The 110,915-nt window shown below is 36.9% G+C and overlaps 2 protein-coding genes across 3 annotated transcripts; one reads left to right on the top strand and one right to left on the bottom strand.

The window, feature by feature from the left end:
• Positions 1 to 10,409: 10,409 nt before the first annotated feature.
• On the bottom strand, positions 10,410 to 13,667 carry LOC128982416 (uncharacterized). The gene is made up of 3 exons (XM_054401373.1): positions 13,466 to 13,667; positions 10,852 to 13,057; positions 10,410 to 10,617 (listed from the first exon to the last, which is right to left on the bottom strand). The coding sequence occupies exons 1-3, from the start codon at positions 13,665 to 13,667 to the stop codon at positions 10,410 to 10,412; spliced, it is 2,616 nt and encodes an 871-aa protein (XP_054257348.1).
• A 2,996-nt stretch (positions 13,668 to 16,663) lies between these two features.
• LOC128982417 (chromosome-associated kinesin KIF4A-like) lies at positions 16,664 to 74,183 on the top strand. Of its 2 annotated transcripts, XM_054401374.1 has the most exons (23): positions 16,664 to 16,687; positions 19,743 to 19,964; positions 20,974 to 21,155; positions 23,501 to 23,647; positions 23,924 to 24,027; positions 25,818 to 26,111; positions 32,722 to 32,809; positions 34,739 to 34,912; positions 36,964 to 37,110; positions 37,691 to 37,864; positions 40,657 to 40,856; positions 41,636 to 41,780; positions 44,341 to 44,562; positions 45,120 to 45,305; positions 53,528 to 53,672; positions 55,215 to 55,330; positions 56,016 to 56,150; positions 57,722 to 57,934; positions 66,755 to 66,937; positions 67,430 to 67,579; positions 68,784 to 68,869; positions 70,837 to 70,905; positions 73,731 to 74,183. In XM_054401374.1, the coding sequence occupies exons 2-22, from the start codon at positions 19,745 to 19,747 to the stop codon at positions 70,865 to 70,867; spliced, it is 3,342 nt and encodes a 1,113-aa protein (XP_054257349.1). In that variant the 5' UTR covers positions 16,664 to 16,687; positions 19,743 to 19,744; the 3' UTR covers positions 70,868 to 70,905; positions 73,731 to 74,183. The 2 variants fall into 2 exon arrangements, with proteins under 2 accessions (XP_054257349.1, XP_054257350.1); XM_054401375.1 differs by lacking the exon at positions 70,837 to 70,905.
• The last annotated feature ends 36,732 nt before the right edge of the window (positions 74,184 to 110,915 follow it).

Raw genomic sequence — 110,915 nt, 5'->3', positions numbered from 1 at the left:
CCTTTTATGGTCACCGGTGACACAGCTTATTCCTGGTAGGCAGAAATTGTAAATGGGCGGGCCAGAGATTTCCCGTACGTTGGGATGAAACCCTCGCAAAAACTCTGCCTTTTCCCTACCTTTTGTGTAAATAATTTTAAAAGGAATGCAAAGTGCTGTAATTAAACCTTCATTGTATGGTACAGACCCTTCATTCCAACGGATACCGTGATGCCGAGTTAACCAGCGAGCGGTTCTTTGCATTTTATCATTTAAATTTGTGATACTATAAGGTGGTTTGAAAATAATTTGGCAGTTCAAAGAGCCGCCGACAACGGCCAACTCTTTAATTATAAATTTGTTATCATTATCTGTGAAGGCTTGAAACTCAACTACTGCAAACGCCATTTGGCCACCTTTTGTACAGTGATATCTCGTTAAACAAACGTTCGGCTATTAAAGTAGGCAACTGATCTGTACACTCGTTCACACCGGAAAGGACTTGATTGATACACTCTTTGATTAAATCGTCCCGGTAAAAAAGCTCCCTAAGTGAAATGTAAATTAGAGGGAGGTTATTAATAAACATGCACCATTCATTCTGGTTGAGAGTTATAGAGTGCTCGCCGTCAGAGACGTAAGCATACTGATGCCCAAAGACCATGTTTACCCTAATATCCTCCCCCGTATCTACTTTGAACGAGTATTGGTTCTTACCCTCGAGTGCAAGGGGTGACGTCATTAAAGTGAGTTGCGAGCTGACAAAATGCATCGTATGACCAATAAACACAACCTTTTCTGCCTTTAAATAATATTCCGAGCCCTCTATTTAGAAAAATCCCCGTCACGACACATTTTGTTAGGTCATTATCCAAATGATAGTCTGATTTCAAGAAAACCCCGGTTAGTAAATTTATAGGTTCTTTGCTCTTGGGAATGAGCATCGGCTCTATACTTACATCCGCTCCCTGCGACGTCATCGCTCATACTAAATTTTCTTTAAACGGTTACTTTATTAACAGTACCTGTCAGTAATGAATATGTCATGTGAGTATCATGTAAAAGTAAACAGTACGCGGACGTATTTGCTGTAAAGGCTGTACTGGACTCAAACTCTACTCGCACATCAATAGGGCCTGATTTTATGGAATCATTTTGCTTTGAACAATCAATAACGTACAGGGGTGCTTTGTCTTTGTATTTTTCCTTGTCCACTGCTGGATAGCTTTGTTTCCCGTAGTACGAAGAATGGAAACGGAAAAACATTTCATAGAAGATAGACCAATCACCGTGAATGTTATCATATGGATAGTACTGCGAATTTAAATAAACTTTAATATTTTTTAGATCGCAAGCATCAAAACATGACATGTCCTTTTTTATGTCATTTTTGCGACTAGTCTGAAATCCTACTATTACGTAACGGGGTTTTTCAAGCTGACTGGAGGTCTTTACAGTCCACGATTGTAAAGTGGTCTGTGGTACTGATGGATACTCGTGCAGTTCCCACGATCTAAACGGTAAATGTACCTTTGTATCTTTTTCAATCATCTTTAGTAGTTTCAAACGGTAAGGATCAGATACGGTAACGTGTGGCACCCTCCAGTATACTCCTGTAATTTCCAAAACTACTTCAGCAGCATTTGTACTGTGTACTGCGTTTAAATCGGTCGATGACCGCAAAAGAATCAATTCTTGTCTGACATTAGCAATTACACGCTTATAGTCCTCGGCAAACCCTAGCAACATGTGCAAAGGAACACTGAATGAAAACTCTGTAATTTTCTCCGTTTTCCCAGAACCTAACCAACAAGCGTTTTTTAAACTTTCCAGTTCACCCTGTTGTACCGATAACAGGTTTTTAATGGTGGTTGTTATACCTACATTTTTTATTCGATCGACCTCGACACCCCCGATTTCATATCTAATATCATCAAAAAGAAACGCCACAGCATTATTGACAAAATGAACTTCTGCAGCAGTTCCATCCTGTTTCTTTCCGCTAACTCTGCCCACGATATGGAGAGTACTGTCAAACGGTGCAGTTATTATGTCCTGTTGACTGATTGGTATACGTATTTCATCGTTATTCTTAAAGGTCGATGAAGCGTACGGTTTATGAGTGTGAAACTCAATACCTGTGATTACATCACTGTACTCTGCTTTATTTTCTATGTCCAACATCTTGAACTTTAAATCCTAATGAACGCAAAAACTTTGTGTTGGTTGATGTTAACCGTACAGTGTCTTGACGCTTACTGATGGGTAAAGATTTTGTGACCTCCCTAAATACCAAACCCATTTTTCCTCCTTATATGCAGCCTGATGGATATATTTTCGTTTCTCAAGTTGATTCTCTCACCGTTTTGATCTTTGAGAGTGATTGTAACGTTGTTTATCCTCTTGACGTTCACAGGCAAATAAATGATTGTGTTGGGTACCTCCACTATTTTATAGCCCGGACCCACGTTTGGGTAGAACTCGTGTATGACATGGCCCTCAGCTCCATTGTCATACGAACCTCGAACTATATTACACTCTACGCGTATTACGTTTACATTAATGATGCTTACTGTTCGGTCGGAAGCGTGTTTTTCACTTGCTTTCAAAATTTTACTATCAAAACCCAGTAGAGGAGCAAGCGTGTTACTTTGTGTAAAATCAATAGCTTGGCTACACTTTATTTCCGATTTTAGCGTATTGTTATTTGCTTTCAATTCCAATTCCACATCCTTCCCTACTTTTTCTTTTAGAGCAGTTTCTAAATCTTCAATCTCATATGCCCCTTCAGCTATTTCAATCATTTTACCATCGCCGTAATAAAATTTGTTATTTTTACCCGCTTCAATATTTGGGATCGAGTGAAACGTCATCAAGTCTATAAGGCCAATCTCCCATTCTCCTTCACTAACGTCAACAGGTGGGAAGTAATCTTTTGAAACATAGGAACCCCTTCCACTCAAGCTAAACATTGTCGAGAAACTGTAAGCACAAGTGTCCGCATACAACTGAATTGAAATTTTGCTTCCGCTCGTAGTTATAGTAAATGTCGCAGCTACCAAAATACTGTAAAAGTTCACGTGGTGGCTTGAGATTACCAAAACTATCGAAATAGTACACGATATCTTTTACCTTTTTATAACACACCCAGTGAGTACCGTTGCCGAAACTAGAATCCAAGTTTACAATAGCCGATTCATTTTCTTTTGGTGCGCTAGGTAGAGTGTCTCTCATATAAACTCCTCTAAAGTGTGGTATACGTAGTTCTTTTGCATAGTGTAATAAATCATAATTTGTCAAAGGCCTTATCGGGATCGAGCTTTTTTTTTACTTACTCTTTTCTTTGTCTTTTTCTTACCGGCCCCTTGTTTTGGGTAAGGTCTTAGGTACAAACCTTTACCCTTTGGGTACGGTCTAAGGTACAACCCGTTTCCCTTGGTGGGAGATTTACGCTTAACTGGGCTTTTCTTCTTCTTTTTACCACCCCCTAACTTTGTTTTAGTCTTCATGGCTGTAGTAACAGCCCAAGCAGCTGCTTTTTCAGCCAAAGATGCGTCTGAGGATTTAAATCGTCGCCACGCGCGCTCGGCCAATTCAGCGTCGGCCTGCCGTCTGTTCTCGGAATCTTTGTATTGCGAGTACGCAATGTCGTGCTGTTTGCAAGCTTCGTCTAATCCGTTGATTCCTTTGTCACCTCTAGCTAATCTTTTGGCTAATTTTGTACCTGGCCCACAGTAATTATAACCAGGTAAGTGAGCTTCAAATGGTAACAAATCTACAGCCTTGTTTACAACGGAGGATATAATACCTCTTCCTGTGACTGCTCGTCTGCGTCTAACCGATGTTTTCCTCTTCCCTGCCATTTTATAACTGATGACTGACACGTACTACAATGTTTTAAATAGATCGTCCCATGTAGACTGCTCCCGGACAACCTGTGTATTCCAATCTTCAAAACTAGGGTAACTAGCCCTCCCCCTGTTTATCTGTTTGTACAGTGTATAGGCCAGATCTGCCACCACTTCCTTGACGTATTCTTTATTTACAGCATCGTTTAACCACCGTGGTTTACCTATGTTTGTCAGCCGTTTACTTTTAACGTCCCAATGTTTATCTTTATCGGGTAAAATTGAATTATTTTGTAGATATTGCAAGGTAACTGCATCGTGAATGTGGGCAGGATCGGAGACCTGTCCTAACCGTTTATTCTTGAAATTCCATGCTAGTCCGCCTTGTAAAGGTGTGTGATTGTCCAAGTATTGTTTATTTACGGCATCTCCCCCTTTACTGGGGGGTGCTACATTCTGAATAACTGTATTTTTAACATCAAAAGCTCCATTTTTATTTTTTTGCAACGTGTTTTTATTGAAATACTCGAGATTTACAGCGTCTTTGTTGCCAACTGGGGAGGCAACATTCTGTATGACCAACTGTTTTGCATCAAAAGACCCCACACCTCGTGTTATAGTGTTTTCCTTGAGAAATAATAGGTTAACGGCATCTCCATCCGCCTTTGGTGGAGCAACATCTTGCAGCCGGTAATGGTGTATCGAGTATGCGATGGCGTCAGAGAACTTAAGCGGGGTATGAAGATCCATATATTGTTTTGTTACCGCATCTTTAACATCAACTGGATCAGCTATATTACATACACGTGTGTTTTGAGCATCAAAATGACCACTTTGCAGTGTCATACAGTTTAAAAGTGAATTCGCATGCGATCTAAAATTCATCGCATCAAGATTGTCTTTTGGATCGTCGACATTGCACAGACGTTTACCTTGCATATCGTAGCTACCATCCTGTGACAATGCAAAGCCTACGCCTTTGGGTCCAACAAGACCCTTCTCCTTCTTAGTATAACGTCCAAACTTGTCTATGCCCATCGTGAGACTGACTTGTATCGACTGTTTCCACTACCTTTTATGTATCCTGCTTCGTGCAGTTCCTCTACAATGTTTACAATCTCGTTACTATGTGAAGTATTTCCCGTTTCAGCTGATGCTACCAACAGTTTTAGTCTATCGACCAACTCGTTGGGATTATCCCAATGCACTATATCGCGAGACTTTGTACTTTTCCACGACATTCCTCTACCCTGTCTGACGGGAAACAGATCTTTGATAACGTGTCTGTATTTCAAACTACTATCACGTCTGATTTGATTGTCAAAATTATAACCCTTTTTGTGAGCATTTGACGCAATCAATATACTTTTGTAAGCATTTAGATCGTCCTCTGCATACACATCGCTGTTTGGCAGTCTTTTAAATATAAGCTCATAGAGCCCCTCGGAAGGTGGGTATCTCGTGTTGTTAACAATAATGGTACCGTCAGTGTCAAATTCCATCACCTTGTTTCCAATCATTAAAGTTTTTCCTCTTTCATCAAACCTTGGACCATAGTCGTGGTCAATAGTTCTATGTTTTCCACCGGCGTCTCGTATAAACTGGGTCATATATTTTCTAGTTAACGGGTTCTCAAACTGCTCTTCAATGTACTTAGATGCTGTTTGAAAGCCTAATGGAGACGAAACAACCTCTTCCAATTGACTAGTTTCAGCTCTAGGTGTTGATATGGCTTCTGGTTTAAACGGTTGTCCAATGTAATCATCGTCATCACTCTCATAGTCCATTGGCTCTTCTTTAGAGGGCTGTTCAATTTTAACATCTGTTTTTGGTTCGCCTTTTTTTAGTTCTCTAATTAACGGTTTGTATTGCTGCTCTAGCAGTTTTTCACTCTCCACACTACCATCTTTAAACTGTCTAAATTTACGCCTAACTGCTTCTTTCAACTCTGCTATTTGCAGAGTGAGATGTTTATTCTTCCGCGTCATCTTTGATAATGAGCCTGAAACACCACAGCTAGCCTCTTAAGGCAATTCAATCTGCCGAAAAAATAGTGCACGTTTCTTATGTTTACGTAGGTAGTGCACCACTTCTTTCAAAGATATGCCCGAGGTAATATCTATATCTCGGTAGTATCTCTTTGTCACCAGATCAAATTGCGGAATAGTGTACCTTTTTGACCAATTCCGAAAAACAAACGTTCTTTTCCAATTATCTCTCCATTGTGGTATTTCCGCTACGGTATACCGCTCACTAACGTCACTTTTTTCCATATACCTCTGCAAAAAAGACATTGGACGCTTCATCTCATTGTGGTGCAACAGAAACGAGTTCAATAACCAAAATTCACTTGGATTCGCTCCAGTGAACTCACGCCACTGGTCAAACAGTTGACGATCAGTTATCGTATACACACCATTATTGAAACTTATTCCAAAACGTTCGCTATATTGTTGTAAAGTTGGCAACGCAGCCTTTAGAAATTCTGTTGTAAACAGTCCTTGGCACAAGTTGTTTACCCCGGCATAAGGTTTACCACGAGATCTCGGTAATCCCGGAGGTACCGGACCATATGCTACATTATAACTCACATCGATATGGCATTTCGACGCCATCGCAGTTTTATAAATCGTCAGAGGTGATCTTATTGGTAGAGTCCGTTCAGTCAATACTATACATCTTGCTGCGTGGGGAATATTGCAACCGTATTCGAGCATTCGGAGGTAAATCTGAGTAAAGTTTATGCTACCATGAAGGTTGCGCAATGGTAAAACCTTACCAAAAATATCCGGAAACGGTCTAAATCTCGAAATTATATTATGGGACTCTCTAACTGTGCAGTTGTTCATATCTTCATGATAGACCACCAGTTCAAGAGGAACTTTCTTTTCTTCGCATTTTTCCAAAAATCTAATCCAGATTTCACGGTTATACATACGTTCACTCGCAGATATCATTAACAAGATAACCGGGGGTAGTACAGCGCTCTGTTTTGGCACTTTATGTCTCCAACACCGCCTATTGTACTTGTGACCATGACGTCCTTTTCTGCTACAGTAGTTTCCACAAAACTTTTTCTTATCGGAATAGTAATATGTGCAAAGATTAGATTTAACATTATGAAGTTTGGTATCGTAACCTCTAAGGTCGTTGTAGGTGTAGATGTTAACCATTATAACTCCTCAATGAAACTGTCAAATCCTATACGGTATCTTCCTTTATTAGTGTTTCGAGTCTTGTCGATAACTAAGAACCCATGATTGTCTTTCCACGCCAGTGAACACAACTGTTTGAATTTATCAAATGGCATGTCGGTAGTGACATGGTCGCTATATACATGTCGTAAATTCATATCATCCTGTTTGAATAGTATTAAAAGGTTTGCGTTGTCTCTAATAAGCTGCTTTGGTATAGCACTATACGTCTGACCCAAATAAAAGGTGTCAATATTGTTATGCCTACCCATAGTGAAATAGTTTGTAATGTTGTTGTGTTTCTCACAGGATATATCGTCAAATATCATTATTGAATGTTGTTTAGCCTTATTTGGATGAACTACCAAGTTGTTGTCACCATATGCAAAATAACCAATTTCCTTAGGTAGAGCCAATGGTAAAAACTGGTATTTGGGCTGATTCAGGGATTTACAGAAAATGTAGATATTTTCAAAAACAAGACCGTTTGGATCGAATAATAAATTAAACACAACATTTGTTTTACCCGAGTTGCTGGGGCCTGAAAGGATGCCGCGAATTGAGTCTGGTAGCAGATGGCCATGTTTATTTTTAGATGCCAGACCCTCGCCGAGATACTCGTCATAGTTTTTTACCGTCAAAGGGGGACTCTGCTGCGCCACACGCATCGTGTTCAACTGATGTATCACACTCACCCTATCGTTTATAAATACGCCCGGATGCAGCTGCTTGATCTACACGTAACCGTCACCGGATGCTCTAAATAAGAATGTCGCTTTTACTAAGCCACGTGTCGCTTCTCTTGTCAAAGCCAAGCCATCTGACTTTTATTTTATCTCCTTTCCGCTGTAACACTCTTTCAACTAAATATACATCTCCGGTCTTTGATTTATTTAGCTCCTGTTCATAAAACCCTCCCTTTAGTATTTCACCGTTATGGTCTTTGAGTACATATGTAGGTGGTTTTGTCGGTTTGATGGCGTAAATGGTGAAAACCTCGTTTGTCCAGTTTGGCAGATAGCCTTTAGTAAAAACTCTTTTATACTTGCTAATCCTAACACTATCCCCCAGTTTAAATTTTGGTGCCACCCTTTTTCCCTTCTTGTTTATCCTTTTTAATATTTCCTTTACATTCTTTTGTTTCACATCTTTTGGTTTCATACCAATTGTTTTATGTACCGAGTTATTATATCGTTTGAGAATATCAGGAAGTAATGACAACCATTCATATGTACCCTTTGCGGTAAACTCTTTCCACATCCACTGTTTCAAAGTTCTGTTATATCTTTCCACGATACTAGCTTTTAAATCAGAAAACGTAGAATAATGGTTAATTTTATACTTTTTCATGAGAGCACCAATATGTTTATTAAACCATTCGGTTCCTTGATCGGTTTGGAAGTGTTTCATCTTATGTTTTATCAAAATAGGTTCAAGTGCCTTGGCAACTGCCGGACCTGTCTTATCTTTTAACGGGACTGCAAACCCGAGTTTTGAAAAACAATTGATCATAGTCATGATGTACCGATTACCTTTATTTAGCTTTGCATAAGGCTGCATCTCTACGAGATCGGCCTGGTACAAATCATTCAACCCTTTAAGAGTCACTTTTCGTCTAGTGTAATTTTTTCTAGCAGGTTTGTGTAGCTCTTCAGCTATAGCACGTCTGACATCCATTGTTAAAATGATACAACTTGACAGTGTATTGATAATTTATTAAGTTTTTATAAATGCTGCGGCCCCTCCACCGCCGCAGCTCGTGATGGCCTCCAAAAACAAACTAGTTGCCACCTCCGTTTATTTTTTTTGTTTTACAAACATTTAGTTTTTACAATATTTACAAGTGACTTTATGGAAGATAAATAACGGATTCATACAAATGCGGCAAGTTTCTTTGGGGACTTTAAACTTTGGATACATGTAGTTACCTCTTCGCTTTAAGCGAGAAGGAAGATCAACCATTCTTCCACAGTCAATACATAACCTACTAGAGCCTCTAAAAGACTCGTAGTAATTTAGGGTTACATAACCACAGTTTTCTCTATGACAGTTCAAAATGTCCTGCCTTAGCGTTGATGGAAGATCAACACTTTCTTTTACATAAGGGAAAAGGATAACGTTTGTGCAAATTTCCCTAATTGAAAGCTCAGACAAGGACAACATGATGGCAAGAAGGTTCCAAATAGAATAGTCTTTTTATTTGCCCCCCAGAAAAGCTGCGGCCCCTCCACCGCCGCAGCTCGTGACGGCCTCCAAAAACAAACTAGTTGCCGTCTCCGTTCCCCAAAATTTCTCTTACCACCTTCTCAAGGATGGGATCAAGGATTGTAGACAGGAACATCTTCTCAATCTGGTCCAATTGTATAGACGTGCTGCACAGATGGTGCATCTATCTCTTGGAGTCTTAAATTTTGGTACACATACAATTGTTCCAAACCGTCGAAAAGAAATATTCGCTGCCTCTCCACAATCCTTACAAAACTCTTCATTGTCGAGAAAACAAATATGGTAGTAGACATAGCCACAGTTTTCATGGTGGTAATTGAATATGTAATCTTTAATCACAGGTGGGATTGCTGCTTGCTTTACAGCATTTAAAAGAAACATGTTATCAGTAATTGTTCTAGCTGAGAGCTCAAGTAGGGACAACATGGTGGCGAGAAGGTTCCAAATGGAATGACACTCACCCCTCCACACATGGTTTACGGACCTTTCGGCCGCGCCAGTGACCTTCATACATGGTTTAGAGGCTTTTTAGTCAGCCGTGCCAGTGACCTTCACACATGGTTTACGGGGCTTTTTAGTCAGCCGCGCCAGTGACCATCATTCACACATGTACAAGGAGTAGCTCAAGTCCCTCCAGATTTGAGCGCCTCAATGTACAAACACATTCAAAAATAGCCCCACTCCAGTTGGATCCCAGCCACCATGTGTTTCGCATCGTGTTTTGGCTGGATATTCTCCATCAAGCGCGACGAGCCGTCGCCATTTATCGTCAAGACAAGGGTGGTATTTCTTAGACCGGTGGAGCCAATCTACGAAGAACTTCGACCCTTGGATCTCAGGCCACCACCGTTACCACCAAGAAACATAGAATATGCCACCATAAAGGTATGTAGTGATAGTGGAGAGGGGAGCGCAACACATGTGCAGCATGTGCAACATGTGTTCAGTGTCCAACATGATCTCTCTGATGCTGGTCGTTAGTGATTTTGTTCAACATTATTTATATCGCAGAGTATGTGAATTTTTGAATTTGAGTGAAGAAGACAACGATTCAGACACAGATTCGGAATTTGGGGTCAATTGGGGCCCGGGAGGGTGGAACGGGTGGAACGAGGTGGATATTGGGGACTGGGAGGAGCTGAGTGACAGTGATAGTAGTGATTCAGGAGTTGAGATCTTGGTGAGTTTTTTGAATTTTAAACCCATATGGAAGTGTATCATAATTGCTACCATGTTTCCTTTTTGGCCCCGTAATTTTAAACTGTTTGACCTCACTGATTGTAACTATATTTCTATCCTTTGTTCGTCTGATTCTATTTTCCTCAATGTCCATTGTTTGTGCAGCATCACCAAGGACCATCTCTTTCAAACTGTCAAATCCAATCTTTTTAGAAGTTTTCATATTTAATGTAAGCCCTTTTACTTTACAAACGGGAATCAATTTTTGTTTGTTTGTTGACCACACGAGGTATGCATAGGTTTTTGGCCCTCCAGATACAAACTCTGTTATGTATGAACCTGGTCCATACTCGGCCAACTCATCGGTCATTTCCCCTAGATAATCTCCCGTGGGAACTCTGTACAAACCACCCTTGTATACATACAATACAGAATCAGTATCATAATACAACACTTGACCACCCAAGGCATCTAGATGCTCATAGAGCTTCAATCTCGCTTGGGCAGTAGTGTAAGCTGCCAACACAACATTTACATTTTGCAATGGCTCCCCAACCTCCTCAATGTACTCCCAGCTAACAACAAGAACCTCATCATTGACAATCTGTACTCTATTTACATCAATTTCAGAGCTAGTTAACATTTTGAAAAGTGTTTTTGGGTCCCTGACAATCGTAGCTTTGGTCTGATTTTCACGCTGTCCAAATTTTCCCCAAAACGAGTTCAACATCAGTTTAGCCAACGACCTTAAGCCACCATTTTTTACAATTTTGACTTTTTCCAGTTGGACGCCCTCTTTTTGAAAATAATCCTCAATGTACTTGTTTTTGTCCTCCTCTGTTTCACACCAGCCTGGAAACCCGGATGCTTCCTGTTTCATTTTTAAAAATTTATTTATAAAGTCAGTAAACAATCCCCCATTTTCATATGTGGCTACCTTATACTCCCAAAGTTCATACATGTCGAGTACAACATAACCCTTTTCTACAGCTTTACGAACTTCGTCCATGGTCCAGGTCCCAATAAGTGCTCTGTCACCACTTTCGTGGTCGCAATCACTTTGAATCTGACCATCTCCACAAGTCGCACACAAAACAAACATTAACTTGTCATTCATTTTGGCCGGGAGCACAGGATGGTAAAGATCGCGTGGTGGGAGTACTTTACACTTTAATAGGCCTTCGACATTAAGACCTCTCTGTCTACACTCTCTATCACCTACATAGATTGTCGGATGGCCTACAGGGTACTTGCCATATTTACATACCCAGGGATAGAGAGAGCATACATCCACGTATTCAATAGTTTCCCCTTCAGCACATTTGTGATACGTTTTGGCATTACCGGTTCGACCCCCAAAAAATGCTTGCCTCGGGTTCAGAGGTAAATTGTTGAGGATCGGCAACTTGTCTAAATGTTTCATGTTTTCTGTCTTTTTTAACTTTCTAAACTCACATTCCCACATTTGTACGACGTTATCGCCCAACTTTGCTATTTTCGATTTGGTCCGTTCATATCGCAAATGGAGTGAGTCAGAGGGATCTTCTTTCAAAGCAAGTTCACGGTCGTAGGGAAAGCATTTAGGGCATCCGTGCCAGTAGCAGCCTTGAAATTCATAAATATTTTGACCGTCAAACCCGTCAACTTTCATTCCATTGATTTTAACCTCTTTTCCACGTCCAGCGTGTTCTATTCTAACTCCACGTTTCTCCTCTTCCCATGATAGCCACTGTAAAGCAATAGCCGATTGAGCGTCTGTAAGCCTATAGCCGTTTTTAGGAACGATGCCGATAGTATTTTTCTTCAAAAAGTTCCTGCGAAAAGCTAAATTGCATGCGCTGGCAATGGTCACAGCCTCGAGAAACGGATCAACATTACACTCTTGCAGGAAAATTGAACGGAACTTTAAACATGCTTGGGCCAAGATATCAACATCCGAGATACAATACTCGAGGATTTCTTTCTTAAAGTCAAATGTAACGCGGTTTGCAACCTGATCATTATACCAGTTTTCAAAATCTTTGTGTGATTTTTCAAACATAGATTCCGGACAGTAAAACTCTTTTGCTGGCATAGGGCCCACATAATTTTGATTCTTAAGGGTGTTGAAGAGGTGGGGGAAATAGCCTTTCTTCTTTTCTGGAGGCAAGTCAAAGGCCTTGGGCAGAGCAGCAAGAGGCATAGGGAAATAACTAAGTGAATCAACAAACCTCACATTGTCAATTTCCATCAAAATTACCTTAGTTCCCCGCATTACAAGTTTCGGAGTGAACTTTGTATCCTCCAGCACATACTTGAGCAAAAACTGAAAATCAAAGCCCTGCCCATTGTGAGCAATAACACAGACATCTTTGAAATTTTTACGGACTTGCATCACATAGTCCATGAACTGAGTGACTGGTTCAGATTTAAAGACTCTTGTTCGATTTTTACAAGCCATACAAAATTTAGCCTCAATACACTGATAGCAAAACTGTTGTGACACACACAAGTTTACTTGATGCAATTTAGACTCGGGATCTGAGGGCAGGGACTCATCTTGGCGGGTTTCCAAGTCAAAGAAAATAAACAGAAAATCTTTTGACTTGGGCTTTCTCGTGTCAGGTTTCATATAACATTTGTGGTTAGGGTCTTCAAAAGAACCACACGGTTTACAGTATACTTCACCACATTTGTGAGGTTTGGACCGTTCTCTAATCCAAATCAGTTTCCCGCAATCGAGACATTTCTTTACATTTTTACACCTATCAGCTTCATGCGCGATAAAACATCCCTGATTTTTGTAGGTCATGTTACATTTAGGGCACAGAATACCGCCATTTTCCTCTACACAAGGGGGTGAGATGGTCTGACACTGTGAGCAGATGTTTGAGCAGCGGTGGGCTCCTTTGTGATCATAGGGTACATGGCATGCTTCACAAAAATATGTACAAACAAAAGCAGCAGTCAAACTGTTAATCACATTGTAGTGACCATCGTGAAACAGTAAATTTAGTGTGAATTTTACATTTTCTACATTTCCCTCAAAGTAGACATCACGACCTTTGCTGTCATAGTTGTACACGACAATTTTGTAATCCCTTAAAAACCCTTGAAATTTTTCAAGCTCCGGGATGCCAGCTCCACCCTCTGGCATTTCAACTCTAGCTCGACGCACAAGTTCCTGGGCCCTGATTGTTTGCCTATTTGCCCTATCCTTTCTAACTGCATTATAGTCAGGATCTTTACTTACATTGGCCATAGCCACTACAATTGCACGGGGAAGACACAATTTATCTTTATTATTTATAACAACAATTCCCCGTCTTGCCTTGCATTCCTCATCAAACGTATTATAAAACCCCGGCCTTACCCTTCCAGAGCCTACAGGAAGGTTAATTCTAGTGCATTCCACTTTAAAGGTGTCGGTAGATTTGATAGATTCAGAGTTTGATTGCACAATACCACCAAAGATTTGCCACAATACGTTTTCATCAATTTCAGTAGCCGGACGAAAATTTACATAGCCGGGTGCTTTTGATTTCAAGTTGAGACTCTCCAAGGTAAACCCAAGTTGATCATTTTCAAAAGCTTGTTCTTTCATACTATTTACAATTTGTGCAAACCCTTGTCTCAACCAATCAATCTCATTAGTTTCTGGAGGCGGATTGGTGAATTTAAATACAGTTTTACTCCCATACAATCTAAATTTATTTACATAAGTTTGATCAGTACTAATCAAAGTAACAGGCTCAACTACTTTTACGGGTTCAACTACTTCATCAGATACGTTATCGGCCATACTAACATCCATCGTCGTCAAACGCCTAGAGCAAAGTAAAAGGGACGCAGAGACACAAGATCTAGTGGGGGACACGACCTGCGCGCGCACACAGCTAAATATAGCACACCGATTGCACAACACTGAGACACAAGATGTGGTGGGGACACAGCTGCGCACACACAAAGCTGAATATAGCACACCGATTGCACAATACGTTACAATAAAGAAACAAAGTTTACTTACCACTGATGTACCGTAAATAATCAGACTAACATTTAACACTAGAAATAACTTGCAAACATAACCTCAAAACATCAAACACAAGAGCACACGTCCAACACGTTCAATTGCCAAGAGCAAAGTGAAAGAAAATAAGTACTGAAAAGTTTAAATAGCTAAAATTGGCCAATCACACAACAGATCACCTATTTATGACCAATCAGGTACAAGCTTATAACAACCAATCAGCAACCAGGATACACACCTTTAATACTTCCTTGTTTTGTTACAGAACCGTGATGATGAAGAAGAAGAAGAAGAAGATTTGTAGTATTTGTAAATATGTTTAAACGTATGTAAATATAAATCGTAGATGTAGCGGCATTAAAACATATTTTAAATCAATCTGTGTAATTATTCAGGACATATAACTCAGTGGAGGCTATTTCATTTGGCAAGAGTTGATCATTACGGAGGTTACATAAGCTGGCGAGAACCTACGCAATACGTAAAGTGAAGCTTGCTGGGAAGGTGAGGTTACGTTGTTTGGCGGGAATCAGCGGAGAAGAAGTAAGGTTTTTTCGTTTAGCGCGAAAGTCACTTGGCGGGAAGGTGATTTTTTCGTTTGGCGCGAAAATAAAAGTGAGGTTATGTTACTTGGCGGGAAGGTGATTTTTTTCGTTTGGCGCGAAAATAAATGTGAGGTTATGTTACTTGGCGGGAAGGTGAAGTTTTTTTCGTTTGGCGCGAAAGTGAGGTTATGTTACTTAGCGGGAAGGTGAAGTTTTTTTCGTTTGGCAGGAACCTACGTATGCAATACGTAAAGTGAGGTTAGATGTTTAGCGCGAAAACAAAAGTGAGGTTAGACCACGTGGGACACCAGAGGGCGACCACGTGGGATGTTTGGCGCGAAAACATAAGTGAGGTTAGACCACGTGGGACACCAGAGGGCGACCACGTGGGACAAAAGGGGGCGTGGCCTAGGGGGAGGGGTGGGGATGAAATGCTGCTCTCTGATTGGTGGCCTGAAGTACAGCGTACCCTACTGCTCAGTAAGGAGCAGGACTATCTTCTACCAACTATAGAAACCATCATAAGCATCGAATGGGCTTGCCATTTTTGTATAACATGTGTAAACGTGTGAAGAACATACTCCATAAAAAAAATGAAAATTTATCGAGCTAAATTTGAAATATAATTTTTTTAGAATCTGTAAAAATCGGTAGCTCAATAAGGAGCAGGCCTAACTTCTATTACACATAGCAACCATCATAAGCATTGACTGGGCTTGCCATTTTATTATAACATGTGTAGACGTCTAAATAACATACTCCATAAAAATAATCAAAATTTATCGAGCCAAATTTGAAATATAATTTTTTTTAGAATCTGTAAAAATCGGTAGCTCAATAAGCAGCAGGCCTAACTTCTACCACATATAGCAACCATCATAAGCATCGAATGGGCTTGCCATTTTTTTATAACATGTGTAAACGTGTGAAGAACATACTCCATAAAAATAATGAAAATTTATCGAGCTAAATTTGAAATATAACTTTTTTAGAATCTGTAAAAAATCGGTAGCTCAATAAGGAGCAGGCCTAACTTCTACCACACATAGCAACCATCATAAGCATCGAATGGGCTTGCCATTTTATTATAACATGTGTAGACGTGTAAATAACATTCTCCATTAAAATAATGAAAATTTATCGAGCGAATTTTAAAATATAATTGTTTTTTTTAATCTGTTAAATCGGTAGTTGGGTAAGGAGCAGGTCTAACTGTTACCACATATAGAAACCATCATAAGCATCGTATGGGCATGCTATTTTATTATCACATGTATTGACTTATAATGTAACATAATCCATAAAAGTAATCTACATAAATCTAGTCAGATGTTTGTTTGTAGTGTGAAATGCACTTTGAGGTTAGTGGAAGTAGGCCTACATATCAATGGAATAAAAACAAGTGTTATTAGTGGTCATTGCACTTTATTTCGGCACCGCATTAACATAAAAATGGTATACTAGTAAAACAAACACTTAATAACTGCTCAAAAGGTGTAATTTAAACATAAAATGTATTTGAGGTTAGGAAGTTTTGACATGTGACACATGTGTTTGAGGTTAGAAAGTTTTGATACATGCATTTGAGGTTAGGAAGTTTTGATGCCACGGCCTTCTTGATCTACTGATCTGACGTGACGTCATAGCTTAATGTTGGTTTATTGGCAGTTTCACAGACATTTCTCTTCTTTCAATAGCTTACTGAAGGTAAGTTAAGTTGGTTGTAATATACTTTCTTTCTCACGATGGCTAACTTTCAAATGGTTGTTTTTACTTCTCGATAGTAATAAACTCTGTGATATTGAGTTAGTTTTAGACCTATTTATTACCTTAAAATGCCATTTTTTCCGTAGACTTGGTAGACTTGGCTAGAGTTGACTGACGTTTTCCAGCAATGTAACCACATTTTATGGAAATAAAAATTCTTGATTCTTGATCAAATCATTTCAAATCAAATAGGCTAATTTATTGTCCATAAACATAGGCCTACAATGCATAGGTCTAGGCCTTAGGCTTTGGGCCTACTCATAGGTCTAATTTTCCTAGTTGGTTTTGTTTGAGCAAAAGAAAAACTAGGCTAATTAGCCTTACCCCTGCCGCATCAAACCTGCAGACTAAGTGAATTTCCATTTGCCTGATCTGATTTTCAATTAGGCTTACGGTAAGTTTACTTAAATCCACTTCATTAACTACCGGTACCATGTGGGGGTAATACTGAACTTTTACTGCTTATGTTTATTATTTAGCCTAAGTTTTTTTTTTTTTTCCTAGGACGCTAGGCACGAGCCTGGGATTGATAATGCTGCAACCCCTAGGTCTACCCTAAAGTTTTTCATCTTACTTCAGGCTATACATTTATACTTATACAGTTATACATTTATACCTATATTTTTACACTAGCTGTACTGCGGGCTTTGCCCCGTTTAATTTCTTAATTTTCAAGATGAGCTCGTTCGCATGGCTCAATCACGTCCTGGTTGAAGTTCGTTCGCTACGCTCACTCACCTTTGGGTTGGAGCTCGTTCGCTGCGCTCACTTGCCTTCAGGTTAGCTCGTTCGCTACGCTAACTCGCCTCCGGGTAGAAGTTCGTTCGCTACGCTCACCCACCTTTTGGTTGCAAATAAGCTGTTGTCATAAATTTAAAAAAATATTAGTGCTGCACCCTGTTGGTAATCCTTGTAACTTTAATGCTATTGAACATCATAGAACAGAACCAACTTGTTTAATTGAAACAGATGTTAAGATTCATTAATTCCTTTTAAATATGAAAAATCATAAGGTTAACATGGGAAACTCCAGAGCCACTGGGGCGGAGCCCGAAAGCCCGATCAGAATAAAAACTACTTAGTTTTTCTATTTAATGCCCAAAGAATCGGTGTACCGAATTTCAGCCTCCTAGGTAAATGGGAAGTGGGAGAATTAGTGATGAGTGTGTCAGTGAGTCAGTGAGGGCTTTGCCTTTTATAAGTATAGATAGGCCTATATAGGTAATATATATGTGTCTGTTAGCGCGATAACTCGAGCAAAAATGATCCGATTTTAATGAAATTTGGTACAAACGTGTGAACCTACGTTTATTCGAACGAGTTTGTGATCCAGTATAATCGGACCACGGGAACAGGGGTTTATGGTAAGATTTATGGGGTACAAATGGGTTTTTTTCCATTTTTGACCCTAAAAACAGAAAATTTTGCAATTAGGCCTAATTTCTTTTTAACACGTTGACTGTGCGCGCCGAATTTTCGCTCTCAGGTGGCGCGCGCTGACAAAAGTCGGCACCAGACCAACAGAAATATATTGAGTCAGTGTGAGCTTAGCTTCAGACGGAGACGTTATAATCGTTGCCAGCCTGCCAGCTTAGAATGCGAGCTTTACTTTGGTGTAGGTTGGTACTAAAATTTCCCGTAAAATCCTGTCTGGCAATGCTTTTGTCCCGGTTTCGGGGATTTTTTCTCTTCAACCCACATTACAAAGACACTGGATACGGATCTGTGCATTGCTGCTACCTTTGGGTGTTTCAGTGAACTATATCCACTCTCGGGGTAACGCAGCACAGTCACCACTGCTCTTTTGTGATTCGTCAGACTGAAATATTTGAATGCCAATTGCGTTCGCTGATTCGGTTGCACGCCGGGGCTTCGCCCGCCACTGGGGAGCGCCTGTAAAGTCGGCGCGCGCAGTCAACGTGTTAAACCGTTTTGTCGAGCTTAAAAAAATTAATAATTTAGTATAATGAAGGGCTGTTCTATGCCTAGACGGTCACGGAGAATATTCAAAAATAAGTGTAATTTTAAATTCCCATGTCATTCTTATGAAGAAAATGAAAATTGTTGTAGTTTACTTGTTTATGGATATATATTGATAAAATTTTGCAAATTTATTTATTTCATCCTATACTATTGACGTATGGTCAAAAACACTTTTTACCTTCCCCGTAGCAGCAAACCTAAGCACTTGTTAAATCTAATCTTATTTAAATAGGGAATAAATATGTCTTATTTATGGAAATATTTTAGTACAAATGTAATCAGACAAGTTGAAATTCGCTTAGTCTGCAGGTTTGCCACATTTGTGATGCCTTTGGTCTATACTTTATTTAATATTTACTATGAACAGATGTTGCTAGTTTTGTTAAACATTTAGTTTTGACTATGTTATGATTTAGCAGATTTCTTCATTCGTTTGTAAATAAAGCTTTATCAAATATTTGTTCATATAGTGGTGATATTATTTCATACAGATAACTCACACTATACATTTATGATTTTCTTCTGTCTTCTAGTAAACATCTTTTACACCCCTAAGGAGGTAGCGTATAAAAACAATGCAAATTCAATGAGAATCTTTAAACAGCCGTCATCTTTTACTCGATTGTCTATTTAAGGTCCAGTTAGTGGCATTGTGTTTAGTTCAACAAGATGTTTAATTTTATGTATATGTCAACATATGCTTACATTTAAGAATCTCGGCTTACTCCTCATTGACCTTTGACCCCAAGGGATGCGGAGAGTCAATGAACCCATGAAAAACAAAATATTTAGTTCTAACAATGATGTGTGGAGCTTAAACATTTTTACTTATACTGTTTAATAAAAGGTAGGGGGGAAGGGACTTTAAACTCATCCTTATATATATATGTATATATATATATCTCAGATCTTGGTTTAACTTAATCAAAACAACATCAATTATATTATTGTAGGAAAATCATCCCCACAATTAACAGGGGTCGTTTTATAGTGGTCCATGTATTTGTTTTAGACATGGATTCCGTTCAAGTTGCCATACGTGTCAGGCCCTTAGTGCCTCATGAGTTGGAGAGTGGATGTAGATCTTGTGTGGAAGTCATTCCTGAGGCACAGCAAATCATAACCAAAATGAGGAATGACAAGTTTACTTTCAACTACGTGTTCGACAGCAGCACACCACAAATTGACATATATGAAACAGCTGTTCAGAACCTAGTAAATCAGCTTTTCAAAGGTATTTGCCATTATTTTGTAACATTTAGTTTTGATATTATTTTATAATATAAGTTGAAGTAAAATTTTATAATATTAGTTAAAGTAAAAATATGACAATTTTTGAAGTGCCTTTTAAGTTAGGCCTAACACCGTTCTGGGCTATTATTATCTAATTGCAGTTTAACTTGAACCCTCACTATATAATTCCAACTCGGTTCATACAGATATAGTAAATTTGGAAGCCATTTGGCATCTGCTGACTTTCCTCACAGCAAAGTTAGGAATGTGTTAGGCTTATTGTGAACTGTTCTGCCACTGTCCAGGCTAGGTAGCCTACTTTGGTACACATTTGTACTTTAAATTCAGAATACTGTAACTTACATTAGTCATGATTTTTTACATAGTATGCAAATGTGTATCATTATATACCTACCTACAAGGGATAAGCTACCCGTACGGCCTATTTTAGGACGTTAGGATAGAACATTAGGATGTTAGGCATATTTTAGGACGGTAGCAGTCCTGAAATAGCACTGCCTTGGCATTATGTAGGGTACTAAAACTATTTGTATGTCTATAATGTTTTCTGAAATGAAAGTAGGTAGGCCTAGTTGATAAACTAACCTCTATAAGACTGATGTTATCACTAAATTTGGAGGTTGGAATAACTTACTGACTGAAATTTTGATTCAAGTTTATGTGTTTTAATTTTCAGCAAACGTATCAAAACAATGTGGTCTTATATTGTATCAAATGTTTTTGGAAATATAGCTTTAACCCAATGAGTCCATATACAAAGGAGGGCCTACTGGACGACACTACGCTCACCTTAACCACCATGCTAAAAAAAGTTACAGTGGCTGCATTGCGGCAACTTGTGAAACTACTGAGCTCATCCCCAGAGTTCCATCATGTCCAATCAGTTTTGATATTGTGATGCTATGGTGTCTAGTTTAACATAGGTAGCTCACTGTTTTCTCTGTGAATATTGTCTTTATCTACGTCTTGTGCCATTATCATTGTTTTAGGCTACAATGTCACAGTACTGGCATACGGTCAAACTGGCTCCGGTAAGACTTACAGCATGGGGACATGTCCCTCTGCTAACCCTGCAGATCAGGGCATTATTCAGAGAGCTATCAACGACATGTTCGTTAAAATAGAAAATGATGACGACTGGATGTTCAATGTTAGCGTCTCTTTCCTCGAGGTAAGCTTGCCAAATTTTTTTTAGTATTAAGATCTATTTGCTTGCTTCATTTTAGATCCGTCAACTTTTTTATGGAGTTTCATTAAATGTTGTTAGGTTGTTTTGAGTCGAGAAAATTAAATTGAGTGCTCCGAATTCTCGCCAAAATCTCTGTTTGTTAGGTAAGGTTGGCATGATGGCAGTTTTGCGACATTGACTATTGGATTCTAAAGTAGACATCCCACCTTGATAAAAAACATGGTTGTGTGAGATCACAATGCGTTGGTGCGTAAAATTCTATTTTGTACCTTATATTTTGCTGCTGGCATAGTTGATGCGTCATAATAGTTGCTAAAGCTAAGTCCTTCCACCTGATGGAATTGGTAAATAGTTCTTATAATCAACAGGAATTAGTAATTTTGATCAGCGCATTCTGTTGGTGGCTCACATCAACTACGACGATTTTGATTTTTAAAATTTGACAGTCAATGTGTTGATCCTCTGACATTTTTTGACAGTATCAATAATTGTTAAAGAATGTGATTAACGTTACCATGGTAACCTATATAGATTTTAGGGGTCTGCTGTACAGAAAATTTAAGGTTGGTACAGTTCGGTACGGTACAATATTTTGTACCTCGGTTCTCGGTACAAAATCGGTACAGTACGGTACGTGGATTTAGGTATTTTTGCGGTTTTCTTCTCAGAATTGTATTTAAACCATTATTTTAAATTTTAATACATTGAAATTAGTATGGAAATGGATTATCCTACATTCATGGTTTTCTAACAACAATTACTGTACCAATCATTATTAAAACTTTTTACTCCTAAGAGGATTGTGTCAAGAAATAAACACAGTTAAGATAAAGGCTTTACCTATTTTACTCTTATATATTCTGAATAGCCATGATAATTTTTTTTAGGAATAAACATGTTTGAAGCATTAATTTGATAATATGATTTTACACAACTAGCAAATTATATATCCATTAGTTTATCTCAGGCTCAATCCAATTTTCTTAAAGCGTTCTTCCAAAGAATCAAAAGACCCAGGCCTAGATCTAATTATTTAGGAGGGCCTTTATAAATTGAGTATCAAACAATGAGGTTAACAATGAGGGTAACAGTCAATATCATAATTCTAGTTCATACAATTTAGATTGCATGAAGTACCTAAATTACAATTAAAAACAAAAACATTTAAACCTTAACATGCATATCCAACAATATAAGACAATGATACAGAACATGGAATGACATAATTTGAGACCGAGTAGGCTTGCATAATGGAGAAAAATTATTCGCAAGCAAAAGGGGTTCTACACATCTACAGGAAAATATTTTTTAGTACAGTATGCGTAGATTTTCACTGCGATGGACACAAGCTGAGAAAAAAGGTTTTAAAGAAACATGCTTGCCTATTAGGTTTTAAAGAAACATGCTTGCCTGTTAATATCAAACAAACATCTGATAAGCATTTTTATGTGCTTGGAACCAATTACCTGACTACGATAGTAATTTGAAAGTAATTTATTATTATAATAAGCTGTATCCAGGACCATTAATTTCTACCCAATAATATAGGATGGCTGTGTTGAGTTTTGAAGCATCTAAGGCCGGGGCCACACTTGTAATTTTCAACCAGCGAGACTGTTTTTTCCGTTTTCACGTGCGACGCACGTGAAACAGTTTGCCTGTGGCCACACTGGTCTTACGAGATAAGTTATTCGGGCAAACCAGCGAGACTGATAGAGCATGCCACACTGGCAATAAAAATCGTCCGTGTCCGTGATACGCACTCCCCCCCCCCTTCCACGCTCTCTGTACAGGTTAAAACTAGAAACGTCCGTGAAAAAAGTTCAGCGAGATAAGATGAGTGTGTTCACTCCCATAAGCCGCAATGCCCCGCGACTAGTTTTACGTGCAACGCCCGTGGAATGTTAGTGAGAATACACGTGCAATTCCGTTTGTCAGTCTCGCTGGTAAAACCAGTGAGACTGACACACGCGTTCACGGACATTTTTACTCTAGTGTGGCCTGCCCCATATACCGTAATGTATCTCTCAAACCCACGGGTAATGCCCGTGGAAAAAATTCAGCGAGATAAGATGAGTGTGGCCCCGGCCTAAGGCTGTCCTGACAGTTTAAAATTAGCTATTAAGTTAATTGTCATTATATTTATTCACTTTCTTATGACAAATAATTTAAATTAACTTATTATTGTGTGATAGCCTACAAGTATTAGATCATACATTCATTCTTTTACCACAGATAAATATTCTTATTTTCTATCAGCGTTCATCTTAAGTCACCTTTATTTTCCCAATCCCACTGATCACATACCTAACTGGTTTTTGTTTCAGCTGTACAATGAACAGCTGATTGATTTGCTGAGCGATAACAAGAACAGCACAGTGGATCTGCGTGAAAGCAATCGAGGAATCATAATTCCTGGACTGACACAAAAAACAGCTTTAACTGCAGCTGATGTCCTCCAATGTCTACAGCAGGTTATAAAGCTTTTTTTGTTTTACGAGCAAACAATAATATTGTGAATACTGGTAAAAATAAACACAATTCTGTTTGTGAATCATCCAACTCAAAAAGTGTTGAAAAGCATATCATTTCACTGTTCAAAAAATGTTTGACTGAAGCTGAAAATGTTATTCGTAATAGCTAAAACATGCCGATTATGTGCATCTCTTTCCTAACTATCACCATGATAAATAAATATCACTTACTGTTTGATCTTTGATATTTTTCTCTCACATAGAATACTTTTTCAGGGCTCAGAAAACAGAACCACGGGAGCAACTGCAATGAATGCCCAGTCTTCAAGAAGTCATGCAATATTTACCATCTACATTCGCCAGACAAAAAGATCTGATGAGTGAGTGCTCATTTTCTTTTCTTTTTTTTTTGACTCCACGAATCAACTGGAACCAACAGGGCCGGATCTAGACAATTTTTGAGTGGGGGCAAACTAAAATTTGCCGCCCCTCCCCCCCCCTTTACCCACAACAAAAAATCCCTCACAAATTAAACAAAAATGGAATAGATAAAGTGGAATAGGTAACACCCAATTATTGTTTTGGGAAAATCTGTTTCTTTATCAAATGAAATGGAAAGGTCACGTCATCGCTTGCGCTTGTCACATTTGTCTGCTCCGTTTTACATCTTTGTCTGCTAGTCTGCTGTCTGCGCGCGCTATGTTGCAACTGAGAACTGATTTCATTCACTGAGGACTGATGACGACGTAATGTTTAGTAAGCTGTGATTGGGCGATATGGGATAACTATGGTGAATTGTACAATTTTTTTGATAAAGAAAAACCTAAGAAAGAATATAAAAACAAAACCAAAGATAAAAAATAACAACATCGCTATTTTAACATTCCTTTTACGAGTATTTTTACTATCCTTAAGTTGGCTATGATTATACACTTTTATAATGACTTATCTAATAATTTATTGTTTTCAATACGATTTGTTTCAACTAGCATTAGCAACACTAATGCTGTAGTTAATGATTATTATTGACATTCCTCTGTTGTGATAAATCAGTACTGTACTGTAAGTAGCCTACTGGCCTATCGCGAGCAGTAGCTTACAAAACTTTCTACTGTTTTGTTTTGTTCTTTACATAATTTATGACTATGCAATACAGTGTTTGGCTAGGTTTTAGGAGGGTTAGAACAAGCTGTGATTTTAAACTTATAGTTTTTAACCTGTACCAAGGTCAATGCCATTGTCATGATTGCGCAATATTCAAGTACCCTCCAATTTATTATGCCGGATGATTTAGGTTCTACTGTACAATGTAAACACTGTACTGTAAAGTATTGTAGCCCATGCTACTTTAATTGTACTGTATTTTAATGAGGTCAAGTCCCGACCTATATTGATCGACTCTGGTTCTGAACCTCGACTTAGCGAAATTCCTGCAAACCTAACCTCTATTAACGAACCACGGCAGTGAGGCAGGGCGGCATGGCGCCTTGACAGGGATGGCGATCAGCTGAAATTGTAAACAAACTTTGCTGTGCTGCTAACTATGCTATTAGGGCTCTCAGTGTTTTCTACTCCGTTGCAATTTAGGCTATATTGATTTCTATTGTAAAATTATTGTTTGTTTATTACGTTATGCAGTTTTGAAATTACTTAATTGACGTTCCTTATGACGTTTGGCTCATTAAAAACTTTTACAAACTGTATTAAACAAATTTTCTGCAACCAGAAATTTGCCGCCCCTCAACCCTGCCGCCCGGGGCAACCGCCCCCTCTGCCCCCCCCTTGTTCCGGCCCTGGGAACCAATATATGAAAATGTCTTCAATATTTTGTAGTTTACATAAATTTATGTTAGCCTACCTGCATTTGTCATACTTTGGGTAAAATGACTTAACTATGAATATTTTAAAATCTCATTTAAGGCTTAACTGAGATAAAATGTTGTGATTATTTCCACTGCTAACAATATTTTTTCCATCATAGGCAACTTAAAGACCACATAATTTTATATTTAAATCAAAATTAATATTTCTATCACTAATTTAAATAAAGGCAATGAGCTTAACACATTTTTTATGTAGGCCATATAAACAATTTTATTTGTTAAAATTTAATAGCCCGCATCTTTTTCATTACATCTGAGACTTTCCTTATTCAAAATATGATTTTCAGAGATGACGCAATGTCTGCCAAATTCCATCTGGTAGATCTCGCTGGGTCAGAACGGTCCAAGAAAACCAGAGCTGAGGGAAAACGTTTTATAGAAGGAGTGAACATCAACAAAGAGTTGTTTGTATTGGGGAACGTCATCTCCTCATTGTGCGACGGGTCTGCGTTTGTCAACTACCGAGACAGCAAATTGACCAGGCTGCTGCAAGACTCTCTCGGTGGCAACGCGCTGACTCTTATGTTAGCTTGTGTCAGTCCTGCTGACAGTAACTTGGACGAAACAGTCAATACGCTGCGGTAAGTTGGTGCAGATTTATATCTTTGCCTACAGTTGGTTCTGTAATTGATAATACGTGTCAAAATTGTCAGACACACTCAGTAGTCCAAATGGGCTTAATAAGTCATCGGCTGATGTCTGTACTGTTTAGATATTTAATATTCTATGATTTTAAAATAACATATGATTCTTCATGTTTATCTTACATCTGTTTACAAATAAGTTGTTGTTATGTTTTTGAGAATAGGAACTTTTACTGATACTAAAAAATGTCTCCTTTATTTAAAACTAATTAATAAAAACTAAACGTGGCGCAGTCGTGCATTTGAGTGTATTTATATTTTGTTTGTGACTGCTCAAAAATGGAATTCAATAAACCAGATAAGTTATCATTAATAGGCAATATGCCAGAAAATTTCAAGCAGTTCAAGGAAGACGTTGAAAACTACTTTATAGCCACAGAGACAATGAAGAAACCCAATCCTGTAAAAGTGGCACGATTGAAGAATTTGATGGGTAAAGAAGCTTTACAACTGTACAATTCTTCAGTTACGGATGTCACTGATGAAAGTATAGAATCCATCATGGATGTTCTGGGAAATTATTGTTTGCCAAAAAAGAATGAAATTATGGATGTTTTCAAATTTGTCACATGCAGACAATCTGAAGGAAAATCATTTGACAAGTTTCTAGCTAACTTAAGGCATCGTGCAAAGATTTGTGATTTCAAAGATCAAGAGTCTAAACTAGTGATGGGCCGATTCCAAAATTTCTCGATTCCGATTCCGATTCTGATTCTTAAATTTAAGATTCGAATCTCGATTCCGGACTTGATTCCGATTCCAAATTCAATTATGTTTTATCAATGTGTTTAAAATTGTGAAATCAGTACAAGCTTACCAAGCATGTTATCTATATGTAGAATTTAGAATGTCACACATTCAATACACATTTACAAGATTATTGTAAAATACTAGCCATAGAATTTTATAAAATAACTTTTATATGTACTATAAAAAATCATTCATTATCATTATAAAAAATCAGCCCCTATCCAATTCATGATTTTTAATTTATATACAAACTAACCTAACCTTATATAAACTTCTAGGAGTAGGCCTAGTTGAAACAAAAACATAATTAATTATACAGCTTAAGCAATAGATCAATAATATTAATATTTGGTATCTGATCTGCATTTAAGTCACACGATTCACAACAAAAGTAGTATTTCTTCCTTCTAGACATGATTTTTGTTTGTCCAAATAAGTTAAACCTAACAATAATACAAAAAACGAAGTGTTTTGTTATACTTTGGTAATGAATGGTAGCTCAGCTCTGTTTAGGGATGAGCATCGATAGTAGATGTTTTCGCATCACCGATGTTTTTCTATAGACTTTCGTTGTTTTTCACATCGATGTTTTTGACCAAGTGTAATTGAGATATCGATGCTTTCCGTTACTGGAGAGTACAGAGACCAGACGAAAAATTGAAGAAAAAAATCTGTCTTAGTCCCAAAAACATCGACGTTTTCACAACGATGTTATCGGTTACTGATAACATCGATGTAGCGATGCAATGATTCAGTTAGTAGCACCAATACTAGAAAAATACCGGTATGGATCATAAACGTAAACAAATGACGTTGTTGGCCCGAATCCTCTACGAATAGCATTGAACATATGTTTTGGCAGTTCAATTTAAGCAATGTGAAATAATGTGTATTTTCGGGCCAAAAATGTCATTTGTTTATGTTTATGATCCATACCGGTATTTTTCTACTTTTCTAGTATTCGTGGTTAGTAGCCTTGGTACCACTGGTTGATCTAAATCGATGCTCATCCCTTTCCTTGTATGTCTTGTGAGCTGTGACGCAATGCTTACTCGCTCCAGTCCAGTTTGCCCGAATCTCCAATTCCCATCTGTTAACTGTTTCTCATTGTAGGCTACTATCTGTATTGAGTTCGCATCTATTATTTTTGCAATACGCTCGCTCTAGTCTCGCTGAGTTAGTGACGATACGACCAGGACTTGTTGTTTGCTCAGAGTTGCAAGCAAATCATTAGCAATCTGAATTTATTTTGTTTCTTTGTTGCTTTATATGACGTTTATGGCTTATTTTAACCAATTTTATCAAAGAATCGAAGAGAGTCGGAATCGATCCCAAACCCACGGAGATTCGAATCGAATGCTCGATTCGATTCCGGCGGAATCGAGAGTATTTTGGAATCGAGAATCGGAATCGGCCCATCACTAGTCTAAACTAATGAAAGCACAGATAGCACTTGGAATTTTTTCCAGAGAAACCCAGGAATGTTTGTTAAGGGATGATGCATCAATAGACAAAATTATTGAATATTGCAAGAGTATTGAGCTTGCTGAAAATAATCTGAAGATTATAAACAAAGAAAACGACCGGGTCCCTTTTTTCAGTACTGACCAGATAAAGCCAAAATCATATAACATTTCCGAACACCAATGTAGGAAATGTGGAAGGAATCACGACTATAACCAGACCTGTCCTGCATTAGGCAAATTTTGTAATTGGTGCAAGAAGCCAAACCATTTCAGCAACGTCTGTTTGAAGAAACGTGCTCCAGCAACAAGGCAGAACAAAGACAAACCTCAACCTTTGTATAATATTGATGAAAAACAACAAGAGGCTGAAGAAAACGAGGCTGAATTGATTGACTCTGTACACTTGGTAAACGCCGTCAAACAAAAGGTATGGTTCAAAAACTTACTGATAGACAATACCTTACGTGTCAATTTCAAACTTGATACGGGTGCTGAGGTAAATGTAATACCTTATGATATCATTAAGAACTCTGGCTTATCATATAAACTAAGAAAAAGTAAGGTACGACTAGAAGCATATGGTGGCTTTAAGATAATACCTTTGGGAGAGATTACTGTTCAAGTAGAAACGAATGAGAAATTAGATATAATGGATTGTATTGTAGTAAAAGGCAGTTCCACACCTATCTTAGGGCTTGAAGCATGCACTAGATTAGGGTTGATACAAAGAATCGATGACCTAGGTAAAGTAAACTTGAATACGAGTGCTTGTAATGGCAAACAAAACATTTATGTGATATTTACAAAGATGTATTTAGTGGTTTGGGCTGTTTTCCTGACCAATGTTCTATTAAGTTGACAAATAATGCGGTACCTCAAGCCGATTCAGCTAGGCGTATCCCATTGAAAATCACCAAAAAATTTAAAGACAAGCTTGATGATCTCATAAATAGAGGTATAATTGAACAAGTCAATGAGCCTGTAGAATGGGTGTCAAATGTAGTGATAGTTGAAAAACCTGATGTCTCATTGAGAATATGCATTGACCCACAAAATTTGAATAAGTACATTGTTAGAGAGAGATACACGATTCCCACTATTGATGAGATATTTCCAAAATTGGGTAATAAACAATTTTATAGCATCTTAGATATAAAAGATGGCTTCTATCACATCAAACTAGATGAAAAATCTAGTCAACTTTGTAACTTCAGCACAATATATGGAACTTGTAGATTTTTACGTTGCCCATTTGGTTTAAGTAATTTGCCTGAACTATTTCATAAGTGTGTAGCAAGATATTTTGAGGATATTCCAGGAGTAACGGTCTACTTTGATGATTTATGCATAGCTTCTAACTCTAAAGAAGAAAATGATGAAATACTCAAGAAAGTCCTAGAGCGGGCCAGAAGTCTGAATATTAAATTCAATATAAACAAGTTCCAATACTGTCTACCTGAAATGAAATATTTAGGTGTTATTTTTAGCAAAAATGGTATGCGTCCCGATCCAGAAAAAGTTGAAGTTATAAAAGCTCTAAAGAACCCTTCTAATAAGAAAGAACTGCAAAGTTTATTGGGTGTGGTAAACTTCCTTCGATCTTTCATCCCTAACTTATCACAAATAACTTCGCCACTTAGGGAGCTCTTAAAGAAGAATGTTCATTGGCAGTGGACTGTTCTACACTCAAGAGCTATCGATAATATTAAACAACTAATCTCTAGTGACCAGATTATTGCTCCCTTTGATATGACAGCTCCTATAATCATACAGTATGATGCGTCTGGGTGCTGTTTGCTACAAAACAACAAACCTGTTTACATGGCGTCTAGGTCTCTTAACTCAGCTGAGGTCGGTTATGCCCAAGTTGAGAAGGAATTGCTAGCAGTATATTTCTCCCGTTCAAAACTACACGCTTATGTATACGGACATGAAGACATCACTATTCAATCTGATCATATGCCCCTTGTGTCACTAATGCAAAAACCTATCAATAAAATACAGAATAATAGATTAAAAAGACTTAAGCTAAAGTTATTGCCCTACAATTTCAAAATACAGTACTTGGCTGGAAAGTACATGTATATAGCTGATTTCTTGTCACGATGTGGCGTAAAAACAAATGAGCCAGTTGACCTCACCATGCTAGATATGGTACACTGTGTAACCGAAACAGGAATTGTAAATTTTTCAGATGAACGACTTGAAGAGTTCAAAAAAGAAACTGCAAGTGATGACGTTTTGAGACAAGTTGTGAAGTATTATGTAAATGGATGGCCTACATCATTGCCTTGTGGTGGAGATCTGGCACATTATTTTAATATCAGATCTGACATTGAGTTGAATGATGGCTTACTGTATTTCAAAAACCGTATAATAATTCCGAAGAAACAGACCCATAATTATCAACCGACTGAATGAGACCCATCTTGGGGAAAGGAAAATGAATTCAATTGTCTCAAATTTTTATTACTGGCCCGGAGTAAGAGCAGTTTTGAAGAACATTGTTGACAGATGTAATATTTGTCAGAAATATAGAAGATCAAACATCAAAGATTCACTCATTTGCCACGAGATACCTAATGTTCCTTTCTTGAAAGTTTCCGCAGACATTGCTGAATATGCTGGGAAGATATACTTGATACTTGTTGACTTCTACTCTAGATGGTTAGAGGTGGTCAAAATGAATATTAAAAACAGTTTATCCATGAAGAATACATTAGTCCAAATATTTGGAAGATTTGGGATTCCACAGATTATGATAGCTGACAACATGCCTTTTGATTCTTACGAACTAAGAGAGTTCGCAAAGGAGTGGAATTTTAAAATACAAACTATAAGTCCTAACTATCCTCAAGCCAATGGCTTAGCAGAAAAAGCTGTAGTAGGTATTGCTAAAAAACTTATAAAAACGTCCTCAGGATCAGATCTAAATTTGAGCCTACTTAACTACAGAAACAGTGTTGTTGCAGGACTTGATTATTCTCCAGCTCAGTTACTAATGGGGAGGGTATTAAGATCAAAATTACCTCTTCCAAATCACAGATTAGAGCCAAAGATAATTCATAAAGATGTAGCAGATCAAATGAAGACAAAAAGAATCAATCAAAAATCTTATTATGATAAGACGACAAAACAAGAAACAGTATATAATGAAAAGGATCCCATTTATGTACAAGATGTTCGGACCAAGAACTGGGAGCCAGCTATCATAGTAAAAGTTGGTGAAACTCCAAGATCATACGTAGTGCAATATAAAAATGAAAAACAATTCAGAAGAAACTCAATTTTCATAAGAAAAAGAAAAATTGAATTTGTCAAAGGGGAAGATGTTAAGATATTTAATATTCTATGCTTTTAAAATAACATATGATTCTTCATGTTTATCTTATATCTGTTTACAAATAAGTTTTTATGTTTTTGAGAATAGAAACTTTTACTGTTACTAAAAAATGTCTCCTTTATTTAAAACTAATTAATAAAAACTAAACATGTACAGTTCTGGAATTGTTTATGTTTTGTCTTCAATACCATGATTGGTTGTCTTTATAAAAAGAATGTCTAAAAATGATTGAACTGAACAAAAATAGTCAAAGAGTTTATTATAAGGCATTGTACAACAGTTGAGTTTTCTTAGCTCCTAGCTAGGTTGATTTCAATATTGTTTATGATAACCCCACACTCTTCTGGTCCTGTAAGAGTCGGATCAACTATATTTATATTTTTTATCATAGATTGATCTCATTTCAATTAATTGTCTATTGATTCCAGCTGTAATTATATTTTTAACCTTCCATCGGGCGCATCACGGAAGTTACCTCCAGGTCACTACTTTTTTCATTATAAAAACCATAGTATGTGTCTGGCAGGGCTGTGGCCTGATTTACCTCACGAACCACTTTTTCGGAATCGGTTTTGTATACTCTTACCCCTTTCCCAGTTGTCAGTTGACCTTGGGGAGTGGTTTGCGTCACGAGTTTCCCGGAGCCTAGTTCCGTGTGCGCCCTTGTGTTTGACCGTATTTAGCGATATTATAAAATGGATGAAGAAGAACTAATTGCGAGATTTTTGGCTAGTGTTGAAAGGGAGGACAAGGAACAACATTTTAAAGAACGAACTAATGGTGCGTGAGTTCGGTAAGCTTTTTTTTCATGAAAAAGAGCTTTGTAAAATGTTTTTTTACTCATCATTGCATAGTTTTTGTACTCCCGGAGATAAATTCCGTGAGCGCCCTTTGGTGTTTTGAAAATCAATGCGCCCGACGGAAGGTTAAAGTGTTAATAAGTTGGCTCTTGCCTACATTGGTTACTTACATAGCATCGGTGTCTCAGGTACGCTGACCGAGCACGAAAAATCAAGAATAAACCAGTCGTCAATCAGGATCCTCAGAAGCAGGAAATTAACAGACTCAAGCAAACAGTGAGTTATTTGCTTTTGTGTACGTGTGTGTGTTTATTTTGTTTTTTTAAGAAACAGTAGGTTTCTTTATCTATATCTATACTATTATATAAAAATCTAATGGTGTCTGTCTGTATGTGTATTACTAATAGGTGCAAAAACTACTGAACCAACTGGGCTTAAATTTTACAAAAATATAGCTACCATACCAAGGACCATTATAGGACTATTCACATTTCGATACTGACCGTAGGCTTTGCCCCTATGGCTTTAAAAGTTCTGAGGAGAACATTTTTAAAGTAAATATTGGTTGGTCTCCATGGCTGTGATGAGAACACTAACAATGTTTGCTTTGACATTTAAATATAAACAAGAAGAACTGCTAAACTGCATATTTCACAATTCCAGACAGCTGCTACAAAGAAATTAAATATAATATTTTCCATAAATATGAGGTAGGTTTATTTTAATCTAACCTTTTATCATGGATTATTTATTCTAAAACTATGTCAATGATTATAGAAAAAAAAGATTTTATAACCGTTGCTGTATCAACTCCGGCTCAGTGTTCTTTTGTTTCTAAAATCAATGAAATATCTGTTACTATGTTTTCTTAATGGTAAGTGTGAAAATGTAAAGGCAATGGACGATGGAGCTGATTAAAAGAACTGGTTAGTATATTAAGTTGTTTGTTGATAAGTTGTTTGTTGATATTTTTGTATAGTAGAATCAGAGATGCAATGAAACATATACTGTATTTGCTATTACATTTTTTAGTCCTTGATGCTTTGATAATCATATTAGTTTTGTCTGCTGTCTTTAATGCTAAATTATTTGTTTGAAATTTTTTATAGTACCTATAGATATAGTTTCTTTAATATTTCAAAAGACTGTATTGATAAGGCACAGCAATATTTCTAAAGTTTATAACAGCTGACTTAGTTTTGCTAATGATTTATTGTGAGTTAAAAAAATGAAGATGAAAGGATTTGTGATTTAATATAAAGAAGAGTTTAATATAAAGATATTTAAATTTAATAATTAGTATTTTTGCAAATTCAAAATTGAAATTTTAAATGTCAATAAAGATGTGTAATTAAGGGAGATGAAGGTAAATCTGGTAAATCATGTATGTCAAAGTTTTACTCGAAGATTTGGTCAGTTTTTCTCATATCGGCCTACACAAGATTTAAAATTAATCAAAACCAAAATGGTGGTTTCCACTACTTACCAGATTTAAAAGTCATAGCTTAAACGTTTCTATTAAGGCCATAAAAGTTGAATTTTGTTTCTTAAAGCGTTGGCGGATGTGTAACTATTATATGCAAGAGATAAAGATTAAAATGTTTCTATTTTGTGTCCTCTTCCCGTTGCAAAGCACGGGTACAACAGCTAGTAACTAATATTTATTAGCCTTCATGCACAAATCTATTCAAAACTTCAAATTCCAATATCCGTCAATCATGTTTTTTTTTGTTCAAATTTTTTTTCCTTTGTCAAGGAAAAGGGTTCCTTGTATAAATGTATGAAGGAACATTAAAATTCAACTGCTGGGTCTATACATATCAAGTGATCCAACAGGAGTTGCTTGAGCATTTTAAAAATAAATAATGATTTTAACCTAGAAACCTATACTAGTTCTGAGCTCAAAAGTGATTTTACACTTTTTTTTCTCTTTTGTTACTTCTACGGTGGCAATTTTTGTTTTGCAGAACACGCTGATTTTTGCTTATGTAAGGGTTTGTGTTAACTTGCATAGCTCGGTAACCATGAACACTAGAGTGATGAAACAAAAAGCATTAATCTGGAAGAAACAGCCTAAATATTATGTTCAGTACATATTTATTGAAATGTGTATCAACAGTTTTCAACCCATCTCAACATTTCATAAGAAAATGGAGAAATTCCAACTTATGAGTAACCTATTCCCCTGTTACTTATGTTACATAGATTGAAGAACTCCGACTTCAAATAGTTTCTAACCAGCCTGGCACATCATGTCCTCCTGAACATTCCGAGCTGATAGAAAAAAATAAACTATTTATGGAGAAGAATAAGAAGCTAGGAGCGAGTCTGGACAGGGCACTAATGCAAACCACTTCGCTTTTGGAGCGTACACAGATTGTAAGTTAATATTATTATTTTTTTGTCAATTTCCCATATTGGGAATTAGCTATTACCGTAGGTCTCATGGTAAGACTTGGACCCAGGACCGATTCACTTTTAAGTTTTGAGTCCACAAGACACCAAAAACACCATCCGTTTGAATTCATATATGTACGTGTATGACTCCACAGTCACAGCGCGATCGTCGGTATGACTCCACAGTCACAGCGCGATCGTCGGTATGACTCCGGGGTCACGGCGCGATCGTCGGTATGACTCCGGGGTCACGGCGCGATCGTCGGTATGACTCCGTGGTTACGGGGTGATCGTCGGTATGACTCTGCGGTCACACAGCACGATCGTCGTCATGACTCTGCGGTCATGGCATGATCGTCGGTATGACTCCGCGGTCACGGCGTTATCATTGGTATGACTCCGAGGTCACACAGCACGATCGTCGGTATGACTCCGCGGTCACGGCGTGATTGTCGGTACGACTCCGTGGTTATGACTCGATCGTCGGTATGACTTGCGATCACGGCATGATCGTCGGTATGACACCGTGGTCACGGCATGATCGTCGGTATGACTCACGGTCACAGCGTGATCGACCTATACCGATACTGATACCTAAAAAATCAATTCTTGATACTAGGGATGGACGGGATTGAATTTTTAGTTCGGGACGGGACGGGACGGGATTTTTATTTCCTTCCCGATTTTCGATAAAAAGAAAGTCTTGACTGATGCAGTTACCAAAAAAGACAAACGAAATCAATTTTTACCGTATGTGGCACTATCTATAAAAACCAAAAAATGGTTTGGTTACAACAGCTTACAGGTACCTATAGACACATGTGACTTGCGGTCACGGTGCGATTGTCAAAATGACTCGCGGTCACGGTGCGATCGTCAAAATGTCTCGCGGTCACGGCAGGATCGTCAGTATAACTCCGTGGTCATGGTTGGTATGACTCCGCGGTCACGGCGTGATCGTCGGTATAACTCCGCGGTCACGGCGCGATTGTCGGTATGACTCTGCGGCATAGAACTACATGCAGTTTATAGTTCTATGCTCTGCGGTCACGGCGCAATCGTTGAAATGACTTCACCTCCTGCGTTCGCGGAATATCTCTCGCGATAGCGGCGTTATCGTCACTCGCGAAGCGGCAAAATCGACGACGATCGGACCAAATCCCGTACCGAAAAATTCCCGAATCAAATGTAATCCCGTCCCGAAAATCGGGAATATTTTTTTCCCGAAATTTCGGGACCCGTCCATCCCTACTTGATACTAATACCATTTTTTTATAGTTTTATCAAATTTTCTGAATGGAATGGTTATACTACACCACCCTCTGTCTTATATATCCTTCAATAAAGTATTTTGAGAAAGTTGGGTGTTTTTTAAGTAAAGAAATCATTAATGTACGAATAAAATTTTCTCACTAGCCAATTTAAGTTGAATCCCTTCTAAACACATTGAAAAAACATATCAAACAAAGGTAAAGGAAGATTTATATAAAAAATGAACTAGAGGCACAGCCTGATTTTTCACATGGCCATATAGTCTTCATTATCGACTCCTGTGGTCACAGAAAAGCCATTGTCGTCTTCCACAATTGCGGCAAAATCATGAACATCTACCGCGGTTGTAGATCATCATCGACCCCTGCGGTCAGGAAAACGTCACTCATCATTGCATGGTGGGGCAAATTCAATAATATTTTCCGTGTAGACATTATGATTGTCTTCCGCTATCACTTCAAAATTGTGTTCCTATCTCTCGCGCCCATGTAGACATCATTATCAACTCCCGTGGTTATAGAAATGTCATTGTCGTCTTGCAGGATCGCAATTTATTCATCAATATTTTTGGACGGGCAGACATTATCATCACCTTCCAAATTACCATCTCCGTTATCACATTGTAAAAGTCATTGGTACGACAAAAGTCCTGTACTTTCTAATTACCAGATTAGGCTCTAAATTTCACAAATGATCAATGATCATAAATCTGTTTTTGTTATGTGTATTTGTTTATTTGCTAATTCAACTTATTTTCACAGGCCGAAGCAGCTCGAGACAGACTGACTGCAATCCTTAACAATTTCAATGCTGCCTTCAACAACACCTTGAGTGGCATTGACTCTTCGCTAAACGATGATCAGAAAACAAGCATACAATCACTCAAAGTACTCATAGATGAACTTAAAGTGAGTATTGAGTTACATTTAAATTAACAATCTCATCCATCCTATAAGTTACCTTTGTTGATTTCTAGGGATCATTCATTGGCAAAACAAAACTTTAGATTCAAAAACAGCAGTAGGCTGCTTGCAGCATGCAGCTCCCTTGTAAGGCCTAATCTGGGAAGGCACAACTTCTGCAAATCGAAGAGGAGATGGGTCCCATATCTGTCACATGACTGTTCGACAGAAACTTAGACAATGAGTCTTTATGTGAACAATTGCCCTTATTTGCATTACCTAGTTCTATAGCTCAATTCCCTTAACTTAGAGGAAGCAGCTCTAACTTAAATTGGAGAGTCAGATATGATTTTTTATTTATTTGTTTTTTTTTCATTGGAATATAGAGAACTTACAACGACCTGTGCTACAGGCATGTTAAATTACATATGATTGGTAAATTACCTAGATAGATGAGTTTTAATTATGATTGGCCCTTAATAATACTAAACAATGCTTTGATTAGATAATTTAGTTTATTGATAATTTTAATAATTTTATAAACTTTTTGGATTGTAAGAAAATTGGACAAATTTTACATTTTTAGACTGAAAACGAGAAAAGTGAGACAGAAAGAATTAAGTTTGAGGAACAGCTTTGTGCTGCGGAGACAAGTTTGAATGAGTCAAGTCACCGAGCTGACTTGTCAGTTACAGAAGAGGATGATGAGGGCAGGGAAGAATTTGTGTTGGAATTGGCAAGGAAACATCATGAAATCCAGGTAGTTCATTATTTTTGTTAATTTCTACGTAATGGATTTTTAACGTTTATTTCCAAGAAATTGACTATCCTACTACTACGGTTTATTAAACTATTTTACATTGGAAATGTAAAAGGTAATTTGCTTCTGTAGTAGATTGGTATGCTGTATGACTGTACCACACTACTTACCTGCCACCAAACTAATGAATGTTTTCTATGGTGTGTGTATTTATATTCCTGTATCTTATTGTTACCCTATTGACAACCTGGACTTCTAGAACTATAGTCCGTTCACAAAATTTAGGCGGTTTGAGGGGTTCCCCACCACTTTTTTCTGCTTAATAATTAGGGGTCTGCGGGTCAGACTTTTTTAGTTCGGGTCGGGTCGGGTCGGGCCAATAATTTTGGTCCTCGGGTTTCGGGCCAAAATCGGGTCGGGCCAAAAATTATTAATTACCGGATTTTTTTATTTTTTTAACTCCTATCTGTGTTTATAATATTACTTGAAAATAACATATGGAAAAAGATTGTATTTATGTATATTATTTCATGTTCATTACTTATTTACAGCTTAGGAGTTGCCTCAACTGCAAGAAAGAAGAAAATAATTTTTTTTTATCAAGCCATTCTTTCCCATTTTCATAACTGTTGAAATATCTAAACAGCTATATTACAACAAGTTTGTAATGGAACTTAATATAAATGGATCATAAACAAATCAATTAACCTTATCACAAGTTTAGGGCCTGTGGCTTCAAGACTGCAAGCAAGAAGAAAATAAAAATTCTATGTTTCCACCATGCAATATGAATCATTCATTCACTGCCTCCTAACCTCCTCTCACACTTACAATAGCATTATTAGTTACATCATCATAAATAAAGAATTATCTATTATTGGCATTAGTATGCCTACAGCTTTACATAGGAATTATTTTTTATAGGGCCTAAAATAGTAATAGACTAAGCAACATGACAAGTGGAGAACTCATTGAAGAAAAGATATTGTGTAAACTAATTTACTATAAAACTCTAAAACAATAAATATAACACACATACATTGTTTATGGTATAGTTATAGTAAAGACTGTAAAAATTGCATATCATTTAATACACAGTTATAGATACACAGTTATAGGCACAGTTATAGGTATTGCAAGAGATTAAAATCCTAAAACAACCGATTTTAGCTAATAAATGAAAAGAATTAAAAATCCATAAACTCAAGTCAAACAATATCACAATTATTAGGTACCCGAAAAGGAATTCTTAATATATAGAAAATTATATTAAATCAAGAGAAAAGAAAGTTAAATGCTAATTTGGCAACATAAGCAGACAGCAGAGACATTATAGTGCCCTAATTAGCAACACAACTCAATGTTTTTATACTGTAAGTCAATGTTTTTGAAACTGTAGGGTCTTTTTCTCGGAAGGAAGGGTAGTAGAATGTAAACAAAAAACCATGAATCACTCTCACAGCCGGGCCCGGGGACACTCAAGGTTACAGACCCTCCCCTTCCCCTCCCCTCCCATCTTACACAACTCGAGCCAGGCCCGGGGACACTCAAGGTCATAGACCCTCCCCCTACCCCACCACTATTACGCCACCCGGTTGTTCCAATTGCTGACAAAATACAAGTAACAAAACAAGGAAGTAGAGACAAAAAGATATATTTTCTTTATTCAAAAATATAAAACTGTTACAGATAATTTCCAAAGAAATTAATTCATGGTAGTTTGTGTCTTGTAAATATTGTATTGGATCTTAGAAATATATTTTGTGAAACTCAATCTAACTTAAGAAAAAAATAATTTTACTGATGAAAACTTTCATAAAATTATAAAATATTTAGGCCTAACCTCTTTGTAGACTTGTTGATACTTGATACTTAAAAAAAAAATTAAATGGTGACCATAAAATGCCGAACCAGACGATCAGAAGTGTTGTTTTGTTTTGTTACTGAATGACAAAAAGGAAAATGGGAAAATAAAAGAACAAGATACAGATCTGTACACTATATCAGATATTTCTTTTGTTTATAATTTATTATGTAAATAAAATACTAAAATATAATTTAAACTAGGTATGGAATAAACAATAAATAATTAAACTGGTACCTCTGGATAAATAGTCTTTCTTTTGACTTCGTTTTCTTTGCACTGTTGCGTCACGGCTTTTGTTTTGTCAGTAGACGACTGGCTCTGGCTAGTGACAGTAAGGCAATAATTGCTCTGTTGTGTCTTTGTTCTTAAACGTGAGCAAACTTAATATTTAATTCTAATTTTAACATTTTAATTCCTCTGTAATAATGTATATAAGAGTGTTTCTTTGAAAATTACTTATTATAACTTTAAAAATAGCCTAATAATTATTTTTTTTGGCCCGACCCGATCTTGGCCCGAACAAATCTCTGACCCGACCCGGTCTCTCGGGCCTTCCGCTGGCCCGACCCGACCCGAAAAAATCGGGGACCCGCAGACCCCTATTAATAATTGTTGCAGCTGATTGACGTTTTGACAATTCTCTGCTGTTGAGCTATGTTTTGGTGGTAGGATCATAGATAGGGGATAGGTTTCTTTCCCTAAAACCGCTTAAATTTTGTGAACGGAGTAATTTTTGGATTTTATGATGATATTATTAATGTGTACAAAACTGCTATTGTCTGCTGCTGCTTGATTGACTTAAGTTCAGGTAAAACAAACCTTCATTTTGCAAAACAATTACCTTATCCTAAAAGTGCCCTTGTTATCTCCGTTTTCATTTTTCCCTTTGCGTTTCAATAATACTTTAAACCCTCTGATTTTTCAGGAACTCGATAAAGATCTGGCTTGGAAAGAAGCTTTGGCAGTTAAACTGGCTCAAAGTAACAGTGTTGAGGGGACTTTACTGCAAGCTACCAACGTAGAGGATATCGTGGAGTTGAAGACCCAGATCAACAATCTGTTACATGAGAAAGAGGAACTGGAAAAGCAGCTTAATAATCAACGTTCTTCATCGATTGATCACAAGTCAGCTGCAATTCTTCATATGTCGTAGTTTTTAAATAAAACAAACACAGAACTCCTCATGACAATACTTATTGGCCTTGGTGCTATTTTATTACAAGTTGTTTCTGCTGTTCGTTGCGTCTTGTTTAAATATAATATGAGCGATCCCAAGTTTTTCTAACACACTACACATTTGCAACTCAAAAATTACAATAAAATGCATATGTGGAAAAATACCCCTGAGTCTCCTTTGACTCTGATTTGTCAAAACAATATGGAAATAAAAAAAAAATCAAATTCAGCGTAAAGGTTTGCTAGTGGTATTAAAAAAGGCATCAGCTTGAACAAACGATTATGGATGAAATGCATTTAATTTATTTATGTTGTACCACTATCCGATCTCTTAATTTATGTCTCCTTTAAGTTTTTCTTACCCCAGCAATAGTGTAAAAAATCTAAAATTTATTTTAAATGGTTTTGCAAATAAAATTACTTTAACTATAAAGCACCATTATCATATATTGATGCTTATTGATTTTGTTTGGACTTGTCAGAATCAAGACTGTCTTTTTTTGTAATGTTTTTTTTTCAGCTATGAAGTTGCATATTTATAGTTTGTGTTCTAAACGTCTGAAATGTTAAATTAAAAATAGCAATCCCTTCTTGGGACAACCTGTATTTTGGAAGAATAAGGAAAATGTAGGTAACTATTATTGTCTTCAAAACTATTGGTTTTTTGTAATATCAATTTTCTTTAATAGCTTTAAGTTTTACAATTTCATCTCATTCTGCTATTTCAGACTGGCGGAACAGAGAAGAAAGCGGGTGAAAGAGTTGGAAGAAAAAATCTCTGCTCTCAGCAAGAAGGTTACAGATCAGGATAGGATCATCAGAATGAAAGAGAGAAATGAAGAAAAGATGAAAACCCTAAGTGGCGAAATTATGGTCAGTATATGTTTTTCTCACTAATCCTATGTGCTTTATGGTATGTGAAAATCCACAGATTTTTAATCCCAACTATAGAAAAATCTAGTTTCAAATTGTAAATATCAAATATAAGTTGAATAAAAAAATACATCACAAATGCAAAAAATCTACTGTAAAAATCTTGTTCACTATTATTTTGTCTAAGATTTGTACCTAATTGCATTTTAAAACTGTTAACATAAGATAATGAATTATTTGCTGTTATTCTGACCACGCTCCTCAAAGCGGTTGTCATCTCTCTCCATCATGATTATCACCCACAGTTTTTTACTGCCTTGAGTAAATGTGGGGGAATGGCAGGTGAAACTAAATATGGGATTTAACTGATCTGATATTTGATTCTCTATTTCAATCAATCCGATCTTGTATTCTCTTCTTTGTATCTTTTCTTGAAATTTTATGGATTTGTGATTCTGCTTAACACGTTTGCTGTGAGGTACCAGGGTGTCTACCAGTCGGGAATTCCGGGAAATTCGGGAAAAAGTCGGGGATTTTGAAAGGTCGGGAAAAGTCGTGAAAAAGTCATGAATTTCGGCCGAATGTCGGGAATAATCTAACCTTTCAAAATTAGGGATGAACGGGTCCCAAAACTTAAAAAAAATGTTCTGGATCTTATATTCCTGATCATTGGGACGGGATTACATTTGAGGGGTGTGGGATGAATCGAAAATGCATTGGAATTACAATTCGTTTTAGTGATGATTAAAATAACGATTTGAATCATGGGCATTCAGTATCCATATACGTTATTGAATCAGTATCCATATATGTTTTTGAATCAGTATTGACTGTTACATTGATACTGTTACTTTGACTATCAGTATCCATATAACTTATTGACATTAATTATATAAGTTATTCACTGAGACATAGCTTAGCCATACAAGTTATTGCCATCCAAGTACATGGCATACACTGAGACATAGCTTAGCCATACAAGTTATTGCCATCCAAGTACATGGCATACACTGAGACATAGCTTAGCCATACAAGTTATTGCCATCCAAGTACGTGGCATACACTGAGACATAGCTTAGCCATACAAGTTATTACCATCCAAGTACATGGCATACACTGAGACATTGCTTAGCCATACAGGCTATTGCCATCCAAGTACATAGCATACACTGAGACATAGCTTAGCCATACAAGTTATTACCATCCAAGTACATGGCATACACTGAGACATAGCTTAGCCATACAGGTTATTGCCATCCAAGTACATGGCATACACTGAGACATAGCTTAGCCATACAGGTTATTGCCATCCAAGTACATGGCATACACTGAGACATAGCTTAGCCATACAAGTTATTACCATCCATGTACACGGCATACACTGAGACATTGCTTAGCCATTCAGGCTATTGCCATCCAAGTACATAGCATACACTGAGACATTGCTTACCATACAGGTTATTGCCATCCAAGTACATGGCATACACTGAGACATTGCTCAGCCATACATGTTATTGCCTTCCAAGTACATAGCATACACTGAGACATTGCTCAGCCATACAGGTTATTGCCATCCAAGTACATGGCATACACTGAGACATTGCTCAGCCATACAGGTTATTGCCTTCCAAGTACATAGCATACACTGAGACATTGCTCAGCCATACAGGTTATTGCCATCCAAGTACATGGCATACACTGAGACATTGCTCAGCCATACAGGTTATTGCCATCCAAGTACATGGCATACACTGAGACATTGCTCAGCCATACAGGTTATTGCCATCCAAGTACATGGCATACACTGAGACATTGCTCAGCCATACATGTTATTGCCTTCCAAGTACATAGCATACACTGAGACATTGCTCAGCCATACAGGTTATTGCCATCCAAGTACATGGCATACACTGAGACATTGCTCAGCCATACAGGTTATTGCCATCCAAGTACATAGCATACACTGAGACATTGCTTACCATACAGACGCCATCCAAGTACATAGCATACACTGAGAATCACTGGTTCTTCTAATGTATGATTGAAAACAGATATTTCACTCCACTGACAAGTATGAATAGAAAAATTCCATGTTGCTTTGAATCGAGTTACATCAACATTTTTTTTTAATCGAATCGTTGCTTTGAATTGAAATTTTTTGCTGCTTCACACACCCTTACATTTAATACGGGATTTTCTCGGCATGTGATTCGTTTCGATCGTCAGTGATTTCGCTGCGTCGCGAGTGACAACATATGTTGACGAAGGTACCGTGACCGCGAGATGGAAAAAGGTGTAGTAACATGAAGAATGGACCGAGTTTTTGGTCGGGATTTATATAAAAATGGTAATGAAAAGTCGGGAAAAAGTCGGGAATTCCATTTGAGAAATCTGGTAGACACCCTGGGTACTCACTGGTGAGTGCTCTAGTTCCTTTCTGCCATGCTGAACGTGTGTCAGAAAGATGGATAAGATCAGTGTTTGTTTATCACACAAATCACCGCACTACTTATCAGTAAGTTGTGGAATCGCTTGTGACATTTTGTCATTTATGTTTTAGAACCTGAAGCAGACAAAAGTAAAACTAATAAACGAGATGAAATCTGAAGGTGAGAAATATCGTCAGTTACGAGCCTCAAGGGAACGGGAGGTCTGTAAACTGCGGCAACAGAATCGTCAAAAGGAAACAAAGTTTGTCAAGATGGAAAGCTACTACATGAAGCAGCAAAACGTCTACAAGAGGAAACTGGAAGAAAGCACGGCTGTTATCAGAAGACTGAAGGTACGGTTTCTCAGGTTTTTTTTCATTTGGGTGATAAGATAAAAGATCAGATATTTATAAACTCTTTTTTCACGTAACAATATATTTTAAACTTTACTTTTAAAACTTGTTATATATTTATCGTTAAATAGTTCTCTTTGCATGAATAACTTTTTATGCGGCATGATATTTAATATTAATACTATTAGGTTTGAGGTTTTAAAAAACTTGACTTAATACAGCTGAGCACATTTGTAATAAAACCACTGTTTTGAATTCTTGATTTGACACATTCTGTTGAACATAATATAATATTCTTGTTAATTGAATTATGGTAGGAAAAGTAATGAGATGCTGCAATGTTTTGGGCTAACAAATCTTACAATGTTAATTATATTTCCTAAACTCAATTCCTTTAGGCTTTGACCAGCTAGTTGGTTTTTGAATTCCATGCTATGACCCCAGTACAACCTTTCTGGCATCTAAAACATTTTCACCTTTGAAAGTGATGGTCAAATTTTTAATCAGAACTGTAAAATATTGATTCCAATGTTAAACATCTCTTTATCAACTTCTAGGACACCCTTGCTCTTCAACAACGTAATGCCAAAGACAAGAAGAGTTTGTTGGGCAATGCAGAGAAGGTGAGCCAATGGGTCAACCAGGAGTTCAGTGCGATGGTCAACGCATTGGAGGCCGAACAAACTCTGGAAAACCTCAAGGAAGACAGGGCGTTGTTGTCCAAAGAGCTGAAAAGACTAAAGGTGAGAATCAGATTTATAGATTAGCTGATATTGGTATAGCAACGTAATTACAGATGCCACTATTGATAGTCAGACACACCTGGTAATCCAACATGCGCAGTGCTGAATAATTCATTTGATAATAGTAGTGGTGGATAACTTATATTGGAGATATTAGCAATTAATAATGAAATGTATAATTCAATTTACAAGTTCAACAAGGCCAATATATAATAATTTTATTTTATTTACTAGCGCTTTCAGAAACCAGGTTTCCATCTTCAGATCAAGAAAGATGTATTATCATTTTTAGCGAATTTCCCTATAGGGAAGTATCTATTACCATAGGTCTCATGGTAAGACTTAGGCCAGGGACCGATTTACTTTTTCATTTGATGTCCCCAGAGGCCAAAAACACCATTCGTTTAAATTTGTATATATGTATATATTTGATATGATAATAATTATTATGATAATAATTAGGGGTCTGCGGTACAGAAAATTTAAGGTCGGTACGGTTCAATATTTTGTACCTCGGTTCTCGGTACAAAATCGGTACGGTATGCAGCTACCCGTATTTTTGCGGTTTTCTTCTCAGAACTGTATTAAATCATTATTTTTAATTTTAAATCATTAACATTAGGTACTATGAAAATAGATAGTATCCTACATTCATGGTTTAACTAACAACAATTACTGTACCGCAGATTATTAAAACCTTTTACTCCTAGGCCTACGAGGATTGTGTCAAGAAAAATCACAGTTAAGGTTTTTACCTATTTTACTCTAAAATACTTTGAATAGCCATGATAAAGTGGTTTTAAAATCAGGATAAGAATGTTTAGGAATAAACATGTTTGAAGCATTAAAAAACACAATATCTAAGTTTGCAGTTGGTGACAGCCAATCAAAAGACAAGGCTAGTGCGACGTTGCCACATCGCCTGTTGACAACACTAATTAAAATATACTAAGCATTTTCAAATCAGCTGGTATTATTAGATTTGGCAACACTGCACGGTTCTCATTGGTTCATTCAAAACCATATGGTAAATAGGCTCCTCCCTCAACTGCAAACTTACGTGGTCCCGACAATAGTTGTTTTTTAAACTTTTAAAAACATATAAAAGCATTCAGTACGAAAACAGTGTAGTTGCCAGCTGTTTTCACATTCAACAGATGGCAATGAAAAACGGGATGTTATGATGAAGTAATGGCAAAGAGCATCTTTTTCATCAGCTTGAAAACTAATTATAAGATGGATACATCTCTTGCAAAGTTTTTTTCTGAAACTAAAATTTGGATTACCACAGAGTAATATTATTGTCATTGTCTTTTCATTTACAAAGTTAATATCCACACATATCAATCATTAGTTCATCTCAGACTCAATCAAATTTTCTTAGTATATTTTAATGCTCTTCAAAAGAGTCAAAAGACCCAGGCATAGACCTAATTAAATAGGATGGCCTATATAAATTGAGTAGGTTACAATGAGGGTAGCAAAATCACTACAGTAGAACCTCGCTAGTTCGAACCTCGATAATTCGAAAACCTCTATAATTAGAAACTTTTGTCTGTTCCCATCAGAAAACCTCTAAAATTCGAAAAATAATATACCGATAATTCGAAGTGATTTTTATGCTTTAGGCAGCCTCTATAATTCGAATTTGCACGTACTCAAGCCTCTACAATTCGAATTTATTGCCGTAATTCGAAGTGTTACCTCCACAATTCGAAGTCAACCTCTACAATTCAAACTGCGTTACCGCAAGCCTCTGCAATTCGAATTCACAACAAAAAATTATCCTGTTGAAACATGAACTGACGCTCTTATTGATCTTCCCACAGTTAGCTCATCAGTCTCCAACCGTTTTATATGCAACGTAGACGTCTTTAATAGTCAGTCAGATTTTGTGGTGTTAGGCCTAATTGATTGTTAGTTGATGAGTGTTAGTGCGAGTGCAGTGAGCAAGAATGAGTGGTAAGAAGTACAAGTCCTTAACCTTGGCAGAAAAACTTAAAATAATCGTTGAAGTGAACAGTGGTGGAAAACGTAAAAAGGATATAGCTGAAGAGTATGGTATCCCCGCCAGCACATTGTCTACGATCCTTAAACAAGAGGAACTAGTTAGGCAACGAATGGAGGCAGGTAATTTAAACAATAAGAGAGTGCGTAAATCCGAATTTCCTGAAGTGGAGGAATGCTTAATAAAGTGGCTTAAGCAGTGTAGGGACCATAACGTAAGTGTAGGGGGGCCAATCCTCAAAGAAAAAGCTGAAAGTTTTGCCAAATCATTAGGCCATGATAATTTTCGAACAAGTAATGGTTGGTTGGAGAAATTCAAACAAAGAAATGACATTGTTTTTCGTAAGGTGTGTGGAGAGAGTGCAAGCGTTGATGACAATGTATGTAAAAACTGGAAAGAGGAACTAAAAACAATGTTGAAAGACTATGATCCTAAAAACATATTTAATGCGGATGAAACAGCCTTGTTCTACCAATGTCTTCCCGATAAAACTTTAACTTTCAAAAACAAAAAATGTCATGGCGGTAAGAACAGTAAAGTTCGAGCAACACTTTTGCTTGCGAGTAATATGACAGGAACAGAAAAGTTAAAGCCGTTTATGATCGGTAAATACAAAAAGCCGAGATGTTTTGCTGGTTTAAGTCATTTCCTTTTGAATATGACGCAAATCCAAAAGCATGGATGAATAGTAACCTTTTTGGGCAATGGTTGCTTAAGCTAGACAAACAGATGAAGAAGGAAAAACGTAAAATTCTTTTATTCATTGACAACTGTAGTGCCCATAATGACATCCCAAAGCTTGACGCAATCAAAGTTCAGTTCCTTCCTGCCAACACAACGTCAAAACTTCAACCGCTGGACCAGGGAATAATAAAAAATTTCAAGACTCTCTACAGGAAAGAAGTTGTAAGACATATTTTATCAAATATCAAACATCAAATATCAAATATCAACATCCTACAAGCGATGAGAATGGCAAACAAATCATGGGAAAATGTAACGCAAGAAACAATTGCTAATTGTTTTAAAACGTGTGGATTTGTAAATGGAGAAACTGAACCAGAAATCGTCACAGTTACACCAGATCCTGTTGAAGATCTAATCGAGAGCGAATGGAATGCCATAATGACTCACTGTAATGTAAATGACACAACATTTGAAGATTTTGTTGAAGTCGACAACGATGTAGCAGTCGCCGGAACGTTGACAGAAGACGAGATAGTGGTGGCAGTGGCCGACAGGGACGAGGCAGAAGCAGACGACGATGGGTTGGGTGGAGACGACGAGACGGGAGCAGACGACCAGCTTCACTTCGTTACAATAAAGGAAGCGCGGCGTGCGGTAGAAACCATTCACAATTTTATCGAACAATCAAGTGACACTGGTGGGTAATGTTTTTTCAGCCATTGTAACCATTGAAAACAGTATTGATATTCAATGCAAAAGAGCCTTAAAACAGTCACGAATTACAGACTTTTTTAATACAGAATGAACAATGTTCAATTTCATTTTCTTTGATTTAATATGTCATTTTTAATACTGTAATTCAATATGTCCTGTACGGTAATGTATCAAAATCAGTAATGTCCAAGAGATGTGTGTTTGAATTGTATTCTGTTTAGCTTTTAAACAATAAACTTGGACCTCTGTAGTTCGAACTTTATCATTTTGACCTCTATAATTCAAACTCCCCACACATAATACTGGGACCTCCATAATTCGAATTTTATTCATTCTGACCTCTATAATTCAAACTCTCTATATTTCAAACTTCCTATAATTCGAAGTATATTGACTTTCCTGTGAAATTCGAATTAGCGAGGTTCTACTGTATCATAATTCTAGTTCATAAGATTTAGATTGCATAAAGTACCTTCAACACAATAATAAAAAATATAGGAAACAACAAAAACATTCAAACCTTAACAGCCACATCCAACAATATACCTTGTGGTTTCATCAAAGAAAGATAAAATATCCATAACAAATATCTTAACTAATAAAATAAGATTGTAGATTAGTTACAAGTTTAATATGAAGCCATAAAAAGTTTTATGTCAGTAGGCAATGGCCAGCGGCAAATTGAATATTCACGAAAATACTGACTGAATTAGAGATAAAATTTACAGCCATCATAAAACTATTACTTTTATGATAAAACTAGCTGTAACCCGCGGGTTTTGCCCCCGTTTAACTTCTTAATTTTCAAGATTATCTCGTTCGCATGGCTCAATCACGTCCTGGTTGAAGTTTGTTCGCTACGCTCACTCACCTTTAGGTTGGAGCTCGTTCGCTACGCTCACTCACCTTTAGGTTGGAGCTCGTTCGCTACGCTCACTCACCTTTGGGTTGGAGCTCGTTCGCTGCGCTCACTTGCCTTCAGGTTAGCTCGTTCGCTATGCTAACTCGCCTCCAGGTTGAAGTTCGTTCGCTACGCTCACTCACCTTTTGGTTGCAAATTAGCTGTTGTCATAAATGTAAAAGAAATAATAGTGCTGCACCCTGTTGGTAATCCTTGTAACTTTAATGCTATTGAACATCATAGAACAGAACCAACTTGTTTAATTGAAACAGCTGTTAAGATTCAATAATTCCATTTCTCATAAGGTTAACATGGGAAACTCCAGAGCCACTGGGGCGGAGCCCGAAAGGATTTTTGAAATAAGAATATGCCTATATGTTAATCGGGAATGTGAGCTATCATCATGCCAAATTTCAGCCCAATCCGACCAGTATTTTTCGAGTTTACTTTTCCCATACACACATACACACATACAGCAACCACCTCTTTTTTATAACAGTATAGATAGATAGATAGAATTGGGGGAAAGTCGTAAAGGAATAAAAGTGATAAAACTCAACAGTTCTTGGAAGTACTTGAATACAACAATTATTGTCCTGATAAAATGTTAATGGATTTGGGACTGCTAATGGGTTTTTTATTGCATCATCACCCTAGTAATAAATTATGAAGATCTAAACAAACATCTGATAAGACTTTTATGTGTTCAGAACAAACCACCTTGACAACGATAGTAAATGATAAGTAATTTATTATTATAATAGGCTGTACCGAACAGAATTTGTACCGAACAGAATTTGTACCGTACCGATGACGGTAATTAAGCTTGTACCGTACCGTGCAGACCCCTAATAATAATATGATAATAATAACAATATCAAATATTATATTGTTCACGTGTAGGGCTACTGTAATTAATATCAATAAATAATACACCATAGTACCCTATGTATATATATGTGTGTGTGTCCGTGAACACTTGAGTAATTTTTTTCTGATTTTGATGAAATTTGGTTTGAAGGTGTAAGGCGGGATAAACTTTCGAATGAGTTCGCGATCCAGCATGATCGGACTATGGGAACAGGGTTTTGTTTTATGGGGTAAAAATTGGTTTTTCTCATTTTTGACCCTCAAAACATAAAATTTCCCAATTTTTCTCTAAACCTTCTTAAAGAGCTTAAAAAAACAATTCAGTATATCAAAGTGTTTTCATACGGTTATTAGTTACGGAGAAAACTTAAAAAATTTTAAATTCCCATGTTATTCTTATGGAGAATATTGTAAAATGTTGTAGTTTGCGTGTTTATGGATATATTTCGATCAAATATAGCAAATATATTGATTTTGTACTAAGCTATAATTATTTTACTTAAAAACACACTTCCTTGTAGCAGCAAACCTATGTACTCGTTACACCTAATATTATTTAAATAGATCAATTGAAAATCAATTCAGCCAAATGGAAATTCGCTTAGACGGCAGGTTTGCTGCGGCAGGGGTATTTATATTGGGAAAGCAATTGTTTTGTTTTTGGTGGAAAAGTTACTATAATTAATTTTTGAAAAATAAAAAAAAATATATGCTCAATTACCTGTGAATATTAATGACTTTTCCTGATATATTTTAAGTTTGAATCATCTGCATAAAGAATTATTTTGCTCTCCTTTTGATTTACTAGATTTTGGTTCAAACCGTTGATGTAGATATGAACAGTAAGGCTGCGTTTACATTGGAGGCACGCTTGGGCAAGTAAAATGGTGGCGCATGTTTGGCCAAGAAACAAAATTAAAGCAGATTACTGGAAACCTGTGGCAACTTGTCCAGGCATGGTTATAGTGCTCGCCACTAGCCAGCGCACGCGGGTAAAAGCTTGCGCCTCTCAAATCACAAAACAAATAAATTTGTCTTTTTAAACTGTTGTTATACGTTTTTAAATTGTTCAACATGGATACTGAGGCGTTGATTGATGCAGTTCTTCTGTTAAAACTTTTTTTAAACTACATGCACATCTTTATTTATACGCTACTTGCAAATAGACTTTAATTTGTCAATCAAAATCACAAATACTTGAAAAGAACCGGTATGGATCATAAACATAAACAAAGGACGTTGTTGGCCTGAAAATAAACATTATTTAAAATTGCTTAAACGGAACTGTCTAAACCATATGATAATGATATTAGTATAGGATTCGGGCCAACAATGTCATTTGTTTATGTTTATGATCCATACAGGTTCTCTTCAAGTATTTGTGATAAAAATATATTGAATTTTTGCTCTATCAAAATAGACCTATAATAATGCTATGATTAAAAACTTAAGCTCTTCTAGGCTTATTAAAATTATACTGTTTTAGTTAGTATTGTTATGTTTTTGATAAAATAATTATATCAACATTACATTGATTCCTTCAGTTTCCCATTCCCCCCTAACTCGTTCGGAGTCTAATAATATAAACTAGTGTACATGTTGCTCGAATTCGAGCAATTGCAAAGTATTACATGAGTTATTTCAAAACGAATAACAAACAATCATATTTTAAAAGAGTCAACTCAAAGATTACCTGTGTGTAACTCAGACCATGTTTATCTTCGTTATTGTTAACCTAAAGCATTCCGGCCGGTTTTCTCCATCTCAAAATGCCTCGCTGTACAGGCAACACAGGTCATTGATAGAGGGCCAATTGAGAACGAAAAGTCGTTTTGGGGTAGTGTTAGGGCGCATTTGTAACTTATAGTTGAGATTGTCCAGGGTCAGGTGCTGACTGTGATGAGTCAAGCCATAGAAAAAAAGAATTCTTTTTGTCTATGTTTAAGCATATTACGCACCACTGTTCTGCGGTCATTATCACGATTACACGATGTTTCGTTGTCACGTCGGAGGCATTTAAAAAGAAAAAACAACAAATAAACAAATTATAGTTACACAAAAAAACGATAAATGTACAAATTTAAGCTACACTCATGCTAACACGAACCGTCTAGGGGTTATGTTTACACAAACTCAAATAGTAAATAAATGTACTCAATGTGTTTCATTGAATTGAAAAATAAATAACAGCTGATCAAAATGTAAACAATTATGTTCTTCTTAAGGATAACATGGGAACTTTAACAGCCACTGGGGCAGATCCCAAGGGACTTTTTAAAAAATGTAATGCCAGTTTGCAAATCTACGCGACACGCTCTTTCCAATGAGACGTCAATGGATAAAATCGGTTAAGAAATGGCGGAGGAGTTCAACCGACAAAGTTTCATGTAGCGTATTAATTATATAGATTTACTTTTTAATTTCTGACAACAGCTGGAGTTTCATAACAATATTTGTTTCCCATGTTAATCTTATGGAGAAATACGAAACTTTAAAGGGCCCCCGGTTCTCACTCTATAATTATTTCACTGAAAAGAAAGTTTCCTGCACAACTTCACGTTACACTCTTTCCAATGACACCAAAAACATGTCAATCGGTTCAGTACTTTTAGAGGAGTAATTGTCACAAAAATCTGCTTGCGTATTAAATAAGTATATAGATTTAACTCCATTTACGAGCACAATGTCCTCATCATCTGACATCTCCATTTTGACTGATCTGTGATGTAGGCCTAGGGGGGGCGACCACTTGTTCTTGGTTGCTCTGCTCTAGTAAAACCACACCATCGGCATCGGCAACGGCAACAGTACGCTTACGCAAGCGTGCACTACCATTTAACTTGCCCAAGCGTGCCTCCTATGTAAACACAACCTAAGGGTCTCAAAATTGACCCTTAAATTGATTTCTCCTTCAGCATTACAATACAGAGGTAACGCAATCCTAGACAAGCTTTGAGCTGAACTTTGAACTCATTTGAATCAATAGCTCTCAGAGCTGCCAGTAGATAAACACAGTCAATTGATTTTGATTTACTTTTTCAGGAATCAATTTCATCACCTGAACTCGACAAGGAAGAAAAGTGTAAAATATCAGAGGAAATCAAGTCCCTGAATGAAGACATTGAATTGAGAAGCACTCAAATCCTTGACTTAACTCATAAACTTCAAAGTCTCGATAGCTACCAAGGTAAGCGTTACAGACAACTCTTTTTTTTTATGGGAGAGGTGGGAAAATGATTTTACGGACACAGGTGGCAAGCCTGTAGTGTGAGACTCCTGAACAGATCAGACTACTAAGTCAGGCCAACATGTGACCTAAACGCTAGGGCTACCACTGTTACAGACAACTCTAGTGACTGTGTTAATATATTTTGAAAGCTTGGAACTTGTTCAAGGTTTCATCCAATTGTCCTTAAAAATTATTTTTTTTTCCAGACAATTTGCTGTGATATTTATTTATAAAACGTGACTGGTACATTCTTGACACCAGTGTATATACTTTCTTTGAAACTAGACACCACATAAAAATTAAATACAAGTTATGGAAAATACATTAAAAACTGTTTGAGCCTGTGGTGTGCTTGAAGTGATTTTTTCTTGTTTTGTCATCTCTTGGCAAACCATATAAAAAAATCACCTCAGGCTTTGTCTCCTTCCTTTTTAGTGAATTTCTCATATAGGGAATAAACTATTAACGTAGGTCTCATGGTAAAACCTGGACCCGAGACCGATTTACTTTTTCGTTTTGGGGTCTCCAGAGGCCACCATCCCGTTTTCATTCATATATCTATTTTTACCTCTATATGTGTCCGTTAGCACAATTATGAGCAAAAATTTTCCGATTTTGATGAAATTGAAATTTGTTATAAACCTGCATTTATTCAAACGAGTTCACAAACCAGCACGGTCGGACTATGGGAATAGGGGTTTATGGGGTAAAAATAGAGGTTTTACCAATTTTCACCCTGAAAACATAAAATTTAACAATTTCTTTCCAAACCATTTTATACAGCAAAAAAAAAAAATAATTGAGTACATTGAAGGCTTCAATGTTTAATATTTCAAATTCATACACAGTGCATGCTTATTAATATCCACTCCCTTCAATAATAACTCAAACTTTGCTCTCTTTATGAATTACCCTCATTATACCTGTGAGGTGTTTATTTCGGGTAATACAATGTTTATTCGGGGCCTGAGAAATACAATACGCTAATCTCTTACAACTAAGGTGATCGTAAATAATATTAACTTTTACTCGCCAAAGTGAACGGGAAAATAAGACGAATAATGTAATGGTATAATGCAGTACTTACGTTTGTCTCTACTGTACTTATCGCGATTTATATTATTGTCGCTTTTATCTATTTTGTCTCGCACGTTGCTAGTCAAATCCACGACCTATGCTCTCAGGTCCGCTGTACGATCTTGTGAGGGTGTTCGGCGAACAAGCGCTCGCCATCGACTGCCCCAAGAAATGACCACTGTCCGCTGGTCTCGGCTTCTCCCCACCACGTCTACGTCAGCGCCCCAAAGTCGCGGCGGCCAAGGCACGAACTATGTAAGACACTGACCAAGTGGATCATTGTTGCCGTCATGACGAATCACCGCGCTCGAATCGTTCGTGTATATAAAAAAAATAAAAAAATTACCCCTAACACAATTTGACCCTTACATACTACTCTTTTCTAACAACACTTTTAAATGATACATTGGTGTTTATTTACAGAAAACAAGTCCAAGACACGATATGAGTGTGTACAGACCATGGCAGACGCCAAGACAGCTCTGAGATACGTGTTTGACACAGCTCATAGCTATCTGTCTGAGCTGCATAAAAACAAGGTAGGACTAACTCAAGCTTTCAGAAATTATAAACCTACAAACAGTTGTTGGATCAGTGATAGGTAAAATTGTGGTTCTAAAAACAACTTTCTTCGTCTCTGCCAGTTTTTTGGATTATCAGATATTTTTTGTGGTTGGCTTGTGGTTTTAGCAAAAGTTGTAAATTAGAGGTAATGATTGCATTTTTTGTACTCCTTAGTGTTTACACAAGTGGCATTGTATATGTTAAAACAAAGCTATTTAATGGTAGGCAATCCAACCCCTTAAATTTTATTTTATGGGATTTAAATCTGTACTGAAATCTTAAGACACCAATCTACATACTCGAAAAAGGGATTTATAAATTTGTATACCCTTGTATTTACAATCTTATCGACAGTGACCAGTTTTATAATAAAAAGCACTTAGTTGGTTCAGTCAATTCACCGACAGATTGTACTGACTTTCTTGTTTAATTACTTTTATTGTTAATGCTAACCTGAAAGGCTAACGTATGGAAAACTATAACATTTTTATGACTTCATCAACTATCATAGTATAATCAGCTAAGTGGAATATAACTTAAAACTTCAAAAGTATCACACTATGAGCTTATCACTCAACTGAGTAGTATACTGAAAACTAGTATACTGAAATGGGACTGTGCTTATATTTTGCTGCATTACATTTGTCACTATATTTTCAGGCGTCAAAGGAGGCAGCCCTCCAAGAACTGAGGGACAGTTACGAAGCTCTGCAGGAACAGCTGATGGAGAAGGAGACAATGCTGAAGGAAGAGATAGAAAATAACAGTAAAAAAGAATCCAACCATAACGAAAAAGTGAGTAAAGAATTAATATTTGATCTTTTACTGAAAGACAGAAAAGAAAGAAAGAGTTTTATTTCTCCATATATATACAAATATGTACATAGAGAATAGTCGTACATATTGATGATGAGTAAGTACAATGTCATCTCAAAGCTTAAATAAACTTATTACTGCTGTTAAAAAAGTCCTTTGAATGACTTTTTTTAACAGTAGTAATAAGTTTGTTTAAGCTTTGAGATGACATTGTACTTACTCATCATCAATGTATGACTATTTTCTAAGGTCTAAAACAGTATCAGTGGATGAGTTTTTTGCATTGACCGTACTTTTAGACCTTCCGGGACTTAGACCTTCGACATACTGCCAGATTAGACCCTCAGCAACAAGTACAAACTGAAAAATGTGTGTCGAAGGTCTAATTAGACCTCCCGGGACTTAGACCTTCAGCAACACTCCCATTCAAAGTATAAAATGCATTGTCATACAAGTATTGTCTGACCTTCTTCGAAAAACAATTGTTAAAGCTTGTGTCTTTTTCTAAAAGTAAGAATTTATTAATTACTTGTAATTACTGCTACTGCTACAAAATCGACTTCAGTATAAAAGGCTGTAATAACGCTGATCGTGTTTGCCTATTAACAACGAGCATTACAAAATACTACCTTGGTAATACATTAGTGGTACTGAGAATACCATGTATTATTTTTGTAACGTCTGAACTTTTAGCTAGTGCAACACTGATTGTGTCTTCCTGGCCTATTAAAAGTGACCACCTCACGAGGAAGTAATTTCCAACAATAAATTTATTTAATTTAAGTAATGATACAATATGAAAAAGTATGTTGTAGTATAGCTGTTTGTGTTGTGGTCTTCTAAGAACCCCTGGGCTCTCTTTTTACAAGTGAGCTAGCCAAACTCTTATCGCATAGTCAAAATTACTATATTAATACTCTATTTTATTTTATTCGCTGTAAATCTGTACCTTAACCATCAACATCACTATAGTTGTTAGGATACATAGTAACGAGTTATCACTGAAAAACATATTTTTTGGATTAGCATAGAACAGCAAAGTAGCATTGGGGTTAAAATACTTCTCTAATAAATTAAGATACTAGATAATGAATACTAAGTTGCACTAGTTGCACTTTATCATTGGGTTGTTATCTTAATCTATACATTAATCAATAATCAATTGTTCATTTCCACACATCATCACGAAGAACTAGTAAAGCTTGAAAATAGTTTAAATAGTTTTAAGCTAATATACTTGGACAAAAGCTTTAAACTATAACATTGGTTTATAGTTTAAAGCCCTTAAACTACATAAACTCATTATTTTGTAACCTTTTAAGTTAAAATTGTAATTGTAAGTTGAATTGTTAATTTTAAATCAATTTTGTAACTTTTTATTATAATAGTTTTTATTTTTTATACTATAAGCAGTTTATTAAAAAAAATTCCATGATTCTATTGAAGAGTTTCAAGTTGAACAAACCTATAAATAGGCTGTAAAGTCATTCGCTAACAGAAATATAGAAATGTGTAGAAACGAATTTAACAAATAAATTTTGTTTGTTCAGGTAACAATACTCCTAAACAGGCTGAAAGCTATGGAAAGAGAGAGTTGTATTGCCAATGACTCACGTGCTCCTCTAGGAGACCTATCTAACGTGGTAGAGGAAGAGACAGAAGAACAGAAGAGATCCACTGTAAGTGACAAACAGCTGATCAAACAACTTCAGCAGAGGGTGGAAGAGCTTGAGAAGCAGCAAAAAAAGATCCCCAAGAAAGAGGTGGGAATTCAGCTGTTATCTCTGCAAACTCATTAAACGTATCTCTGCAAATTCATTAAAAGTCTCACAAACCAAAAATAAAATAGCCCAGAGTAAATTGTAGTTGATCGTATTTCTGCAAATTCATTAAAACATTCACAAACCAAAAATAAAATAGCCCAGAGTAAGTGTAGTTTTTGGAAGATAGAGCACTTGGCTTAGGAATACGTAAAGGAAGAAGGAATGGATGCCCAACTAACTTATTTAAGAGTTATGAGCAGTTTTGCATTCAAAAGTTGTAACATAATTAATTTTACATTTTACCTCTCTTCAGAAGGAATTAGTAGAATCGTCTTTACACAACTAACTGGCATTGCTATTCACTGTTACCCGTTTTGTAAGAGTCATTCTACAATCTGCATACTACTCTTTTGCAAAGTAGTAGTAGGGTTTATGTTATCAACTGTCTGAAACTCTACTCTGAGAGCAGTTAGTTGTATATCCACTTGGTTCTTCCTTGATTTAATGGCACAATTTTTCTTTCTTCAAATTTATATGAATAATATAACTTGGTAACTTCTGTGCTTTATAACATCCACAGGAGTACTGCAGTTCCCAGAAGTCAGAATCTTGTATCATCAGGATTGATCAAAGAAAGTAATGCTCTTTTTAATAATTGTGACAGGCATGTGTAAAAAAGTACTGTCTTAAGTCTTGAAGCAGACTTTATGATAGAAAATAAAAGCTTAGACTTTAGAAACTTTTTATACTCCTGTGTTATTTTTTATATACTAGAGAACCGAGCCGCATAGTATAAAAAACATAATGCCAAGAAAAGCGTTATTCCTAAATTCGAGTAATTCTAGTTACATCTAAGAGTTGTTTAAACATAAGTTAGAAACTAATTTTAAATATCTGTATTTGCGTCGTCAAGGTTCGCCTAAATTATTTCTGCTCTCAGTTTTAACTGATAACTGAGTTCTAATAAATGTTAAACGATCATCTGCTTCAATTCTAGTTAACATGGTGCTACAAAGTTTTTCCAGCATTGAGAATTGAAGAACACAACCTGTCTTAACTAATTTAAGTTGGGTCATTTTATTTCTTTGATTTGAGACATCCACCTGATCAAATTAATTTTCTCCGTAGAGTAACCTGAAAAGTGGGGTGATATCAATCATTTCATGTGCTCCATTTTTTACTCAGAAACTCTGGTATACCAACTGGACAGCTATAATCTGCTTTGAATAGGCTAAGGCAGCAACACCATTGAAAGTTGGTTAACATATTTTAACGTGTTGTCTGTCAGTCACAGTATATGCCCCGCATCAGAACGTTCTCATGTTGTTCAGTGGATTTTCTCTTAATACCTGTCCAAAAGCTTTGAAAGTATGGATTCATTTGTCGAAATAGGTTGGATAACTCTTTGTATAGGTAGCTGTAATATTTGGATAGTAATTTTCATTTTCTCTTTTTGAACAGCGAATTTTATTTGCCTCTCCTGAGTCATTGAAGTAAACTTGACCGTAACTACTTGATCGTTGAATACATAAACACTAATTCATTCACTTACTAGGGGAATCCTGTCGAAATCGACAGTTTACTCTTGAGGTTTTACGTAAATTTAGCTAACTGTGATGGATAGAGTGAAGTTATTAAAATGTTAGGGAGGATAAACGAAACGTAATTATGAGTAAGACGATAGTGTACCTTAAGGCCCCTATTAGACGAGGTAGCCTGGCGACGTCGCCAGCGACAGTAGCTGGCGACGCACTGGCCACCAAACCTAGTAGCCACGACTAGTAATCGTGTTAGTAGCCAGTTGAGTAGCTAGAATTTTACCGCCGTTACTCATTTTGTTGTGAGTTCTTGTCTTGTAGGCCTACTTGTACTTGTTATGAGCGGTATGTTTACAATGAATAATGAGTGATTATAAGTATCTTCTCCTTCTGTTACTTCTGCAGAAAAGGAGGCAAAGGAAGAGAAAAATATACGTTCATCCAATGCTTAGTGCAAGAGAATCGAAAGGGTTATATTACACCCTTTTTGATGAGCTCTGTGCGGACAGTAAAAAATTTTTAAATTATTTTCGTATGTCACAATCCAGCAGTTTCTTCGAGTTGTTAGGTCTCATAAAGGATGATATAACTGGAACTGATACTGGTTGCTATACTCCTCTACAGCACAGTTCCAAATACAAGGGTGTTTTTCGATTTCACTAATAAAGTCTTCAGTGTTCAACTTTGTGTCGGCCAACTTCTGACACTTTTTCATGAGCTCTTCTTGCTTTTTATTTGCTTCTTTCTTTTGATCGCCTATCAATGGCTATATTCTTATTCTTTCTTTTGTACGCCTTTCTGAGATTCTTTTTTTTCTTCATGTCTTCGCGTATACCTTCGACTGAATCAGACGTAGACATTTGATCAACTGAAGTGAACAATTCACCCACTTACAACACAACAGAACGTAACACAACAGTGTGCAAGTACCCCCGTGATATGAACTGACCGAGTGGCGACGTGATACTGGCGACCTAGTGTAATAAGCTCCATATGCTACAATGCAGCGCCGCCAATATGGGTAGCCACTAGCCAGTGGCTACCGCAGTGGCGACGGGGCTCTGTAGCTAGTCGGTCGCCAAAGTGTGGCTGCGTCGCTGGCTACCCTCATGTAATAACATCTATAAGAATCAATGACCCTTGACAAGCTGAGTAGCCAGTTTGGTCGCTGGCGACGTCGCCAGGCTACCTGGTCTAATAGGGGCCTAAAAAACGTGGTTGATGAATTCGTTGAATTCAATATTTTTTGTCCTTTCATCGGCTTTAGGTTGCCCAAAAGGCTTTTCAGGAGTCTTACAATTGTTTCTTGTTCATGAATTTTGTTCATGTTAAAGCCTCTTTCACTATATGAGGAAAGGAGTTCATATAATTGGTCTGTCATCTGACGGAATTTTTTGTATTTTATAAAAATATCTGATTCTCCAGAACGCAGTATCATTCTTACTTCGATCCAAGCAATTTTAATTCCTTCTCTACTCTAGCCACATCGACCCATGTATTTAATCATCCTGTACTTACTTGCTAATTGATTAACTTATGGGGTAGTTTTGGTATCGATCACATAAAGCTGTGCATGTATTTTGTCGATGGAATGAACCATAATTGTAGGAAATATGACCACAAATCTTGAACATTTGCGGAACCAAATCCATAACCTAATCCAGCCTTGGTAACAAATTATTCAAATGCGATGAGATGTGATGGCACTGTTGTGTTTCCGAATGTTTTGTATGTAGTGAGGTTTAGATGCGTTGTTCGACTTAGCTAGATGTGTACATCAAAGTAAAAACCCTGTACACATTTTTTTAAATACCTGAATTGACATTAATTTACCTACTTCACTAAAACCATAGACGAAACATACTCCGTAGTTAGTCTATTCCAAAACTCGAACACAGCTCTCATTCTCCTCATCTATGACACAATTTTCAACCCGATTATCGAGAACTTTTGTACCAATAAATGCATTTCTATTTCTGGTCTTCTTTCTTGAATTCAATAATATTCTTGAACCTTACAATATGTATAAGCTAACCCGATATGGAATAATTATATGTTCCTTTAAAACTGATATGTCACACTGATTTCATAATTTCAAATTGTTTAAGAGCAATAAAGCATAGATTTTTTAACTACACATTTAAAACGTATCATAAATTCATCATTTTGTTGAAACTATAAAAAAAACTTGCCATGCAGTGGAGAATCAATTTAAAATCATAAATAATAATGTGTAAACATTTAATTTTGACAGTTTCAGTAGACCTTTGAATACAATTTTAATATTAACAGCTGGTTCATTAAAAGTAGTGTAACATTATCCATATGGTCGTAATGTAAACGAAACTGCTGAGTGAACTTTAAAGGCCTCTGGGGCAGAGCCCCAAGGAAATTTACCTCGTTTTTCTTTTGAAGGCTCACCTACAGACCAATACCTTTCTTTAGACACCCCTACCAAGTTTCTACATTCAGCCGTTCTCTCAAATTAGCTGTGACAAAACCCCCGTTTTTCTTCCATAAGAATAACATGGAATAGGAATTTAAAGGCCACTGGGGCAGAGCCCCGAGGGAATTTACCACGTTTCTCTTTTGATGGTTCATCTACCGACCAAGACCTTTCTTTAGATACCCCTACCGAGTTTCTACGCCCAGCCGTTCTCTCAAATTAGCTGTCACAAAGAACAGTTTCAAATTAATATATAGATGTTTGGTCTTATATTGCCACTAAAACTATCAATGGCAGATGAGTTTTTGAAACTTCTTATTTTTGACTTGAAATGTCTGGATTGTGTTGGTGGATTCAGTCAAAAAACTTTGTATAAGTTTGTCCGAGGAACTGGCAACATAACCTAAAAGGAAACAATCCATTTGCGTTTTTGTAAATTGAAGTCAAGCAAGCAATACAAAAGTTAACAATATAAACATAAGGTCCGCCAAGATTTGGTATAATCTTACTACTTAAACTTATCATAGTCAATGCATTACTATAGTTTTTGAAATATCTCGATCCGTCAGTGTCAGAAGTAAACATTTCTTGGATGCATTAATTTCATCTGACATTAGGAAAGTTTACTTTACCACCGTGACAACACTATGTGATTCGTATATTTTATCACTTCCAAAGTAAGCAGAGTATAGCAGAGGTGGCAAATATTATTCATCTCACCAAGTGAATGGGTATCTGTTAGACCAGGCCTCTCTTTTTCTACTCTCCTCATACGCATAAGATATCTTATTATTAATTGTCTCATCCTGCCGTATTCAATATTTCTTCTTTGAACTTTGGAGCATTTTCTGTTCTTCCAACAAAACTGATTAGCTAACTTGGTCTTTTACTGAATATTACAAACATTAATATTTACTCCCAAAAAGCTAATGAGTTTCTTTTTGTAAACAGCTGTTTTTTTTTTTAAATTTGTTCTATGTATTTCATTTATGGGGAAAGCCCGACCTTTGAGAGGGTCTCACACCCTTAATAGTAGGAATTCTAAACCCTTATTGCAAAACTACATATTGAGACGAATCTTTTGACACCTTAAACGTTAAAATTGGTCCACAAATAAGGGAGGAGTTGCGTTAACAAAAAATGGCTTCACCTATTATATATATATATACTAGCTGTAACCCACGGGCTTTGCCCCGTTTAACTTCTTAATTTTCAAGATTATCTCGTTCGCATGGCTCAATCACGTCCTGATTGAAGTTTGTTCGCTACGCTCACTCACCTTTAGGTTGGAGCTCGTTCGCTGCGCTCAATTGCCTTCAGGTTAGCTCGTTCGCTACGCTAACTTGCCTCCAGGTTGAAGTTCGTTCGCTACGCTCACTCACCTTTTGGTTGCAAATTAGCTGTTGTCATAAATGTAAAAGAAATAATAGTACTGCACCCTGTTGGTAATTCTGATAACTTTAATGCTATTGAACATCATCTAACAGAAACAAATTGTTTAATTGAAACAGCTGTTAAGATTCAATAATTCCATTTCTCATGAGGTTAACATGGGAAACCCCAGAGCCACTGGGGCGGAGCCCGAAAGGATTTTTTAAATAAGAATATGCCTATATGTTAATCGGGAATGTGAGCTATCATCATGCCAAATTTCAGCCCAATCCGACCAGTATTTTTCGCGTTCACTTGTCACAAACATACATCCATACATCCAAACTTTCTCATTTATAATATTAGTAGAATATAAAATAGATTTCTTTTATTTAATGTCATCCATCCTACAGACTTACCACTATCCTTTTGAATAGATTTCTGTTATTTAATGTCATCCATCCTAGAGACTTACTACTATCCTACTACTGTCGGGGAAATAAATATGTGCACTCGAGTTTGAGCCTAAATATCTCTGAGATTAATTATCCGATTTTGTTGAAACAAAAATTAAATGTAAGCTTGTTTAAATATATTTTACGTGGTAACAATTTAAAAATTTTCCGTTTACCAGAAAAATTTATATAGTTGAAAGATCCTAAAAAGTACCGGTTTTTAAGGAACTCTGCACTAACACTGAAGTTTAAAAATTAATTGTAAACAAACCACTGAGCCAATCTTTCTGAAATTTTTATGGCTTATTGGTAGGTTTATTGTTAACATTTCCATGCATTTTAAAATTTTTACTCACAAAAGTTTTTATGCTGCTGTTAATTTTTAAAACCTATGCTAACATCGTTAATAAGACGCTAAAAATTTCGTTCAAAATACCATCGTGTTTGTCGTGACACAAGAAATAACACCAATATGATAGATTTATAATGCGAACAAAGGCGTTTTTTAAACAGATTTATATTTGTAAACAAAAATTTCTCCCGCGACTGGCAGCGGGCCGCCTGGTGTGCGTACGATATTTCCCAGCCGGGCGGGGGCGCGGCGAATCTGCGACGTTGCCGATGTGTACCTGGCCAGTGGCCACCACACTGACATTGCATCGGTATTAACTCACGGCAAACAACTGTGTATATCAATATTTAGTTTGAAATTTACATAAATTTACTAACAATATATTCTAATTAACTAGTCATGAAACAAATACATTATAATAAGTTAACTATGGTGGTATGAAAAATTAATTTTGTATTACAAGCAACAAGCCAACTGTTTTGTGTTGATTGAGCTAGTTAAAAAATTATAACAGCTAAACGCCAAGTAAATATTTTCCACCAGTATTTATTTTATGGTTTCTTTAATTTGCCACTTTTAAATATACAACTGAGAGTAGAAATCGGAGCGGTCATCACCCTTTCCGGGAAGTGTTGCGTTCAGCTGGAATATCCGATGAGTAATGGAATGTAAACATTAGCTCCCACCTTTCTTGAACTATGGTCGCTATGAGAGATGACTAACCAAGCTAACCAGTTCGTCTTAGATTTTTACACCGGTCGGTAACATCTATTCGAAAATGGCTCCTCGCCGGAATTTTTTCGATGGTGAAATACAGATGATAGTTAGTGCGATTTGTTTCTTTCATGCGGAAAAAGAAAAGTGCTGTGACAAACGTTATCCCGTGTATGATCATGTGGCCAATTGTTTTAACATCGGAACAAGGATAAATGTGGACCAATTTACCGTGGGAGCGATACGAAGGTACTTATATGATTTTTACGTTCAAAAAATGTTTCCAACGATCGAAAAATTAAGGCAGAAGCTAAATATTGATTTTCAAAGTTGTTTGCCGTGAGTGAATAGGCTGCCCATGCAATGTCAGTGTGGTGGCCACTGGCCAGGTACACATCGGCAACGTCGCAGATTCGCCGCGCTCCCGCCCGGCTGGGAAATATCGTACGCACACCAGGCGGCCCGCTGCCAGTCGCGGGAGAAATTTTTGTTTACAAATATAAATCTGTTTAAAAAACACCTTTGTTCGCATTATAAATCTATCATATTGGTGTTATTTCTTGTGTCACGACAAACACGATGGTATTTTGAACGAAATTTTTAGCGTCTTATTAACGATGTTAGCATAGGTTTTAAAAATTAACAGCAGCATAAAAACTATTGTGAGTAAAAATTTTAAAATGCATGGAAATGTTAACAATAAACCTACCAATAAGCCATAAAAATTTCAGAAAGATTGGCTCAGTGGTTTGTTTACAATTAATTTTTAAAGTTCAGTGTTAGTGCAGAGTTCCTTAAAAACCGGTACTTTTTAGGATCTTTCAACTATATAAATTTTTCTGGTAAACGGAAAATTTTTAAATTGTTACCACGTAAAATGTATTTAAACAAACTTACATTTAATTTTTGTTTCAACAAAATCTGATAATTCATCTCAGAGATATTTAGGCTCAAACTCGAGTGCACATATTTATTTCCCCGACAGTAGCTAGCTACTACTACTGAATACCTTTGTCTGATTGGTCATGTGATATTTCTCTGTAAATCAAATTATTAGGGATGGTCAAGTCTCGAAATTTCGGGAAATTTTCGGGAAATTTTAAATCTCGTTACACGAGACGAGATTTCTTTTTGGCCGAGATTTTTATCGAGACGAGAATTAAAAAAAAAAAAAAAAAAAAAAAAATTAAAAACGCCTGCAGAAAGTCAATGCAATACCCGCAATACAGGAGCGTGTTGTAGTTGCGTTTCTTTTGCGAAGGCATTCTTATTTAATTAATTCTATAAATGTAAATATTACTTTAATTATTTTAATAATATTACTTTAATAACATTTGAGAAGTTTTGTTAAGTGTAAGCAGTGTGAGGAATGTTTTATTACTATAAAAAGTCAAAACAAGTAACTATTTTATAAAAATTAATATTGCCTTTATTTTATGATTTATTTTATTTTAGGATAAGTTGAACTCTATCCTAACTGATATCACTATGTTTCCTAATCGTAGGCATTTTTAATAAGTTAGGCGTGATTAATAAAAAAATGTTATGCTGATGTTTTTTAATAAAAGATTGTAAATATTCTTGCCTATTATCATTATTTTTGTATTTAAACAGTCATCTAACAATGTTACAAAATCAGGTAAAAATTTTGAACGTGCATTTCCCGTTGTGTATGAGAAGGGAAATCCCGTCTCGATCTCGTCTCGAAATTTTATGAGAAATAAAAAATCTCGTCTCGTCTCGTCTCGAATCTAAAAATTCAATCTCGTCCATCCCTACAAATTATAATTAATCTTTTTTATTCTAAGTGTTTTTGCATGTTTGTTTATTATTCATATCTATTGCTATTGCTGACAATTTGATTGATGCACTGCCTCCTATTTTACATTATCAATGCATGTGTTCATATGATAATGAAGATTTATTTGATTTGACTTTTTATAGAAAAAGACTTCCGAATGGAACGCTGCTATCACCCCTGAAACAAGAAGAAAGTTTTTTGAAGAAGAGGATGATGAAGACCTCGACCTTGATGATTCGTCAAACGATCCTGATTGGCGAAAGACACCCGTCTATCATAGGTTAAAAAGCATCAGGGAGAACATCAAGGATGCTCGAGGGAACGCGGTTAGTATGTACATCTCTCCAGTCGCTCTAGAAAGCCTAGCGCTGAGCTTTATATCAAAGATAGCTTCAGTCAGCTTAAATCATAATCAGTTTTCTGCGGCCTTGTTCAACTTGAAAATATTATTGCTTCACTATTCATAATTGCTGACAGTGAATTCCAGTTGCTGTTGATTTTTTTGTCATCAACTTAATACAGTATAAAACAGATTCTAGGTACTTATGTGATTTATATTGCTCACTTAAACCACTTCATCCCAACAAACAGAGTACTAGTGTCCAGTGCACAGGCTACCAATCTATCTGGGCGAAGATACAGTTATTTCCATCCACTGTTGAGCTAGATGTGAGTTCCCTTATTGTCATTAGTTACTTTCTCGAGTGTTGTGCATAGTACAATGATATAAAGACTAAAAAGCTACATATATAAAGAATACAACACATGATCGTTTTTCTGTACTAAAGGAGTTCTTAAAACTGGTTCTATGTTTATAGAAGGAGAAAGTAGCAGTGAAACGAAACATAAATGGGCAGCCCTGTTGTAATTGCAAGTTAGATTGTCAGAGGAAAACTTGCAGCTGCAAGAAAAATAACAGTTTGTGCACGGGGCTCTGTTCATGTGACGACGCTAAGTGCAAAAACAAGGTAAACACTACAGACATGAGTTACTTATAGTACATTTAAATTAATGTAATATAGGTGAGTCTGTTTGAATCTATGATAGGTATAAGGTATAAGTTATACTTTGCTTTTCAGATCTTTCTGAAACAGCTGAATGCAATGATTAATAAACTAAATAAACATGTGTTGAAAATAAATAGGCCCAAGCAATGTTTTCTTGAAAAAACACAAAAGAGTTACAACGCCTAGGAATATATTTCTAAGAATTCTAGTTCATTGCTTGGAAAAATCTACTGTTTAGTTAAAACTGCCTATTTTCAATCAATCATCAGATAGGAGTTATAGACATATGGCACATTCTCCGGGGAAATTGCAGCAGGGCAGATGAAATCCTAATACTAACTATGAACTGAATATCACTAAATCTGAACATAATGAACTATGAACATTGTAAACCTCTTTTTGATTGATTGAAAATTCCTACCATTATGAATCTGTATATCTATCTTTGATTTACTTAACTATCTATTTAATAAATATCACACGAATACTAAAATTCCATGAACACAGATAGATATACTTCAAGAAATAAAAAACATACTAGACTACCACAGCTCTTTATAAACAGCCATGTTCTCGTAGCTCCTAAGGTTTGCAATAAACTCATTGGCCTCGTCTAAAATTATAATAATAAACATTCAAGAGAAAATGTTATAACCGGTTCTTAAAAAAAACCACTGCATTCACTCTCTTTTTTCTTGCCTAATTAATTTCGAAATCATTGTCTATATTTAAATAAAAATCCCCACTCTTTATTAATAGTATCTAAATTTTTTTTCACATTAAAACTGAAAAATTATACTTTTATCAATGTATGATTTTTATAAGAAATTATTTATTTTCTACTTTATCTATGGTTGATGTTCCAGGCCAGCTTGAAGAATGAATTAATATTTTTAATTAATTATTATGTTCTATATTTTTATACTATACGATTTAAGTTAGTTTTATATTCACACTACATTTGTTTCATGAAAATTTGTAAAATGCACTCTGACCTATCCTATCGTACTTTATTTGCTGTACTAAATGGAAATAAATATATTTATTTGATTTGATAATCTGACACCCACCCAGTCCTTGTGAGTGTCAGATTCCCAGACTCAAACTGACAACAATCAATTATTCTAATGATTTTACTTAAAATGTGTTAATGATTTTTTTTCAGGAACAGTATGCAAATATGTCATCAACCATGAGTCCCAAAAATGATTCAACAAGCGATGACAGCAACATTTCATTTAAAAAACCGAGGTAAGAAAAAATTAAAATGTGTATCAATGCTTGTTTTAAATTAATTTCTTCGTTAGCAACTTGTCTAAAACCTTGCATGAGAAATTAACAAGTTGAATTACACACAGCTTTGTAATTAGATTTTAGAATGCACTTCCAATTTACATTAGACAACAGAAAGAAACAACTGCAATATGTGTATTGTTCAATAGATTGCTAACCCATTTTACTTTTTATATTACAAATTCAATTTACATTTTTGCTGCACTTGTAGTTATTGGTTTGGGAGTGTTTTCACAAACTCCAAATTTCACCAACTCCAGTAGTAAGGTGTTTAAACATTTTAGAATAAAAAGTCATTATTCATATTGTATGTACAATACACAAATAGTGTGAAATGTCAATGTCAGACTACATCAGATTTTTTTTAATTTTTATTTTATTTTACAGATAAGAATAATTACATATTGTTAGTATTTTTTCCCAGCAGAGCATCTCAACATGTTCTTATTTTTTTTACATTGGAAGAATCTTCAAATTAATAATAACTCTTTTTTAGCAAATGATTCTTAAATAATTTTTTGAAATTATTTTGTTTTACTTTACTTTAAATTTGGTAATAAAATTGTTCAAAAAAGTGATAAGTTGATCCTATAATAAGGATTTCTTTGTAGAAGCTGAGATTATGTTTTGATAAATTTATATCATGCTTATTTCTAGTGACATATGATTTTTTAGTTGATTGTTGACACATTACACATTCTAGTACCGGTAGCCTATATATTGAATATATACAGTCAAATTTAGTTTTGAAAGTTTATCTTTCACAGTTAATATAAACAGAGCGATTCACAAACTCCAAATTTCACCAAGTCCAATAACATAAGTTATAAATAATCATCGTTTCACAAACTCCAATAGAATTTATAATAGTATATAGTAATAGTATATATAAATAAAATAAATAAATATTATCGTAATAAGCAGAACATTTCATGAGCACCAAAATTCACCAACTCCAAAAATACAGTCCCGAAGTAGCTGCAAAAGTAGCTGCAGGGGTTGTCACGTTCAGATTGCAGGCACCGTCCGCCATGGTTAGGTTAGGTTGGATTAGATTCTTTACAATGATTAACGGACCCAAAATGTTATGTGGCGCATGGCTAATAATTTATTTATTTATTTTTTATTTATTGAGTTACATCATAATAACAGGACATATTGTCAATGGTTAAATAAAGACTTAAAACTAATAGATAAAACTAATACATCTGTATTTACATAAAACAACTAAATCTTCCCAAAATACAACTGTTACACGACAAAAAAATTGAGCCAGCAGGAGTGTGAAGGTTTACTTATACCTAATTCCAGCAGTCCTTAAAATAATCTGCCAATGAAAAAAAAGTTTTAGTCTTGAGCCATTCTTTTAAATAAAGTCTAAACTTATAGGGATTTTCTAGAGTAATTAAACTTGTTGGTAAGTTATTTAAGATTTTTGGACCAATAATCTGACCGGGGCAACCCCTGCAGCAACTTCTGCCAAGGACTGTACTTTTGGAGTTGATGAATTTTCGAGCTCGTGAAACGCTCTGCTTATTAAATTAATACCATTGGAGCTCATGAAATTTGGAGTTCGTAAACCTCACCCATTTAGGTTTTTGTCCTAAATTTTGCTTTAATGTTGCAAGTACAGTAGTAAAATAGTTGTAGGTGAGCGTCATTAATTCAGAATCGTAATGTTGACAGGATTTTGAAAGAATTTTACCATCTCTATCTTCACGATATTGATTTTGGTTGTAGCCCTTTAATCAAGGACCTAAGTTTTTACGTCATCCAATATGCCTCTAGGTCACATTTATACATGATTAGTTCAAAGCTCTCCAAGTTGCATACATAAGGTCCTTTTCAATTTTTTATTTACAACTTATTTATTTACAGCTTATAACTATTTAAGAAAAGATAACTTAATCAATGTTGTGTTATAGGGAAAACACTGAAAAAAGTACTATTGTTTAAAATCTAAAGAAAGTGACTTCAAGAGCGCTACTGAAAAGGTAGAATTCAAAATAAGTAATTTTGTTTTCATCATCATTTGTAATTTTCATCAATCATATCATTGGTCATTCATTTAATGTTATCTTACTAATAATATAAATGTGAAAGTTAGTGTTTTTTTGTTTGTTTGTTTGAAGTTCAATCACGCATTAACTACTGGCCGGATTGGGCTGAAATTTGGCATGATAATAGCTCACATTCATGGCATGGTGATTAACATATAGGAATATTCTTATCTCAAAAATCCTTTCTGGCTCTGCCCCAGTAGCTCTGTAAACTTTATGAGTATTCATTTTTAAAGGAAAATGAAGTATTTAGTCAGCTGTTTCAACTATAAAAGGTGGTTCTATGATATGCAAAAGCATTAAAAGGGTTATAAGATTTACCAACAGGGTGCAGCACTATTAATATTTTCTTTGGTACAAATGAGTACACGTAAACCTAAGTTTATTGTAATGAGTTCGCGAACCAGCGTGATCGGACCATGGGAACTAGGTTTTATAGGGGATTTATGGGGTGAAAATTGGTTTTTCTAATTTTTTACCGTCTAAACATAACATTTCCGAATTTTTTTTCTTAACCATTTTTAAGAGCTATTTTACTTAAAATAACACACACAATTACCCTCCCTGTAGCAGTAAACCTAAGTACTTAACCAAGCAAATGTCATTTAAATGAATTTAATTGAAAATCCAATCAAGAAAATGGATATTCACTTAGTTTGCAGGTTTGCTATTTTTTCCACTTAAAGCTTTCCGCCATTTTGTATTATTTAAGGAAGTTAAAATAAAAAAATGTCATCTTTGAAAGTTTGTCCAATACTTTGATGTCATGTGCTAAATTATGCAAAACTTAGTCTCTAGCAGATTCCAAAGAGATTTAAGTCTGAATGAATACGATAGTCAGTCATTTAAAATGTTATCCCCCATACATGGAGGGGGATGTTCAATTTTTTTGGGTGGGTGAGTGTTACTGTTAAAACTTGTAATTATACTACTTTTTATCATTTTATTGAGGTTTGGGCTCAACACCATTGAGATATAGATGATAACTGGAGTCACTACTCTCCGGTTAAACATTAGAGAAAAACGTGCCACTGTTTTTGCTGGTTTGTTTTCGGCGTTTCGTGTTGTTAGGTTGGCCGTGTGATCGGTTGGTGGGATGCTGTCAAATTCCAATTCATTCAAACCTAACCAAACTATTCATTTGAGGTTAGACCTACCCGTTATTTCAAGGACTTATATAAAAGCCTTATTTAAGACATTGCACGTTAAAACCTGTGCATTTAAAGTTATTTTGAAACATTATAAATTGTTTTTGATAGTAAATAAATAGGCTACTAACTTATTTACCTCTTTTCAAGCTATGTGGTGAAAATAGGCTAGTCAAGTTTCCTGGTTTGTAGATATTAGTTTTGTCAAGACTAAACCAATATCTACAAACAATATCTACAAGGTTTACCTATGGCATTTGATAAAGAACGACCATCGGTTTATGATCTTGTTAAAACGGGTTGATCTTGCTCGTATAGTAAATAATTTAACTTATATTGCAATCATAATGTTGACATATTTTGTTTGCTATCAACAAGACAATAGGATGACGCCATCTTGATTTTTCCTATAATTTGACAAATCCCACCAACCAATCACCTGGCCAACCTAACAACACGAAGCTCTGAAACAAAAACATCAAAAACAGTGGTACGTTTTTAAAACACAGAGTGGTTACTCCAGTTATATTATTATACCTCAGTGCTCAACACCAAGCCAAGCCAAATTTAAAGTCTTTTGTTCATCTTAAAGTGGTCTATACTGTACTTTATATACCTGAGTCAGTAAAAATTTCTTAAAATGTAAGAGATGTCATCATTTATATCGCAGATGTCTGGGTTTTTTTCTATATTGAAATGCTGTTTAGAGCATGTTTCTGTCATGTCAAAAAACACGTTAGTTAACGGTTTTGGACGTCTGCAAGATGTCCCAAAACAATCAGAAGTGAAAATATGTTACACTCTCATTGCATACTGAACCCCATATAGATGCTGAACTAATATATTTAAAGGTTGTTTTGGACTAAACATGGTGGTGGTACAGTATTTTCTTATAGATCTTGCATGCTCTTTGATCTTACGTGTTTGATCTTTTACTAAATATATTAATATTGCTCACCTAATCTTACCTGGGACATATTGATCATTTTATATACGATTATTTTTATTTTGTAGTTATGTAAGTGCATAGGTTATATTCATAATTCATCAAGCTGCCATTATTGTGATTGAAAAATCACAAATCAATACGATTGAGCCCCTTTAAGCAGCTCCTTATTGTGGATTTCAGCAAGCTTACATATGAAAACAAAGACATCTGGGGTTTATAGTTTTTTTTTTTTATTCATTGCTAAGCCCCTGAGCTGTAGATAACTTTATTGTTAGAACAAATTACTTACGTCAAATAGCTCAATACTGGATAGTGAATTTCAGTCAGTACATGTTTTGACACATTGTGTCATCATCAGCTGAGTACTTTAAGTGTTGTATTCAACCAGATGGCTTCGAACACAAAAACCACACAACAGGTAAACATTTAAAAGAGACATTGCAGGCCTGCTTACAAACGGTCCTGAAAATGCTTGCTGAACATACAGTCGCGACATTGGTCGGGGACGGAGTCTGTGTGTCGTTTTTGTGTTATGTGTTAATTTATTGAACTATGACAAAGTCATCTTGTGGAATACAAAACTTCACAAGTAAAGTACTAAGCTGATGATGACACAATGTTTGTTTAATGTGGGTTTATTAACAATGTTTGTATTTTCCTAGGTTGATGCCGCTCAACTAGTTTTAACTTCTGGAGGATCAGTGTACATGTAAATATAAGTAAGAGAAAGACTAATGTATATAATTGTTTTTATCTTTAGACATATGATTATTTTTAAACCCATATTCAAAAATTAGTTTTACAGCCAATTTTAATTTTAGCCCTTGGTTGAAATTCTCTGATTTTGAATATTATGTAAAAAAAATGAATGAAGAATTAATTCCCCTCAAAAATTGATTAACATCACCAATGTCAAAGTACTTATTTACATTTGTTGTTGTTAATGTTGTGAACTCTACAAACGTCAAAGTATTTTTTTACAAGTGTTATTAATGCTGTGAACCCTGTATATATTTATGTAGTTTATTACCGTCCTCTTATTTAATTAAAATATAGCCTAATGTATTAAGGATCTCTTGTTATCACACTGTTTTAATAAATTATTTAAAAATGTACATCAAATGTGTATCAGTTTAAAACGCCTCCTTTAATGTAGTTTTTTCTACAGTTAAAAAAACTAAAAACAAAAAAGAAAACAGTTTTAATGCTAATTTCAAAATTTAGGCCTATTAGTAGTAGTTTTGTTTACGGAATTGAATTAACAAAGTAAATTCTCATACTGGTACGTGATGCATCTTATGATGTTTAAACAATAATTTAAGAATGGAAAAATAAATAACATGAAACTGTGCAAAAAGACTCTTTAACATAATATCTTGGATAAGTTAGAGAATTAAAAAAAAAATATGAATCTCAATTTTAAATTTTGTCCAATAAGCTTATTGCTTAACATTGGAAGCTATCTTCTTTTTATTTTTTTTTAATCAAGATATCTACACTATTTGGAATTAAAATCTGAGTTTTATTGCAACTTAATACTGTTTAATGTGTGAAAGATATCAATGTCAAAGGGTAAATTATTTGCCACCGAGTTTCATCTGTTATTTTAAGGAATGACACCTGCCTTCTATCACTTTATAATCCTTATACAGGGTGGCTGAAAAGTAACTACCCCCCCTTAACTTTTCAACCATTTGAGATATTTGAAATCCGTTTGCGGCAAACTTCTAAGATGTGAGGGGCTACAATAGTTATGGTAAAGTTTGAAAATTTTACCCTTAGGGGGTAGCGGGGGTAGGGGGTAGCTCAAAATTTTCAAATGGCAAGTATAGTCGAGTTTGGTATCATCTTATAGGTCTTGACGAAACAAAACAATCGACGTAAAGAAAACTAAAATCGGCCCACTAATAACAAAATGGCGCTCTAAAACAATTTAAATCTACAGAACCATGAGGAGGGCTGAAAAGTAACTTGCACCCCCCCCCTTAACTTTTCAACCATTTGAGATATTTGAAATCTGTTTGCGGCAAACTTCTAAGATGTGAGGGGCTACAATAGTTATGGTAAATTTTGAAAATTTTACCCTTAGGGGTAGCGGGGGTAGGGGGTAGCTCAAAATTTTCAAATAGCAAGTATAGTCGAGTTTGGTATCGTTTTATAGGTCTTGACAAAACAAAACAAACGACGTAAAGAAAACTAAAATCGGCCCACTAATAACAAAATGGCGCCCTAAAACAATTCAAATCCAATCATCCATGATAATGAAAATTTTCGTTAAAAAGTCTTTTAAGAAATGGTAGAAAAAATTACCTTTTATTTGATGAGATGCTCGAATTGCTTTCCCTGTACCTCCATGCAGTAGTACAATCTCTGTTGAAACATGTTCCTTACATTTTGGAAAGTTTGATTGTTTATTTTTCTGCATTCTGTTTCTATCCATAGTCTTAATTCTTCGAGGGACCTTGGCTGTGAGGTATAAACCGTTGACTTTAAATGGCCCCATAGAAAAAAATCTAATGGATTTAGGTCCGGTGATCGGCCATTCAATACTACCTCTTCGACCAATCCAATGATTAGGAAATTCAATGTTCAGTGTATCCCTTGCATCCCTAGCATAATGTGGAGGAGCTCCATCTTGTTGAAAATACACGTTATCTCTATTGAAAATTGGGTTTCCATCTGGTGTTGCAGTTGTTTCTATTAAGTTGTTAATAGCTGGAATTATTTGTGTGATTAGCATGTTATTGTATGCTGTGCCATTTAAATTACCATTTATGATAAAAGGACCTATGATGAAGTTACCAATGATTCCAGCCCAAACGTTTAGCCTCTGCGGGTGTTGAGTGTGACTTTCTCGGTACCAGTGGGGGTTCTCTTGCGCCCAATACCTACAGTTATGCCGGTTAACGTGTCCGTTAAGTTGGAATGAAGCCTTGTCACTAAAAACTATTTCGAAAGTAGAGATTTCTCTAGATTCCAACTTCTGTGTCATTAATTCACAAAATTCAATTCTTCTATCAAAGTCATCTTCAGACAGTTCCTGGACTAACGTGATCTTATATGGATGGAATTTGTGGTTTTTTAAAACTTTGTTCACTGCCCACCTACTTATATTATGTTGTTGCGCAACTCTTCTTGCAGATTGCTGAGGATTAACAGAAAACTCTGCTAAAACTCCTGCTTCTGTTAATTCACCTGTGCTGGGCCGACCGGATCTGGGCTCATCCACAACACTCCCTGTACGATGAAACTTTTGTACTAGATTAGACACAGCTTTTCTAGTGATTTGATGTTCAGGATGCCTTTCGTTAAAGGCGTCAGTTGCTCCACTGTAAGTGCCAGTTTGCCCAAACAGTAAAACAATTTGCACTCTTTCTTCTAACGAAAAAACCATGACAAATTACAAACCAACATACAACAATCAAAAAGTAGCAATAGTGTAGGCCTGCAGTTTGGTTATGTACGATATGGGCAGTTCTCAGTACTGTACTACTGAACTTTCACCTAGAGAAAGAATTCGACAAACAAACAAAAAAGGAAAATGGACAGGAATAACTGATAACAGCAATTATGGAGTTTAAGATTTTCCAGGCACTGTTTACTGACCACGCATCTTATTAGCAATGATCCGAAATAGAAAAAAACTTTGGCTGGATACAAATTGAATGTAAATTAAAATTAGCCTTTTTTACCACCAAATTGCAATTTTCTGATAAGGATGTCATTTATTAAAAGTATTTTTTAGCTGCCATTTCGTTATTATTTGGCCGATTTTAGTTTTCTTTACGTCGATTGTTTTGTTTTGTCAAGACCTATAAAACGATACCAAACTCGACTATACTTGCTATTTGAAAATTTTGAGCTACCCCCTACCCCCGCTACCCCTAAGGGTAAAATTTTCAAAATTTACCATAACTATTGTAGCCCCTCACATCTTAGAAGTTTGCCTTAAACAGATTTCAAATATCTCAAATGGTTGAAAAGTTAAGGGGGGGTGCAAGTTACTTTTCAGCCCTCCTCATGGTTCTGTAGATTTAAATTGTTTTAGGGCGCCATTTTGTTATTAGTAGGTCGATTTTAGTTTTCTTTACGTCGATTGTTTTGTTTTGTCAAGACCTATAAAACGATACCAAACTCGACTATACTTGCCATTTGAAAATTTTGAGCTACCCGCTACCCCTAAGGGTAAAGTTTTCAAAATTTACCATAACTATTGTAGCCCCTCACATCTTAGAAGTTTGCCGCAAACGGATTTCAAATATCTCAAATGGTTGAAAAGTTAAGGGGGGGTGGTAGTTACTTTTCAGCCACCCTGTATATAATACGTGAAGGCGATTTTTATGAAACACTACTTCTCCGTTAATAATTGACGGATTTTTACAAACCAAGTGTCAAAAGAAAGTATTTTTTGTGTAGACGCCCCCTTTCACAAATTCCTGTAATAAAAGTCTTCGGGCTTTGCCCCACAGGCCATCAAAATCCCAATGTATTTCTTATGAAGAAAAGATTTTGTTTACTCAAACAGAGGAATAATTTGTATTAATTACAGCTGTTCATTGTTTAAACACATTATACAAACTAGTGATGGTCAAAACCAGAAATTTCGAATCTCAAAACCGAAACCGAAACTTTAAGAAATCGAATCCCGAATCTCAAAACCTAAACGCGAAACTTTTTTACTTAGCTGGTTACAAAGGTCAAGGTTACAAAAAATACACATACCTAATCATTAAATGTTAAGTATGCAATCAAAACTGAGAGAGATGGACTCATCCTGACCGTGACTTAACATAAATACAGTATGTGAATGTGACTGATAATCTTAAAACCCAACACAACATAATTTTTTATAAACAACCAACAAAAAAAAAAAATTAAACTTCTAACACCAACATAAACATGAATATTAGATTAATTAGAACATTTAGTGGTCAATATTTCTTTGTGTTTAGTAAATATTGATGTGAAACTGATTTGTATTAGTTATAGTATTTAAGATACCTTTTGAAGTTCAGAATAAAATTTACTTGTTTCATTACTGTTAATGGTGATGTTTGCTCTGTTGCTACCAGCTTGTTTGTAAACAGTGTTAAAAACAATAACAGTGGCACTAATAAATGTCAGCAGTTTCAAAAATAAAACTGCTAAAATCTTCAATTTAGAAACTTTTGAATCTCGAAACCGAAAGTTTTGATGGTTTTGAGATATGAGATTCGGTTTTGACACATTTCTAATACAAACAAGAGTGTTTGTTTTCAGAGTGAGTTCGTTTCCAGTTTCGATAACTGGAGTGGAGCGATTGATTACATTATCTTTGAGTTGACTCTTTTCAGTCAACGGAAATTGTGACTGTTATTTGTAAAAAAAAACTCCTTTAATATTTTGCAATTGCTTGAATTCGAGCAACAGGTGCACTAGTTACTTATAATGGGTACTCAATAGAGGAAACAGAATTTTTGATAAGTACAATCCTGTCCATTCCTACATATACTATAGGAGTAAAAACATGTCACAATCATGAGTATGTTGCTGTATAGTCGGAGTGCACATTTTTAGCGGATTATGTAAAGTATAAGCAGTTAAAGTCAATTGAAAATGTTTTTATATAGAAATGTATGCATGATATCAAGTTTTAATATGCCATTTACTGGATATTTGAGAAAATCCCTTTTATATTTTGCTTAGGTGATCTAAAGTTGTAGTAGAACTGTTTTATTAAATAATTAGGTTTAAGCGTGTAAACCTTAGTATTACAGAGGGAATGATATTCTGGCCAAAAACAGTATGTGGTTTCATAGTGAATAGTCCAAAGCTCCCGGTGAAAGGGCGGTTAATGTTGTATGCAAGGGCGGTCCTAGACATATATTTGGGGGGGGATATGGATTATCCCCCAAAAAAGGAGGGGGGTCCGGGCCCCCCCCCCCCCGGGAAAAAGCTATTTTGAGGGCCTAGTTTAATGTGTTCAAGCTTCCCAGTTTATTTAAAGGTCAAAGAAATGTCTAAAAATAAATCAAATCAAATCCATTTATTGCCATCAACATTATAAATACATGTATAGCAACGTCATACAATTTCATCACAGTATATCCATTAACCTACTTAATATGTTCTACAAATTCTTTGACCTTATACACACATAAATCACACAAAATCTTTCTAATAGTAAGTTTAAATTGTCGTATTTCAAGACATTTAATGTGAGCAGGTAACATATTATACAATCTTTTTCCAAATTCACTAAAGTTATTGATTGTGGTCATAAAATTACATTGGTTTGGACGGAGAAAAGTGTTTTGTCTGGTAAAATGGTTATGAACTGAATCATTTGTAGGGAAATCTCTAATATTATTTTTAATATACAGTAAACAATCTAAAATGTAAAGAGAAGTGACAGTTAAAATTCCAAGTTTCTTGAATAATGGCTTACAATGTGTTTCACTGTCAACATTGAATATTGCCCTAACAGCTTTCTTTTGCAACAGTTTCAGCTTTTTAATACTACCAGAATGGCCCCACACAACAATACTATAAGACAAATGACTTTGAATGTGAGCAAAATAAATGGATTTCAACACATCTATACTAACAAAAGGTATAAGTTTTCTAATCATAAATGTACCCCTGGCAACTTTTTTACAAATCATATCACTCTGAGAATCCCACTTAATGTTAGGCTGTACTAATACTCCCAAAAACTTAACACTATCTGAACAGGTACTTGATCAACTAAACTAAACTTGTATAATGTCATGTTTTTGCATTATTGAGACTTGGGGTTTTAATATCAAAGGAATACCGCAACATTACAACACATTCAAGCATTATTGATTTACGAAAACACCCTTAAACTCATTGTGGATGTATTTTCCTTCCACCATGCTTTCAACTGGTGCCAATGTGCATGCTAAACGGAAAATGTCCAAAATCAGACCAAGATTTCGAACCAGAGAACTTACTTTATCTAAGAAGTGTTTAAGAACTTGCACCCAACACGACTGCATTATACCTGCCCAGTAAGCAACAGTTAACCTACACAAAGTACACTACCCAACTAACGTTGCCGTCGGCGTCCCGTCACTGCTACCGCATGGAGAATTGGTTCTCAGTGTTCTAATTTTTTCTACGCCAGTGGCATTTTACAAGGGGTCAACGTGAGAATAAAGTTTTTGTGCAATGTTTTTGTGGTTGTGCTGGGAATTAAATCCGTCCCTTCCACATTTAAGTCTGAGACACTACCATTTTGTTGTTTTATGGCTAGCAACATGCTAATTGGGTTGTGGTATTCTTAAATATGATATTATTAGATCTTAAAAGCAATTATTAAAAGTATTTAAAGTCTAGAATCTAAATAATCTAAAATATAACCTTATATTGTATATACCCTTACTTATATTTTATAATATATATATATATATATATATATATATATCTAAATATATTAAAATAACTTACTATTAACACTATATATTAATATATAATACTATAACATAATATTAAACTAACCTAGTCTTCCGACTTCACCAGCTATTGCCAGCCAGATGTTGTCCTTTATTCTTTGTAGGAAATATTCTTTAAATCATCAAGGGCGAGGTGTTTTTTCACTTCTTATATTAAACGGTCCCATTCATCTGCACTAAAACGTTCATTCATCCCAGACGTTGTGCGGATAGCAGACGACGCCATAGCGATAATGGAAAGTTGTCAAAATAGTGTATGAAAACAGTCAGAAATGTAACTGTCGCTAAGCGACTGTCGCTGCTGACTGGAGCAGTACCCAGCGACCGCAGCTCGCGGCTCTAGCGACAGTAGCTCCAAGCGGTCGCTGGGCGACTGTCGCACCCGTCGCTCCAAGCAAAACGGCTCCGTGTTTAGCCCGGACGTGTTTGACGCGGACACCCTCAAGGCGGTTTCACACTGGCGTCCGCGGACGATAATTTCGTCCGCGGACGGATGAAATGATTCGGATGGATGCTACGCGCCCCCTTCACATTGCGAGCTACGTTTCAAACGTCCACTCATTCGCGCATGCGCATAGGGAAGTTGGCCATTCCTACTACAATCATAGATTAAACATACTATTCATACTATTAAACATACTCTTACAACTCAGTGGAGGTGTGCAAAAGCCTTCTGTCCCATGGTGTCAACCCGGATTTTCTGTTCTGTGGCTTGATTCAAGTTGTATCCCAGATAACTGGGTAGGCACGGACAGCCTCAATTAATTCAGCCATAACAAACAACAAGGGAGGACACAAAACAACAACTAGATGAACACTATGACTGTAAACACAAAGTACTAAACACTGTGATGCGAGTGACACATGCCTCGCTGAGAGCTACACGTGGTTTGGTGCTCTGTTTGCGCATGCGCGAGGGCGTGATCGACCGCGGACGTTTTAGAAAAATCGCTCCCAGAGCGATTCCACCAAATCGTCCACGGACGAATTTCTGCATCCGCGGATGGACGCTACGTTTCAATGGGCGGTGTGAACGGTCCCATCTGATAACATGGGCAGCGATTTATTTTTGCATCCGTCCGCGGACGAAGAAATCGTCCGCGGATGCCAGTGTGAAACCGCCTTCAAAATGGTGGTTCGCGCGGACGGACGCTTCAGAAATCCCCGCGCCAAGGCCGGGTGGGTAATTCGGCACCTTTCGCCCCCATTATCGAGTAAGGACGCTCGGTGGCGTTTCCCTCACAACACAGGGATTTATAATTATCGTAACCAGAACTGGCCCGTTGCCCGTAGCTACCAGTGGGAGAAAAAAACTTTTATTTTTATTTATTATTAATTCCATTCGGAACGTTATTATTATAAGACCTGTATAATTGCAAGCACGTTGCAATGTGCAACGGAATCTATACTATTATAAATTATAAATATTGGTTTTAGTAATCACTTTTAAATTTAACAATAAAATAAAAAAAAAATTGAAAGTAAAGCCTTTAAATTTTAGTACTACATCAAAGATTGCACATGCTTATGAACAATGAACCTGAGCATGTTCCATAACAATTTTCTTGATATTACTTAGGTGTCTATTTTACAATCAAAATTTAAACTTCACTTTTAGTCCTGAACCACGGATGGGAACAAGACTGTTTCATGATTCTCAGCCTGTATTTTATATACTGCTTTACTGCGGTACCGGATTCTTTTAATTATGACACATCTATATACTGTATATTAACTAGGTGGCGTTTGCAGAGGCATTTACAAAATTGAGCGGAGTCATCAGGGTTCCATATAGTATATTGTTATTGACCTTCGCCATTGAGCTTCATAATTGTTTTTACCAACAATTTTAAGTGAAGGAAGAGAACGTTTGCGTAAAGATAGGTATTGGTGTAATTAGATTAGATCACAGAAAAAGTACTTAGTACGTTTTCTGTGATTAGATACACGTTGTTCGTAATGAAGGGGAGTAAAAAACACAGAGATGCAATTTTAGACATTTTCGGAGCCCTGAATTTACATTTTAATTTAAAACCCTCAGGATTGGTCATGAACTTATTCTAAAACAGAGCGGTACAGTTCTAGCTGGTTATAACCTAGAAATAAATCCTTAACAGTTTCGGATTCCACCATTTTGGCTACTAATAACTGCATAAGAGGACTTTATGTGATGGTGAGTATATAAGTGAAACCACGAAATATATACTAAAAATATCGTTAAAAAAGTTATATTGACATTCACATTTGCATTGATTCAAGCGTTTAAACCATAACCCTTGGGTTCCACGTTAATCGGAACTGGGCTATAATGCCGTTATTTAAAATACAAAATTAATGTAGGTTAAGATAAGGTTGTCGTCATAAATATGACATATTTAAGTAAATAAAATATATATGTTGAACTTTAGCTTATGTTCTTTATTTACATACCTACTAATAATTGTTGCGGCACGTGATGCGCCAATGTTTTGGTAATAATACAAACTAACACTTTCAACTAAACATATACAATACGTTATTATAATAACAGGGAGTTCTCCGCAACGTGTTGCCGCGATAACGTTGCCGTGGCCGCAACACTGTTATTCATCCTGTTATGTTATATATAACGCCCATCTCTACCGAGTACCGATCTACCGATAAAATCGATGCTTTCGGAGCTAAAACATCGATCACATCGATGTTTGTTCCGAGTTTCTCGTCTGGTCTAAATAAACCAACACAGCCAATTAACCTAAAACCAATACAATTCAGTTACGGAAAACATCAATATTTCATTACTTTTGTTGGCCTAAAAGACCGATGTAACAAACCAAATCATCGGTTCGGTAATCTACCATCGATGTAAACAAATTAACTTCGAACATCGATAGAAAAGACATCGATGTTTCGAAAACATCGACAATCGGAATTGATGCTCGCTCTCGCTCTCATTCTCATTCTCTACTCTCTACTCTAGTGTTCGTGTGGAAGGAAATACAGAGTAACCATAACCTAAAAGTTTTAAACTGATCTGAAACTTAGAAACGAGTCAAACGTTTGAAGTAGTGGTGGACACTGGACAGTAAGATCACTTGTTGCACTCGTGATTCAGTTTTGTGCTTCTTATAATTGATTACCCAACACTCAGTGGAACAAGTGTTCAGATTAAAGTACCTGGGGACCGAGCTTTGCTCGGGGAAAATCATTCCCCCACTCTGCGATTCCAGCCTTTACTACTTCCTTCACCATTTCCTACGCCATGGACATGTTTCCATCCCTTGTCATAGCATTTCAGTATTTCAATTTCAGATACATAAATCTAACTGTTACAATTGGTTTCCAGTTCCCAGACTCCACACTATGCTCGCCTTAACTACTTCCTTCACCTTTTCCTACGTCGCGGACCTGTTTCCCTTCCTTCTAATTGCATTTTAAGATTGCAGATACCTTAATCTAATCCTCATAAACAGTTCCCACACTCCTGACTGCTCACCTTTACTACTTCCTTCACCACTTTCTACGTCTCGGACCTGTTTTCCTCCCTTTCCATAGGATTTTAAGATTGTAGATACCTTAATCTAATCGTCATTAACAGTTCCCACACTCCGGACTGCTCACCTTTACTACTTCCTTCACCACTTCCTACGTCGCGGACCTGTTTCCCTGACTTCCCATAGAATTTTAAGATTGTAGATACCTTAATCTAATCGTCATTAGCAGTTCCCACACTCCAGACTGCTCACCTTTACTACTTCCATCACCACTTCCTACGTCGTGGACCTGTTTTCCTCCCTTCCCATAGCATTTTAGGATTGTAGATACCTTAATCTAATCGTCCTAAACAGTTCCCACACTCCGGACCGCTCACCTTTACTACTTCCTTCACTACTTCCTACGTCGTGGACCTGTTTCGCTCCCATCCCATAGCATTTTAGGATTGCAGATACCTTAATCTACTCGTCATAAATAGTTACCACACTCCGGACTACTCGCCTTTACTACTTCCTTCACCACTTCCTACGTCACGGACCACTGTTTCCTTCCCTTCCCATAGCATTTTAGGATTGCAGATACATAAATTTAATCGTCATAAACAGTTTCCACACTCCGTACAGTACACCTTGACTACTTCCCTCACCACTTCCTACGTCGTGGACCTGTTTCCCTCCCTTCCCATATCATATCTGGATTGCAGTTACCTTAATCTAATCGTCAGAAACAGTTCCCACACTCCACACTGCAAGCCTTTACTATAATCATAGTTAAAAAAAGTCCTGCTACAATGTATTGAGTAATCTTCAGTATATATTCTTTGCTCAATAATAACAACTGATGTTTTTCCTTTTTTACTGTATTTGTAATTTGCTAGTGTACTGTCGATAGACAACTAACGTAGGTGCCCGTGGGTACAGAACGTCACGTTATGTCTTAAAATGTAAACAAAATGACAACAATGGCGGAATGTTTTCTCATAAGGCCCATGTTAAATTTTCAAAAGTTTGCACTCATATTATGGCGAAAATAGATTTTTCCTGGCTATACCACTGGTCTAGAACTTATTTTTGGCACATAACTTAGTTATTTCGTAAATATAAACGATTTTGTTAGGGCCGATTCCCAGATCGAGTGGACAAGTATTCAAACTTTACTCGTATTATATATAGGATATTTTTTATTACTGATATAATTATACTTCCGATACTTTACAACGTTAAAATAAGAAGTACCTTGCCTTGCCATAAAGGTCAAAATGGCTTGCGCCGGCTGGAACTTAATCGTCTTCTGTGTTTGTTTTGGTTAAATATGTCGTCATTTCAAACTACTGTCAGTGTTGAGTAAATGTGTTACAACGTGAGATTAAGTTTATTTATTTAGGCCTAAGTTGCAAGAAGTCAACGTTGTGCTGAAAAATTGTGATTTCGTTCTGAGGAAGGTAAATGTGGTAAATGTTTTGTTGAAGCATATAACTAGGTGTTTTCAGTCAATACGAATCTAACTAATGAGATGTAAATTTAATTAAATAATTGTTTTAACTGTGATTTAAACCTGTGTAGGCAAATAATAATATATAAACTGATCCAATCTGAAGAAACATCCTCCTAACTAACTTTTTTTTAACCTTTTCTGTAATGTAATTAATTATTTTTTTATTACTTAATGTAAGTTAGCCTATGTCTAAACTTACATACATTCCATAACTTTTGTTTCGTTCTTAGCTTTAACTAAATATTTATTTACATAATCTTACCTTTTTAGAGTGTTTTTATCAGTCAGTCGGTAACCTTTAATCTTCTCAATAAATAAAAGTTGGTTCAGGCCTAACTTAGCCTAGATTCAGCTTTGGATTACAATGTAGGCTAGCCTATACTGTGTTACAGTATAAAGTAATAAAGTGCATGTGCGTTTTAGTAGGCCTAGATATGGCCCATTACTAAGTTAACCGTTTCTTGATCATGTTCTTAACATTTGTTTTTATAGTAGCCTATTATCTTAATTTGATGTTTAGACAGTAAAGTTCTAGGCCATTGCTGGATTAACTAAGTTAAACCTTTTATGTTTGGATGCAATGTTTTTTAGGTTAGGCCTAGACCTAACTACCAATCCGACTTATTTTTTTATTTATTATTTCTTCTAACGTTTGAATTTATCATTAGGCCTATGATGTTGTTAAATCAGATGTTTCAATTTTTTTTAATAATTTAATCATATTATCACACACAAGATTTTTATTAATATCCTTTTTCATCTGTGATTTTACTTTTTTAGACTGGATAAATTATATTAAATTCTTATTTTTAACTCTAAAATAAACGTGTGAAATGTGTTTTATTTGATAGTAGCACACAAAACTATATATTGTCGATAAATTAATGTACAATTCTGAACTAGGCAACACTTTTATGGTGAAATTGTGCGAGCATATACCCCATGAATTTTTCAAAACTACCAATGAAAACCTTGAATTATGCATGAATTTTTTTATCTCACTTTGGTGGCAACCCTGATATAGGAGTAACACTGTCCAAAACATGATGAAAGGACATGCGTACTTTCGATGTATTAGAGCGTATACACTGACAGCATCTGCAGTTTTAAATACTCTAATTGAAGAAAATGCTGTTTTGAAAAAAGATATTGAGACATTAGACAAGTTCAACAAGAATCTCATTGAAAACGAGACGAAACTTCAAGATGCACTGACAGCAAAAGAAGTAATCGAGTCATGTGACAGAATAAATGAAAGTTTGAAAAGCATTGAAAATTCGAGCCGTACAGGAAAACTTTGGATTAGCCTACTAAAATGCATAGACCTCATACTACAGTTTATTTATGCTGAAAGGACCGGTGACTGGGAAATGCATCTAAAAAACTGTTGTGAAAATGCTACCTTTCTTCCATTCTGCAGGACATTTACCCTACGCTAAATCTGCTCACTTGTACGTTCAACAGATAGTTAATATTGAGACAAAGTTGTCGGAGAGAGAATATGAGTTGTTTGTAAGAAAAGGTATGTTTACTGTGAGGAGAAACAACAAATTTTAGTCTGGCACATGGGCAGACATGTGTATTGAACAAAGCCTAATGCTGCCGATTAAATCTGTCGGTGGATTAACCCATGGACGTGGCATAACCGAGAGTACACCACAGAGAAGTTGTGAGCACACTTCAAAAGTGGATACATGGTACACCATTCTTTCTCAAAGTTCATGAAGCAATCGAAGAGTTGTAAGGGACTACAATGGTGTTCTCTGAGCAACATGTTGAAATGAGAGAATCGAGAAAAGCAAGGGACAAAAAAGATTTAGACAAATTCACAGAGTGGCTTAAGGGCCATAATCCCTTTACCAAGTACTCTGGCAAGGTGATATCCTTGGCATCTGGCTACGTATCTGATGACTCGGTTAACTGTGACAAGGCTTTTGAATTGGGCATCAAAGCAATGGAGAAAATGGAGGGGAAGAACTTCGGAGACCTGCAGCTACAAAGGAAAGACAAAGTAATTACCCAAGGAAAGCCTAAACAAGTTAAAATCAGGTCACATGAAGCAACAATAAATCCTCAACAACTTTTCAATAGAATACTTTGCATATGTGACAGTCCATTAAAACTGAAAGACTACCTCAGTTACGAGTTGGCAACAAGACCACCATCAATATTTGACGATTTTTCTCTAAGAAAAGGAACAAAGTCTTCATTGTTAAAGATATTTGACTTCGGGGTTGAATTGAATTGAATTGAATTGAATCTCGTCAACTGTACACAATATCACTATGTTGTAGATGGCGGCTTTTTGATCCACTACGTGAAATGGCCGGAGAGTTGTACATTTGGTGACATAGTCAACAACTACTGTGAGTACACTATTTCGAACTACGGACGAGGAGTAATGGTCATATTTGACGGATATCCGGAACACCCAACTACAAAAAATGTTGAGCAGACAAGAAGAATGTCAAAGAAAACATCTTGCGACATTGAGTTTACTAACACAACAAGATGCACTATTCTAAAGGAAAATTTCTTGGGTAGCCAAAATAATAAAAAATGATGATTCAGCAAGTAGAATTGGAATTAAACAAGAGAGGAGTAAAGGCCCTCGTGTGTGAAGATGATGCTGACTGTGACATCGTCAAGACAGCTCTACAGTACATAAGTCCGACGAAAACAAAGAGGTGGTAGTTGTGGGGACAGACACTGATTTATTAGTGATGCTGGTTGCTCTGGCTTTACCTACATGCAAATTATACTTCCTCAAGCAACACGGAGGACAAACAAAAGTCTACAATGTTCAAAAACTAGTTGAACATTTAAGTGACAGTGACATAAGAGGTACATTGTTGTTTGCTCATGCCATGACAGGATGCGACACAACCTCGTGTTTTTATGGATTAGGGAAGTTAAAAGCAATAGAAGTAATAAAATCGTCGTCAGAATTAAGAGACCATGCGCTTGTTTTCATGGACAAAGATGTTGCGAAGGACAAATTACTAATTAGTGGGGAGCGATTAGTTCTTGGGCTGTACGAGTTAGACCGATACAACAGCTTAAATGAAGCCCGCTACTTCAAATTTACATCAATGACCAAGAAAGTGGCATTACGGTCCAATTTTGACCTTGCTAGATTGCCCCCGACGGGCGGGTCCATAGATGGTGGATAATGGAACAACCCTTATACATAGGTTCGGAGCTGTGCTCCCCCGAACCAAAACTGGCTTAATTTAGGCACAACAAATTAAAATTATTCATGCAAATCTATTTATTTGATAATGCCAATACATAGATTTATTTATTATTTACAATTTAGGTTTTCATTTTTAGAGAGCGTAGGAAGTCGCTCTGCATGTTGCGTGTGACACGTCTCTATGAGCAAATTAGAATATATACGTTGTTTACTGCAAAACCTTAGACATGTGCATATTGAAATTTCCAGAAACACATTGTTCCGTATTCAAGCGCTACCTAGATATTTCCAGACGTTTCATATCATACAATAACCTTTGTCCTGTCACGTGATGTCTGGAAACCCCAATCTCGCCCCAGTTCTCTTGCATTCATGCAACTACTAACATGTCCCCGGCACAATTAACTCCCAATTGCTGCTCTCATCTCTTAACCCCAAAGTATATTTAATTATTATTAGTGACACATATTAAAAGTAAAAGTGAACTATTGAACATTTGTGAAGTGAAACACTACTACTGCCGGTCCGGGTCTGTGTACGAGCAATACGCAATAGCTGGCCAGCAGAAGAAACTCGTGTACGTCTACCGGCTTCGTCTTCTCAACACTTCAGTTAAAAGGAAGGTACCTCATCAATCTCATTATATCTGTTAAATAATTAGTGACAAGTTTTTAATATTGCTCTTTCAACATACAGTCCATTTGAACATTTTTAGGCAAGTTTACCCCCCATCCGCTGGTCCTGTCGAGTCGGACGAAAATCTTATCATTAATAATATATTGTGCTTTTATTAGCCTAGCTACTGTAACTGTTAAAATTGTACAACTAAACTCTTAAAAGTGTCACTTCTCTAAATAATTAGAGCAGCATTTGTATTCCCTATTACTATTTTTGGTGAATAAATAATATTTTATTTCATTCCCCTGTGCCATCTCAGACGTGAATATTTCATGTTAGTTTCATGTTCATGTCCTCCCACTGCTACATGAATCACGTCATACAGTATTTCCTTTCAACTAGTTATTTGAAATCAGGAATTAGTTAGGATATTTAATATTTTCTCTAAGTTTCTCAATCAATTCACCATATCAATTATTGTCATTAACAATAATTTTTGTCTGCACTTTGTTTCGTCCTTAATTTTCAAACATATTTTCACTTATCAGAAAGTCAGCCATTTTATATTTTCTGTCCTTGCGATGCACCTTGGTAGCGAACTTCTCCACTAGAGCGCTCTGCCTACAGTCTGCTCGTCGCAAGAACCAATGAGCGTCGAGATTCGTAAAACAAAATAAATCGCCCAATGATATTGCTTCTTCAAATTGATCATATGTAAAACTCAGTTTCAAGCACAGGAAATCAGCTGACTGAATATAAAACACACTCCAGCTACATACAGCTGTGTGAATTGAATCAAAATATAAACGTAACCTTCAAGTTTATTTATTTACATCTTGGAAAATATTGTTTTGTGTGAATATTAAACGAAATATTAGTGGTTGAATCGATTCTTGTCTACATTAAGGATATTGCTCATAATAAATACTTCCCTACTCAATTTATTCTGCGAAAATACTGATTCAAATTAAATGACTTGTGTTAAATAGACTTTACCTTTATTTACTATGTCTATCCTGGGTCTGATGGTAAAGTGAAATATAATTTTACATTCATTATTTCTTATAGAGTGAATGTAAATGAATTGATTTATTCTGAGCTATTAATTTGCATTATTGTTAGGCCTAAGACTTGGAGTTATTTTGATATTTAGTTGTTGGGAATATTTACATAGGCCTAAACTTATGATAAACTTAGGCCTATAGCTTACTCTTTTGATTACATAAATGGTCTGTTAAAATGAGATTCTCTACACTGGAGAAAAAGGCAAAACTTGTCAAAAATAGGCTTCAGAAAATAGGCAAGTTTGTGTCAGCCCAAATTACTCTCTCAGAAACTCAATCATTAAATGTTGTTTCCATTCAGCGCTTACACAACTATGATGATGAAGTTAGAGGTTTATTCTCTGATTTTAAAGCTTTATTCGATAAAGTGGTTTATGATGATCCTGGTTCTGATTATGACGAAACTGAAGCATGCTCTATGCAAGATGAAATTTCGGACTTGTACATTTCTCTGATCAGTGACTTGAAAATAGTGTTACCTGCTAAAACTAAAGAAGTAACACCTCCCACCCAACCATCTCTGCGACTGCCCAAATTTGAGTTGCCCAAATTCAGCGGTAACTACGAAGAATGGGTTAGCTACTACAATATTTTTGAGGCTTCTATTAATAGGAATGAAACTTTGGCCCCTGTGAGTAAGTTCCAATATCTGCTTAGTTCTTTAAGTGGTGAACCCTTAGATTTAGTAAAGAGCTTAAGCATAACTGCAGAAAACTTTGATGTTGCACTTAGGCTGCTTAAGGATCGCTATGATAACAAAAGGCGTGTTGTAACTCAGCTTGTTACAAAAATCATTGATTTGCCATGCATAAGTAGTGGTTCTCTCAAAAGTCTCCAACATTTTCTCACAGTTTATAAAGAGAACACTCAAGTTTTGAAAAATCTCAACCATGACATAACAGCTGAAAATACTCTGCTTGTCCTAACGCTTTTGAAAAAGTTACCTACTGATTTAAGAAAATCTTTTGAGGATTCTCGCATCACAAACAATGACATACCTGCAGTAAATGATCTAATTCAATTCCTTGAAAGAGAATTTAAACGATTAGAAGGAGCTAGTATCGGTCTTGGTCCCTCAGCTAACGCAAGATACCCTTCAGTGCAAAAGACTCAATCTAATAGTTATAGGCCTAAACCTCTTCGAGATAGTAAACCTTACTCCTCTCAATCTAAAACAGCTTTCGTCACAGTGACTAACACTTGTAAGTTTTGTCAAGCATCCGATCACAATATATACAAGTGTCAAGCCTTTCAGGCTAAAAGTAGAGGTGATAGAGTTGAATTCACTTGTAAAAATAATCTATGCGCCAACTGCCTAGGCCATCTACATGATACTAATAACTGTCCTTCTCATAGAGTGTGTCGAATTTGTTCAAAGCGACATCACACTCTCTTACATGACTCAACTCCCACACAACAGCAGCCAAGTTACCCAACCAAGGTTTTTGAAAAAAAATATGGTAAGCCGCCTACAAATAACGCACCCCAAAGCCATGTCACCGCACCAGTGAATAAAAGTGCTCTTGTAGGATTGTCTAGCCAGTTAAACCCAACTAAAACAACAATTTTACTTGGAACATGTTTAGTTCAGGTGTTTACCAAAGATGGTCAGCAAACTGTACTCCGTGCTGTGCTCGACTCTGCATCTCAACTTACATTGATATCTGAAAGAGCTGTTCAGCTCATCAGTGCCTCCCGTACTCGAGCACATGATGAAATCCAAGGAATTTCTGGCTCACTAATTCATTCTAGAGAAATAGTGCACATTGATATATCTGCAGTTAATGGTCAACGCTTAGCCTACCATCATCCATGCTTGGTTTTGAATCGTATCACTTCACCACTGCCTCAGATCCCAGTCTCACCTCAAGTGAAGGGATCTTTAAATGATTTTGTTCTTGCAGACCCCTGTTTTGACAAACCTGGAGAAATTGATCTATTGATCGGAGCTGATTTATTCGCTCTCTCACTGACTGGTGAGCAGCACCTCTTAGGCCATAACCTGCCCCAAGTTTTAGGAACTATATTCGGATTTGTTGTAATGGGCATAGCTCCTGTTGCTACATCTGAGTTATCAATCCCAAAAACTGTTTCTTTTCTCACTACACATGATGGAGACCTTCACAGTTCACTTCAAAGGTTTTGGTCAATCGAAGAACCCCCGACATGTGTCAAGACTCAGTCAGAAGAAGATGTTCTCTGCTTACAGCATTTTGAAAGAACCCATACACGTGATAACTCTGGTCGATATGTTGTTAAGTTACCGAAAAGACCAAATCATCCACTATTAGGTGAATCTTGTAGTACAGCTCAACTTAGACTTAAAGCGATGGAAAGAAAATTTGCTGCTCAGCCCGAATTCAAAGATTTATACTCCGAATTTATGGATGACTACATCAAATCAGGTCACATGAGTGCATGTGAGCAACCCCTTTCTGGTGAATGTTACTATTTACCCCACCATGGAGTATTTAAGGAGAATCCCCCTAATTCCAAAATACGAGTCGTATTTGATGGTAGTTCCAAAACAAACAATGGCGTCTCCCTAAACGATATCCTCATGCCTGGCCCTAAGTTGCAGAATGATATTAGTGATGTCTTGCTGTACTTTAGGTGTCACAAGTTTGTGTTCACTTGTGATATACGACAGATGTATCGCCTGATTCTGGTGGCTGAAGATGACAAGAAATATCAGTTAATCTTTTGGCGATCCAACCCTGATGAATCCCTTCAAGTCTTAAAGCTAAATACCGTCACCTACGGTCTCAACTGTTCCCCCTTCATTGCGATCAGAACATTACAACAATTGGTCAAAGATGAGGGTCACTCATACCCCAAGGCGTCTGAGATTCTAACTAAATCAATATTTTATGACGACATCATCGCTGGAGCAGAAAGTCTTGATGAAGCTTTGTCTGCACAGAATGAACTCAAGAACTTGCTCTCTAGAGGAGGTTTTGAACTCCGAAAATGGATTAGCAACGCACCCCAACTATTGGACCAAGTCCCAATTGAACACAAAGAGACTCCAGTGGAGTTAACTGAAAATAGTGAAGCCTTCTTCAGTGTCCTAGGTCTAAAATGGACTCCAGAGTCCGACATGCTTTCTTACAAGGTTAAGGATGTTGAAATAAGTGCTATACTTACAAAGAGAAGAATATTATCTACAATCGCTAAACTGTACGATTTACCAGGATTTCTTACACCCGTAATTTTCTGGGCAAAAACACTTATTCAGTATCTCTGGACAACAGGGCTAACTTGGGATGAACCTGTTCCAAATGATGTTAGAACCAAGTGGCATTCATTCTTAGAAGAACTCCCAATAATTCAAGAATTAAGAATTCCACGCTACATTTCTACTTCTCTGCATACGGCTGTGCAACTCCATGGCTTCAGCGATGCTTCAGAGAAAGGCTACGCTGCTGTTGTCTACCTTCGTGTCACTGACTCTCAAGAGAATACAAGGCTCTATCTCATCGTCTCTAAATCAAAAGTCGCTCCTTTGAAAAGAATTTCTCTGCCACGGCTTGAACTTTGTGGCGCTCACTTACTGGGAAAACTTCTTCAATATTCTTCAAACATACTCTCTGCTCATATGAAGATTGAATCAATCTATGCTTGGTGTGACTCCACAATTGTCCTAACCTGGATACGTACTCTTCCATACCGCTTGAAAGTCTTCATTGCCAATCGTATTTCAGAACTCCAAGAATTGGTCTCTCCTCACTCATGGAATTATGTCAAATCTCAAGACAACCCAGCAGATTGCGCCACTCGTGGTCTTTCACCCTCTCAACTTGTTACTCATCATTTATGGTGGAATGGACCGGAATGGTTACAGTCATCGTCAGATTCTTGGCCTAAGCCAAAATTCACACCTGTTATTGATGATGACACTCTTGAAATAAGGTCAAATCCTCTAAACGTTCTAGCAACCACAGAGAAGATTAAACTCACTGATTTTGATATACTAGAAAAATATTCATGTTTCAGGAAACTTGTAAATGTCATGGCATATATATTGCGATTCATTCATAATCTGCAAGCCGATGATCACCGCATTGGACGACTTACTTGCCAAGAAACTTCTTCAGCGAAATTAAGAATTTTCAAACTCATACAAAATACATCATTTAAGGATGACATCTCTGCTCTCAAAAAGGGATCTCAATGCAGCTTAAAACTTGCTCGTTTATCCCCATATATTGATGACAGTGGAATAGTGCGAGTAGGTGGCAGGTTGAAACATTCCAACCTTACACAAGATGCGAAACATCCAGTTTTGTTACCTAAATCTCACTGTACTGTCAAACTGTTGATTATGCATTATCACCTAAAGCATCTACACGCAGGCCCTCAATTGCTGCAGTCTATTCTGTCCCAAGAGGTTTGGATATTATCAGCCCGCAGCGTGATAAGATCTGTGATTTTCAAGTGTCAAAGATGTTGTGGGGAATTTATGTTAATTAGAAAGCAATGTGGACTGTATTATAGTAATTTTGAATTGGATACACTAACCTTTTGTTATTAAACTGATGCGTAGACTGGGGGCCCCCTTTGATGAATCCTGAAATGCTATAATGTTGATAAGTTCACTTTTTCTTACTATATGATGTTAAAAAACACTTCAATTGTCTTTATAATAAGTTATAAGCCAGCGGTAAATATTTATGTTGGTATAGAGGTTTATGGTATTTGAAAATGTAGGAGAAAAGGCATGTTAAGTCCTCATAGCAACAGGACTTGCCCAAGAGTGTGCCACTACTCTACTGAAGGAAGGAGTTGGTCATGTGATACATATCAGTGACCAATCAGAGAGCTAGTCTTGAAACCATTGGGGTTTGAAGATACTGATGCACTCTATGAGGAAAACATTTAACTATTTGAAATGGTATTTAAATGGAGATTGTGGTGAAATCAGTTACATATTATTAGAGTGCATTAAAATTAAAAATTAATATAAGAATACTTAGAACAAAACAGTATATATATTTGACAGATGTTTCAGACTTAAGCCTGTAAACAAACCTCCACTGATGGGAGATCTTCCTGAAACTCGATTAAAACCTGTAAGGCCATTCTATCACACCGGCATGGACTATAGTGGACATTTTGAAATTAAAGTTCATTCAACTAGGAACGCTCAACGGTTAAAATCATACCTCTGCCTCTTTGTATGTTTTGCTACGAAAGCTGTGCACCTAGAAATTGTAACAGACCTATCTGTAGACTCCTTCATAGCTGCACTAAAACGTTTTGTTTCTCGTCGTGGATTGTGTGCCCACTTATACTCAGATTGCGGAACTAACTATGTTGGAGCCTCAAAGCAACTCATGAAAACTTTTCAGAATTTCATCAAGGAATCAAACACTAAAGATGCTCTTAACAACTTCGCGTTAGATCACTCAATAAATTTCCACTTTCAACCACCAGCCGCTCCCCACCAAGGAGGCCTATGGGAGAGTGCTATAAAAAGTTCTAAATATCATCTGAAAAGAGTCATAGGCGATAGAGTTCTAACACTAATGGAAATAATAACACTCGCCACACAGGTGGAGCCTGTACTAAACTCGAGACCTTTGACAGCGTTATCCGCAGATCCATCCGACATCTCAGCCCTTACTCCGGGTCATTTTCTTATCGGCACTTCTCTTGTGGCAGTACCGGAACCAAATCTTGAAGAGGTTCCCGAAAATCGTCTCAACCATTGGCAAACTGTACAAGCCCTACATCAACGCTTCTGGCGACGTTGGCATCAAGAATATTTACATCAGCTACAACAAAGAAAGAAATGGGAAAAGCCCAACAGGAATCTAGAAGTGGGTGATCTCGTTATAATTCAGGACCCTAGAACACCACCACTACTTTGGCCTCTTGGACGCATAGTGAAGACTTCGCCTGGATCAGACGGCATCGTCCGAGTTGTCACCATCAAGACTCAGCGGGGAACCTTCTGTCGTCCTGCTACCAAGGTGTACCCGCTCCCCTGATCTCATTATCAGACCAAACAAAATGTTTATTCTATTTTCAAACATATTTCTATTTCAATGTTATGTATATATATTTAATCTATGTTTCTTATATTTCAATGTCAATCTATATTCATTATGTGTCACTTTGTAACTTTCTCAATGTTTTGAACCATGTACGGTTCAAGGCGGGCGGCATGTTCCGTATTCAAGCGCTACCTAGATATTTCCAGACGTTTCATATCATACAATAACCTTTGTCCTGTCACGTGATGTCTGGAAACCCCAATCTCGCCCCAGTTCTCTTGCATTCATGCAACTACTAACATGTCCCCGGCACAATTAACTCCCAATTGCTGCTCTCATCTCTTAACCCCAAAGTATATTTAATTATTATTAGTGACACATATTAAAAGTAAAAGTGAACTATTGAACATTTGTGAAGTGAAACACTACTACTGCCGGTCCGGGTCTGTGTACGAGCAATACGCAATAGCTGGCCAGCAGAAGAAACTCGTGTACGTCTACCGGCTTCGTCTTCTCAACACTTCAGTTAAAAGGAAGGTACCTCATCAATCTCATTATATCTGTTAAATAATTAGTGACAAGTTTTTAATATTGCTCTTTCAACATACAGTCCATTTGAACATTTTTAGGCAAGTTTACCCCCCACACATCCTTTATATTAATTTTAAATTAAAGTAAGGACGTAACAACCAATAAAATATATATTTATATATACAATAGTTAACCAAAAGCATATTTTTTTAAATTATATTAAAAGCTAAAAGGTTAACCAGAAATGAATACTGGACAAACTTTGTAGGCTTTCTAATACCGGGAATAATAAAATTAATCGCGAAAATTTACAATACGTATTAACGGATATAGGCGTTGGAGCGAAGGCTTGCATTTGCATTCCGAGCGCCGCGCGTCAAAAGCAGCGGCTACACTTGCCCGATTCGGTCTGGTTCGGTTCGGTTCGGTCCGGCCCGAATTTGTGATGGGTGGCTACACTTGTACGAATCGTTTCGGTCCGGTCCGGTCCGGCCAGAATATTTGGGAGGACACACACGAGCACGGGGCACAGGTACAGCAGTACAGAAGGTGTTTAGTCCTAGTGTAGACATGGATGAACAGTGTTCTTCTTGTACGAGCTCTAGTTCAGACGAAGAATTCCTCCTCTTATGCCTACAAGAAGAGGAGAACAGGGCAAAGCGGACCATGTGGGTACATCCCATTAACAAGAAAAGGGAGTACCACAGCAAATAAACAGGGATTAGCTATGCAATGCAGGATAACTAACTATTATACAGGATAGCTATGCAAGTAAACAATAACGTCACAACTAAAAGTGTCAGTTCAACGACTCTTCTCCACGAGGAAAGCGCGTGACGTCGGAAATAGCCGAGCGCTCACGGAACCCCCCGATCCTCATCCGAATTTCGGAGGAGGTGGCTACACTTGTCGGATTCGGTCCGGTCCGCCCCGAATGCTTCCGCCAAAATGCGGATGAATGCTCCCTGGACGATTGTTCCGCGCCGAACCGGACCGTACCGGACCGAATCGGGTAAGTGTAGCCACCTCCATTTAAAAACATGGGAAGCATTGTTCCGCATTTTGGAGGACCGGACCGAATCGGGCAAGTGTAGCCGCTGCTAAACACGGCTGTTTCAAAGTTACACCCGCGGATTAGTTTATGACTAAGCCACGTACTTATACATATCAATGTGTGCGGAAAAACATGGCCTACAACTTTTCAAGGAAACGTTTTAGCGAATTTCCCATATAGGGAATAAGCTATTACCGTAGTACTCACGGTAAGACCTGGACCCGGGACCGATTTTTTTTTTGTTTTGAGGTCCCTAGAGGTCAAAAACACCATCCGTTCAAATTCATATATATATATATATATATATTTATATATATATATATATATTAATAAATAATATGTAAAATAACATGAGTACCCTTTTTTTATATTCTTTTTTATTTAATAAATCAATTTATATATATATATATATATGTGTCCGTTAGCGCGATAACTCGAGCAAAAATGATCCGATTTTGATGAAATTTGGTACAAACGTGTAAACCTACGTTTATTCGAACGAGTTCGCGAACCAGCATGATCGGACCATGGGAACGGGGGTTTATGGGGGCTTTTATGGGGTAAAAATGGGTTTTTCCCATTTTTGACCCAAAAAAAATAAAATTTTGCAATTTCTTTCGAAATTATTTTGTAGAGCTTAAAAAAACAAATAATTTAGTATATTAAAGCGTTATAATGCGCCTAATGGTTACGGAGAAAATTCCAAAAAATTGTAAATTTAAAATCCCCATGTTATTCTTATGGAGAATAAGTAAACTGTTGTAGTTTGCTTGTTTATAAACATATTTTGCTTAAATTTGGAAAATGTTTTTATTTCTTACTAACTATTAACATTTTACATAAAAAACACTTTTACCCTCCCTGTTGCAGCAAACCTAAGTATGTTTTAAAATGATTCTATTTAAATAGGGAATAAATGTGATATTTTTAAGGAGACATTTTAGTGTAAATCCATTCAGGGAAATGGAAATTCGCTTAGTCTGCAGGTTTGCTGCGGCGGGGGTATTTTGATTATTTGGCTATTTCAAATGTTACAACGTAAAAACGAAAAATAAAATATTCAAATTTCAACAAATCATATTTTACATTACAATTGCAAGAAAACTATTAGAATAATCAAGAATAAGAACTGAACACTTTTTCTAGATCACTTACCTACCTTCTAAATGGTATAAAGTTTGAAACAATCCGATAAAAAATAACGGAGATATAGGCGCTGCGGTAAAAGCTTGCATTTTTTACTTTAAAGGGCTGTAGAAAAAAAAACACCGGCCGGATTTTAGGGGACTTTTTGGAGGAAGTACCTCTAAACGTGTACTAACACCTGTGAAAAATTCAGCTTGTCGTCCAAAAGTTGCAACATCAAACCTTTATTGACTGGGCTATTTGTTAAGAAGCCGACTAATTGCCCTAGCAGAACGGTTACGTGGCCGAGTGGCCCGAGCGCCGCGTGGACTACCTGACTATGTTTTGACAGCTCGTTAACGAACCGGATAAATCAATTGTACACTTAAACTTGTCAAATTATCCATGTCGTCATGACTCATCTGGGTCCATATATGCGAGCTTTTGAGCCTGTTTTTTTAAGAGCGTTCTTACATCTAATAACAATAGCATAAAAGTTTACCCTCTTATCTACGATTGAGATGCTTGCAGATGTTTTTTGTTGATTTTGTAGCGATTTGTATATATAATTTGACTAGCTGTACCCGCGGGCTTTGCCCCGTTTAACTTCATAAGTATTCGCATGGCTCATTCACGTCCTGGTTGAAGTTCGTTCGCTACGCTCACTCACCTTTAGATTGGAGCTCGTTCGCTGCGCTCACTTGCCTTCAGGTCAGCTCGTTCGCTACGCTACCTCGCCTCCAGGTTGAAGTTCGTTCGCTACGCTCACTCACCTTTTGGTTGGAAATTAGCTGTTGTCATAAATTAAAAAAAAAAATAATAGTGCTGCACCCTGTTGGTAATCCTTGTAACTTTAATGCTATTGAACATCATAGGACAGAACCAACTTGTTTAATTGAAACAGCTGTTAAGATTCATTAATTCCTTTTAAATATGAAAAATCATAAGATTAACATGGGGAACTACAGAGCCACTGGGGCGGAGCCCGAAAGGGTTTTTGAGATAAGAATATGCTTTAATGTTAAGCGGGAATGTGAGCTATCATCATGCCAAATTTCCGCCCAATCCGTCCAGTAGCTTATGCGTGATTGAGCAACACACATACACACAAACACACACACAAACACACCCACAAACTCACAAACTTTCAGATTTATAATATTAGTAAGATTTGTATCGATAAAATAAAGAAACTAAATTGATTAATAATTTCCCTGTCAATCACTTGCTAGCATTCATCAGCTTCTCTTGTCACCGGTAACGTTTAAACGGCTGCATCTAGGGATTTTATTTCATCTGACAGTAATCATAGAGTAGCAAATGGAGGAAATGAGAGCCAAAAAAGCGGATAACACTCGGATAATGGCCTCCATGTCCACGCAACGTTTTAATAAGCAACGAAACGGCTGTGACCAGCTGTATGAAGTAGGCTGTCCTATTGCAAGTAGGCCTAAATTTCTTGAAAATCTCAGTTTGAAAGAGGTTGTTTCACGTTTCAGGTTTGCTGCTACGGGGAAGGTAAAAAGTGTTTTTTGACCATATGTCAATAGTATAGGATGAAATAAATACATTTGCCAAATTGTATCAATATATGTCCATAAACAAGTAAACTACAACAGTTTTCATTTTCTCCATAAGAATAACATGGGAATTTTAAATTACACTTTTTTTTATTTTCTCCGTGACCGTTAGGCATACAACAGCGCTTCAATATACTAAATTATTTCTTTTTTTAAGCTCTACAAAATGGTTGAGAAAGAAATTGCAATTTTTTTTGTTTTTAGGGTAAAAAAATGGGAAAACCCATTTTTACCCCATAAACCACTGTTCCCATGGTCCGATTATGCTGGTTCGCGAACTCGTTCAAATAAACGTAGGTTTACACGTTTGTACCAAATTTCATCAAAATCGGATCATTTTTGCCCAAGTTATCGCGCTAACGGACACATATATAAATATATATATATATATATATGAATTTGAACGGATGGTGTTTTTGGTCTCTGGGGACCTCAAAACGAAAAAGTAAATCGGTCCCGGGTCTAGGTCTTACCATGAGACCTACGGTAATAGCTTATTCCCTATATGGGAAATTCGCTAAAATCTTCAAATTTAAGAGGGCGTTGGAGTCAGATTAAAAATCTTCGCTGACACTAACGATGCGAACAGGGCTAGTTGGAACTAAAACTACCCGACACAGGAAGTGGTGTCGGCACTGACGTCAGTACGTTGCACCACTAGCAAAAGTAGTGCCGTCCTCACTCTTGATTGACAGTCGACTCATAAAACCGGTTTCTATCTGGCGCTCAAAGTTATCGATGTTTGGACCTTAGGGGCTCGAAATTTCGCTAAATACAAGCCCCGGGTCTCGCTTCGGCTATCTCCTTGACGAGACAACCAGTGTTGTGCAAACGACTGATACAATAAATTCATAAAATAAAGTTACAATACAATAGTCAATCAAGCTATTTTATCTAAACAAAATGATTATAATATGTTTCTTTAAAACCTTTTTCCTCAGCTCATGTGCACCGTACCGTATATACTCAGGTACGGAAAATCTACGCACACTGTCTGTAGGTGTGCAGAATCCCTTTATAAATTAAAATAGGATAAAAAATAAGCACAAGAAATGAATTCGAAATTAAAAGAAAATTAACGTGGGTCTTATGGGTTGCCATGCTAGTGACGAAATAACAACGGAATCCTTATATATTAACAAAATTTGGTTTTCCTACAGTTACCTAACAATGTACATGTTCTCTCACTGATTTGAGAAAGCAAAGTGGCCAATTCACTCATCAGTGAGACAATGTTAACATTGTCTCACTCTAATTACTTTGTCTCACTCCAGATTTGCATCGTGAAGGCACGAAATAGTGAGCGCGTAACATCATTGACTATATAACACTACATATAATAGTAGTGTTATATAGTCAATGGTAACATGCAGTCAACGTCGTATGCGCGCGAAATACGTTGGCAGCACTGGCTGTAAATCAGCTGGTCAGCTGTTGTACTGTTGTATTTGTCACTTCACATTAAATGTTATATTAAAAGTTCACTTTTGTGCAAAAATAGGTTATGTTTCTTCACAAATTATGGTAACAAATTATGGTTTTATGGTAACTGTAGGAAAAGTATAATGTGCAACTCGAGTTCAAAGTACAATTGCCTCACTCGAAAAACAATTCCTCACTCGCCTACGGCTCGTGAGTAAGGATTTCTCTCGAGTGAGTCAATTGCTCACTTTTCCCACTAGTTGCACAAATAACTATTTTCTTTTACGAGTTCGTTTGGCTCTTCTACCCGACCGATTTTCATGATTGAGGTCTCGAATTGAAGGTATGCACGTACAGATTTGCCATCAAGCATTGGCATAAATGCATCTATAATCCCACTCGGCATATACGTAAATGAAAGTTTCTTCACATGTATTTCTTATGGGAGTTAAATTTGGGTTTTCTTTGCCGAGCTCGTTAGGCTCTTCTACACGACCGATTTTCATGATTGAGGTCTCGAATTGAAGGTATGCACGTACAGATTTGCCATAAAGCATCGGCATGGTTTGATTCATTTTTTACTTTAAGTTTACTTCAATTTAAGATGAATTTCACGAGTTATAATTATAATCCTGTATATCTTGGCCTAAGAACCTTCAGTGAAATACCGGCCTCTTTTAAGCGATTAGTTATTCAAATCGGACGAGTTTCAAGCAAACGCAAGGTGAACACCAACATAATGATTTTTTATAAGAGTTTTCTATGATTACAAATCAATAGCTCCAGTATTGTTCATGTTTTTTTGAGCGGAGCGAGCGAAGCTCTTATACGTCGACTCTTATGCATTTCGTAATACGCAAACTCCTCCTAGACGGCTGAATCAATCGTTTTCAAATTTTGCATGGTGATAAAGACCATATCGGTGAGTGCCAACATCTATATGGCGTTAAAAAAGTCTCACAGGAATCCGCCCCACTGGGTAAAAAGTTTCAATGTAATCCTCATGGAAGCAGTATATGACACATAAACAAAGACATATGATCAGCTTTTGACTTTTGAATGCAGTAGATAAAGAAATACCTGATAGCATTATTCCACAGATATTAGAACAGACACGGTATTTTTTTTTTTTTTTTTTTAGGGTGAGGAGGGAAAATGCTTTTACGCACACAGATAGCCAGCCTGTAGTGTGAGACTCCTGAAGTTATCACAGACTACTCACTAAAAACCCCCTCTACTCTGTTGGACACAGACCTGGAATTGTTTGTCACATTACTTCAAGTCAGGCCAACATGTGACCTAAGCCCACAGGGCTCGCACCGTTTCTGGCATTATTTATTTTTTTTTTTACCTACACCGCATCCCGGTCGAGGTCAAGCTTCTTGGCGCGGAGAACACCCTGGATGTAAAGTGACACACAGGTCCAATTGTCCTCACCCTCCATCATCATCGGTATGACCGTATCCACCGACAGCACTCCTACGAACTGTTGAGCCTCTAGGCGGGGCCTTTCCCAATGCTGGCAGTGGAAGAAAGTGTGTTCCACGTCATCGGGAATGCCTGGGCAGTATATGCAATCGGGTGACACGGCTTTGCCCATCCTGAACAAGTACGACCGAAAAAAGCCGTGACCCGTCAGAAATTGGGTGAGGTAGAAGTTCACCTCTCCGCACCGCCGATTAACCCAAGGTTGGACCTGTTGTATCAGTCGCCTGGTCCAGAGCCCCCTTGTCTCCTGTTCCCAGCTCTCCTGCCACAGCTGGAAGGTCCGGGTGCGTTCCTCAATTCTTGCCTGGTCCTCCCCACGGCGCTGATAAATTGCCTTCCTCTCCGCCGCCAAAAGTTTGACGGGGATGACTCCAGCAACCACCAGGACGGCGGGTTCGGACACTGTTCGATAGGCAGATGCTACCCTTAGTGCTGCCTGACGCTGCACTCGGGCGAGCCGCATCCTATATATCTCCTTATTGAGAGCGTCTGCCCAGACTTCCGAACCGTACAGGAGCACGGACTGGACCGCAGACATCAACAGCCTTCTGCGGCTGGACCGCGGACCTCCGACATTTGCCATTAACCGACTAAGGGAAGAAACCATTTTAGCGGCCTTGTCCGCCGTACGGGTGATCTGGTCCCGCCAGCTGAGCTTGCTGTCCACCATGACCCCAAGGTACTTTGCGGCACGAGTGGTTTGGACTTCAACGTTCCCCACCATCAAAGGCACGATGGTGTCAATCCTCTTTTTAGTCAGAATCACAATCTCAGTTTTGCTCAGAGCGAGCGAGTGACCATGTTCTGCCATCCATGCATTAATGGTTCGCATGACTCGATTTAGTTTCAGCTGGGCAAGCTCAATGCTACGTGCAGCTATTAAACCCGCAACGTCATCTGCATACCCAACTAGGACAGTTTCCTCAGGCATCTCGGATCTCAAGAGGCTGTCGTAGGCGACGTTCCAGAGGTCCGGGCCCAGTATGGATCCTTGAGCAGCACCAGAAGTTACATCCATCGTCCTGGAGCCTTCTGTAGTGTCGTAAATGATGAGGCGGTACCGGAGGTAGTCCTCTATCATGCGCATGAGGTATGCCGGGACGTGGAAAGTGTTCTCCAGTGCGTCCAGCATATCGCACCACCTCGCGGAATTGAATGCGTTTCGCACATCAAGTGTTACAAGCAGCACAACCCGACGAGAATAGTTGTTAAACTCCTCAGCTCTCATTACGGCTCGCTTTACCTCCTCAATAGCGTCAACCGTTGACCGTCCCTTCCTGAAGCCGTACTGACGAGGGGATAGATTTCCTGCAGTAACCACGGCTGAATTCAGTCGGGAACGGATCAACTTTTCCAAGACTTTCCCAGCAGTGTCCAACATACAGAGAGGTCTGTAAGAAGAGGGTAGGTCTGGGTTTCCTTTTCCCTTCCCCACGAGCACAATCCTAGCTGTTTTCCAGCAGAAGGGAAACTTCCCCTCGGCCAGACAGGCATTGTACGTGCTCAAAAGGATTTGTGGATTTATTGAAAATACTTTCTTCAGGGCCTCACCAGGTACCCCATCCGGTCCAGGAGCCTTGTTGTTCTTCAGGGATATAACGGCCGCCTCCAACTCCTCGAGACTGAACAGCGGTACGTCGTCCACCCTTCCGAACTCCCGCAATGGGCGCAGTGTGTGAGTCGGGAAAAGGGACTTTACGATCCTCTCCATAGAAGCCCCGTCCATAACGGAAGGTGGAGAGCGGGTGCCAAGCTTTTTGGTTACTATCTTGTAACCCAGGCCCCACGGATCGGAATCGACATCGTCCCTTAATTTCTCCCAGCAACTGCGTTTGCTCCGGTTAATGGCCCGGCGAAGAGACTTCCTAGCCACCTTGTAAGCGTTAGACTTAAGACGTCTATCTTCAGGTTCTCTGGCCCTGGTAGCAAGACGTCTGGCTCTCAATGCTGCCCGTCGCAGTTCTGCGATCTCGGTTGTCCACCAGTACACAGGTCGCTTATCGCACCGGGATCTCCTGCAAGGCATTGACTCTTCGCAGGCCGAGACTATCAGCCTCATCAATGATGTAACTGATGTCTCTGCGTGAGCCACGCCAGATGCAGCAGGTACTACTGGCTCTCCCCGTAGTATGACTTCGGTGAATTTGGCCACGTCCAGCTTTTTGGTGTTCCACCGAACGGGCACCTGCCGAGACACGGTAGCTTGTCCCTGATGACTATCCAGGACATCAAAAATGATGTACTGGTGGTCACTGGCCGTATAATCCTCTAGGACTCTCCAGGCTCGTATCCTCGGCAAGAGGGACTCAGATGCAAGCGTGATGTCTGGGATCGTTCCCCTCATTCCGGGACGCTGGAAAGTTGGCGTGTTGCCCTCGTTTATGACAACAAGTCCAGCCCTGGCAGCAAAGTCCAGAATGTACTTCCCCCGGGAATTAGTGAGAGTCATTCCCCACTCGACAGCCCTAGCATTGAAATCCCCCGCCACGACAACGTGCCCGGTGGTATTACGCACACTCTCTTCCAGGCGGTCTATCTTTCCACGAAAGTCACGGATAGCCTCGTTGGGGGTGAGGTATACACTAAAGTAAGTGACATCCCCGCACCGGACCCAAACGAATCCTCGGCCCTTCGCGTGACTCCTCACCTGCACTTTAGCCGTATTACGAACCCAGAACGCAGCAGTACCAAGTGTATCGGGAAACCAAAGAGATGGGTCCCTGTCACGGTACTGGTACTGTTCGCTGACCAAGAGCGCGTCAACACCGTGTTCGAGGGCAAGCTGACTGAGAAGCGCGTCAGCCGTCCTGGATCGATCTACATTGCACAGACAATTCAATTCAATTCAATTCAAACATTCTTTATTCATAAATTTGCACAAAGGTACAACAAATAGTGTCAATGTTTACAAAAAGAAATAGTAATGACAATAATCCTATATATAAAAACAGTTACACTAATTTTGTCTAAATTAAAAGTAAATTAATTAATGTGTATGGAAGGTTCATTTTCTTATCAATTATTGATTTGATTTGTTACTCATCAATTACTCTAAACTCTGTGGTTTTCGAAAAAATTGGTTAAAGAGTATGGGGCTAATTTTACCAAATATTCCTTTAAGTCATTCTTGCATTTACTTAAGTTTTGTTCACCAAGAAATGACCTTGGTAAATGAAACAAAAATTTTGTTCCCATATATTTCGTTTTCTTTTTGAAAAATTCTAAATTATGTGGTTCTACCGGTCTATTTAATCTGGTGTTGTACGGGTGAACGTTGTTTACAAAATTTAGATTTTCAAGTTGTTTCACATACATTACAGTCTCTAAAATGTAGAGACCATAAACCGTTAGGATTTTTGTGGAAGTAAATAAATGTTTAACAGATTTACCCCTTTTCAACTTAAACATAATTCTTAACGCATTTTTTTGTTTCCGCAAGATTTTATCTAAATTTTTCTGCGTTGTTGCTCCGTAAATGCTTATTCCGTAGGACAGGTGAGAATGAATTAAAGAATAATAAACTGTTTTTAATGTTTCTAATTTACAAAATTTAGCCATTTGTCTCAAGGCAGACAAACCTGTTGACATTTTGTTAACAACATGTTTTGTATGATCGTCCCAGCTCAGATTAGCATCAATGAAGAGTCCCAGAAATTTTGTAACTTCTACTTGGTCTAATTGATTGTCATCTAAATAGATTTCTGGTTTTAGTTTGACCCTCGCTTGTTTCGTACAAAAAGATATGAAAGTGGATTTACTTGAATTAAGAAGAAGGTTTTTACCATCAAGGAAATTTTTAATAATTGAGAGACTAATAAATGATGCAATTTCAATACTCTCCTTGGAATTCCCTGTCACAGTGATATTAGAGTCATCGGCATATAAACATACGTTACTGTTTACGGGTAGTAAGTCAGGTAGCCCTTTTATGTAACAAAGAAACAATAAAGGTCCTAAAATTGACCCCTGTGGTACTCCGTGTTTAATTTTTAAATTTTGAGAGTTAAACTTCCGGATATAGTTATAGTGATTTTTTGAATTGTTGAAGTTAATAGTGTGCTCAATTTCTACAAATTGCTCCCGATTTCCCAAATATGATTCAAACCATTTAGACTCTTTGCCAGTAATTCCTAAATTTTGCAATGCAATTAAGAGTTTTTTGTGTGACACACTGTCAAAAGCCCTAGTCAAGTCAAGAAATATACCAACCACTTTTTGCCCTTTATCTACTGAATCTATTATTGACTGAATGAATTCTATCCCAGCTGATATGGTGGATTTTCCTTTTTGGAAACCGTGCTGCTCTTTATCCAACAAATTGTTTATGGTTAAATAATCTACTAATTGAGAGTAAACTACTTTCTCGTATATTTTAGAAAAAATTGGGAGAAGCGATACCGGACGATAACACGATGGGTCATTTAAGTCACCTTTCTTAAAAATTGGTATAACCCTTGCAATCTTTAGTTTATTTGGAAAAATACTTGATATTAAAGAGGAATTTATTAAATGTACAAGTGGTTTTAAAATACTAGGAAGAGTTTTTTTTATGATATCAATGGAAATTTCGTCATATCCTGTTGAAAATTTATTTTCAAAGGAAATAATTATTTTCTTTACGTCTTGTTCCGTCACTGGATGAAATTTAAAACGCGGTTTATCGGAATTTTTATTTAGTTGTGTAGATTCTGTACTTTGAGGAATCTTAGGCAAAACTGAATCTTCAACTACAGAGACAAAAAATTGGTTAAAAGCATTAGCAACTTCAATTGGATCTGTTAATATTTTTCCAGATTGTATAATAGATTTATTCGAAGTACAAATTGATTCTTTCTTAACTTCTGTTCTAATTATGTTCCAGGTGGTTTTTGTTCTATTTTTTGAATTCATAATTTTACTATCAAAAAAGTTACTTTTTTCGTTAAAAATACATCTTTTCAGATCCTTCTTTAAATCTTTAACTCGTACCTTAGTATTTTCATTTTTACTTAACCTAAAGCTTTTTTCCAATTTAATAATTTCATTTTTCTTATGAACGATCTCATCGGTTATCCATTGATTACTTTTATCTTTTTTTATCTTATCCATTATTTTAGGGAAACAGTTGTCAAAATTGTACAAATATATTTCTAGAAAAACATCATACTTTGCCTCTACTGGTGATTGATAAACCTGCAGAAAAGACTCCCGTTTTAAACTTTCAAAAAATGTAGCAATATTACTTGTTGTAAATTTGCGCACTAATCTTTTTGAAATAGGTTCTTTGTTTGTCAAGCCATATAGATCAAATAACTGTGCATCATGGTCTGATATATGGGTTATGATACCTGATATTTGGCAGATTTCATCTGGAATATTTGTTAAAACATTGTCAATTGCAGTTTGTGATTCTGCAGTAACTCTTGTTGGAAAATCTACTTTATACACTAGATCATACATATTCAAAACATTAACAAAATCATAATACATTCTATCTTTCTTTAAAACATTAATATTTAGATCCCCAGTGATGATTACACGTTTATATCTATCACACAATATGTTACAAAAGACATCAAATTTACATAAAAAATTATCAAATAAACTAGGTATGGGTGACCTGTAGATACAACCTAAAACAAAAGAAAAATTATTTACACTAATCTCAACTAGACAACATTCAAAAATCTTTTCTTCTAATAGGTTTTCTATTGAGGGAACTAACAGCCTTTTACATTTGACATTTTCTTGAGAAAGAATCATAACTCCACCTCCCATTGAATCATTTCTTGCATAATAGGAACATAATTTATAACCATTAAAGTTTAGTAATTTAATTTCAGATTCCGTCATTTTGTGTTCTGAAAGTGCTACGATTTGAGGTTCAATTTCGAAAAGATGGATTTTTAAAATTTCTAGTCTAGATGGTAAGTGCTGTACATTTTGGTGAAATATAGAAAATTTTGATTGACTATGCTTAGCAAGTGACCGTTGGGAAGACGTGGAGACTAATTGTTGGTTAAAGGTCTTTACTTGTTTATCATCAACTGTACAGGGCTGTATTTGTTTATTGATACCTTGGGGATTGAAATTGTTTCCATTACATATAAAATTTAAATTTACGATTTCGGATCCAGAAGAGCTTGGTTGTAGTTTAAAGCGGGGGATGGAATAGGTGTGGAGACGCTTAGAGGTGATTCGGGTAGTGGCTGAGGGGAGGAGGGAGGATCTAGTTGAGCACCCGCACTTACACCAGACTGGCTTTCATCACAACACAAGACACTCGATGGTGATGGCGACTCAGAAGCTGAAGATGTTGTTGGACATGGAGGTCTTGCAGCGGAGTGCAAGATGTTTTCTCCTGTTGGCTGGATCTGCTCCTGTGAGATGATCAGCCTCCTCAACGTGTCCACGAAACTGTCATGAGAGAGTCCCATCCAAAGTGTTCTTTGTGCCTTCTGGTTGTACGTTATGATCTTCACAGACGCACCAGTTGCCTTTTGAAACTGAGATATCTTCTTTATAAAGTGCTGGGGCCTCACCAGATCTCTGACGCACCCCATTGCAGAGCAAAATAGTGTTTTCAGCCCCCTCGATTTGAAGTCTTTCGCCAGCTGTTCAAATGCAGAGTCATAGTCTTCCTCTGTAGGTTTCCCCCAGTACACATCCTTTGTAACGAGGCTGTATACCGTGGCTCCGTCATGTGCATTCTGACAGGTCAACTTTGTGTCTACGTAGTCAGATGCCACAGGTCGGTTGAATTTTTTCCTGAAGACCACAGCCACTCCAGCGGACATGTGGAAGTCTTTAGATACCGTATGTGCGAATCCTACAGATGTGTCGGTCTTATGTTCCTCTATTACGTCCCACATGTTTGCCTCAACGACAGAAATCCCTTGCTCGGTGAATTGTGGATGTTGGTGCGGTGTACTGAGGCAGGTAGGTTTATTGTGAATAACTTTGGTTTGGCTGGTTTCTGAAGCTATTAATTTAGAAATGTCTCGAGAGATTTGTTCCTTGCCCTTTCTGTTAAAATGAAGACCATGGCGAGTATAAAGATGTCGAGGCAGTTCATGAAGAGGAAGAAGTTTTAATGAAGGAGAACTAATGACGAATCTTTCAATTTCGGCGTTTATGAGAGATACTTTCAAGTCCAGTTCCGGCCTATCATGTCTCATGGGTAGAGTAGCGATAATTACATTGGTGGTGTGATTCAGTTGATTTACAATTGTAAAGAGGTCTTCTGTTAATCGCCCAGAGCCAGTCCTCTCAACACTGTTAGTACCAGCTACTAGCAAGAGGTGGTCTTTTTTCGTTAATTTCTTTGCAATTAAGTCAACATCGTGAGTTGCTGCGTAGAAATTCG

Source organism: Macrosteles quadrilineatus, unplaced genomic scaffold, assembly GCF_028750875.1.
Source record: "Macrosteles quadrilineatus isolate MER2022 unplaced genomic scaffold, UCM_ALF_1.0 Scaffold_300__1_contigs__length_110914, whole genome shotgun sequence".
NCBI classification, from domain to species: Eukaryota; Metazoa; Arthropoda; class Insecta; order Hemiptera; family Cicadellidae; genus Macrosteles; species Macrosteles quadrilineatus.
This window is presented reverse-complemented; position numbering and strand designations above follow the sequence as displayed.

What these genes read in the sequence shown, in the direction of transcription:
- LOC128982416 (XM_054401373.1), bottom strand. Translation starts at nt 13,667, where the DNA reads ATGGCCAATGTAAGTAAAGATCCTGACTATAATGCAGTTAGAAAGGAT. An exon ending in CAACTATGACAGCAAAGGTC is followed by an intron (nt 13,058 to 13,465) that starts GTGATGTCTACT and finishes GTTCTTTTGAAG; the next exon opens with ACCCTAACCACAAATGTTAT. An exon ending in TATGATACTGATTCTGTATT is followed by an intron (nt 10,618 to 10,851) that starts GTATGTATACAA and finishes TGGATTTGACAG; the next exon opens with TTTGAAAGAGATGGTCCTTG.
- LOC128982417 (XM_054401374.1), top strand. Translation starts at nt 19,745, where the DNA reads ATGGATTCCGTTCAAGTTGCCATACGTGTCAGGCCCTTAGTGCCTCAT. An exon ending in CAGACAAAAAGATCTGATGA is followed by an intron (nt 24,028 to 25,817) that starts GTGAGTGCTCAT and finishes TATGATTTTCAG; the next exon opens with AGATGACGCAATGTCTGCCA. An exon ending in TTTTGGAGCGTACACAGATT is followed by an intron (nt 34,913 to 36,963) that starts GTAAGTTAATAT and finishes TTATTTTCACAG; the next exon opens with GCCGAAGCAGCTCGAGACAG.